The sequence below is a fragment of the Piliocolobus tephrosceles genome, chromosome 11 (genome assembly GCF_002776525.5).
Source record: "Piliocolobus tephrosceles isolate RC106 chromosome 11, ASM277652v3, whole genome shotgun sequence".
Taxonomy (NCBI): Eukaryota; Metazoa; Chordata; class Mammalia; order Primates; family Cercopithecidae; genus Piliocolobus; species Piliocolobus tephrosceles.
This window is the reverse complement of record NC_045444.1, coordinates 64,432,972-64,577,150: the sequence shown is the minus strand read 5'-3', so window position 1 is coordinate 64,577,150 and position 144,179 is coordinate 64,432,972. Positions and strand designations below refer to the sequence as shown.

Here is a 144,179-nt window from a genome sequence, read left to right as displayed (position 1 = left end):
ATGATGTTCCCACTACCATATCCCATTTCATCACTAGAATAAAGCAACTAATGGACTTTAAAACACATGTAAAAGGTGCTTAAGTCCCTGCACAACTCACAGTCTTTCTACCCCATCTGAGATAGAAGAGTGGCCTATAAATTTTTAACTTTTAAATAATAATTGCATAGAATTATAATGACAGGGTGTGTGTATAATTTAATAACAGCCAATGACCTTACTTTAAGGTTGGTGCAACTATTTTTTTCCACCCTTATAATATTTTAAATATTTCTCATCTGTTTTTCTTGCAGGTGGTCCTGTAATTGATTTGCCTCTAGAATATACAGAAGTTGTCAAATACAGAGCAGGTACATCTGTGAGGCTCAGAGCTGGCATTTCTGGGAAACCTGCGCCTACAATTGAGTGGTATAAAGATGATAAAGAATTACAAACCAATGCACTGGTTTGTGTCGAAAATACCACGGACCTCGCATCTATACTCATCAAAGATGCCGATCGCCTTAATAGTGGATGCTATGAATTAAAACTAAGGAATGCCATGGGCTCAGCCTCAGCCACCATCAGAGTACAGATCCTTGGTAGGCGTTGAATACAGACCACTGTCATATTACATTTGCCTAACGCTTAGTAATTTTGAGTAAGTAGGCTTTAAAGAAGTACTAACATTGTGTTTTGTCCTTTCATTGATAGACAAACCAGGCCCACCTGGTGGACCAATTGAATTTAAGACTGTAACTGCTGAAAAGATCACCATTCTCTGGCGGCCTCCAGCTGATGATGGTGGTGCAAAAATCACTCACTACATTGTGGAAAAGCGTGAGACAAGCCGCGTTGTGTGGTCTATGGTGTCTGAACATTTGGAAGAGTGCATCATTACAACCACCAAAATTATCAAAGGAAATGAATATATCTTCCGGGTCCGAGCCGTCAACAAATATGGAATTGGCGAGCCACTGGAATCTGATTCCGTTGTAGCCAAGAATGCATTTGGTGAGACATGATTTCATTAGAAAACTGAAACATGAAAAATTTAAAAATAAACTATGCTAACCTCTGCATATGCTTTAATTTTCTTTTGTATAACACCTGTCTCATTACCATCCTTTTCACAAGGTAAAAAATATAAAAAATAAAATTAATATTCTTGGAAAGAATGTGAACATCAAAGGTACAATTTATCAGTAATGTTGATTCTTGTACCTTGTTTTCCTTTCCTTTCTAAACAGTCACACCTGGGCCACCAGGCATACCAGAAGTGACAAAGATTACCAAGAATTCGATGACTGTTGTATGGAGCAGGCCAATTGCAGATGGTGGTAGTGATATAAGTGGCTATTTCCTTGAAAAACGAGATAAGAAGAGTCTAGGATGGTTTAAAGTACTAAAAGAGACTATCCGTGACACCAGACAAAAAGTAACAGGACTCACAGAAAACAGTGACTATCAATACAGAGTTTCTGCTGTAAACGCTGCTGGACAGGGTCCATTTTCTGAACCATCTGAATTCTACAAAGCTGCTGATCCTATTGGTAAGTGCTCATACCTGCAGCATCTTCACCTGTGTCTTCTAAATTCGCCTGTGTGACTAAATTATACATGATTGTGTAATTATTTTATTGTGAATGGCCATTCCAGATCCTCCAGGTCCACCTGCTAAGATAAGAATTGCAGATTCAACCAAGTCATCCATCACCCTTGGCTGGAGTAAGCCTGTCTATGATGGGGGCAGTGCTGTTACTGGGTATGTTGTTGAGATGAGACAAGGAGAGGAAGAGGAATGGACTATTGTCTCTACCAAAGGAGAGGTCAGAACTACAGAATATGTGGTATCCAATCTGAAACCTGGAGTCAATTACTACTTCCGGGTATCTGCTGTAAACTGTGCTGGACAAGGAGAACCTATAGAAATGACTGAACCTGTACAAGCTAAAGATATACTTGGTATGTACCTACTGGTGTGATTATGTTTTTTTATAAGCATACTTCCAGGAAATCACTTGTTTTTTACTTTTAAAATTCACTGTATATATCCATTTTATGCCTACAGAGGCACCAGAGATTGACCTGGATGTGGCCCTCAGAACTTCTGTTATTGCCAAAGCTGGTGAAGATGTACAAGTGTTGATTCCCTTTAAAGGTAGACCTCCACCTACTGTCACGTGGAGAAAAGATGAGAAGAATCTTGGCAGTGATGCCAGATACAGCATTGAAAACACTGACTCATCTTCATTACTCACCATTCCTCAAGTTACTCGCAATGATACAGGAAAATATATTCTCACAATAGAAAACGGAGTTGGTGAACCTAAGTCTTCAACTGTGAGTGTTAAAGTGCTTGACACACCAGCTGCCTGCCAGAAACTACAGGTTAAACATGTTTCTCGAGGCACAGTCACTTTGCTCTGGGATCCTCCTCTCATCGATGGAGGATCTCCAATAATTAATTACATAATTGAAAAGAGAGATGCCACCAAGAGAACATGGTCTGTCGTGTCACACAAATGTTCTAGCACATCCTTCAAGCTAACAGAGTTGTCAGAGAAGACTCCATTCTTCTTCAGAGTTCTTGCAGAAAATGAAATTGGAATTGGGGAACCCTGTGAAACTACGGAGCCAGTGAAGGCTGCTGAAGTACCAGCTCCTATACGTGATCTCTCAATGAAAGACTCAACAAAGACATCTGTCATCCTTAGCTGGACCAAACCTGACTTTGATGGTGGTAGTGTCATCACAGAATATGTTGTAGAAAGGAAAGGTAAAGGTGAACAGACATGGTCCCACGCTGGCATAAGTAAGACATGTGAAATTGAGGTTAGCCAACTTAAGGAGCAGTCAGTCCTGGAGTTCAGAGTGTTTGCCAAAAATGAGAAAGGACTGAGTGATCCTGTCACTATTGGGCCAATTACAGTGAAAGAACTTATTATTACGCCTGAAGTTGACCTGTCCGATATCCCTGGGGCACAAGTCACTGTGAGAATTGGGCACAATGTGCACCTTGAATTACCTTATAAAGGAAAACCCAAACCATCCATCAGTTGGCTGAAAGATGGCTTGCCACTGAAAGAAAGTGAATTTGTTCGTTTCAGTAAAACCGAAAACAAAATTACTTTGAGTATTAAGAATGCCAAGAAGGAGCATGGAGGAAAATACACTGTTATTCTTGATAATGCAGTGTGTAGAAATGCAGTCCCCATTACAGTCATCACCCTTGGCCCACCATCAAAGCCCAAAGGACCCATTCGATTTGATGAAATCAAGGCTGATAGTGTCATCCTGTCATGGGATGTACCTGAAGATGATGGAGGAGGAGAAATTACTTGTTACAGCATCGAGAAGCGGGAAACTTCACAAACGAATTGGAAGATGGTGTGTTCAAGTGTTGCCAGGACGACTTTCAAAGTTCCTAATCTAGTCAAAGACGCTGAGTACCAGTTTAGAGTGAGGGCAGAAAACAGATACGGAGTCAGCCAACCACTTGTCTCAAACATTATTGTGGCAAAACACCAGTTCAGGATTCCTGGTCCCCCAGGAAAGCCAGTTATATACAATGTGACTTCTGATGGCATGTCACTAACTTGGGATGCTCCAGTTTATGATGGTGGTTCAGAAGTTACTGGATTCCACGTTGAAAAGAAAGAAAGAAATAGCATCCTCTGGCAAAAAGTTAATACATCACCAATCTCTGGAAGAGAATATAGAGCTACTGGACTGGTGGAAGGTCTGGATTACCAATTCCGTGTATATGCTGAAAATTCTGCTGGCCTAAGCTCACCTAGTGACCCAAGCAAATTTACCTTAGCTGTTTCTCCAGTAGGTAAGTGATTATTATTCAAATACATTTAGTTTAGCAATTGAATATATTAGAAACAAATATATCAAAGAATGCTTTTCTTCTCTGTATCACTTTCTTAGATATCTTCTTGTCACTAGAGAACTGGTGATGTAAAGTAAGAGGAATGATTTTAAATCAGTCTAATAAACTAATTTGAAGTTATTTTAAAGACTGTGAAATGGAAAGTTGAAATTAATGACCAAAATGAGTTTGGGAGATTGAATAAATTATTTATTATAAAAATTTTATTTATTAAAATTATTGAATAATTTTATTTTTCCTCCATGGATGATTAAGACCTGGTTACAAATGTAATGATGCATTTACCTTCCTTATAATATTTTAGATCCACCTGGCACTCCTGACTACATTGATGTCACCCGGGAAACCATAACACTTAAGTGGAACCCACCATTGCGTGATGGAGGCAGTAAGATTGTGGCCTATAGCATTGAGAAACGGCAAGGAAATGAACGCTGGGTGAGATGCAACTTTACTGACGTCAGTGAATGTCAGTACACAGTTACAGGACTCAGTCCTGGGGATCGCTATGAGTTCAGAATAATTGCAAGAAATGCTGTTGGAACTATAAGCCCGCCCTCACAGTCTTCTGGCATTATTATGACAAGAGATGAAAATGGTAAGCATTTACGACTTATTTCCAATGAGACTAAGTGCATTCACATTTTTAAAAAACACATTTGGCCTCTGGCCTGTAAAATGGGAACAGAAACAAATTACCCAAGGTTGCTAAGTGAATGAATTATGTCTTTCTACCTTTCAGATGAAAAGAAGAAAAAAGTAATTGGCATCAATTATTTTTACCATGTCTATTATTTCACTCCATTCCCACGTAAACAGCATGCAGAAAGTTGGAATGAGTTTTTAGCTTTGTAATTTTCGTCACTTACAGTAAATAAAGAAAAAAGGTTCTCGAGGATAACTGTCCATCTTTACTGAAGTTATTAAAATACAACATACATCCAACAATACAATCATCCCCTTGTTTGAATGCAGCTAATGGCCTCTTAAAAGAACTTGTTTGTGCAGCAGTATTAGGAAGTAAATGATCTGTAAATGTTTCACTTTTCTTTTTACAAACAGCAATGCAAAATTAAAAATATGACAGGCATTGCAAAGGGAATAATAATAGGCAAATATCTAACCCCATAGTCCAAATTCTCAATTATCAATCCTACTTTCAAAATAGCCTTTGGTAGCACAGTACAAGTCATTACTCTTCCAGGCCTTGTGATATGGCACTACTGAAAAATATATATTTATTTTGTTTTTATTAAGCCAAACTAATACATAGTATTTCTCTTTCTTTTATAGTTCCACCAATAGTAGAGTTTGGCCCTGAGTACTTCGATGGTCTCATTATTAAGTCTGGAGAGAGCCTTAGAATTAAAGCTTTGGTACAAGGAAGACCAGTGCCTCGAGTAACTTGGTTCAAAGATGGAGTGGAAATCGAAAAGAGGATGAATATGGAAATAACCGATGTCCTTGGATCCACCAGCCTATTTGTTAGAGATGCTACTCGGGACCATCGTGGTATATATACAGTGGAAGCCAAAAATGCATCTGGTTCTGCAAAAGCAGAAATTAAAGTGAAAGTACAAGGTACTTTTAAAATAGCTTCTTAATGTTACAATTTATGAACTTGGATTAGAGACATGCCTAGTTGTGTTTTAATGGACAAGGAAAAAGAAACTAACTCTAGAAACTTTTTCTTACAGATACACCAGGAAAAGTAGTTGGGCCAATAAGATTCACCAATATTACTGGGGAGAAGATGACTCTGTGGTGGGATGCTCCACTCAATGACGGTTGTGCTCCCATAACCCACTACATCATTGAAAAACGGGAAACCAGCAGACTTGCTTGGGCACTAATTGAGGATAAATGTGAAGCCCAAAGTTACACTGCCATTAAACTAATAAACGGCAATGAATACCAATTCCGTGTTTCTGCAGTTAACAAGTTTGGTGTTGGCAGGCCACTTGATTCTGATCCAGTGGTTGCTCAAATACAATACAGTAAGTTTGCATTTTTGCTAAGTGGTACTCTGTCAAAAGATTAACCTTCCAAGCAAATGTATCTAATTGATTTGGGGTTTTGTTTTTGTTTTACAGCTGTTCCTGATGCCCCTGGCACTCCAGAACCTAGCAACGTAACAGGCAACAGCATCACCCTGACATGGGCAAGGCCAGAATCAGATGGTGGCAGTGAAATTCAACAGTATATCCTTGAAAGAAGAGAAAAGAAAAGCACAAGATGGGTAAAAGTGATCAGTAAACGACCAATCTCTGAAACAAGATTCAAAGTCACCGGTCTGACAGAAGGCAATGAGTATGAATTCCACGTCATGGCTGAAAATGCTGCAGGAGTCGGACCTGCAAGTGGCATCTCAAGACTCATTAAATGTAGAGAACCCGTCAACCCACCAGGTCCTCCTGCAGTGGTCAAAGTAACAGACACATCAAAGACAACTGTGAGCTTAGAATGGTCCAAACCAGTGTTTGATGGTGGCATGGAAATAATTGGGTACATTATTGAAATGTGTAAGGCTGACTTAGGAGACTGGCACAAGGTAAATACAGAGGCATGTGTGAAAACAAGATATACAGTCACTGATCTACAAGCAGGTGAAGAATACAAATTCCGAGTTAGTGCTATCAATGGTGCTGGAAAAGGAGACAGCTGTGAAGTGACCGGCACAATTAAAGCAGTTGACCGGTTAACAGCTCCTGAGTTAGATATAGATGCAAACTTCAAACAGACTCATGTTGTTAGAGCTGGGGCCAGTATTCGCCTCTTCATTGCCTACCAAGGTAGACCTACTCCTACAGCTGTGTGGAGCAAACCAGACTCTAACCTTAGCCTTCGGGCTGATATCCATACAACAGACTCCTTCAGCACCCTCACTGTGGAAAACTGCAACAGAAATGATGCAGGGAAATATACCCTTACTGTGGAAAACAACAGTGGTAGTAAGTCAATCACATTCACCGTAAAAGTGCTAGACACTCCAGGCCCACCTGGCCCAATTACCTTCAAAGATGTGACCCGGGGATCGGCTACATTGATGTGGGATGCCCCTCTTCTTGATGGTGGTGCCCGAATCCATCACTATGTGGTAGAGAAACGAGAGGCAAGTCGCCGTAGTTGGCAGGTTATCAGTGAAAAATGCACTCGTCAGATCCTCAAGGTCGGTGACCTGGCAGAAGGTGTTCCATACTATTTCCGTGTTTCTGCAGTAAATGAGTATGGTGTTGGTGAGCCCTATGAAATGCCAGAACCAATTGTAGCCACAGAACAGCCTGCTCCACCTAGAAGACTTGATGTTGTTGATACTAGCAAATCCTCTGCAGTCTTAGCTTGGCTTAAACCTGAGCATGATGGAGGCAGCCGGATCACTGGCTACCTGCTTGAAATGAGACAAAAGGGATCTGACTTCTGGGTTGAAGCTGGTCACACCAAACAGCTGACATTCACAGTAGAGCGTCTTGTTGAGAACACTGAATATGAATTCCGTGTGAAGGCTAAGAATGATGCTGGCTACAGTGAACCCAGGGAAGCCTTCTCTTCTGTCATCATTAAGGAGCCTCAAATCGAGCCCACTGCTGACCTCACTGGAATTACCAATCAGCTTATAACTTGCAAAGCAGGAAGCCCATTTACCATTGACGTACCAATCAGTGGTCGTCCCGCCCCCAAAGTAACATGGAAACTGGAAGAAATGAGACTTAAAGAGACGGATCGAGTGAGCATTACAACAACAAAAGACAGGACCACCCTGACTGTAAAGGAGAGCATGAGAGGTGACTCTGGAAGATACTTCTTGACCCTGGAAAATACAGCTGGTGTTAAAACATTTACCGTCACAGTTGTGGTCATTGGAAGGCCAGGTCCAGTAACCGGCCCCATTGAGGTCTCATCTGTCTCGGCTGAATCGTGTGTCCTGTCATGGGGAGAACCTAAAGATGATGGAGGCACTGAAATTACTAATTACATAGTTGAAAAGCGTGAATCGGGTACAACAGCTTGGCATCTTGTCAATTCCAGTGTCAAGCGCACTCAAATTAAAGTCACTCATCTCACAAAATACATGGAATATTCTTTCCGTGTCAGTTCAGAGAACAGATTTGGTGTCAGCAAACCTCTAGAATCAGCACCAATAGTTGCTGAACATCCATTTGGTAAGAAAAATAAAAATCCTATTTCAAAGTCTCTGTTATTAAATGTTTCCCCTGAGTTTTATAAAATTGTATTCATACTTAATACCTTTGTTTATATTTAGTCCCACCAAGTGCTCCTACCAGACCTGAGGTCTACTATGTGTCTGCCAATGCCATGTCTATTCGTTGGGAAGAACCCTACCACGATGGTGGCAGTAAAATCATTGGCTACTGGGTTGAGAAGAAAGAACGTAACACAATTCTTTGGGTGAAAGAAAACAAAGTGCCATGCTTAGAGTGCAACTACAAAGTAACTGGTTTAGTAGAAGGACTGGAATATCAGTTCAGAACTTATGCACTCAATGCTGCAGGTGTTAGCAAGGCCAGTGAAGCTTCAAGACCTATAATGGCTCAAAACCCAGTTGGTATGTATCACAATTTAAAGGCATATTTGTTTATTATTACTGATTCCAGTAGAACTCAGAGTGGTATATTTTAACCTTATTTTTGCATCCCTTTTAGATGCACCAGGCAGACCAGAGGTGACAGATGTCACAAGATCAACAGTATCACTGATTTGGTCTGCCCCAGTGTATGATGGAGGCAGCAAGGTTGTGGGCTACATCATAGAGCGTAAGCCAGTCAGTGAGGTAGGAGACGGTCGCTGGCTGAAGTGCAACTATACCATTGTATCTGACAATTTCTTCACCGTGACTGCTCTCAGTGAAGGAGACACTTATGAATTCCGTGTGTTAGCCAAGAATGCAGCAGGCGTAATTAGCAAAGGGTCTGAATCTACAGGCCCTGTCACTTGCCGAGATGAATACGGTAGGAAATAGTCAACATTCTCCTTTTTAAAATTATCACAATTTATGTGAAAATAAACTCTCAGACATTCATTCATATCTGTTTTGCCTACTGACAGCTCCACCCAAAGCCGAACTGGATGCCCGATTACAGGGTGATCTGGTTACCATCAGAGCAGGTTCTGATCTTGTTCTGGATGCTGCAGTTGGTGGCAAACCTGAACCCAAAATTATCTGGACCAAAGGAGACAAGGAGCTAGATCTCTGTGAAAAAGTCTCTTTGCAGTATACTGGCAAACGAGCAACTGCTGTGATCAAGTTCTGTGACAGGAGTGACACTGGAAAATACACTTTAACAGTGAAAAACGCCAGTGGGACCAAGGCCGTGTCTGTCATGGTCAAAGTGCTTGGTAAGCATGTCAAATGTTCTCACATTTATATAGCATTTTCTAGTGTGGGCAGAAAGAATGATCTTCATCATGGCTTGTCATTACACCTGTTTCAGATTCCCCTGGCCCATGTGGAAAGCTCACAGTCAGCAGAGTAACAGAGGAGAAGTGCACTTTAGCCTGGAGCCTTCCTCAGGAAGACGGAGGAGCAGAAATCACTCACTACATCGTGGAAAGACGCGAGACTAGCAGGCTCAACTGGGTGATTGTTGAAGGCGAATGCCCAACCCTATCCTATGTCGTTACCAGGCTCATCAAGAACAATGAGTACATATTCCGAGTGAGGGCAGTAAACAAATATGGCCCTGGTGTGCCTGTTGAATCAGAGCCAATTGTAGCCAGAAACTCATTCAGTGAGTATTAACACTTTTAAACAATTTGACAGTTGAAATGTAATAGAATCAGGGGGAGGAGGGAGAAGGGCAGTCTTATCGATAGAAATTTTGTGCAATTCTGATCATCCTTGTTTTCATAAACAGCTATTCCATCACCACCCGGCATACCTGAAGAAGTTGGGACTGGCAAAGAGCATATCATCATTCAGTGGACAAAACCTGAATCTGATGGTGGCAATGAAATCAGCAACTACCTAGTAGACAAACGTGAGAAGAAGAGCCTGCGCTGGACACGTGTCAACAAAGACTATGTCGTGTATGATACCAGGCTGAAGGTGACGAGCCTGATGGAGGGTTGTGATTACCAGTTCCGAGTGACTGCAGTGAACGCAGCTGGTAACAGTGAGCCCAGCGAAGCTTCCAACTTCATCTCATGCAGAGAACCATCATGTGAGCTCCAAGAATCATACATAAATACAATGCTCCTCAAAGCTATATGACAGATAATTTTCCAACATACAAATTCTAAGAATTTGTAGAATTTATGGTCTAGAAAAGCATATGCTTATTCACATGATCATAAATATAGCTTAAGTCAGAGAACATTTTAACTACTACGTCTGTTAAGTTAGCAATTAGAATTGCTAAAAATTGTTACAGCATTTTCCAATTAATGGAAAAATATTCTACTGTCAATATGAAAAGAATCTATTTTATAAATTTTCCTTAGAGAAAAATGCATTGTACTGTAACAACTGAAAAGAAAAATGGCAAAACTCCTTTTAAGAAGAGGTTTAGCAGGAACATAGTTTCTAGTGGTTTCATAAGTTACTGACAAAATAATTGTCACAAGAGCTTCAAAAGTAAGTGGCAAATCCTTTTACAGAGTCTGAGTCCAAGAACTATAAAGGAATAGTCACTGGGACTGAATTGGGGAAGATGAGATGAAGGTGGCCAGCCCCTCCACATCTGTGGGTATTTCTCATCAGGCGGGACAAGAGACTGAGAAAAGAAATAAGACACAGAGACAAATTATAGAGAAAGAAAAGTGGGCCCAGGTGACCGGCACTCAGCATACGGAGGACCTGCACCGGCACCAGTCTCTGAGTTCCCTCAGTTTTTATTGATTATTATTTTTCACTATCTAAGCAAGAGGAATGCGGTAGGAGAGCAGGGTGGTAACAAGGAGAAGGTCAGCAAAAAAACATGTGAGCAAAAGAATCTATGTCATAATTAAGTTCAAGGGGAGGTACTATGCCTGGATGTGCACGTAGGCCAGATTTGTTTTTCTCCACCCAAACATCTCAGTGGAGTAAAGAATAACAAAGCAGCACTGCTGCCAACATGTCTCGCCTCCCGCTATAGGGTGGTTTTTCTCCTATCTCAGAAGTGAACAAATGTACAACCGGGTTTTATACCGAGACATTCGGTTCCCAGGGGCAAGCAGGAGACAGTGGTTTCCTCTATCTCAACTGCAAGAGGCCTTCCTCTTTTACTAATCCTCCTCAGCACAGACCCTTCACGGGTGTTGGGCTGGGAGATGGTCAAATCTTTCCCATCCCACGAGGCCATATTTCAGACTATCACATGGGGAGAAACCTTGGACAATACCCGGCTTTCCAGGGCAGAGGTCCCTGCCGCTTTCCACAATGCATTGTGCCCCTGGTTTATCGAGACTGGAGAATGGCGATGACTTTTACCAAGCATACTGCCTGTAAACATTTTGTTAACAAGGCCCATCCTGCACAGCCCTAGATCCCTTTAACCTTGATTCCATACAACCCTTGTTTCTGTGAGCTCAAGGTTGGGGCAAAGTTACAGATTAACAGCATCTCAGGGCAAAGCAATTGTTCAGGATACAGGTCAAAATGGGGTTTCATATGTCTTCCCTTTCTACACAGACACAGTAACAATCTGATCTCCCTTTCTTTTCCCTATATTGAGGAAACCAATTCCTGTATTCATTAGAAATGTATTGGTGGCAAGTGATACTAACCCAGTGAAAGATAAGCAACTAAAGAAAAGTCCCTAAGAATGGGTACTTTAAGTAATGAGCTTAGTTAATGGAGAATACACAGTGAAGCTAGCCAAAGCAGTGGGGAAGAAATATTCACTTTCCTAAAGCAATTTAATTATGAAGATAATAATATTAAATCATAATATGGCATGCAGTGCTGTCCTACAATATCAGGAGCCTAGTTAATAAAGATTATCTTGGCGAGTGTGGACAAAGAGCAATAATGCCTTTGTGAGTCTCGAAAACAAAAAATACAAATCTCAACATTTCCTTATTTGCCTAATATCTGCATCTCACTTTTGAAATTCCATAGATACCCCTGGACCACCTTCTGCTCCAAGAGTTGTGGATACCACCAAACACAGCATTAGTTTGGCATGGACCAAACCCATGTATGATGGTGGTGCTGACATCACAGGATATGTTCTGGAAATGCAAGAGAAGGACACTGATCAGTGGTACCGAGTGCATACCAAAGCCACAATAAGAAATACTGAATTCACTGTGCCAGACCTTAAAATGGGTCAGAAATATTCCTTCAGAGTTGCTGCCGTGAACGTGAAGGGTATGAGCGAATACGGTGAATCGATTGCTGAAATTGAGCCCGTGGAAAGAATAGGTATATATCATAGAAGCTTTTAGGTGAATTATTTTCTTCTCACACCTGTCCATGAATTAATTAAATTTTGTCATTAAATTTCCAGAAATACCAGATCTCGAGCTTGCAGATGATCTAAAGAAGACTGTGACCATCAGGGCTGGGGCCTCCTTGCGCTTGATGGTGTCTGTATCTGGAAGACCACCTCCTGTCATCACGTGGAGCAAGCAGGGCATTGACCTTGCAAGTCGGGCAATAATTGACACCACTGAGAGCTACTCATTGCTAATAGTGGACAAAGTTAATCGGTATGATGCTGGAAAATACACAATTGAAGCTGAAAACCAATCTGGCAAGAAATCAGCAACAGTCCTTGTTAAAGTCTATGGTAAGCATTTTACTTAAAATTGGCTATACAATGAGTAGATCCTCTAAAACAACACAGCTTGACCTATGATTGATCACCTCTCTAGAGAGGAACTATGTTGATTATATTTCCCCAAGAAAAAAAAAGCTATCAGGCAAATAGGAAATGTTAATCTTTCATTCTGTTTTTCAGATACTCCTGGTCCTTGTCCTTCAGTGAAAGTTAAGGAAGTATCAAGAGATTCTGTGACTATAACTTGGGAAATTCCCATGATTGATGGTGGAGCTCCAGTCAACAATTACATCGTTGAGAAGCGTGAAGCTGCCATGAGAGCATTCAAAACAGTAACTACCAAATGCAGCAAGACACTTTACAGAATTTCTGGACTTGTAGAAGGAACCATGTACTATTTCAGAGTGCTGCCAGAAAATATTTATGGCATTGGAGAACCCTGTGAAACATCTGATGCAGTACTGGTCTCAGAAGTGCCTTTGGTGCCTACAAAGCTAGAAGTGGTCGATGTCACCAAATCCACTGTTACCCTTGCCTGGGAAAAACCACTCTATGATGGTGGTAGCCGACTCACTGGATATGTTCTCGAGGCCTGCAAAGCTGGCACAGAGAGATGGATGAAGGTTGTCACCTTAAAACCCACAGTCCTAGAGCACACTGTTACTTCCTTAAATGAAGGTGAACAATACTTATTTAGAGTGAGGGCACAAAATGAGAAAGGTGTGTCAGAAGCAAGAGAGATTGTCACAGCCGTGACTGTACAAGACCTCAGAGGTATGTACCAAATAGCCAAATAATAATAATAGTAAAGTAAAATGAAAATTCAGAATTCGTAACAATTTACCATAAAAATAATGCTTCAGAATAAATACCTGATTTCTTTCCCACAGTGTTGCCAACAATCGATCTTTCTACAATGCCTCAGAAGACTATCCATGTCCCAGCTGGCAGACCAGTAGAGCTGGTGATACCTATTGCTGGCCGTCCACCTCCTGCTGCTTCCTGGTTCTTTGCTGGTTCTAAACTGAGAGAATCAGAGCGTGTCACAGTTGAAACTCACACTAAAGTAGCTAAATTAACCATCCGTGAAACCACTATCAGAGATACTGGAGAATACACACTTGAACTGAAAAATGTTACTGGAACTACTTCAGAAACCATTAAAGTTATCATTCTTGGTAAGGATGTGTGACAAAGACACAAGTTGTTGATGTTCAGTCACCCAATTTTGATTTGAAGTAAAAATTAATTTCTTGTATTTCTTCTCTTTCATAGACAAGCCTGGTCCACCAACAGGACCTATTAGGATTGATGAAATTGATGCTACATCAATTACCATTTCCTGGGAACCACCTGAATTGGATGGTGGTGCTCCATTGAGTGGTTATGTGGTAGAACAACGTGATGCTCATCGTCCAGGATGGCTGCCCGTTTCTGAATCAGTGACTAGGTCCACATTTAAGTTTACCAGACTCACCGAAGGAAATGAGTATGTGTTCCGTGTGGCTGCAACAAACCGCTTCGGGATTGGCTCTTACTTGCAGTCTGAGGTCATAGAGTGTCGCAGCAGCATCCGTAAGTCCACAGACCCTTCCACCACTCTCTCCACCTCTGATTCTGAATGTTAACAAAAAAGAATTTGTTTTTAATATGCCCTAATGTAAATAAAAATAGGTCACAAAATTAACCCTGTGGTCTTTCTAAGGTTTCTAAACCTCCTTTTCTCAGAGGTTTTCAACACACTTAGGCTTGATTTTTTTTAAATCTTCACTCTTATGAAAGAAAAGAGGAGGGAGTTAGGAAGAAAGGAATGGAAGGAAGAAAAGAGAGAAGGGTAGGAGGAAGAGAGGAATGGAAGGAGGACTGGCAATGTTATAGTGAGAAAAAAATACACAGTCCATACTTAATAAATGTAGAATTGAAGAAAATGAGGAACAGCAAGGAAAGTACAAAATTAAACCTCAGCATCAACCAATATACCCATGTAACAAACCTGCACATGTACCCCTGAGCCTAAAATAAAAGTCAAAATTTTTTAACAAAAATAATTAATTAAATGGTTTAAATTAAAATTTACAAATAGTACAAAAGTGAAACTATTGGAAAAATAGTCATGTGTCTTATATATCTTTTAAAATACCAACCAAAACCTAAGGCACACACAAATATATGAGTCATTGTTTCAATTTATCCATTTTGCCATATCCTGTTAACCTCTGTCTTGTCACAGGTATTCCTGGACCCCCAGAAACATTACAGATATTTGATGTTTCCCGTGATGGTATGACACTTACTTGGTACCCACCAGAGGATGACGGTGGCTCCCAAGTGACTGGATACATTGTGGAGCGCAAAGAAGTGAGAGCAGATCGATGGGTCCGTGTAAATAAAGTACCTGTGACAATGACACGGTACCGCTCCACTGGCCTTATTGAAGGCTTAGAATATGAACACCGTGTCACAGCTATTAATGCAAGAGGGTCTGGAAAACCAAGTCGTCCTTCCAAACCCATCGTTGCCATGGATCCAATTGGTAAGTACATTTTGTATCAGTCAAGTTTATTGAGTTATAATTTATATGTGGGAAAATTCACCTTTTTGAAGTATATAGTTCTATGACTTTTGAAAAATGTACTGTTTTGTAATCACCACCACAATCAAAATGTGGAATATTTTTATTACCCCGTAAAGTTCCCTTGTGTCCATTTGTAATCAGTCCCTTCCCCACCCCAGCTGCTAGCAATTTCTGGCAAATAATTTTTAATATTCTTCTCTGGAGTCAATTTCCACCTCTTTAAGATAAGATTCATAATATATGCTTTCTATCACACTCAACATTTTAAAACAAGTTAATATTTCTGGAAGCACTTTAAAAACTGCTGATAAAATGTAAGATAATAATAGTGATTAAAAATGAAGCACATTTAAGAGAAAGGAAAGTGAAAAAATGTTAAGTATTTTTAACTGATAAAATGAATAAATTTTTCTTTTTCTTTTTTTTTTTTTTTTGAGACTGAGTCTCACTCTGTCGCCCAAGCTGGAGTGCAGTGGCATGATCTTGACTTACTGCAACCTCTGCCTCCCAGGTTCAAGCAATTCTTCTGCCTCAGCCTTCTGAGTAGCTGGGAATACAGATGTCTGCCACCACACATGGCTAATTTTTATATTTTTAGTAGAGATGGGGTTAAACCATGTTGGCCAGGCTGGTCTTGAACTCCTGACCTCAAGTACCTGCCTACCTCGGCCTCCCAAAGTGCTGTGATTACAGGCATGAGCCACCACACCCGGCCATGAATAAAATTTTCACAAGACAAAAAAACAGGCTAATGTTAACAGTCCCTGTTTCAACAACTCATTGAATTTGTTAGGTGGCACAGCTAATTTTCAACTTTGTGGCAACTTTAACCAGTATATTGTCTTATTCTTACTCCCAGCTCCTCCAGGAAAGCCACAAAACCCAAGAGTTACTGATACAACAAGGACATCAGTCTCCCTGGCCTGGAGCATTCCAGAAGATGAAGGAGGATCTAAAGTCACAGGCTATTTGATTGAAATGCAAAAAGTAGATCAACATGAATGGACCAAGTGTAACACCACTCCAACCAAGATTCGAGAGTATACTCTAACACACCTACCTCAGGGTGCGGAATACAGGTTCCGCATCCTAGCTTGTAATGCCGGTGGACCTGGCGAGCCTGCTGAGGTACCAGGAACAGTCAAAGTCACTGAAATGCTTGGTGAGACATATGATCATTTACTTTCTGCAATAATTGCCATAGATTTATTTCTTACTCCCCCTACGCCAAATGCTAAATTGAAACCCTACCCTTTTTTCCAGAATATCCTGATTATGAACTTGATGAAAGATACCAGGAAGGTATCTTCGTAAGGCAAGGTGGAGTCATCAGACTTACCATACCAATCAAAGGAAAACCATTCCCAATATGTAAATGGACCAAGGAAGGCCAGGATATTAGTAAGCGTGCCATGATTGCAACATCTGAAACACATACTGAGCTTGTGATCAAAGAAGCAGACAGGGGTGATTCTGGCACTTACGACCTGGTTCTGGAAAATAAATGTGGCAAGAAGGCTGTCTACATCAAGGTCAGGGTGATAGGAAGTCCCAACAGTCCAGAAGGGCCACTGGAATATGATGACATCCAAGCCCGCTCTGTAAGGGTCAGCTGGAGACCTCCTGCTGATGATGGTGGTGCTGACATCTTAGGTTACATCCTCGAGAGACGAGAAGTGCCTAAAGCCGCCTGGTATACCATTGATTCCAGAGTCCGAGGTACATCTCTGGTGGTAAAAGGCCTTAAAGAGAATGTAGAATACCATTTCCGTGTTTCAGCGGAAAACCAGTTTGGCATAAGCAAACCCTTGAAATCTGAGGAACCAGTCATACCAAAAACACCACTGAGTAAGTGTCCTTTCAACCACAAAATTATAAACATTATTTCAGCACTTTTCTGTTTTTAAATGAAAATCATCGGCTTTTATAAGACTTGGGACTGTACTCTAATACATGTGTGCTTTCCACTTATATTTATAGATCCTCCAGAACCTCCAAGCAATCCTCCGGAAGTACTCGATGTAACCAAGAGTTCTGTTAGCTTGTCCTGGTCCCGGCCCAAAGATGATGGTGGTTCTCGAGTCACAGGCTACTACATTGAACGCAAAGAGACATCCACTGACAAGTGGGTCAGACACAACAAGACTCAGATCACTACCACAATGTATACTGTCACGGGGCTTGTTCCCGATGCTGAGTATCAGTTCCGCATCATTGCACAGAATGATGTAGGCCTAAGTGAGACCAGCCCTGCTTCTGAACCAGTTGTTTGCAAAGATCCATTTGGTAAGGAATTCAGAAGAAGGGGTTAAATTAAAGAAGCAAGCCATGTTTGGTCCTTTTATTTCACCAGTAAAGCTGATTCCCTTTTCATTATTTTACAATATTTCAGATAAACCAAGCCAACCAGGAGAACTTGAGATTCTTTCAATATCCAAAGATAGTGTCACTCTACAGTGGGAGAAACCTGAATGTGATGGTGGCAAAGAAATTCTTGGATACTGGGTTGAATATAGACAGTCTGGAGACAGTGCCTGGAAGAAGAGCAGTAAGGAACGTATTAAGGACAAGCAATTCACAATAGGGGGTTTGCTGGAAGCTACTGAATATGAATTCAGGGTTTTTGCTGAGAATGAGACTGGGCTGAGCAGACCTCGAAGGACTGCTATGTCTATAAAGACCAAACTCACATGTAAGTAGCCTTTAGTTCTCTACTGATGATTTACAAACTAAACAAGTTAAGGCTAATTCCCCCTCTATACTAAGTAGAACCCTGGAAAGCTTTATTGGAGAGCAAGTGTTTAGAAAGAAAAGCAAGTCCACACACAGGAAATATGATAATTTCTACAGGAAACCATTCCAAGCACATAACCTCAGCAGGAGATGTTAGATGCAGTGAACTGAGCACTTTCCTTGAGCAATTCCCTCTAATGCAATGGTTTCTTTTTAAAACATTTCCCAACAAGATTTGAAAGGTCAACAATTGTATGCCACTTCAATGAACCTAAGTAAGGACAAGAATACTACAGAATTATAGAGAGAATTTATAGTCCCTTAAAAGCCTATACATTATTAATCCCCTTCCAATCATAAAGGGAAAATAGTCATTCTAGAGAAAATGTGACAATGAGCTCATTGAATCCCTATTTACCATATGATCCTAAGAAAATTACTTCAAAGAGTTTTTAAGAATTAGGCTAATATGTAAATCATGGTATGTGTTAGTAAATAAAGTAAATTCATTCCTGATGTACAAGGACAAAGGATTACAGATTGAGTAGTAACAATCACTTAATATTATCTTTCATATCGTTCAGCTGGAGAGGCCCCAGGTATACGCAAAGAAATGAAGGATGTTACCACCAAATTGGGTGAAGCTGCTCAACTCTCATGCCAGATTGTTGGAAGGCCTCTTCCTGACATTAAATGGTACAGATTTGGTAAAGAGCTCATACAAAGCCGGAAATACAAAATGTCTTCAGATGGACGCACACATACTCTTACAGTAATGACAGAAGAACAGGAAGATGAAGGTGTTTATACCTGCATAGCCACCAATGAGGTTGGAGAAGTAGAAACCAGTAGTAAGCTTCTCCTGCAAGCAACACCACAGTTCCATCCTGGTTACCCACTGAAAGAGAAATATTATGGAGCTGTGGGTTCTACACTTCGGCTGCATGTTATGTACATTGGTCGTCCAGTACCTGCCATGACTTGGTTCCACGGTCAGAAACTTTTGCAAAACTCAGAAAACATTACTATTGAAAACACTGAGCACTATACTCATCTTGTCATGAAGAACGTCCAACGTAAGACTCATGCTGGGAAATACAAAGTCCAGCTCAGCAATGTTTTTGGAACAGTTGATGCCATCCTTGATGTGGAAATACAAGGTATTTTATTTTTATTTTCAGTGCTTTTTATTTTTAAAGAAAAAAAATCTCAAAAACACACTATGAAAATCACTACAATTGTATTTTCCCCCAACAGATAAACCAGACAAACCTACAGGACCAATTGTGATCGAAGCTCTATTGAAGAACTCTGCAGTGATCAGCTGGAAACCACCCGCAGATGATGGAGGCTCCTGGATCACTAACTATGTGGTGGAAAAATGTGAGGCCAAGGAGGGGGCTGAATGGCAATTGGTGTCTTCAGCCATCTCAGTGACAACCTGTAGAATTGTGAACCTCACAGAAAATGCTGGCTATTACTTCCGGGTTTCAGCTCAGAACACTTTTGGCATCAGTGACCCTCTAGAAGTGTCCTCAGTTGTGATTATTAAGAGTCCATTTGGTGAGTACAACCTGATTTCCATATCTTCCTATGGTAAAGTTCCATCTTTGCATGAAATTCTTTTAAACAGAAAGAAATATTGAAAGGAAATAGCAAAGATTCAGATAAAGTACAAGTGCCTTTTCTTTCATTTTAATTGAATGTTTGCATATCTAAAAGGAGAAATATATATCCTAACCCTTTTTTAAAAATAGAACTTTGGTTTTTGATATGTCTTAGTATAAAGTAACTAATTTCATTTTTCTGGGATAGCTACTTTTTAATAAAATTTTGGACTCAAAACATTATTTTCTTAAATAAATAAGCTTTAATAAAGCTGCCTGTTTCATCTCATGCCTCAAATCTTTTGTTTTTTTTAATAGAAAAGCCAGGTGCTCCTGGCAAACCAACTATTACTGCTGTCACAAAAGATTCTTGTGTTGTGGCTTGGAAGCCACCTGTCAGTGATGGAGGTGCAAAGATTAGAAATTACTACCTTGAGAAGCGCGAGAAGAAGCAGAATAAATGGATTTCTGTGACAACAGAAGAAATTCGAGAAACTGTCTTTTCAGTGAAAAACCTTATTGAAGGTCTTGAATATGAGTTCCGTGTGAAATGTGAAAACCTAGGTGGGGAAAGTGAATGGAGTGAAATATCAGAACCCATCACTCCCAAATCTGATGTCCCAATTCAGGCACCACACTTTAAAGAGGAACTGAGAAATCTAAATGTCAGATATCAGAGCAATGCTACTTTGGTCTGCAAAGTGACTGGTCATCCAAAACCTATCGTGAAATGGTACAGACAAGGCAAAGAAATCATTGCAGATGGATTAAAATATAGGATTCAAGAATTTAAGGGTGGCTACCACCAGCTCATCATTGCAAGTGTCACAGATGATGATGCCACAGTTTACCAAGTCAGAGCTACCAACCAAGGGGGATCTGTGTCTGGCACTGCCTCCTTGGAAGTGGAAGGTAAAAATATATTATCATCAATTTGAGGCTAAATGAGTTATTAACTTGGGGGGTACAGGTTATTGCACTTAAACAGATATTGTTAGGTGTTGCTAAATTATATTCTTCTTTTTTTTCTGATACAGTTCCAGCTAAGATACACTTACCTAAAACTCTTGAAGGCATGGGAGCAGTTCATGCTCTCCGAGGTGAAGTGGTCAGCATCAAGATTCCTTTCAGTGGCAAACCAGATCCTGTGATCACCTGGCAGAAAGGACAAGATCTCATTGACAATAATGGCCACTACCAAGTTATTGTCACAAGGTCCTTCACATCACTTGTTTTCCCCAATGGGGTAGAGAGAAAAGATGCTGGTTTCTATGTGGTCTGTGCTAAAAACAGATTTGGAATTGATCAGAAGACAGTTGAACTGGATGTGGCTGATGTTCCTGACCCACCCAGAGGAGTCAAAGTTAGTGATGTCTCACGAGATTCTGTCAACTTAACATGGACTGAGCCGGCCTCTGATGGTGGCAGCAAAATCACCAACTACATTGTTGAAAAATGTGCAACTACTGCAGAAAGATGGCTTCGTGTAGGACAAGCCCGAGAAACACGTTATACTGTGATCAACTTATTTGGAAAAACAAGTTACCAGTTCCGGGTAATAGCTGAAAATAAATTTGGTCTGAGCAAGCCTTCTGAGCCTTCAGAACCAACCATAACCAAAGAAGATAAGACCAGAGCTATGAACTATGATGAAGAGGTAGATGAAACCAGGGAAGTCTCCATGACTAAAGCATCTCACTCTTCAACCAAGGAACTCTATGAGAAATATATGATTGCTGAAGATCTTGGGCGTGGTGAGTTTGGAATTGTCCACCGTTGTGTTGAAACATCCTCAAAGAAGACATACATGGCCAAATTTGTTAAAGTCAAAGGGACTGATCAGGTTTTGGTAAAGAAGGAAATTTCCATTCTGAATATTGCTAGGCATAGAAACATCTTATACCTCCATGAATCATTTGAAAGCATGGAAGAATTAGTTATGATCTTTGAGTTTATATCAGGACTTGACATATTTGAGCGCATTAACACAAGTGCTTTTGAACTTAATGAAAGAGAAATTGTAAGTTATGTTCACCAGGTCTGTGAAGCACTTCAGTTCTTACACAGTCATAATATTGGACACTTTGACATTAGACCAGAAAATATCATTTACCAAACCAGAAGAAGCTCTACCATTAAAATAATAGAATTTGGTCAAGCCCGTCAGCTGAAACCAGGTGACAACTTCAGGCTTCTATTCACTGCCCCAGAATACTATGCACCTGAAGTCCACCAGCATGATGTTGTCAGCACAGCCACAGACATGTGGTCACTTGGAACATTGGTATATGTGCTATTGAGTGGTATCAACCCATTCCTGGCTGAAACTAACCAACAGATCATTGAGAATATCATGAATGCTGAATATACTTTCGATGAAGAAGCATTCAAAGAGATTAGCCTTGAAGCCATGGATTTTGTTGACCGATTGTTAGTGAAAGAGAGGAAATCTCGCATGACAGCATCAGAGGCTCTCCAGCACCCATGGTTGAAGCAGAAGATAGAAAGAGTCAGTACTAAAGTTATCAGAACATTAAAACACCGGCGTTATTACCACACCCTGATCAAGAAAGACTTCAACATGGTTGTGTCAGCAGCCCGGATCTCCTGTGGTGGTGCAATTCGATCTCAGAAGGGAGTGAGTGTTGCTAAAGTTAAAGTAGCATCCATTGAAATTGGCCCAGTTTCTGGGCAGATAATGCATGCAGTTGGTGAAGAAGGAGGACATGTCAAATATGTATGCAAAATTGAAAATTATGATCAGTCTACCCAAGTGACTTGGTACTTCGGCGTCCGACAGCTGGAGAACAGTGAGAAATATGAAATCACCTATGAAGATGGAGTGGCCATCCTCTATGTCAAAGACATTACCAAATTTGATGATGGTACCTACCGATGCAAAGTAGTCAATGACTACGGTGAAGATAGTTCTTATGCAGAGCTATTTGTTAAAGGTGTGAGAGAAGTCTATGACTATTACTGCCGTAGAACCATGAAGAAAATTAAGCGCAGAACAGATACAATGAGACTCCTGGAAAGGCCACCAGAATTTACCCTGCCCCTCTATAATAAGACAGCTTATGTAGGTGAAAATGTCCGGTTTGGAGTAACTATAACTGTCCACCCAGAGCCTCGTGTAACATGGTATAAATCGGGTCAGAAAATCAAACCAGGTGACGATGACAAGAAGTACACATTTGAGTCAGACAAGGGTCTTTACCAATTAACAATCAACAGTGTCACTACAGATGATGATGCTGAATATACTGTTGTGGCAAGGAACAAATACGGTGAAGACAGCTGTAAAGCAAAGCTGACGGTAACCCTACACCCACCTCCAACAGACAGTACCTTAAGACCCATGTTCAAAAGGTTACTGGCAAATGCAGAATGCCAAGAAGGCCAAAGTGTCTGCTTTGAGATCAGAGTGTCTGGCATCCCCCCACCAACATTAAAATGGGAGAAAGATGGTCAGCCACTGTCTCTTGGACCTAACATTGAAATTATCCATGAAGGCTTGGATTATTATGCTCTGCACATCAGGGACACTTTGCCTGAAGACACAGGTTATTACAGAGTCACAGCAACTAACACAGCTGGGTCCACCAGCTGCCAGGCTCACCTACAAGTGGAACGCCTGAGGTACAAGAAACAGGAATTCAAGAGTAGAGAGGAGCATGAGCGACATGTACAAAAACAAATTGACAAAACCCTCAGAATGGCTGAAATTCTTTCTGGAACTGAAAGTGTGCCACTGACACAGGTAGCTAAAGAGGCTCTGAGAGAAGCTGCCGTCCTTTACAAACCAGCTGTAAGCACCAAGACTGTAAAAGGGGAATTCAGACTTGAGACAGAAGAAAAGAAAGAGGAGAGAAAACTCCGGATGCCTTATGATGTACCAGAGCCACGCAAGTACAAGCAGACTACCATAGAAGAAGACCAACGCATCAAGCAGTTCGTGCCCATGTCCGACATGAAGTGGTATAAAAAGATACGTGATCAGTATGAAATGCCTGGGAAACTTGACAGAGTTGTACAGAAACGACCCAAGCGCATCCGCCTCTCAAGATGGGAACAGTTCTACGTGATGCCTCTTCCACGCATTACGGATCAATACAGACCTAAATGGCGTATTCCTAAACTGTCCCAAGATGATCTTGAGATAGTGAGACCAGCCCGCCGGCGTACACCTTCTCCTGATTATGACTTTTACTACCGACCTAGAAGACGTTCTCTTGGAGACATCTCTGATGAAGAATTACTCCTCCCCATTGATGACTACTTAGCAATGAAAAGAACAGAGGAAGAGAGGCTGCGTCTTGAAGAAGAGCTTGAGTTAGGTTTTTCAGCTTCACCCCCAAGCCGAAGCCCTCCACGCTTTGAGCTTTCTAGCCTACGTTACTCTTCACCACAAGCTCATGTCAAGGTGGAGGAAACAAGAAAAGACTTCAGGTATTCAACCTATCACATCCCAACGAAGGCTGAAGTTAGTACAAGTTATGCAGAACTGAGGGAACGGCATGCCCAGGCTGCGTACAGACAGCCAAAGCAACGGCAAAGAATCATGGCTGAGAAGGAGGATGAAGAGTTGCTTCGCCCAGTTACGACCACCCAGCGTCTCTCAGAATACAAAAGCGAACTTGACTACATGTCAAAGGAGGAAAAGTCTAGAAAGAAATCAAGGCGACAAACAGAAGTGACAGAAATAACAGAAATTGAGGAAGAATACGAAATCTCAAAACGTGCTCAAAGAGAATCATCCTCAACCGCATCTAGACTACTGAGACGACGGCGCTCCCTGTCTCCAACTTATATTGAGTTAATGAGGCCGGTGTCTGAGCTGATCCGGTCACGTCCACAACCGGCTGAGGAATACGAAGATGACACAGAAAGAAGGTCACCTACTCCAGAAAGAACTCGCCCACGATCCCCCAGCCCTGTGTCTAGTGAGAGATCACTCTCTAGATTTGAGAGGTCTGCAAGATTTGATATCTTTTCCAGGTATGAGTCCATGAAAGCTGCTTTAAAAACTCAGAAGACATCAGAAAGGAAGTATGAAGTTTTGAGTCAGCAGCCTTTCACACTGGACCATGCCCCTCGAATCACATTGAGAATGCGCTCACACAGGGTACCATGTGGCCAAAATACACGTTTTATTTTAAATGTTCAGTCTAAGCCAACTGCTGAGGTTAAATGGTACCACAATGGTGTGGAACTCCAAGAAAGCAGTAAGATTCATTACACCAACATGAGTGGAGTTCTGACCCTGGAAATTCTGGACTGTCATATTGATGACAGTGGAACCTACCGTGCTGTGTGCACCAACTACAAGGGCGAAGCTTCTGACTATGCAACACTGGACGTAACAGGAGGGGATTATACCACCTATGCTTCCAGGCGCAGAGATGAAGAGGTCCCCAGATCTGTTTTCCCTGAGCTGACAAGAACAGAGGCATATGCTGTTTCATCATTTAAGAAAACATCTGAGATGGAAGCTTCGTCTTCTGTCAGGGAAGTGAAATCACAGATGACGGAGACAAGGGAAAGTCTCTCCTCATATGAACACTATGCATCTGCAGAAATGAAAAGTGCTGCATTAGAAGAAAAGTCGCTGGAAGAAAAATCCACAACCAGAAAGATCAAGACGACTTTGGCGGCAAGAATTCTAACAAAGCCACGGTCCATGACTGTCTACGAGGGTGAGTCTGCAAGGTTTTCTTGTGACACCGATGGTGAGCCGATACCAACTGTGACCTGGCTGCGTAAAGGACAAGTGCTAAGTACTTCTGCCCGCCACCAAGTGACTACCACAAAGTACAAATCAACCTTTGAGATCTCTTCAGTTCAGGCTTCCGATGAGGGCAATTACAGCGTGGTGGTAGAAAACAGTGAAGGGAAACAAGAAGCAGAGTTCACTCTGACTGTTCAAAAGGCCAGGGTAACTGAAAAGGCTGTGACATCACCACCAAGAGTCAAATCCCCAGAGCCTCGGGTGAAATCCCCAGAAGCAGTTAAGTCTCCAAAACGAGTGAAATCTCCAGAACCTTCTCATCCCAAAGCCGTATCACCCACAGAGACAAAACCAACATCAACAGAGAAAGTTCAGCACCTCGCAGTCTCTGCCCCACCAAAGATTACTCAGTTCCTGAAAGCAGAAGCTTCTAAAGAGATTGCAAAGCTGACCTGTGTGGTTGAAAGCAGTGTATTAAGTGCAAAAGAGGTCACCTGGTACAAAGATGGCAAGAAACTGAAGGAAAATGGGCATTTCCAGTTTCATTATTCAGCAGATGGTACCTATGAGCTCAAAATCCATAACCTCACTGAATCTGATCAAGGAGAATATGTTTGTGAGATTTCTGGTGAAGGTGGAACGTCTAAAACCAACTTCCAATTTATGGGGCAAGCCTTTAAGAGTATCCATGAGAAGGTATCAAAAATATCAGAAACTAAGAAATCAGATCAGAAAACCACTGAGTCAACAGAAACCAGAAAAACTGAACCAAAAGCTCCTGAACCAATTTCCTCAAAACCAGTAATTGTTACTGGGTTGCACGATACAACTGTTTCTTCAGACAGTGTTGCTAAATTTGCAGTTAAGGCTACTGGAGAACCCCGGCCAACTGTCATCTGGACAAAAGATGGAAAGGTAACCAGTTCTTAAATGTCTCTTACTTTTATCTTCTAAAATAGTTTATCTTCTAAATTCAGCTTCCCAAAAAACACTTAAAATGAAATCACTTTTTAAAGCGCAAATCATTTGCATTCTACAGGCTATTACACAAGGAGGTAAATATAAACTCTCTGAAGACAAGGGAGGGTTCCTCTTAGAAATTCACAAGACTGATACTTCTGACAGTGGACTTTATACTTGTACAGTAAAAAATTCAGCTGGATCTGTGTCCTCTAGCTGCAAATTAACAATAAAAGGTAGGTTGGCTTTTGTTTTTACCCACACTTTTTCAGAAGATAATATTAGGGAAATATTTTCAAACATCCCCCCTTATATACACATATAAGAAAGTATTAAAATAAAATTATTTTCCTAATTCCAGAATGCAATTTGTACACCAAAGTAGAAACACACATTTGAAGTTAGCATATGCTTTTCTATGAGCATAAAAAGCAGTTATTAAGTACCTTATTATATATGATATTATATAAGATTCTATAGTGTCAGCCCCTGCTCCCAGGAATATTTAAGAATACAGTCAGTAAATATACAAAATGGCACTGCTTGCCTAAACCTTCACAGTTGCTAATTTTCCAAAGCAGTACAAAGTTAATTAAAGAACTATTTCTGTTTTACCAATTAAAATTAGTTTGCTTTCATTTCAATCTTCTGAAAGATAATTTAATGTTTTGGTTACTCAAAATCTCCCAAATCCACTTATCTCCTAAACCCTTTGACTATTCTTTTCAAGACTTTTTTCCTTAAGTCATACGAATCATCTTTGGTTCAGTTTAGTTTAAGGAATCATTACACTGATCTCAAAAGTCACACATGATAATTTTCCAAAAGTGTAACTGAGAAAGTATTAGGTATTACCTACACTGCATGAAGTTGACTTTTTTTCTTTGTATGTTTTTCACATGCAGAATCTAAAAGAGTAAAAGGTGGGGGGTCTCTTTCTAATTAAGTTTGCCTTACAGAGGTTTCTTTTTTAGCTGTAAAAGATACTGAGGCACAGAAAGTCTCTACACAAAAGACTTCTGAAATTACATCTCAGAAGAAAGCTGTTGTCCAAGAGGAAATTTCCCAAAAAGCCCTAATGTCTGAAGAAATTAAGATGTCAGAGGGAAAATCTCAAGAAAAGTTAGCCCTCAAAGAGGAAGCTTCAAAGGTTTTGATTTCCGAAGAAGTCAAGAAAGCAGCAGCAACCTCCCTGGAAAAATCCATTGTCCATGAGGAAATCACTAAAACATCACAGGCATCAGAAGAAATCAGAACTCATGCTGAGATTAAAGCATTTTCTACTCAGATGAGCATAAATGAAGGTCAAAGAGTGGTTTTAAAAGCCAACATTGCTGGTGCCACTGATGTGAAATGGGTACTGAATGGCATAGAGCTTACCAACTCTGAGGAGTACCGATATGGTGTCTCAGGCAGCGATCAGACCCTCACCATCAAGCAAGCTAGTCACAGAGATGAAGGAATCCTCACCTGCATAGGCAAAACCAAGGAAGGAATCGTCAAGTGTCAATATGATTTGATGCTGAGCAAAGAACTCTCAGATGCACCAGCCTTCATCTCACAGCCTAGATCTCAAAATATTAATGAAGGACAAAATGTTCTCTTTACTTGTGAAATCAGTGGCGAGCCGTCCCCTGAAATCGAATGGTTTAAAAACAACCTGCCAGTAAGTTTAATTATGAATATATTATTGAAGAAAAAACTAAAATACCATGTCTTCCACATCTAAAGAACTTCAACATTTCCTTTCTTTTTTCTTCGTCTTAGATTTCTGTTTCTTCAAATGTCAGCATAAGTCGCTCCAGAAACATATACTCTCTTGAAATCCGAAATGCATCAGTGAGCGACAGTGGAAAGTACACAATTAAGGCCAAAAATTTCCGTGGCCAGTGTTCAGCTACAGCTTCCTTAATGGTCCTTCGTAAGTATCTCCTCACCATGGTTTTTTTGCCTCTCTTTCAAGCACAGAAAACTCTAAGAAGCCTTATTAAATTCCATGTGAAAGAGGGACAGCCATCCAATGTGAATTCATTCTTGCAGTCAAACTTTATAGTTACACAGAAACTTGGATAGATTACATTTCAAAGTAAATCTACCAACTGCCCTGTAACATTTATTTTCAGGACGCACAATATGTCAATTACTTTCTATATGACTAATCATTTTTTTCCTGGTGATTCCTAGCACCTGCATGTAATGTAATGATAGAAATATAAGGATTCATGTTTTGGAGACATTGAGCTAGCTCTTGACAAATGTATGTATATATGTATTTGCTTATGCTTCAACAGCAAATTGTTTGGGTTATGCTGCTGTGTGTGTGTTGAAGTTTCCATTTCTGTAAGTCAGCGTCATATGTCACCAATTAACCAGATGTCATTGATGTTCACTGTGTATCTGCTATGCTCCACAGCTCTAGTTGAAGAACCTTCCAAAGAGGTAGTATTGAGAACAAGTGGTGACACAAGCTTGCAAGGAAGCTTCTCGTCTCAGTCAGTCCAAATGTCTGCCTCCAAGCAGGAGGCCTCCTTCAGCAGTTTCAGCAGCAGCAGTGCTAGCAGCATGACTGAGATGAAATTTGCAAGCATGTCTGCCCAAAGCATGTCCTCCATGCAAGAGTCCTTTGTAGAAATGAGTTCCAGCAGCTTTATGGGAAAATCTAGTATGACACAACTGGAAAGTTCAACTAGTAAAATGCTTAAAGCAGGCATAAGAGGTGAGCAATAAAATTACCGGTAGAGGTAGACAAGCCAAGTAACATGGTGTAGTCTTTAGTACACACAATTCAGTAGAAAGCAAATCTTTATTTTTTTCAGTGATTCTAAGACTTTTTTTGTCATTGTTCCATAAAGGAATTCCACCTAAAATTGAAGCTCTTCCATCTGATATCAGCATTGATGAAGGCAAAGTTCTAACAGTAGCCTGTGCTTTCACGGGTGAGCCTACCCCAGAAGTAACATGGTCCTGTGGTGGAAGAAAAATTCACAATCAAGAACAACAGGGGAGGTTCCACATTGAAAACACAGATGACCTGACAACCCTGATCATCACGGACGTACAGAAACAAGATGGTGGACTTTATACCCTGAGTTTAGGGAATGAATTTGGATCTGACTCTGCCACTGTGAATATACATATTCGATCCATTTAAGAGGGCCTGTGCCCTTACACTCTACACTCATTCTTAACTTTCTGCAAACGTTTCACATGGACTAATCTTTCTGATCTGTAAATATTTAAAGAAAAAAAAAGTAGTTTTGTATCAACCTAAATGAGTCAAAGTTCAAAAATATTCATTTCAATCTTTTCATAATTGTTGACCTAAGAATATTATACATTTGCTAGTGACATGTACATACTGTATATAGCCGGATTAACGGTTATAAAGTTTTGTACCATTTATTTTATGACATTTTACAATGTAACTTTTGAAACTAACTGTTGGTAGGAGAAAGTTTCTTATGGAACGAATACCCTGCTCAACATTTAATCAATCTTTGTGCCTCAACATACTGTTGATGTCTAAGTATGCCTCAGTGGGTTGAGAAATTCCCCACTGAAGATGTCCTGTCCACCTAAAAGAGAATGATGCTGTGCATATCACTTGATATGTGCACCAATACCTATTGAATCAGAAATGTAAGGCATTGGTGATGTTTGCATTTACCCTCCTGTAAGCAACACTTTAATGTCTTACGTTTTCTCTGATGATGTCACACAAAATTATCATGACAAATATTACCAGAGCAAAGTGTAACGGCCAACACTTTGTTCGCTCATTTTACACTGACTCTGACATAAGGAGTGCCTGAATAGCTTGGAAAAGTAACATCTCCTGGCCATCCCTTCATTTAACCAAGCTATTCAAGTATTCCTATGCCAGAGCAGTGCCAACTCTTGGAGGTCCCAGGGTGCAGCCAATGCCTTTGTGTGGTAGTTCTAAATTTTAATTGCACCTGAAAAACCTGGGCACCTAAGCAATGAGCCACAGCAAAAACTAAAGAACAACAACAAAATAAAGCTGTCGTTAAATTTTAAACAACAATATTACTAATTGCCCAAAATGTCAATTTGATGTAGTTCTTTTCATGCAAGTATAAATTCAATTGTTAGTTATAATTGTTGGACCTCCTTGAGATAGTAACAACAAAATAAAGCAAGCTATCTGCACCTCAAAATGTGTGGCTGGTTGTTTTCTGTGAAATTCTGGGGTGGGGAAGTATGCACCTTCAGGTATCACAAAAACAATCATAGATAGATAAGGCAACTCAAGTTCAAAACAGCCCATACTATAAGTTCTTTTAAGCAAATGTTTAAATTATCATGTTAGATGTATTCAGCAATTTTGTTTAAAAAGCCTAGATAACATTTAAGTCTCTAATCCATCTTGAATTAATCTTCGTATAAGGAGTAAGGAAAGGATCCAGTTTCAGCTTTCTACTTATGGCTAGCCAATTTTCCCAGCACCATTTATTAAATAGGGAATCCTTTCCCCATTTCTTGTTTCTCTCAGGTTTGTCAAAGATCAGATGGCTGTAGATGTGTGGTATTATTTCTGAGGACTCTGTTCTGTTCCATTGGTCTCTATCTCTGTTTTGGTACCAGTACCATGCTGTTTTGGTTACTGTAGCCTTGTAGTATAGTTTGAAGTCAGGTAGCGTGACGCCTCCAGCTTTGTCCTTTTGACTTAGGATTGTCTTGGCAATGCAGGCTCTTTTTTGGTTCCATATGAACTTTAAAGCAGTTTTTTCCAGTTCTGTGAAGAAACTCATTGGTAGCTTGATGGGGATGGCATTGAATCTATAAATAACCTTGGGCAGTATGGCCATTTTCACGATATTGATTCTTCCTATCCATGAGCATGGTATGTTCTTCCATTTGTTTGTGTCCTCTTTTATTTCACTGAGCAGTGGTTTGTAGTTCTCCTTGAAGAGGTCCTTTACATCCCTTGTAAGTTGGATTCCTAGGTATTTTATTCTCTTTGAAGCAATTGTGAATGGAAGTTCATTCCTGATTTGGCTCTCTGCTTGTCTGTTACTGGTGTATAAGAATGCTTGTGATTTTTGCACATTAATTTTGTATCCTGAGACTTTACCATAAAAACCCTAGAAGAAAATCTAGGTAGTACCATTCAGGACATAGGCATGGGCAAGGACTTCATGTCTAAAACACCAAAAGCAACGGCAGCAAAAGCCAAAATTGACAAATGGGATCTCATTAAACTAAAGAGCTTCTGCACAGCAAAAGAAACTACCATCAGAGTGAACAGGCAACCTACAGAATGGGAGAAAATTTTTGCAATCTACTCATCTGACAAAGGGCTCATTTCCAGAATCTACAAAGAACTCAAACAAATATACAAGAAAAAAACAAACAACCCCATCCAAAAGTGGGGAAAGGATATGAACAGACATTTCTCAAAAGAAGACATTCATACAGCCAATAGACACATGAAAAAATGCTCATCATCACTCGCCGTCAGAGAAATGCAAATCAAAACCACAATGAGATACCATCTCACACCAGTTAGAATGGCAATCATTAAAAAATCAGGAAACAACAGGTGTTGGAGAGGATGTGGAGAAATAGGAACACTTTTACACTGTTGGTGGGACTGTAAACTAGTTCAACCATTATGGAAAACAGTATGGCAATTCCTCAAGGATCTAGAACTAGATGTACCATATGACCCAGCCATCCCACTACTGGGTATATACCCAAAGGATTATAAATTATTCTACTACAAAGACACATGCACACGTATGTTTATTGCGGCACTATTCACAATAGCAAAGACTTGGAATCAACCCAAATGTCCATCAGTGACAGACTGGATTAAGAAAATGTGGCACATATACACCATGGAATACAATACTATGCAGCCATAAAAAAGGATGAGTTTGCGTCCTTTGTAGGGACATGGATGCAGCTGGAAACCATCATTCTTAGCAAACTATCACAAGAAGAGAAAACCAAACACCGCAGGTTCTCACTCATAGGTGGGAACTGAACAATGAGTTCACTTGGACTCGGGAAGGGGAACATCACACACTGGGGCCTATCATGGGGAGGGGGGAGGGGGGAGGGATTGCATTGGGGAGTTATACCTGATATAAATGATGAATTGATGGGTGCTGACGAGTTGATGGGTGCAGCACACCAACATGGCACAGGTATACATATGTAACAAACCTGCACGTTATGCATATGTACCCTAGAACTTAAAGTATAATAAAAAAATTAAAAAAATAAAAATAAAATAAAAAGCCTAGATAGAGTTCTCATGGATATATTTATCCCCAAAAATTTATCTTCTAAATATATCAAGAAAAATATTTTTAGGAGAGCTGATTCAACTCGGAATCAGCTGTGATTCAATATCTTTGATGGATTTTGACCATCTACAATTTCACAATCTTTTGTGCTAAACACCACAGGGAACAATACAAAGATGATTAACACGGTATAGATACTGTCCCTCAAAGAGCATAGTGAACGGAAAAGGACAACTTCAGGGAAAATGATCAGTTGTGCATCTGAGTCCATATTGGCTACTGCAGCTCCAAATTGAGACAGAACAAATAAAGGACCTCAGAACTAAAGAACTACTTTATTACCAAGTCTAGATCAGTTGTTTTAAAAGCATGGTAGAATGATAGTATATGCAAGATTGACACTATTTTAAATAGTGTCATTCTACTACGCTTTTTAAACAACTGATCTAGACTTGGTAATAAAATAATGCGAAAAATATCTGTATTTGTCCACTTCAATTTGCTAACCACAAGCCTATGACGTTATTTGCCTAAATTGACCGCCTTAATGTAAGTACAGGTGACCAAAGTTGACGCAAATGTACCGTCAGTTTTCATTCTCCAGAGGAAGATCCTGGGTCTTCACCAATTTATTCAGCAAGTTTTCTGTCTGAAGTCAGATTCCCTAAAAGCGGAGCCTGAGACGGGGATTCTTGTCTCCCCGTCTCAGGGATTTGAGATTATCACTCTCAGGGAAAAAGGGAATGGGGCAACCAGCAGATAGGGCAGAGGAAGAAAGCTCAGCAAGAATGGGGCCTCGGCAGAAGCGTCAGCCAGATCTAACATGGAGCTTCAATTGTACCACAGAGTTGGTACCATCTAGGAGCAAGGGGGCTGACATTTTGTACCCCCTTACCAACCCGTCAATGGCTACAGGCTATAAGCTGAGGGGCTGAGGAGGGATGGAAGAGGGAAATAACCTTCCCAAGTGAAGAGGGGTGCCTGTTGGCCAGGTCAATTCTCCGTGGACTGGGGCAGCCAAACAGTGAACAATCAAGAAATCGATGGAAGAATACACATTCCCTCGATATCTGAGTGATGCCAACATAAACCACTACATCATCTTACAATGTTAAACGCCTATTCTTACCTTAATATGAGAGGCAGGACTGGCTAGGTGATGCCTAAGGATGATTCCCAGCCTTGACATGCTAGTATTCTTACATATCCTATCCGTGGCTGATATAGTCTGTGCTGATGAAAATTCCAAAACCGAGGACAGGATTTCGCACTTGCTGCAGTTGCGGCTCCCAGGTGCTGAGATCCAATTTGGGCCTGGGAGAGTGGGGAGGGAGAGCAATCTGCCCAGTGAAGGACAGCTGCGCTAAAGGCAAGGTTTTATTTCTGTCTATCCCTTAGCGAAAAGCCCACTGCGCTCCAACACAATGGCCAGAAGCCCCTTTCTGTCTTACCGGGCAGCCTCTTTCAGCCCTAATTCCTCCAAAAACAGCGTTCCTCTGAAGACGCAGGGGGAGGGTCTTCCTGCCCCATACCCCACCTTCCGCAACGCCAGGAGTGGTTCCTCAGCATCATGGCGTCATTTCCGAGTCAGATCCGCTCTTCTCTTCCCATGTCAACAGAGGGCGACAGGGAGCACCAAGCCAATGCGTGCTTTTTGGTTCCAATCTACCCCCTCCACAAAACGCATGAGCAAGCTTCACTGTCATTCTGCCCCTTTTTCTTAAATCCTTCACGTCTATTTTATAAACCCCACACATGGCTACATGATCAGCCGAATAATGTTGCAATTACACATCTGCATTCAAAACCCTGAGGGCCCTGCTCAAATCTAGGACCTGCTGTTTACTAACTTACTTCACCTGGGGCAGATTACCGAACTTCTCCGTTCTTTGACATTCTCGTCCATAAAATGAGAATAACAGCAGCAACCTCACAGTATTCTGAGGATTAGACAAGTTACTACATATAAAACTCAGAACAGTGCTTAGCAGAGCACCCAATAAATACCAGCAATCATTATTCTGTTAGGGACCACTGTACAGAATATTGAAGCTAGGGACTAGAGAAGCAGCATTTTAGAGGGGACCTAGCCTAGGTCTCACTGGTACTCATTAGATGTACAGCAGGCCACCTTCATTCTTGGGGAACCTATCCCAAGATCCCCCAGTGGAATCCTGGAACTGGATTATACTGAATCCTACATATACTATGATTTTTCTTATACGTACATACTGATATGGTTTGGCTGTGTCCCCACCCAAATCTCATCTTGAATTGTAGCTCCCATAATTCCCACCTTGTGAGAGGGACCCGGTAGGAGGTAATTGAATCGTGGGAGCAGTTTCCCCCATACTGTTATCATGGTAGTGAATAAGTCTCACGAGATCTGATGGTTTTGTAAGGGGAAACCCCTTTTGCTTGGTTCTCATTTCTCTCTTCCCTGACACTATGTAAGATGTGACTTGCTCCTCCTTGCCTTCGCTGTGATTGTGAGGTCTCCCCAGCTATGTGGAACTGTAAGTCAATTAAACCTCTTTTCTTTATTAAACGACCCAGTCTCAGGTACGTCTTTATCAGCAGCGTGAAAATGGACTAATACACATACCTATGAAAAAGTTTAATTTATAAATTAGGCACAGTGAGAGATTAACAACAATAATAGAATATAACAATGTACTATAATAAAAGTTATATGAATGTGATTTGTCTAAATATCTTATTGTACTGTACTGCAGGTAACACAAACAGCAGAAAGTGAAACCACAGATTAGAGGGGACTAGTGTATTCGTTATCTAGCACTGCCGGAACAAAGTACCACAAACAGTGGCAGACACAACAGAAATGTATTGTCTCGCAGCTCTGGAGGTTGGAAGTCTAAAATCAAGGTGTTGGCAGGGTTGGTTCCTTCTGAGAACTCTGAGGGAAGACTCCTAAGCCTCTCTCCTTGTCTGTAGATGGCTACCTTCCTGTTCACACGACATTTTCCCTGCATGTCTGTATCCAAATTTCTCCATTTTGAAATACCAGTCATACTACTGAGGCTCATCCTAGTTACCCCACCTCAACTTAATTACCTCTATAAAGCCTATCACCAAATAAATTTGCATCCTGAGGTACTTGAGGTTAGGAGTCCAACATCTCTTAGGGAGGGACATAATCCACATCTATCACCCTAGATGTGACGGACATAGAACAGCACCTCTTTATAGTAAGTGTTCTGATGGAATTTCTGAAAAGAGAGATTTATTCTATCCAATAGTACCTGATTATGTAGATGGTTGTAGAGGTTGTTAAACCAGAAACAGTCCATAAAATAACAAGTTAAATTTGTATCTCCATGGTGACTGATTCAAGAAGAATGTTTTATGATTGTGCTCCAGAAAGAAAAAGTAATTTTCAATTTTGTTTACTGTGCCGCAAATGTAATTTTGAGAAATTCAGTAGAGAAAGTCATTTCCTTGTAATAGGAGAAAATAGTGTCTGCTACTTAAGTAGGACTTTTGAAAATAGATTGGCCCATGGGTTTTTATTTTAAGGTTATAAAATGTGAAAACTTTTACGCATTTTGGTACCCCTGGGTCAATGTTTCCCAAACTCTGCTCCTCAAGATGTTGTGGAAAAACTGTTTCACAGCCTAATAAACTTAGGATTTGGGTAACTGTTCTTCTCTATACAGGACTTCTCAGAGTCTTTGATGATCTATGAATTATGTTTCCAGGAGGTGGCACAGTGCTCCCCAAATTTATTTGAAAACAGAATTTGCTTTTCACTGGTGCTATGCACAATGCAGGTGCATAACACGTCAAGACAGGCTATATAAGGTGGAAACACTGAAGGTGTGGAAAGGAATAGATCTTGGTTGAAGGGGCAACTGAATATCCCCTAAGAAACAAAGTTAAGTGCTATGATCGAAGAAATCCAGAGTGTTTGAGAGCACATTGCTGAGGCATCTTATCCAGTCAGAGAAAGGGGCAAACAGGCAAAAGCTGCAACCTAAAATGTGGGATAAGAAGGGGCAGGCCTCGCTTTCCAGGCAGAGGACCTTTGCACCTGCAGAGACCTTGGGGCAAAGGACAGCACAATACATCCAAAAAAGTTTTAAAATTTTTTATTTTTAGTTTAGTAGAAAAAATATTATAGTGGAACAACCTTTGAAGGGCTGGGTGCAAGAGACAAGGCCACCTTGCAGAAAGCCTCATACACCATATAATAGAGTTTGGACTTTTCCCTAAGAGGTAAGGGAATCACTAAAGAGATTTAAGTCAACTAGAGACTTGATAAAATTTTATTTTTACCAAGTCTTTAGCTGTTCTGAGAAAGCTATGACATTTGTTTGCTTTCTACATCAAAGAGCTTATTTCCTCCTATAGAATCCCACTCACAGGAAGACTTTATCTACCACCAAATTTCTAACCCATGGTGTTGCTTGTAATTATAGCACTGGGAGGTTATAGTCAATCATGGAAAGGTCTTTCCTAAGATTTTCGTGGGACTTGGGGGTGCATATAAATGAAGTCAATCTGTTAGTGACTTCCCAGGCATAGGAAAAGTGGCAGCAAGCGGTGGATATAGGAGGGCACCTTACTGCCCCAAACCTTCTAAGTGACAGAGGCCACTGCTATGGCATTGGCAGTGAAGATGCAGAAGAGTCCCACCCAGCAAGCCAAGTTACACTGAGGATGCTGTGTCAGGAATACAGCCGATGGAGATGATTCCCATCCACTCCTACTCTATTTCAAGAAGAGATGGGGAGCAGGTAAGAGGAATGGGCAGCTATGCCAATGCTTCTCAATCTTGTAGGAATTCCCTGCAAAAGATAGCATGTCCTAAAAGTTGGAATTCCAAACATGAAACTCACGCTTATCCTGAGATTGTTAGTGATCCACAAGGTCCCTGAGACTGTGTCTATGTATATTTTTTAGGTTTCATTTACAAAGATGCCAGTGACTTTAAAAGTTTAAGAAATGCTGTCCTACATGTGTCTCAGAGGTAGCAGGCTAGATAGGATTTATGAAAATAGATTGGCAGGTGGGTTTTTATTTGAAGTTATAAAAAGTGAGAGTTTGGTTTTGTGCTTTTTTGGTATCTCTGGGTCAGTACTTCCCCAACTCTTTTCCTTGGGATGTCTAAGCCATCTGAGAAAAACCTACACATAGTTCCCCCTAAAAAGAGGCAGTGACGAACTCCATTTTTGAAACCCCTACAAAGGCTTGATGCTCAGAATTTCCTTTCCTTCTGCATCCAAGAGAGGCTGCTGCCAATGAACCTTGTGTTTCCTGAACCAGCAGAGCCTCAAGGATGAATACTTCTTGCTATATGCAATAGATATGAATTCCCTGAGTTACAGAAGTCTCCAGGGATGCTGAGTCTCCAGACTGGTGCTCTGTCAGACACCAGTCTCAGCCTTATGAAGGGATGTAGCACATGAATGAATGCAGTTTTTTGTTGTCAGCTGCCAGTTCCAAGACCACCATAATCAACTTTTAGCTTTTGGTCAGATAAAGGACACAGGTATTCCTTGTTCTCCAACTTGCCAAGAAATTCGGCCCACATGCCAGCTGTTTCCCCTTCACTTCCATGTCCCTGCCACAACCCAAAGAAGCCAGAGAGAAGGGACACCACCAGGCCCATCAGGCCAAGACCAGGTGGGAGGCTGAGATGCTCTGTCCTAAAAACCTGAAGGACTACTAAGGGGAAGAGAATGAGACCCCTGATGGAGATAACCACCAGAAGGAAAGCTCAAAATGGAGAATATTGAGATCCAGGTCTTTGAATAACATGCCCAGAGTCACATGGTTAGCAACAGAGCTGGAACTAGAGGCCAGGTCTCTGTTTATTAGCGTTGTCTTTCCACCCCTCCACAACACCAAGAACCAAACCTGCTGGAGGGTAAGCAGGCAAGAGAGTACTTGCTTAAGGAGAACAGGGCTCTTTTCCACTTTGAGAATCACTGTAGTTCCAGGGTAGGGTCCACAGCAAAATGCCATTAGGTTGCTTCCTATAAAAAAAAGCCTCTCATTTCTAGTGTAGGGAATTCCTCTTCTCAGAAAACTCAGGCCAGAGATGCTGAAATACAATCAGGAAATAGGATGCTTACCTGACCCAGCATGTCACGTGAAGGGACAGCAGTGGGAGAGCTTCCCTGAAACTACACTACTGGACCCTACAGTATTCATAGAAAAGAATCTTTCCATCATTGCAGAAAGAAAGCATCCTAGCAAAATAATCTGCCTATTCCTTGGTAGGGGTTGAGACAGAGGAAAGCAGACTGAAAGTTCTTGAAATATTTAAGATACGGGATTGTAGCCACTATAAGAAAGGTTTCTGAGTGCAGGGCATTATACAGAAATTATTTCAGAGAACTTGAAGGATTTGGCTTTATTCATTGCAGTTTGACACTGGGATGAGTACATTTCTTACTTAAAGGGAAATAGCTTTCTCTTTCAGAGAAGAATTCTCAAAGGTATGTATAAAGCAGTATCCTTGCAAGTACTGTACTTCTTGTTTTTCCTTAACACATAGGGTATTTGAGAGAAGAGACTGAAAGAGCACTGCCTTCAGCCCAGTGACCATTCTTTGAGCTGTTTTCTCTTTCCCCATCTCAGGGAAGAGTGGAGTTTTGTGGTGATGGCAGTCATCTCCTTCACATCTGCTCCAGATCAGAAACTCACCACAGCTATTAATCTGCTGATGTGAGCACACAGTACTATCCTCATCTTCCAACCCCACATAAAAATGTCACAACTTTAGTCAGAAAACCAGAGAGAAGCAAAAGGCAGGGTGTATGGAGATCTACATTTACCCTAATATCACCTCCAGTAGTGCTTCTCAAACTTTAAAGTGTGTGGGAATCACTGAAGGAACTTTTGAAAACGCAGAATCTAGTTCAGCATATCTGGGGTGGGGAGGCTGAGATTCTGCATTTCCAACAACCCCCAAAGTAAGGCCGATGCTGATCCTCAGACCATGCTAATAAGGACGTGTTTGGCCTTTCTGACTGCTAGACGATGGCCACAAACTTTAGTGAGACAGATATATAAAAGAGATAGATCTATATCTATCTATACACACATACAAACACACACCCCTCACTTCTTCTAAAATACAACAATCAGAATTGAGAATTTCCATCCAGCTCAATGATTTGCCAAGTTGGCTACCCATTGGAATTACTGAAAAGCTTTCAAAAAATACTGATGATTGGGCCCATCTTGCCCCCAGAGGTGTTGCTATAATTGGTCTGCGTCAACCTACCCATCAACCTAGGAAATTTAAATGCACCCTGGGGAGTGGGGTTTTTGTTTTTGTTTTTTTTGTTGTTGTTGTTTGTTTTTTTGAGACAGGGTCTCACTCTGTTGCCCAGGCTGGAGTGCAGTGGTGCAATTACAGCTCACTCAGCCTCAACCTCATGGCCTCAAGCAATCCCCGCATCTCAGCCTCCTGAGTAGCTGGAACTACAGGCACACAACACCATGTCCAGCACTTTTTTTTTTTTTTTTGGAGAGATGAGGTTTCACTATGTTGCCCAGGCTGGTTTTGAACTCCTGAGCTCAAGCAATCTGCCCAACTCTGCCTCCCAAAGTGCTGGGATTACAAGCATGAATCACTGTGCCTGGCTGCACCCTGGGGGTTTCTGATGTGCAGCCAAGGTGGAGAACTCCTGATCTAAACAAATAGGGTGATGCACTGTACGCTCTCGTTTAAAGGTTAGCTATCATCCTACTATCTTTTCTCACATCACAGCACTAATCTTAAAATAGCCAACTAGCTTTTACATTTAAATGTGCAGCAAACCAGTCATCTTTGTAAAAAGCAAAGTGTTATTCTTCCTTGAACTTTCAAAACATGCTGTATTTAAGTTTTTCTCAGTGGCATGGCAAATTTATTAAACATTTTCCCCCACACTGTTCACATCACTCAGTTTTATTGAATTTATAAAATTACTACAATATTTTCAACAAGCAGAATTTTTATGACAAAAATATAGAGTACACACCTTTTGGAATTTGGAAAAGAAAAAAATATTCACAAAGTAAGTATACATATATTTTTAAATGAAGTTTATTTTCCCCTGGGTATAGAAATCCTATTCTGAAACTTTTTCAAATTAAAGTGTTTAGTTATACCAATTAAAATCTGTACTTGCTACTGGGTTTCTAAGTTAATTTAGAGACTAGCTTTTTAAAACAATTCCATTATTTCCGATTTCTTAACTTCTAAAGTTACAAGTTTTTCACTTAAATACCCATAACTACTGTTGCAAGAATTGTATGTATATATCTGTATGTACATATATATATGTATGTGTATATACACATATATAAGCTATATATACATCTTATAACTAGCTACAAAAAAGGCATTTAAAAGGCCAAAAAAAAATTCATGTGCTTATGTTTCTAATAATATTTAAACACACAAAGAAAAGGCTATTTTAATAGAAATCATGCTACTTTCTAATGCTTGCTTATTTATGTTTAGGTTAAAACAATAGTTGGGGTGCAAATGTGGAAGATAAATACTATTCAACTAGTTAACTGAAAAAAGTGAAAATTTTGGAAAGTCAATTATAATTAAGATAGTCAGTGTATCTAAGCTATTAAACAATAAAGCAGTGAGTTTTAAATTCACTCAAAAATTAGAAAGCAAAAAAATTACAAAAAAAAAATTAGAAAGCAAAGATAAATACTAGCAACATAGCACTTAGTGAGTGGTCAATGAATATTAACTGAAGAAATTTTTTTAAAGAGGTAAATAAATATATAAACAATCCTAAATTAAATGGTTAACAGCCCCTCTGAACTCTCCACCATTCCCAAGTGATTATTTTCTTTTCTGAAATAATATACCTAATATAGAAATAGTAACAAGGCCATTTTGGGGAACTCTATAATCATCTATCAAAACTGAAGAAAAAGATAAAGTAAATAAAATGTTTAAAAAAGTAGAACGAGAAAAGTTCATATGACTTTTTTGGCTAATTACAGATAATATTGGAAAGCTCTTAGAAATTTACTAACATTCAACCGTGATTTCCATAAAAGCTCTTCAGGGCAGGTAGAAAGCACATGTTGAGAAACTGTACAGAATTCTGAAAACCAGAGGGCAAGAAAACTCATACAGTGAGTCTTTCATTTTCTCTAGAGCAAGACACTAATGGACTTGAACTATTAGTAACATCATCTAAGACTATATCCACTGCCATCACACTTCCCCAAAAGAAAAAAAAAAACCGGCAGGAGTCAAATCACCAAAAGTGGTAAATGCCAACATACAGTAGAGGAAGCCATATGCTACAAAAAAAAAAAAGAACATTATAAGACCAAAAATTGGTAAGTCATCGGTACATGGCTTCCTCACTCCAGTCACCTTCAAGGACCCTGTGTGAACATGGCCTGATTCACAAAAGCAGGAAAGAAAAGTTGCAATCTGTGCCTTTTCCCCTCAAAGGTCATGGCCTATATTAACCAAATATCGCAAGGAGAAAGAAGGGCAACTCATCTCTGTAAGGAGGTTTGCCACTAAAGCAAAACCACAAATGAATTCAAACTCTTCTCTCCAGTGATGACTAAGGGTGATCAAAACACAAAACGTGACTAAGGTAAAGCACTGATATGCTATTGAATTTCACTTACCTAAACTAGTACTTCTTAAAAAAAAAAAAAAAAGAGTATTGGCACTTTTTTTTTCCTGAGCACCATGCGACAAGGGTCTTTGAATTCATGAAGGCACTACTAATAAGTGAAGGATACACATTACTTATACACACATATGCCTAAATAAAGACATGACAGGCTATGTTTGTTCCCATTTTAAAGTATATGTACGAACTTAAACTTCATCCTAGTTGGATAGTGAAAACAGAAAACGGAATCAATTTTAAGTTGTTCAGCTTTGCTTATTGTGAGTAGCAAAGTTATGCAAAGTTAGAGTACACCCATTTCCCTATATTCTCGATGACAGTTACTCCTGCCACCATTCCCCATACCCTCTTAGTAAGCCCATGCAGACATCATTAATCAAGTAGGTAGGTCATTCTCTGCTAATCCTAGCTGCAACATCAAAGTCTTAAAATTAGCCACAACATCAGAGATGACACAGGAGTTTAAAAAAAAAAAGCAGTTTGCTATCCATGGTCATTATGGTAAACCATAGTAAGCGTGTGTACTTATTGCTACACACCCTTCTCTAGCCAACTACTGCAAAACAAGAAAAAAAAAATGAATAATAAGCTAAATGAGAGTTGTGTTCTAAAACCTCCCCAAGATGAGGCACCATTGCAAGAGGCTATGGACAATCACCTGAGGATGCCAATTCTGAAAGCGTGCTGAATCACTTGGATAACCCAGCAACCCCTAGTGACCACAAATACCACTGGAATAGGCATAAATAGAAATGTTCTAATACTTAAAAGATATTCATTTTATGCTCATTTACCATATAAATTTGTCAAATGAAGACTTTTAATTACATGGACATGTATATATTATCTGACAAAAATCTGGGTGGTTAACCCTTACTATCTGTAGGCCACACTTTTGATTGCTGTCAAACAAAAAACCCCCACCACTCTCTATTTTGACCAAGTAGTGGTAACTTCTACAGCAAATTTGTCTCATCTTTTATAGACAAACTTTTAAAATCAATTGGAAAACTAGAATGATTCCAAGTTGCATTGTCCACAACTAAGAAACTGTGCATTACAGATGCATGCACAGATACAGATACAGGCACACACTCTCACACTCATGCATATACAATTAAAGAAAACCACTAGACACTCTAGGACTGTCTTTTGAAAGAAAATGGCCCCAGCTAGCCAGAAAAAAGCAATCCACAGTTTCTTGCATAGAGGAATTAAAAAGAAAACGCCTGTCCAGCCAACAATAATAGGAGTCAGAATTGTTGAACTATCACACACAAAAAAAATACTCAAGTAAAGGTCATAAAGCCAGCTCCTTTTCTGGTACCAGATGCATCATAAAAATGTGCCACTGGGGCTAGGATCCCAGCACTTTGGAAGGCCAAGGCAGGCAGATCACGAGGCCAGGTGTTCAAGACCAGCCTGACCAACACGGTAAAACCCCGTCTCTACCAAAAATACAAAAATTAGCCAGGCGTGGTGATGAGCGCCTGTAATCCCAGCTACTCAGGAGGCTGAGGCAGGAGAATCACTTGAACCTGGAAGGCAAAGGTTGCAGTGAGCCGAGATCGCACCATTGCACTCCAGCCTGGGCAACATGGCGAGACTGTCTCAAAAAAAAAAAAAAAAAAAGTGCCACTATTTATTTAACCACCCTGCTATGGATGAGCTAATCCAAACTATTGGAATGCACATCTATATACAAGTCAATACACAGGAAAAAGGTCTGGAAGAATATATACTAGAAAAGAATGGTTACCTCTAGGGGATGGAGTGTCAACGTGAATTTTGGTTTATTCATATTTTCTAAATGATTGTTTAATAACTCAGGTATTGCTTTCAAAAAGTAATAGGAAGGATAGGAAATACCCTGTTCTCTCAGAATTTTAAGTCCAGAGTGCTGGGAGAAAAAGATGGCAGCACTGAGTGGGACTGAAAAGTTTTCCTAGAACATCTCCTTTCATTACATGACTCACCATTGTTCACTCCTAAAATGCCTCATCGCATCCAAAAGGACTTCTGCCTACTAATACCAGAAAAGGCTGGGAAAGAAGCGTGTAGTTATAGCTCCTGATGGCTGATTCTATTCTCTCTCCTTTGTTCCTAACTGTCCCCATGCTGCCAGATCTAGCAATATACTTTATATTGAGATTTAAGTGGGTAAAAGTCTTCGTGCCAAACTTGCAAAAGCACAGATTATCAACAGCACCATCCTCCCACCTTGTCAGAGTAAAACTGAAGAAGGAATTCATTATAGTCATACATTTTACTCATCTTTAATACTCTGAATATATTACCCATGGAAACAACCCCTCATTTATGTCAAAAAATTGCTTAATGCATTAATATTCCTTTACATTAATTTATTTGGTTGATCTACACTAACTAAGCAAAACTGAATCCACCCTGTCATATATTCTAGGTTTTGTGGATACATTCTGAATTACTTATTTATTCAACAACTAATGCTAGTCCAAAAAAAATCAAGAAGCATGTGAATTTAAATACTAAATAAAGAGATAACTTAAAGGCCTAATGTTTCAGGATACAATAAGATATTCATCATTCTAATCAATCTCATGAGTTAATCCTGGTGCTGTGCATCTTGGCTGCACTAGTAGTCCTGTACTTCTGCATCTCTGTTATAAGGCTAACATGAGGTAAAGCACCTGGCCCACAGTAAATGCTCTAAAATGTTTTATTACCAAAGAGACCAACAAAAAACTTTTTGGGGGAAGAGGAACATATTATGGGACAGAAAGGACAAATTCTATCCTATGAAAATATGCTAGATTAGTTATTGCATTTGGAGGAGAGGCAGCATGAGGACGCCAAAGATGGAGAGGTCAGGTCGGGCGCAGTGGCTCACAACTGTAATCCCAGCACTTTGGGAGGCTGAGGCAGGAGGATCTCCTGAACTCAGGAGTTCAAGACCATCCTGGCCAACATGGTGAAACTCCTTCTCTAAAAATACAAAAAATCAGCTGGGCATGGTGGTGTGTGCCTAAAGTCCCAGCTATTTGGGATGCTGAGGCACGAGAATTGCTTGAGCCCCGGAGGCGGAGGTTCCAGTGAGCCAAGATCGTGTCACTGCACTCCAACTTAGGCTGCAGAGTGAGACTCTGTCAAAAAAAAAAAAAAAAAAAAAGGAGAGGTCAAAGTTCCAGAGACGGGATATCAAAACAGATAATAAGCGGACCCAATAAAGATAATAACAGTCACATCAGGGAAAGAAGAAAATGCCAGCATCAAGCTAATAGCAGGCAGTGTGGTTTCTTTAGCCACTTTTACTTTATTTACAGCCATTTGCCACACCCACGGGACTCTACTTTAATGAAAGTTAATACAAATGTCCTTACAAATAAAAATCTCCCTTCTTCAAGTATGCAGCTCTATAGCCATAGAAAGAGTAGTATGATCACCTACTCCCACTTCACCTCTAGAAGAGAATCTTGTTATCATACCTCTCTGAATCCAGACACAAAAAAGATACTTAAAATATCTCAAAGATATTTAAAAACCTAGACTCAGAGTAGCTTCTACCTAGAACACAATTATTTTGTTTTAAAACATTAACCTATAAAAAACAATCTGAAGCAGACCATTAAAAAAATTGAATATAGTATTTGAATTAAATGTTCCCCAAAACACTTTAATTAGAAATAGATTAAAATTTTACCTATGAAATAAATGCAGGCATTTTGCTTATGTAAGTCCACAACATTTTCTGAAAGGTGTACAACTATTTATAAGAGGTTATGGACACAGTGATGGGAATTTACTATAAAGAATGAAAATTTATTTTTTCACAGTTTTGGAGGTTGAGAAATCCAAGATAAGGCACTGGCACATTAGGGCTCAGTCTCTCTGCTTCCAACACTATGTAGAACACTACATCCTTTGGAAGGGAGAGACATTTGGCAGAAGAGCAGGAGAGTGTTCATCCACTCCCACAAGCCCTTTACACGGCAGCATTAATCCATTCATGAGAGTGGTGCCCACATGACCTAAACACCTCCTGGTGGCCACCTCCCAACACTGTTGCATTGGGGATGAAGGGAATCTACTATTTCTGTACTCCATATATTAAGAGTATTACATCTACCGATGGTAGGTAAGGCATAACAAACATCGTCTGCATTATCTCCTATACTTCATATTTATATGACAAAAACAAAATATAATACCAATAAATCTTAAAAGCACATCAAAATTGTTATACTCTTTTTAAAACTTTTAAAGTAACTATTACTGATTAGATTTCTTAAGGCTTGAATGTTTCTCAGAAAGATAACACCTAATACTTGAAAATTTCATATGAAGTCTATTTAAATGCAGGGTCTGCTGGGCATGGTGGCTCACACCTGTAATCCCAACACTTTGGGAGGCCAAGGCAGGTAGATCACCTGAGGTCAGGAATTCAAGACCAGCCTGACTAATATGATGAAACCCCATCTCTACTAAAAATACAAAAATTAGCTAGGTGTGGTGGCGTGCACCTATAGACCTAGCCTGTAGCCTAGGAGGGTGAGACAAGATAATTGCTTGAACCCAGGAGGTGGAAGTTGCAGTAAGCCGAGATCACGCCACTGCACTCCAGCCTGGGCGACAGAGTGAGACTGTTCAAAAAAAAAATGTAGGGTCAACATTATCAAACACTAGATTTTCCCATATATTAATAATTCTTCCTATGGTGAAACATTTTCACTCAAGAATAAACGGGTTACTGAATTGAGAGAGAGAGCAGAGTGCAGTGGCTCATGCCTGTAATCCCAGAACTTTGAAAAGTCAAGGCAGGCAGATCCCTTAAGCCCAGGAGTTTGAGACCAGCCTGGACAGCACGGCAAAACCCTGCTGCTACAAAAAAAAATACAAAAATTAGCCAGGAGTGGTGGTGCATGCCTGTAGTCCTAGTTATTCAGGAGGCTGAAGTAAGAGGATTGTTTAAGCCTGGGAGGTCGAGACTGCAGTGAGCTGAGATCACGCCACTATACTCCAGCCTGGGTGAAAGAGTGAGACTCTGTCTCAGAAAAAAAAAATGTGATAGTAGTAATAATAATGATAGCAAACAATATTAATAGCTAACACTTACTCAATACACTATGTGCCTGGCACTTTTCTAACTGCTTTTTATGAAATGATTCTTCTGATCCTCACAACCCTATGAGGTAGGTAGTACAGTAAAACCATATGAATTAAAAATCACTAGAATGAATTATAAATTAATACTAAAGAATTTTTATTTTCTATACACTATTAGAATTTAAATCTAGACTCCAGTGAAAAATACAAACCAACCACATGAATTTATTTCCTCTACCTCCAAACCACCAAAAAGACATTAAAGGAATATAAATGGTATTAAACCATAAAGAGAACAGACTACAAAGCCATGAGATTTTAACAAAGTTTGTACAGATAAAAACCAGGAGGAAGTGTGATACCTAACCTAGCAGAGTGGAGGAAGTTAAAGCCTAAGTACCCAAAAGGGAGAAACCAAAAAACACACCCCACCAAACCTCTACTAAGTTCAGGAATTGGAAGCACTAGGTATTGTAGAAGATGAGAGTGAGGTATAGGGCTGAAATCAGGACTAGAAGTCTGTATAAAGAGCAACTGGAACCCAGGTCCTCTCCCTGACTCTCCACAGCCAGCCTACCTGCCACCCTCAACCTCCACTGACAGGAAAAACTGAACCTGAGGGTCAGCAGCCAGAGGAGGATTTGCAGGGTGGGGCCGAATGGGTCTGAGAGAGGCTGAAGATAGAGGAATTAAGCAAAAGTCATCATACAAACCTCAGCTGTCCTTTTCTTACCCTACTACCAGGACCCAGTTTTCTAGAGAAACTGGCCCCAAAGAGAAGACCTCCACTGAAATAGGGGACCTCAACAGAAAAGGCCAACAACTCTCTACCTGATGGCCCTTTAGACAATTTATAAACACTGCCCACACATAAAGACCTATGACATTAGCTTTTTAATACATGACTAATATGAATAGATGATCTCTAAGAAAGGCTGCTGAATCAAAGAGACCAAAACAAAGAGAAAACAGAAACATGGTGGGGGAGGAGGAGCACCATTCAAGAAACAGGAAAGATGTAAGAAAAAAATCTTAGTTTTATCCTCAGGGAGATATGGGGAAACATTTAATCTATAAAATAAAAATAGGTTTTTATGAAATGAAACAGAAAAAAAGACCGCTTAGAAATTGAAATACATATAAAGAAAATTCAACAGAAGAGCTGGAGGATAACAAAGAACACAGATAATATAACTTAGGAACAACTAGAGAGAAAAAGCTTTTTTAATTTAGAGGAGGTCCAACATTCAAATAACAGAAATTCTAGAAAGATAGAACAAACAAAATGGAAGAGAGAAAATTGTCAAAAAGATAATACACACACACACACAAACCCAAAACTGAAGCAGACAAATCTCTAAATTGAAAGATTCCACCAAGTGCCCATCAAGATGAATGAATAAAGATCCACATATCATTATGAAACATCAGCAGTAACGAGAAGTTCCTAAAAGCTTGCAGAGTGTAAAAACAGATCCCAGGGAAAGGAACGGTATCAGAATTCTCACAGAAAAATTAAATGCCTTAAGACAATGAAGTGTTGCCTTTAAAATTCTGAGGGAATGTTATTTTCCAGACTCCAAACTACCAATCAAGAATAGAGACATTTTCAGACCTGTAAAGCCTTAAAATCCTTACTTTCTATGCACCTTTTCTTGGGAAGTTACTGGTGGAGGAGCTTTGCCAAAAAACAAAAAACAAAAAAAAAGGAAAAAAGGCAGTAAATCTAGAAAGAAGTCACAAGATCCACAATGGAAGATCTAATGTGAGACTGAAAAACAAAGGGACTTTCAGAATGACAGCTGAACCATGGAACAGGCCTGGAGGACAACAGTAGAAATGGCAGAAGATGAAGGACTGTGGAAGAAATGTCCCTAAAGGATGAAAAAATATTTTTTAGAACTGTTTTAAATAAAGGGAATTGATAGATTATCTGATATTTTTCAGCATTTAAGTCTTTTGGATAGTCATTGTGACGGGTACATTAAAAACTAAGCAAATTTCAAAATCAGGCAATACCAACCCCAGAAAAAATAACATTCTAGTAAAAAGGAAATAATGAGGCCGGGCGCGGTGGCTCAAGCCTGTAATCCCAGCACTTTGGGAGGCCGAGACGGGTGGATCACGAGGTCAGGAGATCAAGACCATCCTGGCTAACACGGTGAAACCCCGTCTCTACTAAAAAATACAAAAAACTAGCTGGGCGAGGTGGCGGTGCCTGTAGTCCCAGCTACTCGGGAGGCTGAGGCAGGAGACTGGCGTAAGCCCAGGAGGCGGAGCTTGCAGTGAGCTGAGATGCGGCCACTGCACTCCAGCCTGGGCGACAGAGCGAGACTCCGTCTCAAAAAAAAAGGAAATAATGATAGTTAATCATGTGGTACATCAGTGAACTACATTTATGTCTATCTATTTAACAAAAAGTTTGTTCTAACAAGAAGTTGTGTGAATATAAATCTATTTTGGGTGGGGGAAGAAAAATGGGAAGGTGGAGATTTTAATTTAAGTAAATCCTGTCTACCATGAAAGGCATTAGAGAAACTGTTTCTGAAATTGGTAAATCAAGAAAAAGTGGTATAACATGTTCAAATAGGAAGGTAAATGTTAACACAAACCACTAAGAGTTCCAAGTGTTTGTCTTTGGAATGCTAAATTGGGGAAGAGGGAACTAAACTTTTTCACTATAAACCTTTTAGTTCTATTTGATTTTTTCAAACTATGTACATTAACTAGTTTAATAAAAAGAAAGCTAAAATAGAAAAAAAAAAAAACAGAATTTCAAGTTAAGAATTCAACATGAATTCAAAGAGAGGATTGAGGAGACAGAAAGACATGAACAAGAAGGCCTATCTACCAGCTACCTACCATTCATTTACCCGCCAGGGTTATTAAAAGAGAGACCTCCTCAAAGGAGCTCCTGCAGCCTCATCTGGCTTTCTTTCAGGCCAGGACACTCCCTCTGCACCAAGTAGCCAGAGCAAGGCTCAAAGTACAGACCTAGAGGTGCCTCATTAAATAAAAGAACTAGCGGAATCCAAATTAATGGTATTATCATGTATATGAAATTAGTCTAAACAGCAGTCTGGTATTAACATATTACAAGGACATATTTCCTGAGATCTTGTTATGATTTTTAAATTTCTAAGTGTGATAATACATACTGAAAAACTACAATTCAAGGTCAAAGGTCAAAGGTTCCATGGCATCTGTGGAAATAAAGATGCTCTATCTCCTGCCTTGGAATTTAAGTTTAAGCAATAGTATCCATTTCTGGACTCTTCCTGACTGAAGATCATGCCATAATCCCATATGATGTAAGAAAATTCAAATTCAGCTCATTTATAAAAGAAATGTATCAAACTCCCTTTAGTCATGGAGGCCTGTGATTCCCAAAGAATAGTGAGCAAGCACTTGAAATGAAAAACAAGCACTGCTTTTGCTTAGAAGATCACTGATACGCTGCCAAAAGAACCTCCAAATTTCTCTTTCTCAATAACTTTTCATGTTTTTCAATAACCCCATGACCTAGACAAAGCAAAAAAGGGACTACTGATAACTAATAATAACCAACAATTTTTCTATAAAGTATAGAACAACTTGACAAGCTTAAATTCTTACAGAATTGTTATTTGGTTCATCTTTTTCTTCAAGTTCAAAAAAGGCACACTGGAAAATAAAGGACTCCTCAAAATGCAAGAGTCCCTTAAGCTTTATAGGTTTCTTCACGCTACTAATTCACTGATCAAAACCTGGATATAATTCAAGATATATTTATACTCCCACAAAAAAAAAGATTTCACAGATGTTTTTGGTTCCTAACAATAACAACAAAAAGTGGCTCCAACTCATAACAAAAGACATAATTAGGGATACCGCAAACCTGTTCAAGGACCTGTTTCAAGGGGGAAAAAATGATACAAACCAGAAATAATTGCATTGTATTTTAAAAATATTTACAGAAAACTCTTCACGAACCCATCTTTTTGGATAAAGCAATAGAAAATGGCTGTGACCGTTTTCTATAAGTTCAAAAGCTTGTTATGGTGTTTTCATTATAAAACTATTACTTCAAAAAAACTCACTACCAGAAAAATCTCCCGATCAATAGCACCCTGAACTTCATGGTCTTAACACTGTACAAGTTCTTACTACAAAATAAAAAAAATAAAAAATAATTTAAAAAACACTTGATTACCTGCTCAACATTATAATTTACTACATTATCAAACTTTTTTTTTTCAAATTAGACATATGAAGTACAACTCACGAGCAGGAAAAGACTCCACTGAATATAAAGTAGTCTGATGACCTGTGTGCTATTTAAAATTACAAACACTTTAAGTAGCAAAGAGTTTACCCAAACACATATTAATGTATAGACTGTTTATGTCCATTTTAAACTTAAGATGGAAGGCCTATAATTACAGTTTTTTAAATAAATACCAAATATTATTTCAAAATATCCCATATAAACTTACAAGAGGAACTGAAATAAAATGAAATAGGCCACACCATTCTAAGCTCACAGGGCAACAAAAACTAAAAGCAATCATTTGTGTCTTCACCAGCAGGCCTAAATATATAAACTCAAATCCATTAGAATTATATTAGTGCCTAATAAAGATTAGACAGAATATCAATGAATGTAAAAAATACAATGTATTATATGATGTGTTTGAATGCAAAAACCACACATTTATTAAACATATGATTAACTTAAAAACAACACACCAGTTTGTTTTAAAGTGCTCCTTCACCAAAACCTTAAAAAAAACTATCAACCCAAAGTGAGTTCAAAACAACAGATTATAAGGCAAACAATGACAATAGGTATAGACAGGCACTACCAAAAAATGCTATTTGTTCTTTAATTAAATAATGCCATTCTCAAGTGATATACAGCAGTCATCTTGACAGAATTCCTTTTTGTATAAATATTCATAAATAAAAATGTCTCTAGACATTGAAAAGAGCTGCAAACAATACTTTACAACAGCAGCTTAATGTCTATTTTAGGAAAAAAAAAAAGCACTAAAATCCTCTTCCATTGAAAGTTGTTTATTTCTCTGGTATAAGTGAGCAAAGTCACTATAGCATTAAAATCTCTTTTCTAGAACAATGTAAAGAACAACGTATACACATCTTAAATTTGGTAGGTCACAAAAGTTAGAATGCAATCATCTTTTGAGGCAACAAGAAAATAAATAAAAATTAAACACTTTAACCAAACATTTGGAATGACAAATCAGTAGTGTCAACTTCACATATGAAGGACAATACAGTCTGGTTAAAGATGCTCAATATGTCATGGTAATTGGGCTAAAGATACTTAAAATATTGTGTTTCCTTTCTGATTAAAGGAATATAATACAATCACCATCAAGCTGTTATCGTAACTCATTTTTAGCTGTGGTAAAGTGACCATTTGGTCCATGGCACAAGTTACATATATCACACTTCTGTCAAACTGAAACCTTATAAGATTTCATGTTTATAAGCTACAATACACCCTGACCAAGCTGTCAGTCCTCTCACAGTTTTTTAGAAAAATATCTACATTTGTCCTTATGGATGTCAAAATGTTACACCATCATTTGTCTAAAAAAAAAAAAAAAAAAAAAGATGCACATTCATACTGTGAGTTATTAGGAAAATACTCTTGCAAACAAACTATATAAAGATAAAATACACTTCAAAAGTATGTGGTTTGTTTTCTTGTCTGTTTTACAATATTCTATAAAGTGCAGAGTCCTAAGGGAAAAAACTAGTCCCTATAACAATAGTTTAATTACAGCAGCTTTTGCATAGCAATACTTAGAGGAAGTTGGACACTTCAGTTTCTTCAGGAAGAGAAGGATGGAAGAGTATCTTCCGATTCAGATTTTTTTTTGGCCATAAGTCTGCTTTCTTCAGGAATGGTTGCTGATGCCAAATCTCCATTAAGTGTATTTTTTGAACAGTGAACAGGTCCTATGAAGACATTGGTAAAAACGTTAAACATCCTGTCAATATTAACTCCAGTCCTCTGTGAAAGAACATTTTAAATTTCCTATTCAGGGACATGAAATTCCTTTAGCTTCCTGCTAATTTTTTATTTCCTTGTTTGTTTCACACAGGAAAACTTAACTTTTAGAGTAGAGTATCAACAGTCACAAGGAAAAACATCAGAATTCATGGGATAAATGACGAAACTGCCTGAAGTAGAGATTTTTGTTTTGTTCATTGCTAGAATCATGGTTGGCACATAACAAGCAGTCAATAAATACCTGCTGAATTGAATTTAATCTTTATTAATTAAATATTGCTCTTTCAGCCTATTTTAATGCTGTTAATATCCTCCTTGTTCCTAGGCAAACAAACCAAGACCCATAAAAGGATACATGCCTTACCCAACATCACACAATTGGTAACAGAACGAGGACTAAATTCAGGTATTCCTCTTTTCATTCTAAGACTTTCTGAGCAAAGCTGACAAGGTACTTCACACTGAAAGATCCCATTTCTCCATTTGTAATGTAGCTCACAGAACTATCACTGCAGCTCCATGTTAATACAGCTGACTACACTGGCATAGTCCTGTTCTAAGGCAGTTGTACCTTTATACACATTGTTTGAGTTTACCATCATCATTTATTACTTTCATACTTTTTGAAAAAGCTTGTTTAAAAAAATAGAAGCAGTTGCATCTCACAAGAAGAATATTTTTGAGTAACAACTTTCAACCAAAACTGCCAACTGCAAAATATATACTTTCTAGAAGGAGCACTAATTCAATCTTTGCTTTGTCAGCTAATTAAAACACTAAACTAGTATAAACAGGAAAAACTCTAAGGATAAAATTTCTGACCTAGTCTATACTTGCTAATAGTTCTAGAGAAGTGAACTATATGTATGCATGTATATATGTGTGTGTGTGTGTGTGTGTGTGACTAGTTTTGTTACAGTCCATAACAGTTAAACTGGGGGATGCTAAATACAATGAGCATGTACACCTAGATCTTTTGAAAATTATTTTCAAATATTCAGGACTAGGGTAACGAGAAGAAAAGAATTCTAAAGAAAAATGGATGGCTTTTAAAAAATTATTTTAGTAATCACAAATGATCCTCTTAAAAAAAAAAAAAGATGTCACACTTAAAGAAAAGTACAAGGTAGCATACAGAACTCCTTCATGAACTCTGGATTAAGAGTCATGTGTAAAAGGCATAAAGAATAAAGAGAATCAGAATCTATCTTACCTGCCTCAGATAACACTTTTTTCACATACTCAACCTCTTTAACCCTCCTTCTCTCCTCCTCTTCTCTTCCAGGTCTTGCTTGATTGGCCCAAGAAAGTTTCTTTCTCCCTTCCCCTTCCCGGTTTCCTTCCTTCATTTCTCTACCCATATCTCAATTTAAATTCAAAATGTTAATAAGCATAGAATAGTGCCATATATTAATAAATAGATGATTAGTTCAGTTAAAAAAAAAAGTGAGCATTAAAAAAAAAAAAAAAAAAAAAAAACAGATGCTATCACTCCTAAAACTCCAAAAATGACCAGCAATCCTTTTTAAAATTGCCATGTGTGTGAACTAAACCTGTTTAACTTTCTGGTTACATAAAACAACTCCAGCTTAACCAATGTTTTCAATACACTCAAATGCTAGAAATACACCATTGTTTTGTCCCATTTCAGCCATACTATGAATTCACTGGGTTCTTCTAGGCTATTCAAAGAGCTAACCACCACTTATCATGTCATTTCCACAAGAAAAATAAAATCTGTTTTCCAAACAAATGACTTACAAATGAACTACTAGAACACAACTTGTTCCTTAATTGGAAATTGTACATAGTTTCTATCCCACATGCTTCCTGAGAAATAGTAAAGACTTGGAGAGTAGAAGTCTATTTATAGAGATGTAATAATAAGACTATATTTGCGTTCACTGCAAATCATGGTCACTACTATCTTACTAGATATTCTGACACACTTTCAAAGCTTCTTCTATGAAGAGAAAAATTTTAAAATTTTAACATAAATCACAAAACCTTTCCCAAAAACATTCAATCACAGTATGCTGCCTCTTTAATAAGAAAAAGGTACAGGAATGAATGCTACTATAATTCACCATGACTGCCAGACAAAATTCTTTTCCTTAGCCATTTCAAGGTATTTTAGTAAAGTAACAATGCTGACTTTTATATGAACTTGGAACTTGCCTTTATTTTCCCCTAGAATCCTGCTAACAATTCATGCCTTCTTCCGAAATGTTTTTTAAGTGCAAGTATAGTGGTGGTAAAAGATCATGATATTCTATAAATATATATCTAAGATACAATATTTACAAAGCAATCCTCAGCACTCCTTAGTTAATAACAAACCTGTCCGTAAGAGGATATATGAGTTTTCACTGATTGAGCGCTGTTTGCTTACCTCTGAATGAAGGAATCAATCAAAGAAACAAAGTACAATGTTCAATGTTAGTATACTTCATTTCCAGAAACTACAGAGCCCCACAGTAATTTTGCTGAATATGCCAAAGAAAGAGACAGAACCTATGTCACTTACTATCTGGGTCTTCAAGAGGAATATCATTACAAGAATCTGTATCTGAGTAGGTTCTTCGGCGTCGCTGGGAGAGTCGGTGAAGTGTAGATACTGGTTCTTTTATAGAGTGGCTACTCCTGCAAATTAAATAAAAAGCATTAAATTGTAAGGCCTTACATAAATAAAAACACCCTCAACTGGAATTTTAAATGACTTCTCTTTAAGTGAAAAAAGAATTATTTTTATGCTCAACGTCCCATGTTAGCAACATTCTACTCAGAAGTCAAAAACAAGTGAACCCATTTAGATGACAGCTGATAACCTGGAGAATATGGCTTCTGAGCTGAACTAAAAGGAAGAGGGGTATAATGAAGAAGTAGTGACTTCTATAGGGGAGACTCCAGAGAGCAGACATTATCAGTCGGTTTACAAATGTTTGAAAACTAAAAGTCATAGGTTTCATGAGTGCATGTATTTCAAGTCAATCCATATCTGATCAAAACCAGCAGACTGAAAGAAATGGGCAAGGAGTTCATAGAGCTAGAGGTAGACTCACTCACAGCAGCAAGAGAAGATAAAGATGGCAAAAAGGAGCCTAGAAAAACTTTTTTAAAAATCTGTCTCAAAAAATTAAACAGAGAAGCAAATCACCACCACCTAATAGCACCTCCGCTACTATTTTTGTAACAGCCCAACATTACTGTACTTAATGACAACCTTGATTCATCAGGAAACAAATAAGATTTTAAAATTATTATGTTATGAAGTAGAAAGGATAGAAAACTTTCTTTCATAAAAATAAAAGTTGATTAAGCTTCCATTTTTCTGAAAAATTCAGTTGGTGGGACTCTTGATTCCCTGACAACGTTGGGCATATACATCACTGGACTCCTCTGAGTATTTGACGGTTTAATCAAAGATTGTATAATCATCAGGGTAAAAAATTAAAACATGACAAAACAATAAGGGCCCAGCATTTAACAGTGCAAATATAGAGAAATAAATGCTAATGTCACTAAAATTAAATCACTTTCCAAAGAACCAAGTAAGACAACCATAGCAACTTAAAGGACTATTACCTAACAAAATAATAGTTTAACAACTTAGTATTTTGAGATCTATCCAGAAGGTAAAATTTTTTAATGTATTGATATGAATAGGTACTTTAAAATATCAAGTGGTTTTCTCTTTTCAGCAAGATCTTTTTCTCTTAATGAAATAACAGCTCAGCATGAATAGATGATGCTATAAACAGCTGAGGTAAAATGAGCCCCAGCTGTGGAGTCTTAATACATAAAAAATGTACTTCTGTCTAACCATAACTTGATATATAGTCATGCGTCTCTTAATGACAAGGATGCAATGTATCACCAGGTGATTCTGTCACTGTGGAAACATCACAGAGTGTGCTTACACAAAGCTAGCTAGTATAGCCTACTACACATGTAGGCAATGTGGTATAGCCTATTATTCCTAGGCTACAAACTTGTACTGCATGTTACTGTACTGAATGCTGTGGGTGACTGTAACACAATGGTACATGTGTATCTAAACATACCTAAACATGGAAAAAGTACAGTAAAAATATGGTATTATAATTTTATGAGGCCACTGTCACATATGCAGTCTATCATCGATGGAAAAGTCATTCTTCAATATATGACTGTATTTCAAACATCTAAAAAAGGTAAAATGGCTGGCAAGGTGCTTACCTTGCTGGTTAATTAATTAATTCATTTTTTTCTTTACGACTACCTACTGAGGCCAGGCCCTTATACTAAATACTAGGAGATAAATACTGAGAGATAAAATGCTGGTTTCAGAATCAGACCTAACCCATACAGAGTTTACATTCCACACCACTTGTTAAAGGCCCAGAGAACTTCCCTAGATGGGTATAGTTTGAGAGAACTTAGTCAAAAGAAAAGGTTCTTTTACCTCTCTGAACTGCAAGAACCAGGGTGGCTGACAGAACGCTTCATCTAGAAATTTTGAAAAAAAAAAAAAAATTACCATAATCCACATCAAGTAGAATCATGCAGCTCTAATTTACTATTATCATAATAAACATAAATTTATTCAGAGAAAAAGATACCTGGGAAAACAAAATTTATCTTTCACAGACTTGAGTAACATAATTAGCACAACATCAAGCTTTCTCTCTAATAACTGTTAACTGGAATCTTTTCAACACACACCAAAAACATATTGGATTCTTTTTTCAAAAGTAAAAACCAAATTTTATACATAATACATATATGTGCATGTGTACACAAATATAAAAAACAGGGTATATAACTATAAATAGGATATAAATGTGATAAAAAGGAGCATCTAGCAAGCCAGAAAATATTCTAATAAATATCTCTTTTTAAAGGGAAGTAGTAGAAGAGTCAGGTAGCAAAGCTTCTCTTTACCATTAATTATTTAGGTAGCTGATATACAAATGTTCTGAAGTGTGGTTTTCATGGAAGACAGCATCAATAATTTAAGACTTTAAAGAACTCAGAAGAGCCCTAAGTCTCAATGGATTTCTAAAACATATATTTAAAAAAAAAAAAATACCTAATTAGGCAGAGCATTTAAAAAATATGATAAATACTAAACATAATTTGGAAGATCCAACTACTCCATCAAAATATGAAGGGAGGCAGTCAAGAAAAATTGATTAATTCAAAGTTTAACACGGTAGCAGAAAAACAAAGATTATACTAAAGGTTTAGGGTGACTGCTTTTGTATACATGAGCCCAAGAGTCTAACAAGCCCAGGTCTAACATTTATGTTATGTAAATGCCTTCTATATTTGGAACATGAGCCATTAGTTGCTCTGAGAAATACCAGTTGAAATGATAAGAGCTATGACCCACCCAATCTGTAGTCTGGGAACATCTGATAAGATTGACATTAAGATGCAAACGGACATTAATATCTCCTTTAACAGAAATTACTTCCTCTAGGCTTACTAACGCAAGGACATCCCCACTATAATAATCACTCAGTCTGTAGGTCCAATGACAGTTGTCTGAACTTTTATGATGACTTGAAATAAAGTTAAATGCAAGTTTACTCTAAGATGGATTCATTGAGATTAACTATATAAAGCGCTCATAAAGATCAGATTAAATTGTTTTGGAATACTCAAATTTTCAGCTTTATTTTTCATATAAATAAATGTAAGTTTTTCATATAAATAAATAATGTTCTTAAAAAAAAAAAAAACATGAAGACTGTCTGACCTTACTTTCCATGCTATTTGTCTCTAGAACTATTACATAAGCCACAATTCTTGCTCTTTTTATCAAGTTTTTGAAAAAGCTTGTTTTGAAAATGGCATAGCTAGCAAAAATAAGCAGCTTCTAATCTAATATTTCCTAAATTAATGTATCAGATTTCCTGTAATTTTTCTATTGAAGGTTTTAGCTTTAAAAAAACAATTATTTTAGTTTCTTATATGTAAAATACACATTATGACTACTCTGGACTAGAGAGCATTTGTAACATAAGGGATTTCCTGAGAAGTTCAATGCAGAAGCAAGGCAACTCTGAGGTTTTACTGCATTTGACTCTAAAAAGTATAGCTGTAAAAAAAAAAAAGTGTACCCTTTGCATATCAACCTCAGGAACATAGCACTATACATCCATCTCAAAAGATGGGTTTATTTGTTCACATATACATGTTAATTAACAGTTTATAGCATATCTACAATTGTCCTAAAAAGCAACATTGTCAAACTATGTTTTACTCAACACCACAGTCCTGTAAAATGGTATTAAAAAATACATACAATGGGTCAGGCGCAGTGGCTCACGCCTGTAATCCCAACACTTTGGGAGACTGAGGCGGGCGGATCAGGAGGTCAGGAGATCCAGATCATCCTGGCTAACATAGTGAAACCCTGTCTCTATCAAAAATACAAAAAATTAGCCGGGCGTGGTGGAGGGCACCTGTGGTCCCAGCTGCTCAGGAGGCTGAGGCAGGAGAATGGCATGAACCCGGGAGGCAGAGCCTGCAGTGAGCCCAGATTGTGCCACTGCACTCCTGCCTGGGTGACAGAGCGAGACTCCATCACAAAAAAAAAAAAAAAGGAAAAGAAAAAAAAAAAATCTATATATATATATATGAAATGGGCTCAATTGTCAAATAAATTTCAGAAACACTGTACACTACACTTCCACCTCTCAGAGATTCATAATACACTTCAGCATAAAAGAGGGTGTGACAGCTGGGCATGGTGGCTTATGCCTGTAATCCCAACACTTTGGGAGGCTGAAGCGGGAAGACTGCTTGAAGCTAGGAGTTTGAGACCAGCCTGGGCAACAAAATGGGACCCCATCTCTACAAAAAATAAATTGAAAAACTTAGCTTGAAGCCAGGAGTTTGAGACCAGCTTAGGCAACAACATGAGATCATCTCCACAAATAAGTTAAAAGAAGTAGCCAGGCATAGTGGTGTGTGCCTGTAGTCCCAGCTCCTCAGGAGGCTGAGGTGCGAGGATCACTTGAGCTTGGGAGTTTGAGGCTGCAATGAGTTATGATGGTCAGCCTGGGTGACAGAGTGAGATCCTGTCTCTAAAAAAATAAATAAATAAAAAGGCTGTGACAAGTCCTATCAAAGTGTCCTTGTCACATTAGAGAAACTCAATTCATATCATTTAAGTTAACCTAGCAATTCCCAAATTAATCTGGCCATAAAACTCACTTTCATGATACGTTTGTCTCAGAGGAAACTATTAGCCCATCAAACACTGATTAGAAAACAATTATCTAAATAAATCTAGGCAATAATCTTTACTAACTCTCATATAACTAAATTTGCTGGGATAGGTAAGAGAACCTAGGAATAAGTTAGACCCTATTCTCCTAACAAATAGATCTTCAGGTAATTGCTGAAACAGCAACAAGGTGGCATTCTTACTCCTATAAATGGACTCCTGAAAACACTTTGATGAAATAAACTTAAAGTCTCATTAAAGCTTATCTCACCTACAAGTTTCTCACAGCATGCTAGAGCAAATTTATTAGCTCAGAAAGGACAACAGATCTGCCACCCCTGGCAAAAAGAGGACTTGTTGTTCTGAGCAATGAGGAAGTAAGAAACTAACACCGAGCACCTAACAGTAAGCAGGTCAGATACTTTGCAGTGACTCTCTGATATACACTGTATTTTTACACATGAAGAAACTGAAGATCAGCTACTCTGAGGGTTCAGATCCAAATAGTGAGTACAAAACACTGTTCCCACTGGACTATGTTTCAAATTCCTTCTAACTCCTTTAAAGATTTACTTAATTGTACCCCATTGTGACTAAAACCTCATTCCGTTGTGTAATTCTTACTAAGCAGAATAGAGCCTCCCAATTTTTTCTGTGTCACAGCACTCTGTAATATTGTCCTAGATACTGGGGGAAATGGATGAAGCAGCCTGTGGGCAGGCCATGCACAGCCCCTCCAAGCGGAAGGAGACGAGGACACTAGCACAAGTGCTGACCTCATCAGCTGAGAAGCTCTAATATGAAACAGTACAAACAAAAAAATTCAACTTGTTAGCTGTTTCCCCGCCACTGCCTGTTTCCGCCCTGAAAAATAAATACCAAAATGAAACAAAAACCACATGCAACATTACTACTAAAGGAAAAAAAACAAAACAAGAAGTTCAAACCATTTGAACAGGAGAAGGTGACACAGGAGAAACTAAGGGATCCGGATGGGGCAGTTGAAACATCTCAGGTTTAAACTTGGCATTGGCTATCTTCACACATTCCTCGAGCGTTGTGATGAACGTGTTACACGTGGCACTAAGCAGAGAAGAGGCTTCATTCATGTTCTGAAAAATTACACAAAGACTTGAACAGATTTGCATACAATGACATGGAATCATATACAACATTATCACTAAATAAAAAGACATCTCCAACAGACACATTACTATGTTCAAATTTATTTAAAATACAGTACCTTAGAAAATTAAGCTGGGGCAAAAAAAAAAAAGAAGAAAATTAAAACATCTATGAATAAGAAATGCCTGTCTCCTAAACAATGTATGAAACTAGATTCTAAGAAAAAATAAGTTTTGCATTGAATTATCATATTGAAAAATCGTGTACAAAAATTTATCTTAGAGAAATCTAACCTAAACAGTAATTTTCATTTTCCCAAAAGTGGTCACAGACATGGAATACCCTTAGAATTACTTAGTGGCAGTACAATTCATGTCTACCCTCTATCTGTTCTCCCACTTCTTCCTTGACAGAGTAAAAATCCCAATTTTGTTCAGGATCGCAAAGTGCCCTGATCCTGGGGGATGAATAGAGACTGATCTAAGCTAGTCATGGCTATTCCAAGACTCTTTACCAAATGCTCATTTTTTCCTGGTTTCCCTTGAGCCAGAAAAAAAAAAAAAAAAGATGAGAAGTCTGCTGGAGAATTTCTGGGATTTTTGTTCCCCAATTCAAAACCAAGCATAGCAAGTTGAGAAGGACTCTCTCCACCTTGGCAACCCCACTGCCTCCTTGTGAGCTTGACAGTCATCTTGACACCTGGGGCATTAGGAGAAAAACTCAACACATCAAGAATGGCAGGTGGAAAGATGCAACAAGCCTGGGTCCCTAATACTGTCACCGAGCTCCTGTAGCAAGTGTGAGAGCACCTACCTCCAGGGAGCTTGTGGTCAGTTTGTCCTTGGGCTTCTTACACAAGATTCCTCCCCAACAGGAGAAATTCACAGAAGAAGTAGGAAGATTTCTTGCTCCACTTCTATCAAGTTAGGCAAAAAGGGACAGGCAACATGCTGGCCTTTCACCCAGAGAGTGGGATAGCTCACTGGTCCTATTTTACCATAAAGAATGAGCCTATTATAGCCTGATCCTACTAATCTGAGTTTTAATTCCTAAGTCACTGTTCTGAGAAGGATTTGTTTTAAGTTATTCCATAAAGATAAGTTATCAACTCTCACAGTTGAAGCAGGGACCTTATTACCAAAAAAAGAGAATAGCAGCTGTCCAGTGAATTTATGCCGCTAGCCTAGAGAGCAAAGCCTGGAATGCTTCTTCCCCACTCCAACCTCCAAATTATTAGAGTGGCTGCAAAGACAAGCCTTGATCCCTGGAGAAATATGCTACTTCATGTTCTTCTCTGGCCACACAGACAAAACCGAGAAGATGCTACAGATTTCCAGATAGTCTACAGTAGGCAGAACCCAGAAAAGCTGAAAATAGCTCAATGTGAAAATGCCTATCATCTTATGGAATGACTGAGGATCCCCCCAGAGCACTCCAAAGCATAACCACACATGAAGAGATCCTCTTTGCTCTACCTCTGCACTAGGAGATGAATGATTCTCATCATGGTGAACAAATTCCTGTATCGTATGAACTTGCTGCATTAAGAGGTCACAGTAGAGGCGAAGTTCAGACATTTTGGTTTTCAGCGATTCACTGGTTTCACTTATTTCTGAAAAGAACATATATAAATAACCAGTTAGATCATTTTCATATTCTTTGGGCAATGTAACAAAATGTAATCATTTAAAAAAGCAATGAATATAAATACCTATAGCTCAAGAAATGTGAGAACTTGGGAATAGGATACCAGAGCCCTAAGGAAACATCTTCTCTTTAGATAATTGGGAAAAAGCTGACAGTTATATGCCTGCCATGTTTAGGTGATTTCCAGAGATAGGATGATGACCACTGGATATTTTATACAGGATATTTCCATTCCATTACTCATCTTCTATTTAAATAGTGCTTAGTGTTCTTTTGTGAATTGCTTTTTTATTTTGTCCTTTATACATTTTTTTCCAGCTCTGATGGAAAAATATAAACTGATAGTTTGTAAAAGTTCTTACAAATTAAAGATAGTAATCTTTCCTCTATCTTATATACTGCAAATACCTTATCCAGATCTATTAGCTTCCTTTCAGTTCTGTTTATTTTGGCTTACAGAAGTTTTAAATTTTTATGTAATTAAAACTATTATATATAAACATTCATTTATTTTCTTCTGTTCCTTTCAGTTTCATTTTCACATTATACTATTTTCAACATTTTTTATTAAGAGCATATTTTCTTCCTTAGTATCTCCAGACAAACTAAACATCCAGCCATAATCTCAACCACTCACAAGCCAATACCTTTTAAACTAGAAGTATAAGCTACATAGGAGGAAAATTCCTAGAGTAAATTTCTGGTGATTCTCCACACTCCCTGGGCCAGGCCCCAGTGGCCTTGCTCTCTGATCCTAGCCACAAAGCCACTTTTGCCAGAGTGGACAAAGCAGCTCTATCTGCCCATGTAATCTAACCTAAATAAATTCCTGCTCACATTTAAGCCTATTCTTTCTCCTTTTTAAAAAAAACTGTGGTAAAATATACATAAACATAACATTTACTAGTTTAACCACTTTTAAGTATTCATTTCAAAATGTGGCATTAAGTACATTCGTATTTGTAAAATCATTACCACTATCCATCTCGAGAATGTCTTCATCTTCCCCAGCTGAAGGCCTGTACCCACTAAACATTAACCCTATTTCCACCTCCCCCTGGGCCCTGGGAACCAACATTCTATTTTCTGTCTGTATAAATTTGACTGTCCTGGGTATTTCATATAAGTGGAATCATAGACTATATGTCTTTCTGTGATTAGCTTATTTCACTTACTGTAATGTCTATAAGGTTCATCCACAGTGTAGCATGTGTCACATTTCCCTTCCTTTTTAAGGCTGAGCAACATTCTATTGTATATTTTGTTTATCCATTCATCTACCAATGAACATTTGGGTTATTTCCATCTTTTAGCTATTGTGAATATCCATTCCTTCTTATCCTACCTGTAGCCATATTCTGTAATGTTTTCATATATTTCAAAATTGTTATAAATTCAATCCTCAGCCTTCATTTCTCAATACCTGTAATTTACCTGCTTTCACTAATGTAATGTGTATTCAATTATAAAAGTAATACATACTTAATAAAAAATTTTGAAAAATAGAAAAAATATAGAAAACAAAAATCAAACAACTGTACTACAGTTTGAATATGGTTAGTTTCCAGCAAAACTCATGTTGAGGCTAGGTCCCCAGTGTGGCAGTGTTAGGAAAGTAGTACCTCTAAGAAGTGCTTAGGTCATTAAAGGGGATTGATACCTTCCTCAAAGGAGTGAGTGAGTTCTCAACCTCTTAGAACTACATTATGGGAAATATAGTTACTATGAGAGCAGGTTGTTATAAATCGAGGCTGCCTCTTGTGTTTGATCTCTTTCTGCACACGCCCGCATTCCCTTGCTTCCTCCACCATGCTATGATATAGCATGAGGCCCTCACCAGAAGCCAACTAGATACAGCTGCCCAATCTTGAACTTCCAGCCTCTAGGGCCATGAGTCATACCTCTTTTCTTTAGAAATTACACAGTCTCAAGTATTGTGTCAAAGCAACAGAAAATGACCTAAGACAAACTATAATCTCACTATCAAGAAATTGTCATTTTCACATTATATCTGTATATGGTTGAACTGATAACATAAATCATTTGCTTTGCTTTCAGTTTCTAAATATCTTTTTGAATTGGCAATATGCATACATGGTAAAGTCAAAAGATACCAAAGGGTATACAGTGACAAGTGAGTCTCCTTCCCACAAATTCCACTTCCAAAGGTAACATTCTGACCAATTCTTACATACCTTTCCTAAGCTAGCCAAAGAATACTAACACTATATATAATTATGAATCCTGCTTTTTTCAATGATCATTTAACCTTGGGCATTTTCTCACACTGAAATTCCTTTTAAACATCTTACTGTCTATATATTAGCCAATGAAAGCACGAGTTCAGGCTGGGCGCAGTGGCTCACGCCTGTAATCCCAGCACTTTGGGAGGCCGAGGCGGGAGGATCACCTGACATCAGGAATTCAAGACTAGCTTGGCCAGCATACAAAATTACAAAAATGCAAAAATTAGCCGGGCATGGTAGCAGGTGCCTGTAATCCCAGCTACTCGGCAGGCTGAGGCTGGAGAATCGCTTGAACCTGGAAGGCAGAGGTTGCAGTAAGCTGAGAAAGCGCCATTGCACTCCAGCCTGGGCAACAGAACGAGGCTCCATTTCAAAAAAAAAAAAGAAAGAAAGAAAGAGTTTATTGAGCCATTCCCCTAAATTTATAGCTTTTACAAAATGTTTACTATGATAAAGATAAATGTAAATCTACATTTCTAATTATTTCCTTGGGATAGATACTAAAAGTGGACAGGCTATTTTATTTATATTTATATTTTTAAGAAACTACTCTCACCACAAGGGAAAAGTTTATAGTTACCTTTTTCTTTTTTAGTCCTTGTATCAGTCAAACACGCTTTGGAGCTCCCCAGAGCGACCAGCCACCTCTGTCTTTCAGCTGCATTCACTGCCTTCATGTAGAAATGCTGCTCTCCAGGAATGATTAATTCCATTCTTGTGTTGTCTGCTGAATGAACTATGATGAAAAACAAAGGGGAAATACAGTTATAGACTTAAGTAATTTAAGGGGAATCAAATAATCATCTAATCACACAGTATCAGATGCTTCATACACCTAAAACAATGATCTATCATTCATGATGCAGCCAGTGCTGCTCCCTGAGGGGCCACCCAGTGGCACTCCCCAAACCAACATTCTCGTATAGACCCAGGGTGATAATGGTGCCAAAGTGATGACAGAGTATGAAAAAGAAAACAGGGACATACTAACTACTGAGAAGTGAGACCCCTCCCCCACCTTGGGGCCACTTATCCTATTAAATACAACTGCAATGAATGTTACACTATCACACATTTTTTACTGATTTCCTTGAAAGTAAAGTCTTTGTTTTCATATCCCCCAAGACTAGGATAGTGCCTGACACATAGAAGGAATGTAATAAATGACTACTACAGCCACCTTCTATCAGAAAAGTAACTCTATGATATGCCCTTAATTATGGATCATAGCATAACACACGGAAGCCATGTATATTTTGAAGACATTTATCTCTTTGCCTCTTTCTACTTCTTCTCCTACACACACACACACACCTCCTTTGATGCTCTGAGAAAAGAGAGCTAATCAGGAATTATGATGAGCCAATCCCAAGTCTTTGTTGTAAAACAAAATTTGTGTTAAGCTGTCATTCGTCAATATTTACTCAGCTCAGAGCAGTGCTAGTAGAAGGGAAGATAGAGGGGAAGAAAAAAAGATGTCTTCACTTCTATACAGTTGACTATTTAACCAAGATACAAACGGACACAACAAAAACAATCAGAATACATATATGTTTAACTCTTTGGTGCAGAGATTTCTTGCGTAATTATGAGAGAAAGTAATTTAAGACAGGAAATTAAAAAGGCTTCAAGAAGAAGGATTTGATGAAAGCAGGATTTGGTTAAGAAAATGAATGAGAAAAAGCTTAAATGAGAAAATAAACACAGAATGTACTGAGATTAGGAAACAAGCAAAAACAGAGGCTTCCATTGTAATGCAAAGTAATATTGATATTCGTTTAGCCAGCACAGTGGTGCAAGCATGTACTCCCAGTACCTGTAGACCCAGCAACTTGGGAGGGAGAAGGCTGAGGCAAGAGGATCGCTGGAGCCCAGTACAGGCTGTGGTGAGCTACAGTCACACCACTGCACTCCAGATTGGGTGACAGAGCAAGACCCTGTCTCAAAAAAAAAAAGAAAAGAAAAAAGGCCGGGCTGTGGCTCACGCCTGTAATCCCAGCACTTTGGGAGGCCGAGGCGGGCGGATCACGAGGTCAGGAGATCGAGACCATCCTGGCTAACACGGTGAAACCCCATCTCTACTAAAAACACAAAAGATTAGCCAGGCGGGCTAATTAGTAGTGGCGGGCGCCTGTATTCCCAGCTACTCGGAAGGCTGAGGCAGGAGAATGGCGTGAACCCAGGAGGCGGACCTTGCAGTGAACTGAGATCGCGCCTCTGCACTCCAACCTAGGCGACAGAGTGAGCCTTGGTCTCAAATAGAAAAGAACAGAAAAAAAGAAAAAGAAAAAAATTTATATTCATGAATGGATAAGTTGGGAGGAGCCAAATTATGAGAGTCCCAGCAAAATCTGGCAGAAGCCCCAACTTAAACAATTAATTGCTATAAATATTGACTAGATGTTTAGTCTATTATGGTAAGTAAGTGCCACAGAAACATTGCTATCTTATTATTCTACTTACATGGGCCATTCTTAGTTGCAGACACTGAAACATACAACCATGCAACAGTCAATTATGAATGCAAAAGATTTCTAGGCTAGGGTAAAACTACTGAACTCCTAAAGCTATAAGGGTAACTTCCTTGCTACTTGCCAATACTAGTGAAAGCACCAGTAATACCTACTTTAAAAGAAAGCAATGCTCTAATTTCTAATGATGTTGCTACAAGATGAAACTAAAATAAGAGGACTCATTTTTAAACATACCAGAATTTATGTATCCAATCAAGGGTGGTCCCCTCCAAAGCTGTCACCTGAAAAGGCAACAAACTTAAAAATGATGCTTCCAAAACATCAGAAAAGATGGACGAGACCTCTAAACACAAAACTACAAAACATTACTGAGAGAAATTAAATATCTAATTAAACAGAGTTAATGGAACAGAAGACTCAATATCATCAAGAATATAATTCTCCTCAAATTGATCTGTAGATTCAACACAATTTCAAACATTCTGGCAGACAGCTGTGGAAATTTATAAGTAAATTCTAAAATGTATAAGGAAATGCAAAGGGCTAACAGCCAATACAGTACTGAAAAAGAACTACAGTTAGGAGACTTTGGCTATCAGATACAAAGAGAATAAAGCTAAAGAAATTAAGGCAATGTAATATTGGCACAAGGATTAACAACAACAACAACAAAAAAAACAGACCACAGAACAGAACAGACAGTCTAGAAAAAGGCCCACACATACATGGTCACTTGCTTTGTGACAAAGATATCTCCATGATGCAATGGGGGAAAGGTTGTTACTAAGTCAAGTACAGACCTAATATAGACCTAAATATAAAAAGGAAAACTATAAACATTCCAGAAAGCAACACACAAGATGTTTTCAGTAGGTCACAAAGGGATCCAGTAAAAGAAATTAACAAATTGGACTTCACTGAAATTAAGAACTTCTGTTCCTCAAAAGGTATCATTAACAAAATGAAAACATAAACTACAGAGTAGAAGAAAACATCTGCAACACAGACTCATCCAGACTATACAAAGAACTCCTACAAATCAACATGAAAGATAGCCAAAGTTAGAAAATGGGCCAAAGACTTGAAGAGGACTTCAAAAGAAGAAAACATTCAACCTTTTTTTTCCTTTTTGTGAGACAGGAGTCTCATTTTGTTGCCCAGGCTGATCTCGAACTCCTGAGCACAAGCGATCTGCCTGCCTTGGCCTCCCAAACTGCTGGGATTACAAACATGAGCTAACGCGCCCGACAAGAGGACATTCAAATGGTTAACATCTAAAAAAGCATTCAACATCATAAGTTATTGAAGAAATGCAAGTGAAAAACCACCATGAGATACCACTACAACACCAGAAATATTCTGAATTTTTAAAATGGATAATACCAAGTTTTAGCAAAGATGCAGAACAACTAGAACTCTAATACTCTGACTGATTGCAGAAAAAAATTGATATAATCACTTTGGAAAACATCTGGCATTGTCTCTGAAAAAGGTTATTGGCCAGGCACAGTGGCTAATGCCAGTAATTCCAACACTTTGGGAGGCCAAAGCGGGCAGATTGGTTAAGCTCAGGAGTTCAAGATCAGCCTGGTTTTGAAACCCCATCTCTACAAAAAACACAAAAACTAGCTGGGCATAGTGACATGTGCCTCTGGTCCCAGCTACTCAGGAGGCTGAGGTAGGAGGATCACCTGAGCCCAGGAGGTCAAGGCTGCAGTGAGCCATGATCACACCACTGCATTCCAGCCTGAGCAAGAGAGTGAGACCCTGTCTCAGAAAAAAAAAAAAAGAAAAGAAAAGAAAAAAAGAAAAAGATTGTCTTCTTGACCAAATTTTAGTCAGGCTCATTTGAGTCCTGTACTCACCTAAGCTTCCTTCTCCATCCTTGTAGAATCCAGTTTTAGTAAGAATCCTACTAAGTCAGTTTAGCCAGAATCCCCTAACACCATATTTCATCACCTGCCCTACCATCTCCCAGCAATGTCTGATCACCCTGGCCTTGGCCTGCCTTCAGCAAGAATCCTGTTAGGTCAATTTAGCCAGAATCCCCACTTACCTCTTAGTAACTTTCCCTCCACTGATACCCTCTCCACCTAACCCTATTCCTTGGTTATAAATTCCCACTTTTCCTTGTACTTGGAGTTGAGCCCAATTTCTCTCCTCCAATGCAATACTCCCTATATCTATCACAATAGTCCTAAATAAAGTTTGTCATACCATTTCAACAAGTGTCAAGAATATTTTTTTCTTTAACAGCTATTAAAGCTGAATGTATGAATATTCAATGCCTTAGCATTCCACTCCAGTTCCAGAGATACACTAAACAGAAATACACACATATGTTCAATAAATGTGTAAGAATGTTTATGGCAGCTTTAGTCACTGTAGTCCCAAAATGGAAATAACCCAAAAATCCTTCAGTACTAGAATGGATACCGAAATTGTGAGATATTCACACAATGGAATACTATACAATAAGAATGACTGAACTACTGTTACATTGAACAATATAGATAAATTTCACAAACACGATGTTGAGTTAAAAAAAAGCAAGACACAAAAGAAAATAATGAATTATTCCATTTATAAAATGTTCAAACGTAGATGACACTTATATATGGCAATTAAATCAGATTAATGGCTACCTTTCAGGAAGACTATTTGATAGCTATGACCCAGAGCTCACCACATCAAAAGAAACACACTTCATGAAGGACAAGTATTTAAGCTAGAGTGGAGAAATGAAAATGACCAGGGGGAAGTCGAACAGTCACTCCCCTGGCACTCTAGTTTTTCCTTCATTCTCTTTGAAGAATTCAGTACTTTTCACTGCCATTTCATCTGATTTCGCCTCCACCCCACACACCCCAACCACACACACAAATGAATCAATGGCCCATAAAATCCTCCTTCACAAAAATTATAGCAGGACCTATCGCTTTATTTCTCCCCTTTTGGAAGAAAAGGAAACCATCTCTATCACCCAGAGGAACTTACCTCCAAATTCAGCAAAGAACCAGAGTTTACGACTCCAACTTCATACTTCATCAAAACCCTACAGAGCTGGCCTCATTATCTTTGGAGTAAAGCTTCCAACTTTTACAATATCTTTCTATTAATTACAACAATAATGAAATAGAATGCTTGTAGACTGAAGGTGGACACTAAAGTAGTATCCACAAGAAATTGTTTGTCAAATCCAAATTGGAAGACTAGCAAAAGTTATTTCCATTCAAAATACATTTGTAGAGGGAGAATTATCAAAAACTGTTTAATTGTGTTAACTGTGATGAAATGCCACTCCTGACTGCTAAGGATATAAATGGTATTAGAAGATCCCTACATGGTTAGAAATGCCTTTTTTACTCTTGTCTGGAGTATGCTGAAGAACCCTTGACTAACCTCCAGTTCCTCTAATCCCATATATTCACTTACCTTTAATTTCACAAACTGCCATCTTTATGCTTCCTTTGCTCCCTTTGCAAACATCATCCTGTGAATCATAGTAGGATAAGATTCCATTATCTAAAACAAACCAACGAGGCTGCCAACCTAAAAAGATCATAAATAACAAAAGGTCAATTGGAAAGACATTACTTTTACCATGTAGAAAACTATGATTTCAAAACTTGCCATCCACATTATTTCTTGGCTCTCAAATAACATTCTGACAATGAAATTTTTAATCACCAAGGCTTATCAAAAATGTTTTTGCATGAGTCTCCACTTTACTGGGAGAGATTTCTGGAGAAATCTCCAGAGCAGCAAAAACACAGGGAGTAATACTTCTAATTCTAGCTCACAGTGTTCTCATTAACAACCCATAAGGCCCATCCTTAGTAATAGCCCTAAACCAGGTATAGCATAACTGCCCTCTTTTCCTAAAAAGGAACAGAGTTGGGGTTATGATATTAAGGGAAAAGCCATGAAGACAGGGATTCTAGCCTTACCTATAGTATCATTCTTTAATTGGATAGTCATACCCTAGGGGCAAATCTTTTCATTTCAATAAATCTCTAAAATTCCCACTCTCTAAAATGTATAGGTTGAACAAGATGACCTCTCAGGTGCCACCTGGCCCTCTAATTCTGCATTGTGACTCTTATAAAATACATACTTCTAAGCAAACTCCCTTAAACACAGTGAGTGCTAAATGAATTCCAGTCTCTTAAATAGAAGCTACATACCCTATGGTGAGAACATAGATTCCCCATGTGATCCCCTCTTCCCTTGTCTGCAGTTGCACAGCTAGGGCAGAAATCCTAGAAACTGCAATTGTTCAATTGATATTTATTCAGTGACCAGAGCTCACATCTATCACAGACTTAGCTCCATGCCAAAGCTGGTGACAAGGATGATGGCTTTCCTTGGCACCCAATTCCCACTCCTCTTTGAAGCCAAACTTGGTGTTCCCTGGAGTCTTATCAAGCATGCTACTAATTTACAACAGTTCACTGACTATTAACATGGTGACCATGCTGGGGGCAGCGTGACTGTCCTTGTTCTTTCCGTGACTATTAAATAACAATTCAGCACAAGTGTTCACGGCTAAAATGTACATTTTAAACCGTGGGTGTTCAAATCCTGGTCACTTTTGCTATAGCCTGCCACATGATTAATCTGATCTTTCCAGGGTCAGATAGTGCCGAGAGGGGAGATGGGTCAATCATCCTTACACTTTAATACAGATCCAGGACTTAATTCCCCAAAAGGATTTATCTTTAACACTTTTGAAATGACAACACTGAGTCATCATAAAAGATTAAATTTTACTTTGTAACCTTGTTTAGGAAGGCAGGGAATGCAGTAATGCAGTTCAGAAAGATAGATATCTAAAGCAATTAAAAACCAGCAACTTTCAGGTTCCTGGAAGATTCGTTTTTGTGAAACAACAGAGTATTCCCTAGTGAGACCTAAACAAATTAGAAAGTAAGTTATTTTGGTATATGGACTTTATCTTGCTCATCACTGCATTCCCAGCAACTAGAATGGTGCCTGGCACATAAGAGGTACCAAAAAAATCTATTTCTCAAGTGACTGAATAAATAAATGAATGAATAAATACCCCAAAAGTGAGGTATTTCATGGATTGCTGCTGTTGTTGTTTTGTTTTTTTGAGACAGGGTCTTGCTCTGCTGCCCAGGCTGAAGTGCAGTGGCATGAACATGGCTCACCACAGCCTCGACCTCCTAGGCTCAAAAGGTCCTCCCACCTCAGCCTCCCAAGTAGTTAGGACTATAGACATGCCACCAAGACTGGCTAATTTTTTAATTTTTTATAGAGATGAAGTCTCACCATGTTGCCCAGGCTCGTCTCAAATTCCTGGACTCAAGTAATCCTGCCACCTTGGCCTTTCAAAGTGCTAGGATTACGGGTGTGGGCCACCACACCTGGCAGATATTTCAGATTAACCATGAGAATATAGATATACAATATATCTTTGAGAGTATATTGTATTGATCATGCATGGAAATGATAAAAATATTATCTTTCCAAACACTAATTTACCTTGTCAAACAAATTATAAGCAGGGGGTGGTGAAAATACACTCCTCCACCCAGGTCTAGTGTGCCTATAGGACAAATTATGATTTTGCAAGCCTGCAGTACTGCAATTCAATATCTCTTTAAAACAAATATTGGGCAAAATGATTCATTTAGAATTTGTAGCAACATGAAAGGTGAGTGGTTGAACATATTAATATAATCAAGCCTGTTAATTATCTCTACACACTTTTCGAAGAAACATTTAATAAAACAATTTCTAATTGATTCACACACTCAAATAACACAGGGTAATATCTGTGAAAAAGAGTCACAGGTATTCCCTTTCTAAAATTCTTTTTTTTTTTTAATTCTTTTTATCCCAAACTACCAAATGTTACTGAAATTCTTACTCCTTACAAAGGATTCTCAAATAACACTATCTTTTTTTTTTTTTTTTTGAGATAGAGTCTCACTCTGTTGCCAAGGTTTGAGTGCAAGTGGTGCAATATGGGCTCACTGTAACCTCTGCCTCCCAGGCTCAAGTAATTCTCATGCCTCAGCCTCCCAAGTAGCTAGGACTACAGGTGCACGCCATCATGCCTGGCTAATTTTTTGTATTTTTTGTAGGGACAGGGTTTCGCCATGTTGGCCAGGTTGGTCTCAAACTCCTTACCTCAAGCTATCTGCCCGTCTCAGCCTCCCAATGTGCTAAGATTACAGGCATGGGCCACCGTGCCTGAACAACACTATCATTACACTGAAAGATCACTTAGTATGAATAGCTGCTCATCCTTATGACCTATGATGAACTAAAATTAATCATCAGCACGCTGTCGACTCAAATTTAACTTTTAAAAATGAAATTATTCCAACCAAAAGATTTCTTTTCGACCAGCTTCTACAATGCATACTAGAAGTTGACTAAATGCCCTGCAAAGACTAAAATCTAAATCACATGCAGTGAAAAGCTCAACCACTGGTTATTTAGTACCATAGGAAATGAGGAAATGGCCACCAAGACCAGGTTTCACCTCAATTCTTAAATTATGACTCATCTCAGTAATGACCCAATGGTTCCTCTGGCATGACCTCCACAATACATGACCTCCACAATTCCTAAGCATGCTTAGGAATACTTGCAATGAGATGAGCTTTTGCATCTCAAAGCATACAAGCTACTGTCTTTTTGTTTTGTTTTGTTAATTTGAGACAGGATCTCGCTCTGTTAGCCAGGCTGGAATGTGTGGGTACAATCATAGCTCACTGATCCTAGCTCACTGCAGCCTCCATTTCCCTAGCTCAAGCAATCCTCTCGCCTCCGCCTCCTCAGTAGCTGGGACTATAGGCGTGCACCACCACACCTAGCTAATTTTTTTGTTTGTTTGTTTACTAGAGACCACATCTCCCTGTGTGGCACAGGTTGGTCTTGAGCTCAAGCAATCCTCCCACGTCCGCCCCCCAAAGTGCTGGGACTACAGGGGTGAAGCACTTTACTGTCTTTAACAGTTAACACTATACCTCAACCAAACAATATAACTGCTGTATAACTGCTCTCACAAGGGCTCAAATGAAAATGCCCAATAAAAAATATTTATCTAACTTTTAAATGTTTCCCGTTAAAACATGTCACTTATAGAAATAAATTGACTTTTAAGTTTGAACAAAATAAAACATCTGTGTATCATAAATGTTAAAAGCATTTGCTGCTATCAATCTGGCTTTAGCATTCTAAGAAATCAAAAAGCAGGTATAACTGTAGCCCAGTGCTTATGCCTGAAAAAGTTTATGTGCACATTTTGCACAAGATGAGGTGGACACAAGTTGAGAGTACCACACAATTACTGAGGGATTCGATACTTTTGGCAGAGGGAGTAAGTGGGCAGCAAGTCATGATTTGCCTATGCTAGACCCCCCCAAAAAAAATCTGTTTACTGTTCAAATTTATGTTAAAACCATCCTCTCACTTAGTGAGGTCACGACATGTCCTGGACATGAGGAAGGCATGTCCAGGACAAAATAGCTAATCACTCTGGCCTTATCAGACTGAGATCCTGAAAGAATAACTGACTTGGCCTGATTGTTGGTTGATGGCAGAGATTGGACTACAACTCAAATTTAAGGAGCTTTTAAATAAGCCAGACTGCCAATGTCATGGAAAGGAGCCCTTTCCTGCTGGTCTCTGATTTCTTCAAAGTTCTCCCTTCTACCCACTTCACAGGTGAAAGTGACTTGCCTGCTCCCTTTCTGTGTATTGGCACTGTCTTCCACTATTTCTCACACAGTTAACAGAATTCCCCAACGTAAGGATACTTCATTGACAATCCTTGAGAGAATATTATCTGGGGACAGCTTCCAAAATCATGCTCGCTAAGCTCGAACAACCTCAACAAGACAACTTTTTTAAATAAAATGTTAAGGAAATTAGAAGAAATACAGAAAAGAGTTCTTAAAATTAAATCTTGTAGTTGAAACAATTAAAGGGTCCTTTCCAGTCCAATACTCTGACAACTCAGTTATTAACAAAATGCTCTTAAAGTATGAATACTAAGTGTGAATAAGGACGGAGATCGCAACAACACATGTAGGGTGACTTGAGAATTTTTCCGGAGGCTACAAGAGGCAAAGATTGGTATTATCACACTAGCAAATAAGTGGCAGGTGCACTTCCCACCCTCTAGAAGGTGCGCAGCCTCAAACCCTCCCCTGAAGAGGCCAGAAGGACTCAATAAGCCTGGAATCCAGTACAGCGAATTCGCTCTGAGGGTCCGCGGAGGCCAGACGGAGGAAGAGAAGCCCCGGACCCGCCTTCTCCGCAGCTTCCTGCCTAAGCCCCTCCAAGCCCCCCGCCTCTCCCCTCTTCCCTCATCACGCGAGCCCCCATACCTGTGAGATAGTTGGTCCACTTGTACAAAACCCCCTCCATGCTTCAGAGCCCCACACCGCGCATCCTCCCGGCCCGGCGCCAGCCGCGGTGATGGGGTAGGCGCGGGGCCTGGGGCAGCCACTCCCGGCCCGCCCGGGCCCCCTCCCCCGGCGCCCGCCGCCGGCAGTAAGCCGCCCTCTGCCTGCGCGCGCCGCCGGGACGTGGCGGCCCTTAGAGGCCGGGACAGCGGGCGCCGCGTGGAGCTCGGGGGCCGCGAGGCGTGGGCCTGGACATCCTGGAGTAAGCCTCGGCGGCGGCGGCCGCGACAACGGCAAAAATGCGACCGCGACCGGCCTCCTGCTCGCGCCTCCGCGGCCCGGCGCTGCCTCTTCCTCGCCTGCCTTCCTTCCCCCCGGGCTCCCCGTTTGTTTTCATTGACCCCGACGTCGCTTTCACTTCCTGGATAAAAGGGGCCGGATCGTCCCGGGAAACCCCTCCCCGGCGGCGGGGCTGAAGGAGCGGGCGCGGCCTGCGGCCTCGCCGCCTAGCCAGAGGCTGCGTGAGGAGGGCGGACCTACGCGTCGCACCCTCGGCCTGCCAGCTAGGGCCGCCCTTCTCCTCTCACGGGCCCAGGGCCAACAGTCCCCAGGCTCCCTAGTCTCCCCCTGGCCGCCAAGGCCCAGGCCGACCGTCCCCGGGGGCCGAGGCCTTCGGGCTCCACTGCGCGCGCAGCCCCGGTGCCCACCCGAGGAGGAGCTCCCCGCACACTCATCCCTCGGGCACTTAGTTCTCTCGGGTTTTCCGTTTTTTGGGGGGTTTTTTTTCTGAAAAAGTACATAATATCCTGTTTTTTCATAAAATCCTGTTTTTTCTTCAAAAATAAATAAAAGCCTTCCTATTTCTGTTTGCTTCGTATTTTCCTCATATTCAAAGGGTCTGAAATTATCTCCTATGAAGGCAATGTGCAACAGACGGGGTCCTCTGACAAGGAATGGCGATGGCTCCCCAATGAACTGTCATCACGCCAATAATTAACCTTGGATAGCCACAATTTTATTTAGAATATTAAACGTGGAACTTGACTTTGGAATTTGAGTCTAGAAAGGGGGACTTCCCCCTAGCTTTTATGACTTTTGAAACTCCTGCTTGGACGCAATCGTCATCTTGTATAATAGACAGTAATTTTCAGGTTTATGGAATTTTGCAAACTTTAAGCAAAGCACATCAATCGGGCTCAGTGCTGCAGCTTTTCTTCGCATCACCCAGGTGGAATAGCACCTCTACTCCCAGAACTTAATCCAGGCGAATGCAGAAGGCCTTTTTGCTAGTTTTCTGGTTTGGGTAGTCTTTGGGTATTCACTTGGAAACAAGGCAAATTGATGGAGGAAAGAGTGATGGATGGATATATAATAAATATAATTCAATGACAGAATCTAGGCGGTGGGTGTACAAGTGTTTACTGTAAAATTCAACTTTTCTGTGTATTTTAAAGGTTTTCATACTAAAATTCGTGGTAGGGGGGTGTGGTCACACAGATTTGACCAAAAACCTGTGTATTAGCTGCGAGATTACGAAAAAATGCCCAATACTCAAGTTTTCTTGACTGATGTGGAAAATTACGTATCCCATGGGATTGGTACAAAAAAGTCAAAAGAACATTCCCCGCACTACCACAGGCCCTCGAATCAAGGGCGGCCCCGAGTGGCGGGGGAAAGAAATGCCAGCCAGCGGCGGACGCTGAATCCTGGAGGTCGGCTCTGGGAAATGCCTGCAGCCAGGCGGAGGAGCTGCTGCACCGCAGTTTCGTCGCGTCGGGCTGGCGTTCAGGTTGTGCGACTCAGCCTGGAACTTCTGAATGCAAGACTCCGACCTGAGGATTCGCTTCAAGGACACCCCAGAAGCACCCAGAAAGCCACCGCCAACCTATTTTTTACGTTCCTTTTCCAGCATGCCTCTTCCTCCCCCAGTATCTATCTGCTCGTTCCCTAGGGGTCTTAGAAGTCTTTTGTTTCCACAATGACAACCATATTCCCTGACTCTACGACATCCTTGGCTGTTTATTTCGTCTTATGCCAGTTCCATTTTAGAAATGCGAATGTTGTCACCGAACCCTGAGGAAACCTGCTGTAAAATATGCGAGTTTAGCGAGAAGAAGCGGAGCGAGTGTGCGGTGCAATCTTAGAGACTGAGAACAGCCAGCCCGAGGGCCTAGAAATAGCGTTAACTGCGCTGATCCCGCTGCCCGAGGAGGAGGGGTTGGGCCTATGAGAGGGCAGGGCCGCGTCTATGGCCCAGCCCTGGCCCTTTGTGACAGTGTACAACGCCTGCCACGCGTCGGAACTCGGCGCGGGGCATCCACGGGGCGCGAGTGACACGCGGGAGGGAGAGCGGTGTTCTGCTGGAGCCGATGCCAGAAACCATGCATTTCTTATTCAGATTCATTGTTTTCTTTTATCTATGGGGCCTTTTTACTGCTCAGAGACAAAAGAAAGAGGAGAGCGCCGAAGAAGTGAAAATAGAAGTTTTGCATCGTCCAGAAAACTGCTCTAAGACAAGCAAGAAGGGAGACCTACTAAATGCCCATTATGACGGCTACCTGGCTAAAGACGGGTCGAAATTCTACTGCAGGTAGGAAATGCTGCGAGCTGCCCACCCGTCCAGTTGCACAAAATCTTGCCTGCCTCCACCAAGCCTAAGCCTTACTGGTTGGTTGGTTGGTTGGTTGGGGTTTTATTTTTTAACAGTAAAAGTTGAGCCCTTTATTCATTAAAAAATATATATATATATATATATGTGTGATTCTCTAATAAACTGAATATTTCTATTTAAAGTATTGAAAATGTTGGTCCAATAAATTATCGAAAATACAGTACATCCACGCACACACCAACCACTACCATTGCCTTTAATTCTGGGACCTCCAGAATTAAATCAAGGTTCTGCCTGTAAGGATGTTCACATTTTTCCCTTGCCGGAAGTATTGAGTCTTTCCGGAGGAATACATGGAATAAAGAGATTTAACTCAGGCCTTCAGAAGCACGATTTTTATAGGTTGTGGCCACTTTCTATCAAGAAAAACCATTACTTCCCTGGTGACTTCTGGTGTGCCCTGCTCCCCCATTCCACCTGGTGCCTACTCTGATTTAATTGATGGCTTATTACTCAGAGGGAGAATCTTTTCTTCATCCTGTAAAGATAGGATTGGGTAAGATAGTTCCATCCATTTAGAATAAAATAGAGAAATTTAATAAGAATTTATACAGTTTTTAATTTAATATTATATTAGGATTTAATAAGAATATAGACGATATTACTAGAATTTAATAAGAAAATATACCATTTTAAATTACTTTTAAAATGACTTTTTAAGGCTAAATCTGCCTCATCATTTTTTACAACACACTCAGGGGAGTTAAATGAGTTCTTTGTACAAGCCAAGCAGCTAGTTAGGGGCTGGAGACCCATTAAAAAGTTAACTGTTGAATAGGTTTTGTAGAGATAACAATTTTAAAAAATGAGATGGCTCTTAATGATTAGCTTTGGGCAAATCATACTTCTTTCTGGTGATTATAGGGAAGTTTGAGTCAAACACCCCATTAGGGGTTTTAGAAAGAGTGCTTATACGGGAATGATGTTAGAGAGGACTCCAGTTTTAAATGCCCAGCTGTATTTTCAAGTTTGATTTCTTGAAATCAGTTTACATAAGTATTGTTTTTTATTATAGCCGGACACAAAATGAAGGCCACCCCAAATGGTTTGTTCTTGGTGTTGGGCAAGTGATAAAAGGCCTAGACATTGCCATGATGGATATGTGCCCTGGAGAAAAGCGAAAAGTAGTTATACCCCCTTCATTTGCATACGGAAAGGAAGGCCATGGTAAGATGTTTAATTTTAATTTCTTGTTTTAGTTATATTTAAAAAATGATTAGTAGATTTCTGGGTATGTAGGTCTGAAATAATTGAAAGCCCAGTCTCAAAGAAATATTTGTACAGCCATGCTCATAGCAGCCATGTACAGTAGACAAGAGATGGAAGCAAGCCACATATCCATAGATGATAGAGAAATGGATAAAGAAAATGAATATATGCGTATATGGAAGCCAGGCACAGTGGCTCACGCCTGTAATCTCAACAGTTTGGGAGGCCAAGTTGGTAGGATCGCTTGAGGCCAGGACCAGCCTGAGCAACAGCAAGACCCTGCTCTACAAAAAAAAAAAAAAAAACATGAAATGGACTATTATTCAGCCTTAAAAAGGAAGAAAATTCTGAGACATTCACCAACATGTATCAGCCTTGAGGACATCATGCTAAATGAAATAAACCAGTCACAAAAAGACAAATACTGTATAATTCCACTTATATGCGGTACCTAGAGTAGTCAGATTAATAGAGACAAAGTAGAAGGGTGATTGCCAGAGGCTGAAGTGAGAGAGAAAAGGGGGAGTGTTGACCAATGGGTATAGAGTTTCAGTTTTGCCAAATGAAGAGTTCTGGAGATTGGTTGCATGGCAGCATAAATGTACTTTACTGAACAACACTCTTGAAAATCGTTATGATGGTAAATTTTATGTTATGTGAATTTTACCACAATTAAAAACAAAAAAAGTAAAATAAATAAAAAATGATAGATGAAATAAAGAGAACAGTTGAGTCCAATGACCTTAAGCTCTATCTAGTTCAGTCCAGTCCCCTCTTTTTGTTTATAAAGATAACATGACATTGTTTGAATATAGATATCTGGCCAGAGTTCTTTCTTCTACATTGTGGCAACACTCATGATGATTCTATATATTCTATAAGCTCTATCTTAAGCATTTTTTTTTGAGACGGAGTCTCACTCTGTGGCCCAGGTTGGAGTGTAGTGGCACAATCTCGGCTCACTGCAAGCTCTGCCTCCTGGGTTCACACCATTCTCCTGCCTCAGCCTCCTGAGTAGCTGGGACTACAGGTGTCCGCCACCACGCCTGGCTAATTTTTTGTATTTTTGGTAGAGACGGGGTTTCACTGTGTTAGCCAGGATGGTCTCAATCTCCTGACCTCGTGATCCGCCCGCCTCGGTCTCCCAAAGTGCTGGGATTACAGGCTGAGCCACTGTGCCTGGCCAAGTATTTTTATTGTTTTCAGCATATGTTATTATTACATAAATATTTATAACAGATCTTTGGTAAGCAGTACCAAAGTTAAATTCATAAAACTCAGAAACTGGAACGTGTGGGTTTAGAGTAAAAGGACAGGACGGGCACATTGTAAAAGGAACATCTGAGATATAATAAGCTGGCAGTCATTATTACCCCAATACAGGACAAGCCTTCAAATGTGTAAGAAATGATCTTATTTTTTCAGTATCTTGCCTATTTTTAAAATCATAGAGCAAAAAGATCTGAAAACCTAGGTAAAGCAAATAAATGGGAAAAATGTTTGTATCATGTATGAAGACTGACTTACTAACCAATAATGAAAATGACATATCCCTAGAAATGGGCCAAATTCATAAATAAGCACCCACTAGCAAAAAATTACAAATTGCCTTTAAGTCTGTGAGAATACTTAATTTTATTCATAATTAAAGAAATTTAAAATGAGACACCATATTTCACTCATCAGATTAGCAAAGACAAAACAACTTGGCAAAAGCATGGAAAAATCAGCATTATTGCTGGGAATGGAAATCATTCAACTTCTCTAACAATTGTTATCAAAAGTGAAAATGCAGACCCAGGTGTGGTGGCTGACGCCTGTAATTCCAGCACTTTGGGAGGCTGAGGTGGGCAGATCACTTCAGGTCAGGAGTTCGAGACCAGTCTGGCCAACATGGTGAAACCCCGCCTCTACTAAAAATACAAAAATTAGCTGGTTCTGGTAGAGTGTGCCTGTAATCCCAGCTACTTGGGAGGCTGAGGAAGGAGAATCACTTGGACCTGGGAGGCAGAGGTTGCGGTGGACCGAGATTGTGCCACTGTACTCCAGCCTGGGCAACAGAGTGAGACTCCATCTCAAAAAAATATAAAAATGAAAATGCACATGCCTTCTTATTCCAGTAGTTCCATTTCCAGGAATATGCACAAAGGTATGTGTAAAAGAACATTCACTGCAGGCATTTTTGTGGGGGAGGGTAGCAAAAGGCTGGAAACCACCTGCCTATCCATCAGTGGGAAAATAGTTAAATATAATATATCTACACAATGAATTACTGTGTAGCCAGTAAAAAGAATTAAGTAGAGCTATACTTATTAATATGTTAAAAATAAAGTGGAAGCCAGGCATGGTGGCTTCATTTCTATAATCCCAGCACTTTGAGAGGCTAAGGTGGGAGGATCACTTGAGCCCAGGAGTCTGAAAGCAACCTGGGCAATGTAGGAAGATCCAATCGCTACAGAAAATTAAAAAGTTAGCCAGGTGTGGCGGTATCCGCCTGTGGTCCCAGCTACTCAGGGTGCCTGAGGTGGGAGGATCCCTTGAGCCTGGGAGGTCGAGGCTGCGGTGAGCTGTGATTGTGCCACTGCACTCCAACCTGAGCAACAGAGCAAGACCCTGGCTAAAAAAAGAAAATGTGGACTAGACTATATTCCACTTTTGGGATATGTATTGAGCATCAGTGCCAGGCTTTGTAGGCACTGGGCATAAAGCAGTGACCAAAGTAGACATTACTCCCGATCCTCTATGAGCTTGTATTTCAGAGGAGGAGTTTCACATATGCCTGTATCTACACAGAATACATCTGAAAGAATATGCAGTCATCTGATGACATTAAGTGTTCCTGGGAAGGAGGCCTCAGGGTCAAGGATGAGAAGATTTATTTTCATTCTAACATTTTGTACCATTTGAAAGTTTTATAGTGCATGTATTAATTTTTCCAAAATCAAATTTTTAAATTACAAAAATTGAATGTAGCAGAACAGAGAAGAAAAAAATTTTTTTTTTTTTGAGACGGAGTCTCGCTCTGTCGCCCAAGCTGGAGTGCAGTGGCCAGATCTCAGCTCACTGCAAGCTCCGCCTCCCAGGTTTACGCCATTCTCCTGCCTCAGCCTCCCGAGTAGCTGGGACTACAGGCGCCCGCCACCTCGCCCGGCTAGTTTTCTGTATTTTTTAGTAGAGATGGGGTTTCGCCGTGTTAGCCAGGATGGTCTCGATCTCCTGACCTCGTGATCCGCCCGTCTCGGCCTCCCAAAGTGCTGGGATTACAGGCTTGAGCCACCGCGCCCGGCCAGAGAAGAAAATTTTTAAAGCAGGCAGGGAGGATGGGCAGCCTGACAGACAGGTTGCACCTTGCATCCTTTGTTAGGTTCTTGCTCCACGTTGCTGCTTGAAGGCTATACAGAAAGAATCTTTGCCTCCTTACCCTATTTAGAGCCACTGCTAACTCCACCTGTTTGAAATAGTAAAGATTAATTTTCCACAATGAGATATTGGCATTGCTCCCAAATATTTCATGGAAGTGGCATGCCTTCTTTGAGGCAGTTGTCTTAGTCATTAAGAGTTCTTTCCAGCAAAATCGGGGCATCAGTGCCCCGCCTTGGATTGGCGGGTGTGGGGGGTTGTCAGTGCTTCCAGTCAGACCCAGTCAGGCTTAAAACTCCTAAAGAGACAATTTCCAGATAAAGTCAGCTTTATTTTTAATGCTTTTTGCCAATAATTTGATCACATCAGAACAGCTCCATGGTACCATAATTTATATATCCTGTTTTTATTTGTATAAGAACCTGGGAAAAAGAGAAGGAAAATTGAAAATAAATTAAGTCAAATGCAATACTTGTGCTAAAAATCTGTCAAAAGTTTAAGGCCACTTCTAGGCAAAATCATGGAGGAAGAGTTTGCCTTTCAGTCTCTTTCTCATTTTCAAAGTTTTCCTTTCTGTCTTGTGTTGTGTCTTCAGATGCCTCCACATTCTGCCTACCACTAGAGCACCCACTCTCCTATCTGCCTGGAGCACACACATCTGTCATCATCAGGTGCTCATCCAGGGTTCACCACCCTCAGGCAAAGGACCACTTAGCTTATCCTTTTCATAAAGTAATTTATGCTTAGATATGAATGACTACCCAGGCTGCCTAAGCTCTTAATAAATCAGAAACTTGCTGCAGAGATATAGAAGTTTGACATGAAACAAGTTCATATTCAATTGGAGGTATCTCTAACAAACATTAAAGTGATTAATCTCACTAGTAATACCACCAGCACCCTCATTTTACAGGAAAGGAAACTGAGGCCCAAAAAAGTGTGTTAATTGGACCATAGTTAATACTGGCCTTGCCTGCATTGCAATACCTTGGATTACATTATTTTAAAAGTTGCAGTGTAGACCTTAAGTAACTGTTTAACAACCTCTTGATTAAATAAGCATTTAAAAGTAAGTTGTTAAGACCTGACATTAGCTATAACTTTATTTTAGGTAGTACTTGAAGAAGTCTTTCTTCTGTAAAATATCCTTGTCTCATGTCACAGAACAACCCTGCATGTCTTGAAATGCATGTGACTTGTTAGTGCTTAAATAACAATATATAACAAGAAAAAGAGGTAATTGGCAATATATCCTTTTTTGTGTGTGTGTGTGTGATGGAGTCTTACTCTGTCGCCCAACTGGAGTGCAGTGGTGTGATTGATTTTGGCTCACTGCAGCCTCTCCCTCCTGGGTTCAAGCTACTCTCCTGCCTCAGCCTCTGAGTAGCTGGGATTACAGGCACACGCCACCATGCCTGGCTAATTTTTGTATATTTAGTAGAAACGGGGTTTCACCATGTTGGCCAGGCAGGTCTCAAACTCCTGGTGGCTTATACCACTGCGCCTGGCCAATATTTTCTGTTTATAGCAAAATTGTTCAAAAACTGCCTATGTACCTACGATATTTTTTCTTAAGAAATTTATGTTTTGGGCTGGGCACAGTGGCGTATACCTGTAATCCTAGCACTTTGGGAGGCTGAGTGGGTGGATCACCTGAGGCCAGGAGTTCAAGACCAGCCTGGCCAACATAGTGAAACCCCATATCTACTAAAACTACAAAAAATAGCTGGGCGTAGTGGTGCATGCCTGTAATCCCAGCTACTTGGGAGGCTGAGACACGAGAATCACTTGAACTCAGGAGGTGGAGGTTGCAGTGAGCCAAGATCGTGCCACAGCACTACAGCCTGAGCAACAGAGCAGATTCTGTCTCAAAAAAAAAAAAAGAAAGAAATTTGAATTTGTGTTTTGAATTTGCCTTGAATTATTGTCAGAAGTAATTGTTTTTCTGTCATAAGGAGATTATAACTGGAAAAAATAGGAATGGGTTTTATAAAACGACCATTGACTCAATCTCTAGCTCTTCTACTCTAAAGGCAAGTAATATGTGATGCGTTAGGTTAGGACTTTTATGTTAGTCATATGATGCATGAGTAGATCTTTCCATGTTTTCTCTTTGAAAACTACTAATCTGCTACTCCTTTTGGCTATAACTCACAAACTCTTTTCTCTTCAGACTATATAAAGACTTTAGCTAGAATGCTTCACTTTTTTATTAAAGAAATTGCTGTTTCCTTCCAAGGACAAACATTTTAAAAATAAATGATATGGGTCATTCATTTGACAAATTGGACTGTCTGTAGTAGATCAGGCACTGTGTGGAACACTGGCAATATACTGATGACACGAGCTACCCACTGCCCCTTAGCAAGTCATTTCTGCAGGTCATTTTTATGACATATTAATCTGAAATAGCCCATTGTTTATTAAAATCACCTGTGACATCATCGCCTGGCACGGTGGCTCATGCCTATAATCCCAGCACTTTGGGAGGCCAAGTGGATCATTTGAGGTCAAGAGTTTGAGACCAGCCTGGCCAACATGGTGAATACCCATCTCTACTAATAAAGTACAAAAAATTAGCCAGGAATGGTGGCAGATGGGTGTAATCCCAGCTACTCGGGAGGCTGAGGCAGGAGAATTGCTTGAACCTGGGAGGCAGAGGTTACAGTGAGCCGAGATCGCGCCATTGCACTCTAGCCTGGGTGACAGAGGAATTTTCTTGTCCAAAAAAAAAAAATAATAATAATAATAATAATCTGTGACATCAGCTAATAGGTTAACTTAATTAAAGAGCAATTCTAGCCAAGCCCAGTGGCTCACATCTGTAATCCTAGCACTTAGGGAAGCCAAAGCAAGTGGATCACCTGAGGTCAGGAGTTCAAGACCAGCCTGGCCAACGTGACGAAACCCTGTCTCTACTAATAATACAATGCCTGGGGTGCACCTGTAATCCCAGCTACTCAGGAGGCTGAGGTAGGAGAATGGCTTGAACCCAGGAGGCAGAGGCTGTAGTAAGCGCAGATCGCGCTACTGCACTCCAGCCTGGGAAACAAAGTGAGACTCCGTCTCAAAAAAAAAAAATAGATAAAAATAAAAAGAGGTATTCAACTTAATGCTTAAAAATGTATACAATTTCTTTGTAAAATTGTTACTGAATTTTTCTTTTATTTTTAATTCTTTTTTTTTTTTTTTTTTTAATAGAGACAGGGTCTCACTATGTTGCCCAGGTTGGTCTCAAACTCCTGGGCTCAAGTGATCCTCCTGTCTCAGTCTCCCAGAGTGCTGGAATTACACGTGTGAGCCACCATGCCCAGCCTGTTACTGGATTTTTCTATCATTGCACTTATTTTTTAATGTCTATAAAAAATTTGAAAGACAAATATATTGATACTTATGTTTTATTTATGCTTCCAAATAATTACACAAAATCATTTTCTGAAAGATTACTCATCTATGCTTTGAAATTTTTCTGCCCATGCATTTCTTCTCTGTGCCACCACTCTTCTGTATTGATGATAGGAGAGTACAGTTGTCTCTCAGTAGCTGTTAGAGATTGGTTCCAAGACCTTCTCATGGATTCCAAAATCCACAGAAGCTCAAGCCCCTAATATAAAATGGCATCACATTTGCATATAACCTCTGCACATCTTCCGGTATACTTTAAATTATCTCTAGATTACTTATAATATCTAATACAATGTAAATGTTATGTAAAAGGTTGTTGTATTGGTTAGGGAATAATGACAAGAAAAAAGTCTGTACATGTTTATTACACACACAACTATCCTTTTTTTGTATGAATGTTTTCAAGCCGAGACTGGTTGAATCCACAGATGCAGAACCCACAGATATGGAGGGTCATATCCATGTATTAATAAAAATTTATGATTTGTACTTAATCAAGAAATAGTGGTCCCATAGGTCCTTTGAATTGACTTGGTTCAGAAACGTGGAAAAAATATTCCTAAAAAGTATTTATAAAAAAAGAGAAAAAAAGCAAAAATGAAAAGTATTGAAAAGCTGAAAGAAGTTATAAAAGATGAGAAAAACTTAAAAATTGTGACTATTCAGATAGCAATTCTTATCAACATGAAATAATGTAATATGGTTATAGCAGTCCATGAGTAGATATTTGAACCATATCTTTACGTAAGTTACACTGTTAAAATTTATACCCTTAGCAGACGGCAAGATTCCACCTGATGCTACATTGATTTTTGAGATTGAACTTTATGCTGTGACCAAAGGACCACGGAGCATTGAGACATTTAAACAGATAGACACGGACAATGACAGGCAACTCTCTAAAGCCGAGGTAATTTCAAACCAATTTCATGTGTATAATCTAATTGTTTTATCTCAGTTTAAATACATCTGTGTTACAACTATTACTTTTTAGATCTAGCTAGCATGGGCTCTGATCACTGCTTTTTATAGAGCTGGTCACAAAAAAATAATCTAAGCGCTTAGAAAAAGCTCGAAGCTTTTTCAGTATAAACCTTGTGAGTCATCCTGTTCAATTGCCTTTCTCCCTGCAAGAGAGTCATTAAAATCCCAAATTATTCATCTCTACAGTGCTCTTGCAGTTTCTAGACTACACTAGCATATCTCTTTTTCAGGCAGCACTGTAAGAATTTGCAACAGGGCAAATAATTCACACCTCATAGGATTATGAAAAGAGCTAGCAAGGATCTGAATTGAGTGGGCTAGAAAGCTGGTAAACAGGAGCCAGGAGTTCAGCCAGCTAGCTTCTGTATCTCAGTCTTGTAATAAAGATCTTGTAATAATAATGATAATTGGGCTGGGCATGTGGCTCATGCCTATAATCTCAGCACTTTGGGAGGCTGAGGTAGGAGGATCGCTCGGGCCCAGGAGGTTGAGGCTGCAGTGAGCTGTGATCGTGCCACTGCACTCCAGCCTGGAAGATAGACTGAGACCTTGTCTCCAAAAAAAAAAAAAAAAAAAAAAAGATAATAATAGGTAGCAATTATTTTGTACTTTTAGTACCAGGTACTATTTATAAGCACATAAGTATGTGAACTTATCTAATCTTCATGATAGTTTATGGGGCAGACACTATTGTCATCATCTCCACTTTTAGATGGGGAAAATAATAATAAAGTTAACTAGCCAAAAATCACACAGTAGTAAGGGGCAAAACCTGGGCAATCTGGCTTCATGAGTCTTCTTACAGTTTAATTTTTCTTAGAGACAGGGTCTTGCTCTGTTGCCCATGCCAGGGTGGAGTGATCATAGCTCACTGCACCCTTGAATCCCTGGACTCAAGCCATACCCCAGCATGCCACCACACCTAGCTAATTTTTTTTGTTTAAGAGATGGAGTCTCACTACATTGCCCAGGCTAGTCTTGAACTCCTGGCCTCAAATGATTCTCCTTCAGCCTCCCAAAGTGCTGGGATTACAGGCATGAACCACCATGCCCAGCCCACTACTATATTTTTAACTTTGGACCTAGACTGCTTCTTTTAGAGAAAATCATGAATGTTTCAAGTCTAATACTATTTATTGAAGTCTAATGTTTTACTTAGTCCCACTGACCATACTCTTGCTTAAAATTAGTAAACCAGCTGTCTCCCCTCTTAACTAGTTAGGAGACATTTAAAAATGCATAACTCTACCACATAAGTGAGTAATAAAAGGTAACTAGGTTGATTTCGAGTGATAAAAATAAGTCTTTTTCTCTGTTGCTTTTTTATCTCCCTCTCCAACCCTTTCCCCACCCAGCTCAACTTCTTACACCTGGATATTAGTAATGACTTCCCTTCAAGCATCTTGGTTGGCCAACAGTGGAAGAAGGATAAGGGAACATGTCCTGTTCTTAAGAAGAAAGGCAGTTACAGGGGTGGCAAATGGTTCCCAAAGTGTACTTCTCCATTGACTCCTTATCACTTCTCTATTGACTCCTTATCACCCTTTTTTAGAGTGAATAGCAGCTGCAGATGAATTTGCATAGTACCCAAGGGCTCAGCCTATGCACACAGACCACTCATTATCACAGGCACACCAAGAGCCATGTTCTGCAGTATGACTACTCCACAGTAAGACATTAGACAATCTTAAATTCTTTTCTGGAAAATAAAAATAGAGAAAATTCAAAATACTAATCTACTTAGCTACAATTTCCCTGGATGTCTTTGTGGTATCAGCTGCTTTATCGCCAGATGGACGAGAGTGATTTTCACTAACTTGAATAACAATAGCTATCTTTTATTGATGGCCATAATCATTATTCTAATCCTTGCATCAATCCTACAATATAGATACTTATTTATCTCCTTTTACAGATGACAAAACTGAGGTTCAGAGAGGTTAATTTGCACACGACCACACAGCAAATCCAAGGCAAAGCCTGAATTAGAAACATGAACTAAAAAAAAAATTTATTCTTTGTCAGAAAGATTAAGTAAACTATTTCATCAGTTTCATCTTTAAAAAAGAAAAAAAAATATTTATTTAGTATTAAAGGGGAAGGATGGGGGAAATACAGTGTTTTATTGAATTAAAAAGTGGAAATAGTGTGTAACCCATTACTAGCAAAATTAAGGTCATGTTCTTACCCACCGTCTTTCTGTACCTCTGTACTATAGTGTACTGGAAAAGGAGTCGAGTTTAAGAATCAGCAATATTAGTTATGTAAAAATAAATGAACTTACTTAGAAACTGAGAAATATTTGAAGCTATTAAAAATTGTTTACACCTACATAGGATTGCTAAGCTTTGGCTGGAAGAAAAAAATGTGTCTCCCTCATGTAGGACCAAAGTCCCATTTGAGAACAGTTGATGTATCCTTCATTAAGGTCCACTGATTGCTCTAAAATAAAGTCAACTTGCAATGGGTTGACCCCAGGATATGTATTGCTAAAAACCTCTCAAACTCTAGCTTTCAAAAATACTCTTGCCTCTATAATGCCAGCCTTACTGAACATTACCTCCAGATGATTGTGTGTTGCTTTCTTTAGTTCTTATAAGGATTAGTGCTTTCCAATGGAAATATAATTGAGTTACACATATAATTTTAAAATTTTTATAGTCACATCTTAAAAAGTAAAAAGCTATAGGTGAAATTAATTTTAATGTTATATCTTCACTCAATATATCTAAAATATTGCCATTTCTATATGAAATCAATATAAAAGTTATCAATTAGATATACTTTTTGAAGCCTTCAAGATGTTATATATTTTACATTTATAGTAACATATCTCATTTTGATCTAGCCATGTTTCAAGTGCTCATTAGTCACATGTGGCTAGTGGCTACTATATTGGACAATACTTTTAATGTGTGTTTGCATAGAGAAATTTTATATAATTAGTGAATACTTCAGGATTCCTTTCTTTATTTGACATTATTAAAGAGATTATTATAGTTATGTAGAGTTGGAGGAGAGCAATAGAAGCCTAGAAAAACTTAAAATACTAAATTTTATTTCAAAACCCATAGTTGTATTTTATTGATTATACAACATATTCATTAGTTTTAGAGATTATAGAAATGCCAATTTGGGTTTTTTTCACTAATGGCAGTCATGCATGATTTTCCTTTGATAATATGAACAGCATGGATTATTAGAAAGCATTTAGTTTCAACAAAGTTCAATTTAAATATTAATCTTTGAGTATGTACCACTAACCATCTATCATCTTAGGGAAAACTAATTTGAAGACCTGTTTCTCTCCAAAACATTGCTTCAAAGAGTAAGAAAAATAAAACCTCAAATAGCTTTTCAAACTGTTGTGTCATTTACTATAAGTAATCTTGGACATGAATTTTATTATTATAAATATTCCTCAAAGTTACTGGAAATTTACTGTGATGCCTTTTGATTAAAGGAATGTTGTTTTGGCCTTCCAGATAAACCTCTACTTGCAAAGGGAATTTGAAAAAGATGAGAAGCCACGTGATAAGTCATATCAGGATGCAGTTTTAGAAGATATTTTTAAGAAGAATGACCATGATGGTGATGGCTTCATTTCTCCCAAGGAATACAATGTATACCAACACGATGAACTATAGCATATTTGTATTTCTACTTTTTTTAGCTATTTACTGTACTTTATGTATAAAACAAAGTCACTTTTCTTCAAGTTGTATTTTCTATTTTTCCCCTATGAGAAGATATTTGATCTCCCCAAATACATTGATTTTGCTATAATAAATGTGAGGCTGTTTTGCAAACTTAACTTGTAGGAATGGTATGATTGTGTTTCCTGTTGCTTTATTCTGTAAACGAGAATTGTAGCACCATGAAACAGACCTCTCGGTCCCAGTGGGCATTTCTTCCCCTTTCAGGATGTAGGAGGACATGTACGGTATGTCAAAAACTGCAAGCTTTTTCCAACTTTAACCTTAACAGCATGTTAATATCCAGTTTTTTTATACTTTAAAAGTTAAAGTGCCTCATATTTTTAAAATATCCAGTAAGGACCCAGGAATTAGCATTTCACTTGTTTATACATCTTATAACATTATGAAGAGGATATAAAAATTCTAGAACTGAAGAGTCTTCCTTTGGTATATGTGCAGGAAGAAAGTTGTATATCTCTGTTCCACAAAGAACACAACACAGTCTCTATACTTTTTGGTGTAAGCTTCTAGCCTTGGTTATTTTCCAGTGGGGAATGTTTACAGATATTTGACCAAACCAAAGACTTTGCCTCTTATAGCAAGCATAGAGACTGTACTGCCTGGCTTTTGCATTCCTTCAGACATTACTATAAATGTGCAACTCCTCTTCCTTCTTTAAACCTTTATAAGATGTCTGCCACCCCAAGCTTTTGTCTTGATAGTTTTAAATTGATGTCATGAAATTTCTTAGTTTTCGTTCCCTTTTTCTAGTTATCTCTTTCCTTATGTCACCTCATTTCCCATCATTCTTGTCATTAATGATGAAAGATCATTACAAATTGGTAGGCTGTCAAATTTTGATAAATGTGCCAAACAAAGGAGGATATACAGTGCCATGGCAATTTTGTGTCATGGTCAAGTTATGATATCATATGACTTGAGAATAGTACGTAAGAGATGCTGTAGAAGAGCACGTTGGTGCCAAAGAAAGGGCACGTGTCTATCAGAACATAGAAGATTTTGCATACTGCATGATATGGTTAGGCTTTGTGTCCACACCCAAATCTCATCTTGAATTATAATCCCCATAATTTCCATAATCCCCACATGTCAATGGAGAGACCAGGTGGAGGTAACTGAATCATGGGGGTGGTTTCCCCCATGCTGTTCTCATGCAATCTTTGGTTTTATAAGTGTTTGATAGTTCCTCCTGCATTCATTCTCCCACCTGCCACCTTGTGAAGAAGGTCCTTGCTTCCCTGCCTTCCACCAAGATTGTAAGTTTCCTGAGGCCTCCCCAGTCATGGGAAACCGTGAGTCAATTTAACCTCTTTCCTTTATCAATTACCCAGTCTAGAGCAGTTCTTGACAGCAGTGTGAAAGTGGACTACTACACTGCGTATATAGGAAAGTATGGTCAGACAGTAAATAGCTCTGTTCAAAATAATTGAGTTCCCAAGAAGTAAACTTTTTTCTACCTTCTGAAACTTGCTCTTCCCAAACCATTGTTCATCCTTTAACTTCTTTACACTATCAAAAATTCTATTTAAAAGTAGAGGGCTTTCAGATGAGTATGTACAAAAACAAGTGTACATAGGGGTAACACAACCATGAGATTAGTAAATAACACATGGCTAGCACATAATTTGACACCTCATAAAACAAGAATCTGTACTATCTTTTCCTTCCTCTCAATATTTCCTCGTTTCTATGCTCAATTTTCTAACACTTCCTCACGTGTTTAATCATTTACTCTTTCATTGCCTTCCCTCAGAAAAACCTGCTCCGTTGAAGTAAACTAAAAAACTCAATATTCTTTATTTTGGTTTGGAAGCTGTCTCCATTCTCTGTATCCATATTAAGTCACCCTATAATCTAAACTTTGTAATTCTAATTTTTTTGTCCCATTATTTTTCATACAAAGTGCTTTTAAACTTGTTTTTTAAAAATGACAGATAATGGCACATGAATAGGGAGATGATTCATTCTAAAACTTGTATTTACATAATTAAAAATAAATTTCTAATCATTCTACATACAATACAGTGTACAAGTATTTCATATTGGCATGATTGCCTTCTGCCTTCATATGCATATATGTGGCATTCAGTGCTGTGACTACATTTTGAGTTCTAGAATTTTAACATTTTATTCATTATACAATTATTTTAATAAAGGTAAATAGTAATTTAGGTTGTGTATGAAAAATTCAGATTTCTCAACAGAGTAGATTAAAAAGATCTTTCAGAACTGAATATGTTAAATGTTTTAAACATTTTCAAAGAAACAGATGTGTCTTATCTGTCTTAACTTTACAATGACAGTATTGCGTTTTATGAAGACGAAACGCGTGAGCATACCCACATCATAGAATGGCAGCCCATTACTACTATCAGTCACCTTGTTAACTGTGTACACAAAATCCCATGTTGAGTTCAGTGCGCTTTTAATTTGATACTGCAATTAAACATTTAGGATTGCATTAAATTATTAACACATTTTTCTCATTTTACCAGACCAAAGGCAATAGTTGAAACACCATAAAGTTGCTACTTGTGCAGTCTTGTCATCCTTACATGTTGAATTGAAAGTTGATTGAAAACAAAATTGGTATTTACAAAAATCTCTTAATTATATAAAAAGTTATCTAGGCCAGGTGCGGTGGCTCACACCTGTAATCCCAGCACTTTGGGAGACCGAGGCAAGTGGATCACAAGGTCAGGAGTTCAAGACCAGCCTGGCCAAGATGGTAAAACCCCGTCTCTACTAAAAATACAAAAAATTAGCCAGGGGTGGTGGCAGGCGCCAGTAATCCCAGCTACTCAGGAGGCTGAGGCAGAGAATTGCTTGAACCCAGGAGGCAAAGGTTGCAGTGAGCCAAGATCGTGCCACTGTACTCCAGCATGGGCAACAGAGCAAGGCTCTGTCTTAAAAAACAAAAAATAAAGTTATCTAAAATGATAGACTACATCCCAAAAATGATTCTAAAGTGACTGGCAAGATTATGAAAGAACATCTCTATTCTGAATATGTTAATTTTTTTGATATAAACAATGTTATTAATTTTCATGACAACTTAAGCAATAGACACTACTGTCATCATCACTACTTTATAGAGAGGGAATATGATACCCAGACAGGTTAATTTCTTTCTGTTTTTCTCATTTTAATTTAACTCATCAAAGCAAACCTAGATAATTTAGGGAAGGTTTGTGGCACAACTGCACCTACAACACCAACATGGTATATTCATTTTTCATTTTATTTCATCCTCTTGTGCCAAATATCAAAACAAGGAACTGCATGAAGTCTCACATACTTCTGACCATCAACAGAACACTGAAAGCACCCATAAACCGTCTCCCTTTTGAAGTTCCCCATTCCACAGAGTATGCACGGCCCTTTGGGAATGTTGTGATTAAGTAAGTTAACTCGAATATGGGTCCCTTCTTTGAGTGAAATATCAGTCATGCTGAGAGGTTTGTCATAGTAGTCAGAAAAAAGATCATCCAAGTAAAGCTGTGAACGAGAAATTACATCCATCACTCTTCTATCTAAAAAGACAAAAACAGAACAGAAACGTGTTAGAAGTGAAAATGAAAAGTACATAATGCAAATAGCATTAATAAATATGTGAACCCACTAGTCATGAAATAATTTGGCTTTTCTTTTTTTTTTCTGGCTCCGACACCCAAGCTAGAGGGCAGTGGCGCAATCTCCACTTACTACAACCTCCGCCTCTCGGGCTCAAGTGATCCTCCTACCTCAGCCTCTCAAGTAGCGGGGACTACAGATGCACACCACCACAACCAACTAATTTTTTTTTCTTTTGTTTTCTTTGTACAGATGGGGTTTTGTCACATTGCCCAAGCTGGTTTCAAACTTCTGCGCACTAGCAATCTGCCTGCCCTGGCCTCCCAAAGTGCTGGGATTATAGGCATGAGCCACTGTACCAGCCAGGCTTTTAAATTTAAATTTTTCCTTAACAGATGGGATTACTGAACAGAAAACCTCATGCATTAAGCCAGGAAAGAAAAAAAAAGACATTCACAATGGACATACTTCTTTCAAATAGGATATTTCTCAACCTGTACAGCAGTGCAAATGTTGCTGTTTCTTCCCTTTCAAATCCTCCTTTTGACACTGAAGTGACACAAAGGTCTACAAAAAAAATTGTTAGAAGATGTTATAACTTGAATAATTCATGTTTTATTGTTTGATGGGGTGATGAATTCTGGTACAAACCATTCCTTGTATTTTTTAAAAAGTTAACTTTTACATACTTTTGGAAAAGGTAACATTCACATGGTACAAAATTCATACAAAAAGGAGATACAGCGACAAATAAGTCTCTGGCCCACCCTGTATCCAGCCACAGTCTTCTACCTCAGGGGCTCACGGGCAACCATTGTTTAAGTTTCTTGTGTATGCTTCCAGAAATACTCCATATATTTTACAAGCATAAAGAAAGATGTATGTATACATGTATGTGTATAAAATTATTTATGGCCATATAGTTACATATTATCCTCAGCTCTTTAAAAATATCCATTAAAAGTATTATATTCTTATTGGCTTCATAGTATTCTCTTGTAAGGATGCACCATTATTTAGTCTCCTTAAAGTTGTTTCCAATCTCTTGTTATTGAGGACTGAATATACTTGCACTCCTATCATTTCATATATGTGTAAATATATCTGTAGGATAAATTCCTAGAAGTGGAAGTCCAAATTATATGTATATTTTAAATTCTTGTGGATATATCAGTCCATTTACATTCCTCCCAACCATCAATGAAACTGTAAAAACTTAAAATTTACTTAGTAAGACCTAGTATTTGCAAGCGTAATAGGGTGACTATAGTCAAAACAATGTAATTGTACAGTTTTCTCTCCATCTTAGACTGAGAATTTGTACATTTTTAAATAACTAAAAGAATTTGGGCCGGGCGCGGTGGTTCAAGCCTGTAATCCCAGCACTTTGGGAGGCCGAGACGGGCAGATCACGAGGTCAGGAGATTGAGACCATCCTGGCGAACACGGTGAAACCCCGTCTCTACTAAAAAATATAAAAAACTAGCCGGGCGAGATGGCGGGTGCCTGTAGTCCCAGCTACTCGGGAGGTTGGGGCAGGAGAACGGCATAAACCCGGGAGGCGGAGCTTGCAGTGAGCTGAGATCCGGCCACTGCACTCCAGCCTGGGCCACAGAGCAAGACTCTGTCTCAAAAAAAAAAAAAAAAAAAGAAAGAAAAAAAAGAAAAAAAGAATTTGTACATTTTTAAATAACTAAATAACTAAAAGAGTATAATTGAATTGTTTGTAACACAAAGGATAAATGCTTGAGGGGATGGATACCCCATTTTCCATGATGTGATTATTATGCACTGTATACCTGTATCAAAATACCTCATGTACCCCATATATAAATAAATATATATATATATATCTACTATATAGCCACAAAAATTAAAAATATTTTTTAAAAAAACAATTTACTTAACATGTAGTTTTGTTTTGTTTCTGGACTCCCTATTCCCTCCTCCTACAAAATTGCAGAAATGAACAAAAACAGGTCTAAAAACATTTGTAAATTACCATGGCTAGGGGACTCCCTTTCCTGATCCTTTGGGCTACACCTGGGCTTGTTCCAGTTGGCCAACAGACCTTAAAGACCTGTGAAATGTAGAGACCTAAAGTGAGCTGCACTTAGGTATTATACAAGGTGACAATTTTGGAGGAAGTATTTTTACCTTTTAAAGTTATTTTTTAGGAAGAGTGCAAGGGGAAGCTGGGTCTATGATAAGTAAAACTGAAGTAAGAAAAGCTGTCTTTAGATGCCCTGGTTTGGGAATCCTAACACTTCAGGCATCCTACTATCTACCTGCTCCTCTGTTTGCCACCACCAAAAACTACCTATAAGAAAGTCATTTATTATCTCCCCATGTATGCTAAGGAATACTTTGTCAGTAGATGGCATTTTAGCTCTTATTTATAATTTTAAATAGGGTAGTGGAGAGTTTACAACCTTCACCAAGAAGCAGAAAAGTGGAATGGGGAAGCAGGGAAGGGAAGACCTTTCCCAGCTATTTTGCCCAAGCATAAGATTGACAGTGCTGACAGCATCTTCTATAATTGTTAGACACGAGAAAAAAGAGAGAGAGAGAGAGAGAGAGAGCCCATGCCCTGTTGAATGTTCCTTAAAAATATAGTCATTTGTATTTCATGCAGACCCTTAACTCACCAAAGGCACCATCCAGGTATATGAAGAGTTCAAAAACACTGAAAGCTATGGTTGTATGTGCTGGGAAAACAATAGCTTTGTCCCTTCCCTTGGGATTCTGTTCATCCATAAAGTGAAACTATATTGAATAAATATATAACATTATTAAGGATTATAACACGTAAGGATAGCTTTTTGGAGAAACAAAACATCTCCTATAATCCTACCAAACAAAACAAAAAATTCCCAAGTAAAGAATTATTGTGCTTGAATTAAACCATTTTTTATAGCAGAGATCCAATTGGTCCAACAGAAACTCCTGCTCTGTATTAGGAAATACCTCTGCACTTTTCACTGACTTTGGTATTACAGCCCATGATTAGTGCTACCACAACCATAATGCTCTGGAGTAGAAGCCTTTTTTTTCAACAGGAAATCTTAGAAAGCAGTGCTAGAGTTTAAGTTTTCAGCCTAGCCTGTCTACCATTCCAAAGCCCTCCAGCGTTTTAATCCAATCAAGTCATTATTAGGTGTCACTGAATGACAAAGATAAACAATATCATAATTGAGCTGAAAATTAAACACAGATAATTTTCTAATTCTTTTAATTTTTTTAGAGACAGGCTCTCTCTCTGTCACCCAGTTTGGAGGGCAATGGCTCAATCATAGTTTACTGTAACCTTGAACTCCTGGCCGCTCCTGCATCCTAAGGTGTCCCCGCTAAGTCCTGAGCTCGAACCTGCAAACTGCTGGTTGGACAAGGAGCCCAGGGTCATCAGCTGAGCCCGTGGCCCTGGGTCCCTAGTTAAGTGGTTGCTGGCCCCAGAGAAGTCTGAAGGCAAAGGAGTGGTTTGGAGAAGAGGCTGCTACATCTTCCCCAGCACAATAGCGGTGGGAGGGTCCACGGCTTTTCAAAGGCTCCTAAATTCTAAAAGACAATGACCCAAACCCCCACAGGCAGCCCCCTGCCTCAGGACTATAGGCGTGTGCCACCACACCCAGCTAATTCTTTTCTTTTTTGTAGAGACAAGGTCTCATTATTTTGCTTAGGTTGGTCTTGAACTCCTGGCCCCAAGCTGTCTTTCTATCTCAGTCTTCCTAAGCACTGGGATTACAGGCATGATCCACTGCACCTTGCAGCTAGTATTTTTTAAAGAATTTAACTAACCTTGAATAAAGCATGTATGGCCATTGATAAAATTAACTTTGAAAAACGATTTGAATACAAAAATATAAATTCAGCTTTTAAAAATTCAAAGTGTAAAAACTCTATCACTTAAAAAACAACTCAGCTTAAGCACTCAATTTTTATTCTTAAAACAGCACTTAAATAGTAATATGAGGGATTCCATTATGCATGTAATTGCACAAGGATTACTGTTTTTGCATTATGTTACACTTTTTTTTTTTTAGTTGGGGTTTTTGTTTTGTTTTGTTTGAGACGGAGTCTCACTCTGCCACTCAGGTTAGAGTGCAGTGGCACAATCTCGGCTCACTGCAACCTCCACCTCCTAGGTTTAAGCGATTCTTGTGCCTCAGCTTCCTGAGTGGCTGGGATTACAGGGGTGCACCACTACACCTGGCTAATTTTTGCATTTTCAGTAGAGATGGGGTTTCTCTATGTTACCCAACTTGATCTCCAACTCCTGACTGCAAGTGATCCACCCACCTCGGCCTCCCAAAATGCTAGGGTTACAGGTGTGAGCCACTGTGCCCAGCCAAAAACTATACCACTTAAAATCAATTCAACTCACTCAATTTTTATTCTTAAAACAACACTTAAATAGTAATTTGAGGGACTCCAGTATGCATGTAATTTCATAAGGATTACTGTTTTTGCATTATATTACACATGTTTAGAATCCCAAGATTTCTTTTTTTTATATATACTCTAGAGTAGACATCGCTGTGCAAAATCCCATACAACTGCAGCTATTTAGTCAGAACATTTGACAAAATACACAAGTCTGACGAGAAATTCAATCCTTAAAAAAATTCCCATGGCAACACTTTAGTTAGTAAGAGAAGCCCAAGGAGTGTGGTTTACCCGCATTGCTTCCCCTCGAATTCCAGCATGCACAGACAGTGAGCACTGTCGTGTGGTTCGGATGCTCTCCATGACCACACACAATACTGCCTTTCTGCTGCTCCTTGACTGACGTATCAAGCTGTGGTCAAAGTTAATTTTTCTAAAATAAAGAAGATACATTCACAAGACTCTGTAACATCTAATTACACATAATCAAGTACATTTTTTGCTGTCATGTGTTATTCATTCATAGTTCACCTAATAGTAAATCAAGGCAATTCTAATAATCAGAAAATACACCCAAAAGAAATGTAATAATTTGTCTCTCCTCTCTATTTTCTTAAAACATGCTTATACAGAATGTTTCACTCCGTCTGTTGGAAGTCTTTTGAGGTGGACTCTATTTGTTGCAGACAGATTCCTCTATTATTTAAATCTAATAATTTAGCAAATGTGTGTAGAGCCAAAGTAATTTTGTGGAACAATTAAAAGTTTTGTTTAAGCCAAGTGACTTTTTTTTTTTTTTTAAGCAAGGCAAATCATCTTAACGTGTAACAGTAGACCAACTGGGGAGGACAAGACCCCAAGCTCCAGCCTTTCCCCTGATGCCCTGGGACCTGTGTGCCTGGGCCAGTCCCATGCCTGCCCCAAGCCCTGAGGCCCACAAGTCCCAGAGAAGAGTGGGAAAGAAAGCTGGGTGGTTGCAGCTCGGCTCCAAGAGTTCAGGGAGGAAAAAACAGGGGCTAGTTGAATTTAGCCTTGGAAAAATACATCTCTGGATGCTGATCAATGAACTTCTTCAGAATCTCCTGTTTCTTCTGTTCGCCTGAGGTTTGCAGCCCCATGGACTTCTGTCTCTGGCCATACATCATCCTTTCCATCATGCTGCAAGTCTCACTGTCCAGGTCTGACAGCTTGGAATTCTCAGGGTTAATATTCTTGGTATTGATCTCAAGGTCAAGGTCACTGGACACCAAGCGGCTCCACCACTCTGTCTTATTGATCTTCTCCAGATGCACAGTCACCACCTTGCCGTACTCAATGAGCCACGAGCTCACCTCCATCTTCACTTCATTGTAGAGATGATCGCTGGCTGCCCCTTGAGTATCACCTGGAGGTGCCACCGCAGCATGTCCACCACCACGTCCTTCCCTTTCAGCCGGAAGTTCACACGGAAAGGGACTGCCAGGTCCAGCTCCGACAGGGTCTGCGTCCAGCGATAATTGGGCAGGTCTGCCCTGTTGCCTAGGTTGGGCTTCAGTTTTCCTTTGTCCTTCTCATCTTCCTCCTCCTCATCTTCCTCAGTCTCCCGCTTTCCTGGGGAGTCAAGGCTGCCCTTCTTGAGCTGGGCCTCATGATTCTCTGCATGCTTTTTCTGGTCAATCTCTAGCTGCAGCCTCTCTGCGTCTTTGTCAGTTAGCTCCTTGATGTGGGGCCCTGAGGTCTCTGACTTAAACCAAGTGATTTTTGATATCTATCCTAATTCAAAGTTTGGATATACCAGTAATGTATTTCAAACATACCTAGCAAATTACACTAGTAAAATACAACCTCAATGTTGTAAGCATTCTTTGTAATGAAGTTTATATAGCTAAAATATTTAATGAAAACACTGAAATATATTAGGATTATTATACTGACCGCGTAGTAATTTCTTTGAGTAGTGTTGATACTTCCACTTCATGTTTGGTCACTACACCAAACGAAGCTTTCACTGCAATGGAATCTGATCCAGCAACATTAATCCCAACGTCATTCACAATATGGTTACCTCGCCTTCCATAGAGTGAAACATCGGATTCATCTTCATAATTCAGTAATTGATAAGATGAAATACCTTTACAAGAAGAAACTTAGTATTTTTAAAACGTCTTTAATTTATCTCATGTAGATTATATATAGTAACACATTAATTTACAATTGAAGACTCAATTACCCAAACGTTAGAGAAAGGCAGCATTACTCACCAAGATTTAAAGTAGTAATTCAATTAATCTTACAACAAAAAGAAACACATAGCCAGAATTCTTAAAAGGAACTCAAATTTTCTATTCAGCCAACAGAACTTCTTAAGCATCAAGATCCACTGGGCAATTCAAAGAAAAAATAAGCGTTTATAAGCAGTAACTCATTAAAATATCAGCTTATTAAATAACCTACCCTTCAAATACATTTCAGTTTACCAATTGTAATAATTGCATTGTAAAAAATAAATACAAATTACTTTCATCTCATTCGACCATATAAGATAGGTAAGCCCAAATAATACCCCATTTTATAGATGAAGAAATATGTCATAGTCTAAGTTGATCTGAATAAAAATAATTGATAGATTTGAAAATTATTTGACCAATAAGAGATTTGATATTATACAAACTTTTGGCATTGTTAATCTTAATAACATTATTATACTACCATCATAATAAAAGTTGCTTTAATCATTGAAAATGTGTATTACTAATGTAAGTAGCATATATGACCTATGTTTAGGTTACCAATAATACAGATGAATGAGTTGGCACTCCCAAACATTGAAACTTACCAGCTGAAATTTCTCTGTCTCCTAGGAGAATATCTTTCAGTGTAAAAGGTGTTGAAGTAAATTTATATCTAGGAAACAGAAAGCATCGCTTCTTTTTTACCACCAGACTTAGAGGTTGATATTTGTCAGCTTCACTGAGGCTTGGAACAGGAACTAATCTCCCTCCATCTCCAACTTGCTTGACAAAGCTCCTGGTAGCAGCAGCAAACATATTAAACTCAAAATGTCATCAACTGCAACCTCCAGATAAATCCATTTTTAAAGAGGAAAATCAGGCACAAAATTAAGCATTGCTTGTTTTTAAATATAATTATACATCTTAAAAATACAAAGCATGGTTTCACCAAGTAGTTTACCACTGTATAATTCACTGCCTCCGCTCATGTGCTCAGGTAATGAATTATAGATCAACGGTGTAAAATGATATGCTAAGAGCATGTTTAATTTGGAATGGCAGGCTATAGCACTAAAATATACACAGAAAACTAATAACGTAAAAATATGACCAATGTCTATGATAAGGATGACAGCAGACAGCGATTTGCCACTGGCAATGGGCCAATTTTAAGGGACGTATATAGCGCTGTGGGAAGCAATGCAATTTAGGCACTAACAATAGTCCCGGATACAATCTACAGTGAACCTAGTCCAAAGGGAATTCCTTCACAAGTCCACACTGGAATTTTGGCAACACGAAAGTGCTGTTTTGAATCCTCATGGCATACAGTTCATTGATAGAGCATTTCATTCATTTTCCATCTTACATGTTTACAAAACTGTGTTTAATATTAAATATGAATTCACAGATATAAACAATTACATGCAGATCTTTATAAAAAAATAAAGCCACATTACATGTAAGTAACTATATAAACTATTACCTAGTGGTTTCTTACTCTGAAGTTGGACACACAGACTCTATCCCTTTGAAATGGAGTCCTGCTGCATCTTTTTGTTTCATTATCCCAGCTACTGGGATAGTAATAAGAGCTAGCTATATAAAGTCCTGCCCTGTTTTTAAGTAATTTTGTGGCTAAAAATGAACTTTACCTGAGTGCTGAAATGTTTTGGCATAGGTGTTATGCCAAAGTTCATATGCGAAGTTCATATATTTTGAAACAGTGACTATGTAGCCCTTCCAATAAGATATCCATTAAAACAGTGATGGATAGTAATCTATATACATACATACATAGACAGAGAAGAAGAGAGAATAGGCTCTAATTAAAGCATCAAATGATATAATTTGATTAGATTCTGAACATCTTTCACTTGCTTTCAAGCATCCAGGGCTCATTTGCTAACAAAATAACAAACCACTTTTTTTTTTTTTGAGATGAAGTCTGACTCTGTCGCCCAGGCTGGAGCGAAGTGGAGCTATCTCCGCTCACTGCAACATCCGCCTCCCGGGTTCAAGCGATTCTCCTGCCTCAGCCTCCTGAGTAGCTGGAATTACAGGCGCATGCCACCACGCCCGGCTAATTTTTGTATTTTTAGTAGAGACAGGGTTTCACCACGTTGTCCAGGCTGGTCTCGAACTCCTGAGCTCAGGCGATCCGCCCGCCTCGGCCTCCCAAAGTGCTGGGAATACAGGTGTGAGCCACTGCGCCCGGCCATAAATCACTTTTAATAATATCCTTTCGTAAGAAGAGCATTGTGCAAAGCAATCTTCCATAACACCGCGTAAGCACAGGAGGGCATTTCAGCTAGTGCCTAGCAAGCCCCTGGAGAAGCGACACGACATCCAATGGCCCACCAAAGGTGCTGCATCCCAGGCAAACGCCATTATAACCGACTACACAGGTCCCCAGAAAGGCCTTCGTTTACTCCTAACGTTTTGCTGGGATGCACTAACCCAGCGTTCTATCTCGCGACGAAAGCCCAGAAGACAAAGGAGCCCGCCTGGCGGGAAAGGAGGGGGTGTTTGGACGTTCCCGAGTGTTCCTAAACACCGGGCTCGGGAACCCGAAGAGCCCACCGCAGCCCCCTGGAGCGTACATATCCGGGGTCTCAAGCTTCAGAACCAGGCCCGGGAGATTCCCTGGAATTCTGCCTTTCGAATTTTCAAATCTTTTTCTTAAAGTGACACAGCCCCCAATCCGTCCTCCCCTGAAAGGGTTAACTTCAGGCCTCAACGACCCTAGACCCACGCCGGACAATCCCTCTAATCCCTCTCTCCCGGAAAGAAACGGCCTCTTCCTAAGGACAAAGAACTACGGCCTGAGGGCCAGTTACTGCAGGCTGGTCTGGACCGGCAGGGGCGGGCGCTGAGAAGCCCCAGGAGCCCAATGCCTGTGCACAGGCGGGAGCGGGACGGAGACGGGCGGGAGCGGGGCGGAGACGGGTGGGAAGGGGGCGGACCCTGGAGGGGACAGAGGCGGGGCTGGGCCGGGACCGTGGCCCGCAGAGGGGCAGCGAGGGGGCGTAGCCGGAGCTACGGCACCAAGGCTCCGCCCCCGCGCTTCCCGCCCCCTCGCTAGAGGAACGCAAGCAGTAGGAGGGGGAGTCGGAGGCGGCGGCGGCGCTGGAGCTCCTCCTGGGGACCAGCGACCCGGGGAGCTAGCACGTCGCTCCGCACCGCTCTTCCTCCACCCGCTGAGCCGTCCCTTCTCGCCATGTCCCAGAGCAGGCACCGCACCGAGGCCCCGCCGCTGGAGCGCGAGGACAGTGGGACCTTCAGGTCAGCGTGCGGGCAGTCGGGGCCCCAGGGCCGGGAGCGTTGGGCGGCGAGACCGGGGCGCGGGGAGCCGGCCCTCCAGAGGCATTCTGGGTAAAGCCTTGCCTGGCGCCCACGCCTCCGCGTCTGTAGGCGCTCGGCCCCGCCCTCTCGGATGCGAGGGTTGGGGTCTGCGGCCGGACCCCGCCCCTCTCGTGGCCCCAGGCGGCCCGCGGGGCTATGGAGGTGGCGCGCGGTCGCCGCGCCCAGGAAGGGATCGTCAGGTTTGTCCTGAGAGGCTGCGGCGCTGCTACCAGCCCTGTTCTGTTGAGACTGTCTCCTACCCGCATTCAAGTTCTCTCTCTAAGGACCTCGCTCACCCCGCCTGCCCCTGCGGGGAGACTGCCGCAGCGGGGCCGGAAGACAGGTGCTCCCCAGCCTCGCCAGCTCTGGCCCTGGCCGCCGGGGAACTCCGCGCCTCCCTCGTCACCGTCGGTGGCGGTCAAAACTGGCCTCTGTACGCTTCTGCTTCAGTCTCCAATTTGGCATGCAAAGCACACCTTTTTCTGGTTTTTGCAGTTTGGGGAAGATGATAACAGCTAAGCCAGGGAAAACACCGATTCAGGTATTACACGAATACGGCATGAAGACCAAGAACATCCCAGTTTATGAATGTGAAAGATCTGATGTGCAAATACATGTGCCCACATTCACCTTCAGAGTAACCGTTGGTGACATAACCTGCACAGGTCTGTATACACAGTTAACCTGGATGACCGAGTGGGTTGGCAGTCAATACTTGGTGTTGCTTTTCAGTTCGGAAAAGTGCTCTTTTTGCCAGACAGCTGTGAGGAACAGGTTCTGAAACTGAGACCTCTCATCTCCGGTCGTTAGGGCTTTTCAGCTTCATCTGATTCTCTTCCTAATTTTCTCTTCCCCAGATACCAAGGAAGCTCAGAAACTAAAAAGTTACCCAGCCATCCTGCACGACTCTTCTCATACCCCATGATCCTCCTAGGGTTCTTCTAAGAATTAGAGGGAAGCAGGAAAGGTTCTTGGAGCAGTCATAGCTGGGTCCCTAGGTACTGTGAAGTTTCATAGATTATAGCATACCAGCAGGCATGACCCCAGAATTTTCTGCACGTCTCTCCTCTCTTTATGGCACTTTAGGTCCATTGTACCACTTTTGATTCTGCAAACAAAATGAGGAAGGGGAGAAGGTCCTCATACATTATATTGCATAATAACTTTTAGTTTTTGAAACGTTAACATATTTTGTATATTATCCACATTTTAAACAAGAAGAAGCAGGTTCAGAGAGATTATAAGTAACATGCCTGTAGCAATGAAGTCACATAGCAATGAAATTTTAAAGTTCATGCTTTCTTTTGGTCTGTGAGCTTGAGCAAATGATAACTAAAGTTGCTCATTTGTAAATGTGGACATTATTTTTCTTATGTATCTATTTAATTGCAAACACAAAACATTGGATGCTAAATTTAATTTGGAAGGATGCCAAGAAAAAAATTTAGTAGGAAGGTTCAAGTTCTGCCATCTGGTAAATCTGACGGCAGCATTTGTTTGTGTCCCTGGAAGTTTGGAGTCCTTTATTTTAATTGACACCACTTTAAGGAAAGTTTAAAACTTTTTGTGTGAGGCAGTTAGATTGTAGGTGCTGGCCGGAAGGGTCCCCATGGGAACCATAGAGTCAACACTGCATTACTTACTTTAGCTAGTCTATTTCTAGAAAATCAGGAAGAATTCAAGAAAAAGGAGGTTTTTTCCCTCTCAATGTGTTTTAGACCCCAAATTAACAACCTATGGCAACCGTTCTGCCTACGCCCTCTTCTCACACTACCATGGCTTCCTGTGCAAGTTTATCTGCCTCCATGGCTTCCGATACTATCTAAAGGCTAATAATTCTGAAATGTCTGTCTACATCCCAAGCCCAGTTACAGAATAGTTTATCAGTCTGTGCTTGCTGAGCATCTTTGCTTGGATGACACAGAGGCCCCTCAAGCCTCTCATTGTCCCAAACTGAATCCATCTTTGCCCTCAAACCCATTCTTCCTGCATTCCCTTTCTCTGTAAAGGCTCCACAATCACCTAGTTCAGTAGAAATGTGGGTTTTGTCTTCCTAACTACTTCCCATCTCCCTCCCTCTTGTCCAGTCTGTTATTAAACTCCATCTGTTGGAGTTTAATAATCCACTAAATAGCCACTGAATCTGTCTGCTTCTCTCTCCTGGCCATTGCCACTGCCTAGGCGACCATCATCTCTCACTTGGATTGTAGCTGCATTCTTGTAACTACATGTTTACCTTCTAGTCTTGTGATGTCCTTTTGTCACATGACATCCAGTGTTCATCCTTTTTTTTTTTTTGAGAGGGTCTTATTCTGTCGGGGAGTGCAGTGGCATGATCATAGCTCACTGCAGCCTCAATCTCCTGGACTGGAGCAATCCTCCTGCCTCAGCCGCTTCTCGAGTAGCTGGGACTACAGGTGCACACCACCATGCCCAGCTAATTTTTCTGATTTTTAATAGAGACAAGGTCTCAGTGCGTTGCCTAGGCTGGTCTTGAACTCTTGGCGTCAATCTTCCCACCTCAGCCTCTCAAAGTGTTGGGATTACAGGCGTGAGCCGCCTCACCCACCCTTAACAACCAGTATTCTTTCTAGCATTCATATGTCTTCCTCTTCTCAAAATCCATTCAGTGGTTTCCCTGTAACCCTCTGGATAAACACATGTTTTTTGTTTGTTTGTTTCCGAGACAGAGTTCCACTCTTACACCCAGGCTTGATTGAAGTGGCACGATCTCAGCTCACTGCAACCTCTGCCCCCTGGGTTCAAGCGATTCTCCTGGCTCAGCCTCCTGAGTAGCTGGGATCACAGGTGCCTGCCACCACGCCCGGCTAATTTTTGTATTTGTAGTAGAGACGGGGTTTCGCCATGTTGGCCAGGCTAGTCTCGAACTCCTGACCTTAGGCGATCCACCCGCCTCAGCCTCCCAAAGTGCTAGGATTATAGGCGTGAGCCACTGAGCCCAGCGCAATACCATGTTTCTTAACATGACTTACAGCCTTGCTTCTTACACTTTAAAAAAGCTCTTACACTTTAGCAAAGCCAACTGCTTGGGATTCTTGAGAACACTGTGCTGTATGTTGCCTTTGAGCCTTTGCAGGTGCTCTTTTTCTCTGCCTAGAATGCTCTTCCTACTCTCCCATCTCTCTTCACTTTATTAGCTGTTACTCATCATTTAGGTCTCCATTTAGTTATCTCTTCCTTCATGAAACCTTTCTGAATCCTTACAAAGAGTCGGAGAGCTGCTGCTTTTATGTGCTCCCCTACAGCCTGCACTTAGGCTTGTTGTAACATATCCCATTCCATATTTCAGGTGCCTATTAACAGACAAAAATCCCACACCAGGCTGTTGACTCTTGAGGGCAGGGCCCCTGTATGCCATATCCCTAATACCTCTGTTAGCAGATAAATATATGGTTTGTGTGTCTTCTCACACTTGAGTGCCACACTTAAAACTTATCCCATGTGGGAACTTAAAAGGAAAAAGATTGAATTTATCATTTGCCATTGCGATTGCTTACTGAAATTAGACATCAGTCTTATCCCCAGTCCCAACTTAGCTACCCATGCAGAAGATACAGACTGTCCAGAAGATGCATAACAAGCTGTCACCTTACTCCATAAAACACTTTCCTGTTGTACCCAGCACATAATCATGACTGCTCAGCCTAGCAGAGCAGTTTGATACATTATAGGACAGGCTATTCGAATAAAATTATGCACATTTTGCTGTCAAACAGTTCTGTAAATGGTTTCTTTAAAAGAAACTTCTTGTTGCAGAAGAATTTCCCCTCCAGGAATAAAGGAAGAGTAAAATACTAAGCTGCATTTCTTCAGAGGTGTGACACGGTCTACTTTATTACCATGTTATGTAATAAACATATATAATGTAGAAATAAGGATTTTTATGCAGGTATGCATATAATTAAATATATAGAACTTTAAAAGTTATTTTTTGAAATATTTTTCACATGGTGAGTATTTTATTAGTGTGTAACCACATGTAGTGTATATTTTTATTACCTAGTATGTGTATGTAAAATCTATAGTGACTTTGTGTTGTGTTTTGAAAACATCTCGTAAGCTGCACATTTTTGTAGGAGATAAAGACTTCTTTTTTTAAATCTTAATTCAGGTGAAGGTACAAGTAAGAAGCTGGCGAAACATAGAGCTGCAGAGGCTGCCATAAACATTTTGAAAGCCAATGCAAGTATTTGGTGAGCTAAATTTCTTTGTATTCAGCAGCTCAAAAATATCATGGCTGAGGTAAGATTAAAAATTTAAACATGCTTACAAAAGCAACAAAGTGAACAGTTGTTAGCATCCTACCTCTCTAATTATATTTCCTTATGACGACTTATCATCCATGAAAGAAAACTTTATTGAATCAAATCCAGCAGGTAGCTGTTAAATGAAGGCGCTCATGAATTAGGCTTTACTGTTTTTTTTTTTTTTCACATGGGGTGCAACAGTAGAAAATCAGTGCTTCTTGCAAATATTAACATTTTGTATTTAGACTTTGATTATTTCTACATTGAAGACAACAAAGTGTGAGATGGAGAAAGATCCACTAAAAGTACTCTTTTAGGAATTATAATTTTGAAGAAGCAGGCAGAGGTTTTCTTTTATTATATAATATATACCAAAAGAAGAGAATGTTAAGTGGGATATTCTTGACATATCTTTCCAAAGTACGATTTTTTACTACTCTAGGTCTTTCTGGATAGAATATTGGTCCTGGAGCATCTCATGTATTATGGTAGTGTCCACTGGACATACTCTGGAGCTTGGCATATTTTCAAGTTCTTCTTGTGCATGCACTCACATTAGCCTGAAGTACGATCTGGTGTAAACTGCTTATAGCTGACAGTAGAGACCCAGGGAATTTGGGATGGGTTTTTTGTTCCTAGTCATAGAAAGGCTTTTGGATTAGGAGTGTAGTTAGGTTCTCATGTAGTATTCCTCTCTTTTTGTAAATCATTCTAAACCATTTGGGTAGTTAAGAACTAACCAGTGACACGGCAACCCTCTAGATAAGCAGCTGCCCAAGATAAGCCTTGCATTTTGCAAGATGATGCTTCATTCTCTAGCGTCATGCATTATAATTGATCTATGCCAGGCTGGGCGGGGTGGCTCACGCCTGTAATCCCAGCAGTTTGGGAGGCTGAGGTGGGTGGATCACTTGAGGCCAGGAGTTCAAGACCAGCCTGGCCAACATGGCAAAACCCTGTCTCTACTAAAAATACAAAAATTAGCCAGGCATGGTGGCAGGCGCCTGTAATCCCAGCTACTTGGGTGGCTGAGGCACAAGAATCACTTGAACCCGGGAGGCAGAGATTGCAGTAAGCTGAGATTGCGCCACTGAACTCCAGCCTGTGAAACCCAGTCCCAAAGAAAAACAAGGCCAGGCGTGGTGTCTCACATCTGTAATCCTGGCACTTTGGAAGGCCAAGATGGGCAGATCACTTGAGTCAGGTGTTCGAGACCAGCCTGGCCAACATGGTGAAACCGTATCTCTACTAAAAATACAAAAAATTAGCCAAGTGTGGTGGCATGCTCCTGTAATCCCAGCTACTTGAGAGGCTGAGACACAAGAATCCCTTGAACCCAGTAGACAGGTTGCAGTGAGCTGACATTGCACTATTGCACTCTAGCCTGGGCGACAGAGCAAGACTGTCTCCAAACAAACAAACAAAAGACATGCCAAATGACATGGCAGGTATTGAGTTCTCCCCCACTGGTGATGACCATGCTGTTTCTGTACAGCCTGAAGGTGAACCCAACCATTAAGTACACTTGTAGAAATGAGGGGTATGGAGTGTCCTTTCTGCATCTGGGCACTTCACTTTGTCAGCAAAAAAAGCTAACAAACTTTACTATATTTGTGCTTCTTGACAGATAAAATGGGAGTTACTAAGCTGTAATCAGGCCTAAAGTGGCCTGACTTAATACAGAGACTTTCTCACTTCTCCATCACAATTATTTGGGTAGCTTCGGCATGCAGCATTGTAAGTGAATACTCATGTCTCATCAGCCTATGTAAAGCTTGAAATTCTCGCAGTTGGAAAAAAAAAAGAAAAAACCTTGAGGAAGTGGCAATAACTAAACCTCACTTGTCATGGAAAAATGACTCCAGTTGCCTAGGTGGTAGTAACCTTGAAATGCCGCTTATTCAATTTTAAGCACTGACCTGCCAAGTAACTAGTAATTCCCAACTCCCTAGAAGAGGTCATTCTCTTTTTCCTTAATCATAATCCCTACATGCTAAAACCAAATTCATCTAAGCCATCTATTTTATGCAGGATACATGTAAATCTTAGAGGATTATCCCAGCACTGAGCAGATGATAGATCAAACAGATCTCTCTTCATAGTTCTCTGGATGAAAAAACAATATTTATAAATAATCTGTATTGTTCACATTGCCAGGTTCAATTTTCTGGATCATTGTTACTCTTCCATTTTTTGCATAGTTGTAACAGAGTATTCTTTAAATATTTTTTTATGACATGCCTATTACGTACAAAACACCACAAAGCTTATGTAGGTAAGTGATACATAGGCGCTACCTCAAGGAGCTTATAATCTGAATAGGGGAGAGGTATGGTGAAGGATGGACAAATTATATGTATTTGTAAGAGTATATAATTTATGGTAAAACAATTTCCTCAAGAAAGGATTCAACCATGTGTTATAATGTTTCAAAGAAGGGAGAGATTATAAACCATTGGGGTAAAAGGATAGGCTTCTTGGAGAAAGTGTCATTTGAGATATATCTTGGATGACAGATAGATCAGATTCCCATAGAAGAGGCCTGAGAAAAGGGCATTCCATGTAGAAGGAATGACAAGAGCAAAGACATAGAGAGTTAATTAGAAAATGCTTGTCATTTATTTCATAATTCGGGGGAAATTATTTTGTTTTATAACACTTTTAAAAAATATTTAGCTTTGCAGTTCCTGACCCCTTAATGCCTGACCCTTCCAAGCAACCAAAGAACCAGCTTAATCCTATTGGTTCATTACAGGTAAGTTGTACAGTTCTTTGCCTACTGATGAAATATATAGTCAGTTTGTAATATCAGAGGAGCTAACACAAGGAATTAATATTTTAAAGACAAGATAGTGATATATTTTGTTTCCCAACTTACGATCATTAGATTTATAGAGCTAACTTGAAATTATTTTCCTATTTATGTTTTGGATTTTCTTCCATATACAGTATTTGCCTTTGGCTTATAGAATTCTCATTTAAGATCAATAGGCCCTCAGTGCACATGGGTAGAGTGTTTTATACTTTAAGAATAGTTCTTGCTACTCTTGTGACAAATCTCTGTCTACTTCTGTTGAGACAGAAGACTTTTATAAAGAGCCTAAATCAAATCAGTGAACCTAACTCAAGAAAAGGAGTCTGCTTATTTGCTTATTCTACCAAAAAAAAATATATTTATATCTACACACACTCACACATGCACACATATTCAGCTTTGAATTTCTATATGCAGAATATCCTTCTTGCAGACTATTCATGTGCTCTGTTAGGCCATTCCCCTCCCCATTATTCAGCCAGTCCTTTGGTCTCCTTTTCCAGCACTATGAGCTTTTCTATAGTTTTCTTCACCTTCTGCCTCCTACCTCATCAAAGTCTGTTGTTTGCTATCCCTACTCCTCATGTGTTCTTGGCCAGCTGTGGGTTTGGAAGTCTATAGCTAGGAGGGGAGGGACTTCAGGAACCGATGGCAGTGAAACCTGTAGATGGTCTCCTCTGGTGTTCCCAAAGGGCGGTAGTAGCCTGTTTTTCTAGTTGAAGTCTCATACCAGCTCACTATGGTTTAATTCAAGAACACCATTCATAGCAGAAAACTGATTCAGTTTTGGTATTGGGATATAAAGATATAAAATGCAGGAATGTCTCTGAGAAACAGAGGGTCTTCCCTCTTTTTTCCGTTGCAGAAAATCACTATTCTTTTCAAACATATACATAGAAATGGGATCAAAATTAAGAAAATATTTATGTGATTGAGCCATTGCATAAAATTACTATTAAAGCCTCATCTTGATTTTATAGGAATTGGCTATTCATCATGGCTGGAGACTTCCTGAATATACCCTTTCCCAGGAGGGAGGACCTGCTCATAAGAGAGAATATACCACAATTTGCAGGCTAGAGTCATTTATGGAAACTGGTACTTACTTCTTACAATTAAAGGCATTTGAAATATTTTCAGATGATGAATGACTATAGAAATTTCTGTCGTAATGTTTTCAAATATTTCTATGCAGAAAAATTGATACACTCCTCTTTTATAGTCTCTGACTTTCTGATGTTGAACTTAAGTATAAATATTTGGATTAAGATACTTAGTCTTAATTTGATATTTTTAAAAATCATAGATTATTAATAGAAACTATTGGCTTTGTACTTTAAACAGTCTTCATTGATAAATTAGTGACTTAAAAAAACTCATTTTGGAGACAAAGGTATAGTAAATCTCTTGGATTTTATTTAACAGCTATTCTATCTAGAAAATAGGACTAGAGGAAGATTACACTTGAAAATGATATGATTCATAAGAGACTAGATGGCAAATAATTGCAGTGAGATAAAAATGAAAATTATCTTTCTTAATTGTAGCAACTTTTATGTTATAAAGGATATAAACTGTAAGAAACACTGTCACTTTAGAAAGTACTAGTGAGAATTCCCGTTAACTTCTCTGGCATGTTTTTGTCATTTTTTAAAGTGGCTTAAAATGGGATTTTATCTTAACTAGATAATAGTTTCAAGTAATAAGAAACTGTTTGCCTTTGGGAGGTAGTGTGGGCTATTACAGAAAGCACCAGGTCAAAAGCAGGAACCTCAGCTTCCATCTTTGATGCAGTCCTTGATTTGCAAAGTTAAGCAAATTACTTAATCTCTCTGGATCTCAGTTTTTTAATCTATAAAACAAAAACATGGGGATAGATATTTGTGGTATCTTTCAACTCCAGCATCCCCTGTGCCTTTCTTATTCCTGTTTAAAGGAATTCCATATAATTGTTAGTTTAGAGAAGATCACAAGCAGGAAATAGACATTGAGAGAGAGAAGAGTTATAATTCAGATGTATTTTAATAAATATGAATAATTGGTCAGAATTAAACCAAATGTGGTTCAGTAATGCTAGACATAGGAAAATACAATTATTATAGAAAACCAGAAAGCATAACTATTAAAAACTTAAAACAAATGCCTTCAAAAGTGTAAGAATTAGTAACTATACAGGCCAGGCACAGTGGCTCACATCTATAATCCCAGCCCTTTGGGATGCTGAGGTGGGCCGATTGTCTGAGGTCAGGAGTTCGAGTCCAGCCTGGCCAACATGGCAGAAACCTGTCTGTGCTAAATATAAAAAATTAGCCAGGTGTGGTGGCAGGCACCTGTAATCCCAGCTATTTGGGGGGCTGAAGCAGGAGAATTGCTTGAACCCAGGAGGCGGAGGTTGCAGCGAGCCAAGATTGCATCACTGCACTTCAGCCTGGGCAACAGAGCAAGACTCCATCTCAAAAAAAAAAAAAAAAAAAGAATTAATAGCTATACAAAAAAAATAACACAACAAACAAAGATACCAGGTCAGTAAGAACATAAAAACCATGAGGTTCTCTGATTAAATACAATACTTTATACTGTGGACACTAATTTCTTTTCTAAATCTACCATTTCTTTTTCTTTGTTCAGGAAAGGGGGCATCAAAAAAGCAAGCCAAAAGGAATGCTGCTGAGAAATTTCTTGCCAAATTTAGTAATATTTCTCCAGAGAACCACATTTCTTTAGTGAGTAATGTTGACAGCTATGATGTTAATGTCATTAAACATTTCTTGGTGTAGGAAACTTTCCTTGATTTCTTATTGTATGGCTACTTCAGAGTTGTGATTTTTAGAAATCTCTTCATTATTCAGTTATACACTACCCCATTTTTAGCTGCTTCCTGTTTGTGAGTCAGGATCACAAAGGCAATTAGGTAAGAGAGCTTGGGAGACACAGTCAAATTCAGAATAATAGGATGGGATGTAAAGATGATAGGCCAGTAGTACCATTTTTGCCTTCAAAGTGACAGCGCGTTTCCATCCCTTTGTTCATTCATTCACTCAGCAAACATTTAGTGAGCTCATACTGTGTGCTAAGTGTTGCGTTGGGTACTGGGTTGCAGTGGATAAGCAGTCCCTGTCTCTAAGGAGTTTATAGACTACTGAAAGAGAGGAACGAACTCTATAGACTAGTCCTTACAGAGTGTGATGTGGGAACACAGAAGAAAGCATCCAACCAAAACAGGTTTGGAGACAGATTCCAGGAAGAAGTAATGTCTAAGCCAAGACCTGTAGGTCTAGAATGGGGGAAAGGAATTCCAGAGAGAAGAAAAAGCATGTGCAAAGGCCCGGAGTGAAACATAGTATGCAGTCTAGGAGCCCTAAGTGATTTGTTGTGTGTAGAGCATAGCGTTGAAGGAAGGGAGTCTCAATGAAGCCAGCAAAGTAAGGAGGGATTAAATCTTAAAGAGACCCCTATATAAAGAAAGTGAACTTTATCCCAAGGGTAGTACAAAGTCATTAAAGAATTTTAATCTGGGAAGGACAGGATCTAGTCTAAACATTAGAAGGAAATCACTTGGCTGCATTATGGTGAGTGAGTGAAATTAGGATCAAAGAGACCTGCGAGAGTGCTGTTATAGAAGACACATGAGACATGACAGCTTGAACTAAGGTAGTGACTGGGAAAATGGAGAGAGATGGGTAGATTTTAAAGTTATTTAGAAAACTGAGGTAAAGTGGCATGGTAATTGATTGGATGTAGGAAGCAAGGGAAAGGGAGGAAATTACTATTTTAAGCTTGGCAATAGCAAGAGGGGAGCAGATAATGAACTAAATGTATTGAATTTGAAGTGCTTGTAGAATAGCTTATGGAATAGCTAAGTGAATATATCGAGTAGCTGAACAAATAAATACAGAGCTTAAGAGATTGAGACCTACACACGATATATAACCTCAGATTCTGATATTCATAGATAGGTGTTGTCATGTGATACATTATCTGAGAGTAGTGTATTAGGTGGGAAATAAAAAAGTACAACTATAGCAACTTCTTCACTGAGCTTATGATAAAATAAGGCCTCATTCTTTAGAAAAAAATCAAAGACTATACAAATGAGTAATATAATTTGATTCTACTTTTTTAATAGAAAAATTAACACTGCATTTACTGCTTTTGGAATTTGGATCAACAATATCACCAAAATTACAAAGCACAGATAGGTTTACAGGTGAAATTGGTCAAATCTTCAAAGAAGAGATCATTTCCAATGCTATTTAAACTCTTTTCAGGCAATGTGTATATAACATAAAGGAAACTTTTAAATTTATTCTCCAAAACCAACATAATACACCAAAACCTGACAACAGCAAGTTCAACAGAAAAAAAAAAAAAAAATTATAGATCAATATGCCTTATGGTAAAATGGTAAAACCTTTGTAAAATGTTCAGTTCAACATTAAAATAATAATCAAACATTGACAAGTAGGGTTTATTTAACTAATGCAAGACTATTTCAAGGTTAGTAAGTTGGTTACTTTAACCACATTAATGTGTTAAAGAGTAATATATAATCCTCTCAATGGATGACAAAAAATTTTGATAAAACTCAGCAATCATTACTGATAAAAACTTTGAAAAAAACCAAAATCATGGTTATATATTTACACACTGTACTCATTCCCATTAATACCAGAAATAAGGATGCCCACCAACACCACTTTTATTTAACCTTGTTCTGGAAGTACCTACCAATTAAAAACAAACTAGACAAGAGAAAATAGGAAGAAGTTGGAAATAACAGGAGATAAAATGGTTACTAACTGCAAATGATATGATTGTATCCCTTTAAAACCCCAAAGAAAAACTACTAGAAACAATAAGAGAATTCATCAAGGTAACTGATTATGAAATTAATATACAAAATCAATAGCTTCTCCATATTACTCAGAGTTATGTAGGTAACAACTAGAATAATTAAAAATAAAAAGCTAAAAATTATTGTATCTGGGAAGGGGACTGAAGGTAGGGAAGGGGCAAGGCAGAGGTTGTTGCTTTTATACTTTGGTACTATTTGATTTTTTGCTGTATGTGTATAGCCACTTTGACAAAACTTACGAAGCTTGGTAACATTGGACATTTTATAGAAAAATAGAAAATCTATCCTATTCTGAAAAAATATACTAGAAAAAAGTCATTAGTTTTCTTTACAAATAATAACTAGAATATAGAAGATCCCAATTTAAATTGTAGAAACAGGGATAGGATATCTGAAAATAAACTTAAAAAGAAATGTGCAGGACCATGTGAGGAAAACTCTACTAATGAATAGAGCAGAAAATATTGTAAATATATTTAACTGTAACGTGGTCTCACTCAAAACCTACCAGCGTTCATTTTGGACCTTCATACACCTTTATTGAAGTTTATCTGGAAAAAAACCCTCAAGAATAACCAAGAAAACTGAAAAGGAAGGGTTGGGAGAGCAAGGGTGTGCTGCTTTACCAGAGAACAAAACATACTGTAAAACTGTACTTGTCAGACAAGTTACTGGGCCAGGAATAGTCAGAGGAGCAAACAGAGAATCCAAGTGTAGATGCTAATCCACATAGGACCATAGTATATGGCAACAGTGAGATTTCAGATCAGTGGGTGAGAGGATGGATTATTCATTAATGATGTAGAAACGGTTTACATCCATTTTTAGGTGGGGGCTGTATATGTATTTGTTTATGAGTATGACATCTACTTAGGATGCTTCCTTATTCCTTACACCAAAATAAATCTCAGATCGATCAAAGATTTGAACATTTAAAACAGTATAAGTATTAGGAAACATGGAAGAGTTTTTCTTTTTAAAAATCTTAGCATGAGGAAAGCATTTTAACTTAAAACCTAGAAGGTTAAAAGATTAATAAATTTGGCAACATAAAACCTACTGCACAGCAAAAAATCTGTAAATCAAGAGAATAAAAACAAAGTGGGAAGAAATTATTTTCAACATATAAAGGAACTGTTTTCAGTACCAACTTTAAAGCTCTTTTATACACATCTGCACACAGCAGCATATGTCTGTGGAGCTACTGGGGAGGCTAAGGTGGGAGGATTGCTAGAGCCCAAGAGTTTGAGAGTTAAGCCACATAGCAAGACCCTAACTCTTAAAAAATGGAAAATTTAAAAAGCTCTTATGCATCAGTTAAAAAGACAACCCAGCCGGGCACGGTGGCTCACGCCTGTAATCCCAGCACTTTGGGAAGCTGAGGCGGGCAGATCACAAGGTCAGGAGATCGAGACCATCCTGGCTAATACAGTGAAACCCCATCTCTACTAAAAATACAAAAAATTAGCCAGGCGTGGTGGTGGGTACCTGTAGTCCCAGCTACTCGAGAGGCTGAGGCAGGAGAATGGCATGAATCCGGGAGGCGGAGCTTGCAGTGAGCCGAATCGCACCACTGCACTGCAGCCTAGGCGACAGAGCAAGACTCCATCTCACAAAAAAAAAAAAAAAAAAAGACAACCCAGTAGAAGAAATGCAAACGATTAAGGAAAAAAAGAAAAGGAAAAATATTCAACTTTATTCATGCAAGATAAAATATTTTCACCTTTTAGATTGGCAAAAACTACAAAATTTGATAATAGCTGGTATTAGTGAAGGTATGAGAAAACAAGCCCCCTCCAAGACAGTTGGTAGGAGTATAAATTGGTTCAGAAATCAGTTTGGAAGTGTTTATCCAAATTAAAAGTTTACATGTTCTTTGACTTAGCAGTTCCACTTCTAGAAATAATTCTACAGAGAAACTCATTCAAGTGCAAAAGAGTGTTTATTGCTAGTAAAAGCAAGAAGCCAGAAACAACCTAAAGCTCACAGTTGGAGATTCATAAGGTAAATACAGTGCATATATGTGCACTGATAAAAGAAAAATGAACAAGATGTAGAGGAGTAAGTTATCATTTGCTTTAAAAGATTGTGTGTGCTTGCATATGCATAGAACATTTATGGGAAGATACTGAAAAATGTTTAACAGTACGTCTAAGAAATAGAACAGAAGTCTTCAGGGAATGGGTGGTAAGGAAGAGAGACTGTACTCTTCATAATATATTTGTTCTTAGTGCATGTATGTATTTTTTTAACCATGTAAATAGTGTTTTTTAATTTATTTTAAAACAGTATTTTAAAGTTTCTATAATGTAAATTTTTATTTGGTAAATCTAACAAATTAATTCCGTATCATGCCATCTCTAAAATCTTTTGGAAATTGCCTCCCCTCTGTCATGCTCATTAATAAAATAAGATTAAGAGTAGTAACCCTACTTACTTCAGAAAGTAGTTGTTTTTATTAATGGCATATGAAACCAATTTGCGAACCATAAACTAATATGGAAATATGAGGCATTCTAAGGACAGAGATGAAAATGAAAGGATATAGGGGAGAATAAAAGAAAGAGGAAAAGCAGAAAAAAAAAGGAAAAAGTACTCAGTTAGGTTCTGGGATAGAAGTCTGATGAGAACTTTTTGACATCCTGTCATTTATTTGAATGACTTGTTCCTCAAACCCAACTTGCACATTTCATGTTTTTTTATAGTTTTTTTTTCTGTTTTATAGCTGTCAGTTATAGTGATTGATATTTAATTAAAAAAACAAAGATATGAAAATTGTTTTATATTTTAATCTGCAAATTGCTCCATTAGGCAGATTTAATTATTTATGGATTTACTTACGGTGCTCCCAAATATCTTGTACCTCTTAATGTGACCATCAGAAAACTCGACTGAGAAACATTTGTATTATACAAAATGCAAAATACTTTCAGTATATTATTGCAAGTGCTTCTTAAAAACATATTTTGTAGTACTTGTTAAATGTGTACTTTTTAATGTCTTGTTTAAATTGGAAAATTTACCAAATGTTATCCATTTAAACATGCTTTATAACATATTAAATGTGAGTGCTTAATAAGTACTCTTAATTATACTGGTACTGGTATTGGAACCCAGTCCTAGTCAAGAGTCTAAATCTTCATCTCTGTTTTTCAGACAAATGTAGTAGGACATTCTTTAGGATGTACTTGGCATTCCTTGAGGAATTCTCCTGGTGAAAAGATCAACTTACTGAAAAGAAGCCTGCTTAGTATTCCAAATACAGATTACATCCAGCTGCTTAGTGAAATTGCCAAGGAACAAGGTTTTAATATAACATATTTGGATATAGGTATGATTTTTTTTTCTTTGGCTTTCCCAAGACATGTTTATTTACAAATGTGTTTGAGGAATGAAAATTTCTATTGTAATTTATTTTATTGATCAGGGATTCTAAGTATATATAATTACTAGACCAGTAATATATATAATTGATATGTCCCATTTTTGTGGATAGTAATAAGAGCTAACATCTATACAGTTATAACAGAAACAACAATAGCAAAGATAGAGTTTTACTATGTGCCAGGCATTGTTCTAAGATTACATGTATCTACTTACTGAATCCTCAGACTAACTCTATGAAGCAAATTCTGTTATCCTTATTTATAAGTGAAGAAAGAAAGGCACAGAAAGGTTGAGAAACTTGCCCAAGATCACATAACTAGTCAGTGGTAGAGCAAGATTTGGGGAAGAGTCCCAGAAGATACCCTGGCTGTTAAACTAGCTCTGCTGGGCGGCTGGGCAAATGAAACGGCACCTACATTTCTAGCACAAGTACCAAGTTTGTGGCGCCCAGACCTTTTCTCTCTACTTTGTCACTGTATGCTGATTCTGTGAGTTAAATGGAAACAAGTCAGTTTATAGTTTTATCCCTTCCCAGCCATCAACATCTGTATTTTCTCTAGCCCTTAATCATTTGGATAGACAGATATGGACAGATGGGAAAGCAAGTCAGTATGGATTTTCTTTTAATTCAATTTATAAAGCTAATTAGTTGTGTGTGTTTGGTGTCTTGATTTTGTTCTTTTTTTTTTTTTTTTTGAGACAGAGTCTTGTTTCTGTTGCCCAGGCTGGAATACAGTGGCACAATCTCAACTCACTGCAACCTCTGCCTCCCAGGTTCAAGCGATCCTCCTGCTTCAATCTTCCAAGAAGCTGGGATTACAGGCACCCACCACCACGCCTGGCTAATTTTTTTTTTTCCCCCGAGATGCAGTCTTGATCTATTGCCCAGGCTGGAGTGCAATGGTGTGATCTCAGCTCACTGTAACCTCTGCCTCCCAGGTTCAAGCAATTCTCCTGCCTCAGCCTCCCAAGTAGCTGGGACTACAGGTGTGTGCCACCATGCCCAGCTAATTTTTGCATTTTTAGAAGAGACGGGGTTTCACCATGTTGGCCAGGCTGGTCTCAAACTCCAGACTTCATGATCCACCCACCTTGGCCTCCCAAAGTATTTTTTAGTAGAGATGGGAGTTTCACCATGTTGGCCAAGCTGGTCTCAAAACTCGTGACCTCAAGTGATCTGCCCACCTCGGCCTCCCAAAGTGCTGGGATTACAGGTGTGAGCCACCATGTGTGGCCAAAGTGTCTTGATTTAACGTGTGAGAAATTTTATATCCTTATCCAACCACAGAGAGATGTGGGGACCTTGCTTGTCAGGGTCCCCTGACCCTGGGAAAGTAGGGCACTTAGGGGCTCAAAGAACTTCTGATATTCTCTGCTACTTTGGGATTGAAGGACGGGTCAAGTGCGTTGTCTTAGTAAACCAATGATGCAGAACCTGAGAAGTCAGTGCAGACAGATGGTTAGAGAAGGTGGCTGATGAAAAATTAAGCGGGTGTGGTGGCACATGCCTGTAGTCCAGGCTACTAGGGAGGCTGAGGTGGGGACAATGACTTGAGCCCCTGAGGTTGAGGCAGCAGTGAGCCATGATCGTGCAGCTGCTTTCCAGCCTGGGTGACAGAATGAGACTTGTCTCAAAAGAAAAGAGGCCAGAGGCCGGGTGCAGTGGCTCATGCCTGTAATCCCAGCACTTTGGGAGGCCAAGGCAGGTGGATCACCTGAGGTCAGGAGTTTGAGACCAGTCTGACCAACATGGTGAAACCCCATCTCTACTAAAAATACAAAAATTAGCCAGGCGTGGTGGTGTGCACCTATAATCCCAGCTACTCGGGAGGCTCAGGTGGTGGGAGAATCGCTTGAACCTGGGAGGCGGAGGTTGCAGTGAGCCGAGATCGCACCACTGCACTCCAGCCTGGGTGATAGAGCGAGACTCTGTCTCAAAGAAAAAAGAAAAGGTGGCTGATGAGAGACCATTCATCCAATAAATATTAGTATCTGCAGTTTGTTGAGGGTTTAGAATACAGAGATGAATGACCCATGTCATGAATAGAACTATGGAGGATTCAGAATCTAGGGGAAAAAAGGAAACCTGAAATAAAATTTTAGATTATGAATTAATGATGCCTCTGAAACATTTCTTCCCAGTTTTGAGAACTAAATAGTTCTTGTAGATATGGAAAGCAGTCTAAAAACCACAGTCTGTTAATTAGGCTAGTTTCTATGCGGCTACCTTCAAAAGAACCTAGATATTCTCCAAAGGAGATATACAAATGGGCTGGGCACAGTGGCTCACACCTGTAGTCCCACCCCTTTGGGAGACTGAGGCATGAGGATCGCTGAAACCCAGGAGTTTGAGACCAGCCTGGGCAATATAGTGAGAGCCTATCTCAAAATTTTAAAATTAAAAAAGAAAAATGACCAAATGACCAAAAAAAAAAATGAAAAGATGCTCATTGTCATTAGTCAATAGAGAATGCAATCAAAACCATGATAAGGTACCACTTGAAATCCACTAGGATGGCTATCATTAAGGAAATGGAAAATAGCAAGTGTTGGTGACAATGTAGACAAATTGGAACCTTGTAAGTTGCTGGTGGGAATATAAAACAGTTCAGCCTCTGTAGAATAAGCTGCTCAGTTCCTCAAGTGAATTGCCATGTGACCCAGCAACTCCACTCCTAGGAGTATAAATCAAAAACTGGTATTTAAACAAATGCCTATACACACAGATCCCTGTATGTTCATAGCAGCACTATTCACAAAAGCCAAAAGGGAGAAACAGCTCAAAACATCCATCAATGAATAAGTGGATAAACAAATTGTGGACTGTCCTTCCAATGAAATATTACTCAGCTGTAAAAAGAAATGAAGTTCTAATATATGCTACAACATGGATGAGCCTCAAGCAGGGGCTGGAGGGTCAGGAGAAAAGAACCTAGATACTAGAACTAGAAAGCCTCTTCACTCATTAAATAATCCCATTGTATCTGGATATTTTCCACTAAATAGAATATCAAAAATAACATTTGTATTATGTCCACTTTAAATAAGTTATACCGCACATGTTTGTTTCTTCCTCTTTGCCCTCATTTCAGCCATCTTTAGTAAGAGTGATTCATCAGTTGATGGGAAGAACGTTTGTTTCCTGGGTCAGGTATTGTTTTTAAAACACCATGACCCATTTATAGTATAAATAAAGAACTAGACTCTGCACAGACTTAAAACCTAAGAACATGAACGGACAACTCCATGAATACATACAATTATTATGTATCAATTTTAAAAAAAATTTTAATAGAAGTCACAAGGGAGGTTTTGCCTTGATCCAAGTTGTTCCTGGTTCAAATGCCTCCTGAAAATGACTTCCTAGTGGAAAATACAATCTCTCCAGTCCTTTAACAAATGGTTATTTCCCTTTTGAGAAAGTTACTGTATGGTTCAGTAATTTCCAAATAGTGTTCAACTAACCGTATTAGAATTGCCTTGGGAACTTTTTTTTTAAATGTAGGAATCAGCCGCCTGCAACCGTATATTTCTGATTGAGTGAGCTAGAGTGAAGCCTAGATATCTGTATGTCTTTAAAGCTGTCAGATCATTATGAAGTGTAATGTGTTTGAAAACTGCTACAGCTGAGCAGTTGTGGTTTTTTGTTTGTACAAGCAAAACAAAGATTGCGAGTGGTGTAGTATACTATGGATGCTTAAAAAGAAAGACAGTAATAAGAATTGTATTGTTTTTACAAAGGGATCCACTTTATACATATTGGACATTAATCATCATCCTTGAATGTGTCATTACAGATGAACTGAGCGCCAATGGACAGTATCAATGTCTTGCTGAACTGTCCACCAGCCCCATCACGGTCTGTCATGGCTCCGGTATCTCCTGTGGCAATGCACAAAGTGATGCAGCTCACAATGCTTTGCAGTATTTAAAGATAATAGCAGAAAGAAAGTAAATTTGGAGCAACTTAAAAAATCTTTCAGTAGCACATAAAAAGTTCCCTTCTGGCCCCTTCCCAAGTAAAACTTTAACCGTAGTGTTTGAGTTTATGTCGTGTTTCTAAATCTCTTCATAGATTCCATCAATACTTCAGATTTAATTATCTCCTCGTGGTTGTTATTAAGCTCTTTTTAATGGCTTCAACTTTGTATCGGTATATTGTATTTATAAACTTTGTACCACAAGACAGAGTGTAGCACCCATTTTACAGTGCCATGCACATCGGAGAAAGAAACTGCATGTTTGTTGTTGATGATGAAATAAAAATGCTAGCAACAGTCTTTCTTACTGGTGCTTAAGCTCTTTGCACAAAGCTTTATAAAGGGAATTCAAAGGAAGCCCTTTTGAATTAGAGTCTTGAGGGACAACACTAACAGGCCTTTATTAAGTATGATTGTTAAATTTCAGGGAACATGATTGGTCTGCTCTGTATTTGAATTCATGTAACAAAGAACTGTTATGATGGGATTCTGCTCATTTTATTAAAAAGCTACTGACTTGACTGTAGTCCTGTTCTTGTTAGCCATTGTTGTGAATATTTTAATGTTGATAATTCTGTTATTTACATATCTCTAATTTACTTTGAAATTCAAAGGTGAAAATAAAAAATGATGGCCTAAGCAAAATTTACAAACATACATGTAATGGGTTACTTCCTTACTTTCTCTTAAGCGTTTGCAACCTTGTATTTTTCTTTGACATAACCATACACAGGTGAATTACTAGTTTAAAAAGCATTTGACCACTCACGGTGGCTCATGCCTATAATCCCAACTCTTTGGGAGGCCAAGGTGGGAGGATCCGTTCAGGCCAAAAGTTCGAGACCAGCCTGGGCAACATAGTGAGTCCCCATCTCTACCAAAAAAAAAAAAAAAAAAAAACCCAATCAGGTGTGGTGGCACACTTTTAGTCACAGCTACTCAGGAGGCTGAGGTAGGAGGACTGCTTGGGCCCAGAAGATCAAAGCTGCAGTGAGCCAGTATCACACCACTGCACTGCAGCCTGGGCGATCGAGTGAGCCCCTGTCCAAAAAAAAAAAAAAAGCGTTAGAATTACCCAAAAACCCTTCCCAGTTTATTCAGTTCAGTTGCAAGAATGTTCCAAAGTGATGAGTGATGAAAAGGTTAGGAAATAAGTCTAATAAACAGATTTTAACCTTTAGAGTTTCCATATATCATCTTGTAACATCTCAAGTCTTCCATCTGTCAGTGCCGGCTTGTACTAGCTTTCTAAGTTAGGTGGAAGTCTCAGCTCTGTGTTTGGAGCTCAGGGAAAGCTTCATAGAGGTAGGTCTTTATGAATGAAAGTAGGTCTCATGTATTCATACAGAAGGAAGTATGTAGCAGGTATTTTTGTCTGGAAAAATACCTGGAATTCTTTGAGAACAAACTATAAAGGAAAACCAGTACATGTAACTTACTTTCAATTCTAAAGAGCACTTACCATAGTTCCATATTCTAAGTTCCATTTGTTAAACCATAGAAACAGGTGCTTTTTTTGGCAAGGTAAGGAATAGACTTAAAAGACTGGGAAAAAAGCTAGGCATAATAGGATCTTGTGACTCTTTAAAGATTGAACTAAGGTTTTAGTAAATAGTCTTGGATATGGGGGAGGCACAATGAACTCTCTGAGATGACATTAGACTTCTGCATACTGAAATCCTGACTTGGATAAATTAGGGGAAAGTTTCATAAGGCTGATGAAAAGGATAATATCATTTGGTTGTAGACAGTCCATATGTACTGATAAAATGAGGTCTGAGGATAAGGTGCCCAGAAGATAAAATTGCTGCTGCCTCCGCTTTCCCTGCTTCTGGCTCTGGAGGAAAGTGCATTCTTACACTGTTCAAATGTCACCTCTCAGATTATCCAGATTTTCTAGAGTTAGGGATTTTCTTGGACCATCAGGTGTATTCTTTAACACCATTTTGTTTAGTCCTCTGCTAAGGCTCTTAACCAATCTAATTAGTCAAGCTTGTTAAATATAGGTTAATTTCCCAAATAGGCTCAACAGGTAATTGTGTCAGTCATCTTCATAGTGTCAGTTCTAACACATAAGAGCATCCATTAAGTGATGTGACTTTAAAAGATGAGGATAGCAATAGTACAATATGACGATAATACTAATTCAATAAGTTATTGAGCACTAATGTGCCCAGCACTACAGCAGCCTCTGGGAATATGTTGGCCCATATTGTGTTATTTGATGAAGAGCCACTCCCCTGCTCTCAGGGTGTGCTGTGATATTCCACGCAGGTTCCCCTTCCCTACAGAGGATTTTGTTTTCTCACCTTAGCAGTGTGCACCCAACAGCCCTCAACTGTCAGTAGAATTGCCCTCTAACTGAAGAAAGCCACCTCATCTAAAGTCACACTTCCTTCTTGGGCCAGGCTGCATGCAAAGACTAGTCCCATTGCCCCATATTAGGACAATCTGAAAGACCATCCTAGCTTCAGAGTTCCCCTTAGTGTCAGCTAAAGCTGCCTTTGAGATTGCATCATAGTCCATATTCTTTCTCCACCTCGTGGAGCTTCCTTTCTTTCCACAGGTGGCAATCCTTAATAAATCTCCTACCCACTTACCTTCATCTGAGCATCTGTGATCTTGGTACCAGAAAGGTTGCAGGAAAGTAGGTGCTCCAGTGGGCTTTTGGGGCCGTTTATCTTGCCTTTTCACTTACAGGATGAGATTCTCCTCACTGGGGTAGGGAGAAGTTAACTACTAGCACACCCTGATAGTGCAGTTGTTAAAACTTTCACTAGTGGTGAACTAAGATGGCACGTCAACGCAAAGAAATGCACTGGCAGGCACAAAGATCAGGTGGGAAACAGTGCAGACAGTGGAACTGATGAGTTATTACTGAGCTAGATCGATACCTTGGAAAAAGATAACAGAAGGAGAATGGGCCAGGCATAGTGGCTCACACTTGTAATCCCAGCACTTTGGGAGGCTGAGGCAGGAGGATCCCTTGAGGCCAGGAGTTTGAGACCAGCCTGAGCAACATAGCGAGACCCTATCTCTACAAATTTTTTAAAAATTATCCATGCCCAGTAGCTTGTGGCTGTAGTCCTAGCTATTTCAGAGGGTGAGGCAAGAAGATCACCTGACCCCAGGAGTTTGAGGCTGCAGTGGGCTATGTTTGCACTAATGCACTCCAGCTTGAGCTACAGAGTGAGACCCTGTCTCAAAATAAAAGAATGAGAGTGATTAGTTGGTAATTAAAAGCTGAGTGTGGGATCAAGAGCAGTGGCTCATGCTTGTAATTCCAGTGCCTCAGGAGACCAAAAGGGGAGGATAGCTTGAGGCCAGGAATTCAAGACCAGCCTGGGCAACATAGCAAGGCCCAACTCTACAAAAAATTTTTTAAATCAGCAGGGCATAGTGGCATACATTTGTTGTCCTAGTTACTCAGGAGGCTGAGGCCAGAGGATAATTTGGGTCCAGGAGTTCAAGGTTACAGTAGCTTACTGTGCCAATGCACTCTCAGCCTGAGTGACAAAGCAGGATCCCGTCTCAAAAACAAACAAAAACTCAGCGTGAGGGCCAGAAAACCTCCCTTGTAGAATATCAGACTCTCAGCTCCTCAAGCCAATGAGGAGAGGAAGCTGAGGACCAGGCCCAGGACTTAATCATGAGAATAAAACTCCAAAGAAGTTAGGACCCAAACTAGGCCTACTGTGCTGTGGTCTACTGTGCTGTGGTCAGGACCCTGATTGGGAGAAAATGGAACGCTGACACAAGGGATGAAACCATCTGGGTTGATGCATCTGAAAAATCTTCAATCCTCAGGTTTCGAGAACCTTCTAAGGCTACAGAAGTGCCCCTCTCTTCTCTAATAAGGGCTAGTATGCTCCCTGTTTTGCTTGAAGACAATGAGCTGTCTCTCCAAGGACAAAACATACACTCCTCAGGATCCTCCCCAGCTTCCTCTCTTGGCAACTAAGCCAATTAAAAGAAAGTTAAACTGGCTGGGTGCAGTGGTGCATGTCTGTAATTTCAGTACTTTGGAAGGCCAAGGAGGGCGGATCACCTGAGGCCAGTAGTTCGAGATCAGCCTGGCCAACATGGTGAAACCCTGTCTCTACTAAAAATACAAACATTAGCCGGGCAAGGTGGTGCACGCGCACCTGTAATCCCAGTTACTCGGGAGGCTGAGGCAAAAGAATTGCTTGAACCCAGGAGGTGGAGGTTGCCGTGAGTCGAGATTGTGCCACTGCACTCCATCCTGGGCTAAAGAGGGAGACTCTATCTCGAAAATAAATAAATAAATAAAAATAAAAAATAATCACGACCCCTTACCCAATTTCCAGACCTGAGTCAGTTTTTAGATCCAGGACCATTAACTAAAGAAGAATCTGGGTCCCCAGGAGGAAGGACTATGTAATACCACAAGTATGCACAATAATGATTCCTCTAGTCCTTCTCCAAAGGGACTTACCGCCATTACTCAGGAAATCATACAGTGGTAAAAGGGGAATACTCAACATTTTGATATCTGTTGGACACAGAGTCTGAGTTAACAATGATACCACAGAACTGAAAGTCATTATATGCCCTTGATTACAGTAAGGGTTATGGAGGTTGAGTCCTAGGGAGTCCTGGCCCAAGTCTGGCTCACAATATATCCACAGACCCACCTAGTCCTTGAGTATATAATTGTGATAAATACACTTGATTAGTGACACCAGGTTTCTCGGTGTGTGCGGTAAGAGCTAACATAGTGATAAAGGCCAGGTGGCCAGGTGGAAACTTTAAAAGTTGACCTCTTCTCCATACCAATATAGTAAATCAAAAAATAATATTTCAGGGAATGGCAGAAATTAATGCCATCCTAAAATATCTAAAAGATTCAGGAAGGATGGTTCACATTGTATCTCCATTTAATTCACCAGTCTAGCCCCTCCAAAAATCAGATCGTGGGCTACCACAAATTTTATGAGGTAGTAGCTCCAATTTTATCTACAGAGACAGCTATAGGCATCTTTGTTAGAGCAGACCCACATGGCATCAGGTGGACTTCTGGTTCAAAAATGGCAGTGTAGATGCAAGCTGGCTTCATTTCCACACCAGAAAACCAAAAACAAATATACAGCACCGAGATGATCACCAACAATATCCCAGAACTCAGATACGAAGATGCGTCAATTCCTGGGGACATAGAAGTCAAAAAACTCTGAGCAGATGGTAAGAGAATCAGACTTTTATATCTGCAGTGCCCCTCCCCACAATCTGTCTGGCACCAAGTGTGTGGAAAACTTCCCCCAACTCACAGTTTCTACCATGGCAAAAGTGAGAAAAGGTAGACAACCCACCTCCCTGCCGTCTTGGATTCCCTGGAAGGAGACCTGTCCCCAACTCAGCCCATGGGAAGTATCATGAGTACCTGAGGGAAAAACATTACCAAGGACAACCAGAGACAAAGGGAGGAGGCAGGACTTCAATCCCCAGCCCTGGAAACTCTGCTCTGGAACTTGACCAAAGAAGATGCCAGATCAGAGTGGCTACTTAGCAGCAACAGCTGTAGGAGATGCATTCCACAGGTCCTCTTGGCACAAACCTTTAGCCGGCCTTTCACACTGCAGGATATCCCCTTTGGGACCTCCCCCATTTGAGAAGGGCATCACTCTGATGAGTTTCTAAAGCGGAGGCAAAGCTGGGCGTAAGGTGCCATCAAGTGCCAAAAAGGAGACAGTGATCTAGTGGGAAAATAAGACATTTAACAGATAAGTCACAAAGAATCTCTAAGCAAACATCGCCAATAGAAAACAAAACAATCAAGACAGAGAAGACTGGAATAAACAATCCTTTAGTGCAAAGATATGGACGTACATCCACAAGAAAAACAACAGCAATAGGTAACCATGACCTCCCCAAATGAACAAAGCAAGGAACCAGTGTCTGAATCTAAGAAAATGGTGATATGTGAGCTCTCTGACCAAGAATTCAAAATAGCAGTTTTAAGGAAACTCAGTAACCTCCAAGATAACACAGACAAGCAATCTATAAGTTTATCAGAGAAATTTAACAGATTAACAGATTAAGATACTTAAAAAAAAAAAAAAACAAAATTCTCATTACTGAGATATATTTGCTGAACTAAAAAAAAAATTAGACGATTTCAACCACAGAATGGATCAAGGAGAAGAAAAAATCGGTGAGCTCAAAGACAGGTCATTTGAAATTACACAGTGAGAGGGCAGAAAAGAAAAAAGAATGAAAAAGAATGAAGATCACCTACAAGATATAGAAAATTACCTCAAAAGACCAAATCTAAGAATAGCTAGTGTTCAAGAAAAAGCTGAGCAAGAGCAAGGGGTAGAAAGCTTATTCAAAGAAATAATAAAAATTTTTCCAAAACTTGAGAAAGATATAAATATCCAGGTATGAAGGTCAGAGAACACTAAACAAATTTGACCCAGATAAGACTACCCCTTTGAGAGGCACAGTCGAACTCTCTAAGGGCAAGGATGAAGAAAGGGTCCTAAAAGCAACAAGAGAAAAGACGCAAATAATACAAATTCCAATTCATCTGGCAACAGACTTCTCAACAGAAACCATACAGACCAGGGGCAAATGGGATGAAATTTTCAGTGTTGAAAGAAAAAAAAAATCTGCCACACAAGAATACTGTATCCAGCAAAGCTATTCTTCAACCATCAAAGCAAGATAAAGTCTTTCCCAGATAAACAAAAGCTGAGAGAATTCACCACCATGAGGCCCATCTTAAAAGAAATGCTTAAAGGGAGTTCTTCAATCCAAAAGAGAAAAAAAAGCACTAATATGCAAAAACAAAAACATTTGAAGGTATAAAACCCACTGATGAAATTAAGTACAAAGACAATCCCCAAATACTTCAATACTGAAATTGTGGTGTGTAATCCACTTATAACTCTAGTATGAAGACCAAAAGACAAATCTACCAAAAACAATAACAGCTACAGCAACCTGTTAAAAGATAAGCAATATAAAAATACATAAATTGAGACAACCAAAAGTCAAAATGTAGAAGGGATGGAGTTAAGGTATAAAGGCTTTTTTTAGTTTTTGGTTTTTTTTTTTTAATCTAAGATAAGTTGTCATCTCTTTAAGATGACTTGGTATATCTATGTTTTATGTAAGCCTCATGATAACCACAGTGTAAAAACCTATAATAGATACACTAAAAACGAAAAGCAACAAATTAAAACATATTCCAGAGAAAATCGCTTAACCACAAAGGAAGACAATAAGAAAGGAAGAGAGGAATTAGAAAACAAGCACAAAATGACAGTAGTAAGTCCTTACTTGTCAATAATAACACTGAATGTAAGGGGACTAAATTCTCCAATTAAAAGACACAGAATGGCTGAACAGATTTAAAAAAAAAAAAAGCCCTAAACTATATGCTGCTAACAAGAAACTCACCTCCGCTGTAATGACACACATAGATGGAAAGAGAAGGAATGGAAAAAAAAATCTATGCAAGTGGAAATCAAAAAAGATCAGGAGTAACTATACTCACATGAGATAAAATGGACTACAAGTCAAAGACTATAAAAACAGAAAAAGAAGGTCACTATATAATGACAAAAGAGTCCATTCAGCAAGAGGATATAATAATTTATATATCTATGCACCCAACACTGGAGCACTCAATTATATAAAGCAAACATTAATAGATCTAAAGGAAGAGATAAACTGCAATACTGTAATATTAGGGGACTTCAACAACCCATTCTCAGTAACAGATAAATCATCCAGACAGAAAATCAACAAAGAAACATTGGAGTTAAACTACATACTAGATCAAATAGGCCTAACTGACATTTACAGAATATTTCACCCAACAGCTACAGAGTGCAATGGTATCATCTCGGTTCACCACAACCTCTGTCTCCCGGGTTCAAGCAATTCTCCTGACTCAGCCTCCCAAGTAGCGGGGATTACAGGCATGCACCACCATGCCCGGTTAATTTTTGAATTTTTAGTAGAGATGGGGTTTCTCCATGTTGGTCAGGCTGGTCTTGAACTCCTGACCTCAGATGATCCACCCACCTCAGCCTCCCAAAGTGCTGAGGCGTGAGCCACTGTGCCCAGCCCAGAATACACATTCTTTTCTCATTCTCCAGAACAGACCATATTTCAAACAAGTCTCAACAGATGCAAAAAAGTAGAAATCACAACATGGCACCATGTATACAATATGCAGCTGTTGATCTGACAAATGCATCCTTTCTATCTCTATTAGAAAAGAGGATCAGAAACACATTGCCTTGGATCAGACAATAGTGAACACGTATAATCTTCTTAGAAGCATGTTAACTCTCCCAGCTTTTATTGTAATATAGTCTGAAGGACCAAGACCAGCTGGGCATCTTGCAGAACATCACTGATCCACTACATCAATTATACCATGTTAATTGGACCAGAAGAGCAAGAAGTAGATAATACATTGGAGCTATGGCACATATACTCCGAAGGTGAGAGATAAACCCTACAAAGATTCAAGGGTCTTCCACTGGTGGCTCTCTGGTGGGTCCACAGTCCAGGGTATGCCAAGATATCCCTTCCAAAATAAGCAATAAATTATTGCATTTTGTACCTCTCACCATAAAGAAGGAAGCATAGAAGAATGATAGGTTTCTACGGGTTCTAGAGGCAGCATATTCCATAGCAGGAAATACTTGCTGTTACCTATACACTGGATGACATAAAAGGCTTCCAATTTCAAGTGGGACCCAGAGCAGAAAAGGGCTCTGAAGCAGGTCTAGGTGGCAGTTTTACCACTTGTGCCATACCACCCAGCAGATGGTGTTGTATTAGATATGTAGGAAAAGATTCTGTATGGAGTTTATGAGAAGTCCTAATGGGGAAAAATCACAATGCAGACCCAAGAGTCTGGCCATGCTATATGTAGCAGAGAAGTAAACACCTTTCAACAAATAGCTACTGACGTGCTACCGGGCTTTTATAGAGATATAGCACCTGACAAAGGGATGCCAAGTGGCCATGAAGCCAAGACCAATGATCATGAGCTGGGTTCTATACATGTAGAACACAAACATAGACAGACGGTACAGTATGTTACATTAGCAAGCAGCCTAGACTCCCATGTCTCTACCACTGTTGCACCAGTGTCTCTCCCTTGGCTTACATTTATTGCCACTGATCCCATATGACCAGATGATGAAAGAGGAAAATGCATGAATTTGACTCACAAATGGGTATATTTTGGCAAACAAAACAGATGGTGGCTATGTTACTGTGCCACTCAGGGGTGGACCTGAAAGTCAGTGATAAGGGAAAATCCTCCCAAAGGGCAGACCTTTGAGCAGTGTACTTTGCCGTCCATTTGTGTAGAAAGGGTCTCAAGGTTAGAATATACATGGGCGGTGACAACTGGCTTGGTCATAGGATCAGGGTCCTGAAAACAGAGAGACTAAACTATTGGGAACAAACAGATTTGAGATAAAAATGGTGGATTGGGCACATGAGAGTGGGCACAAAGTGTTAGGAGCTTTGTACTGCATTTGATCTATACCACCAAGTATCCATAATAGAAAAGGCCCTGAACAACCAAGTCAGTATCAGGACTTGGCCAGTTAATAACACCCAGCATCTGGCATTGGAATAACTACTGTGGCAGGATTGGAGGCTAATAGACCTAACAGGATGGGCGCCTATACACTGAGGCTGATTTCTTACAATCACTACTAAATTTTCAGCCTGCTAACAACAGAGACCAATGCTGCAATACTGAGTGCCTATTCCTCAAGAAGACCAATCAGCCACTTGGTGGCAAGCTGACTTACAATGATCCTAACAAGAGGCAGTGACTCATTTTGACAGGAATAGACACATATTTTCCATGATTCTTCTTTTCTATCTGCAGGGCATCAGCCAGCATCACGGAGGGCTTTCAGAGTGTTTGAACTACCTCATGGGACCTGTTTTATAGCAAAGGAGCAAAGATTGTGGGCAAATGACCTCAGCCTCTGCTTGTCATATTATTACATGTTGCATCACCCAGAAGCCTCTGGCCTGATAGAATAATTAAATAACTTGTTGAAGGCATACATAACACGAACACCATCCTTTAAGATGAAATGTACACTTTAATGGTCTTTCTGTAGGGCTGTGTTCTCAATAGGTAGAATACATGGGTCCAGGAATCAAGGTGTAGAAGCAGGAATGGCCCTGCTTTCTATCATTCCCAGTGATTCTCTTGGGGGAAATTGCGCTTCCTGGCTCCATAACACTGGGCCCTGTCATTTAGAGGTCCTGCTTCCTAAAGGTGAAACACCTCCACCAGCAGATGTAGTTTGCTGTTCAGTGAGACCCAAGAAGAGACTCATTGGTCTCATTGAACTATGAGCTACATCTGCTGACTAGGTACTTCAGGTTCCTTGCACCAAGAAAGTAGCAGGCAAAAAGAGGAGTCACATCCTAGTAGGGATAATGGATCTTATCATAAAGAGGAGGACTATGGTTACACAGTTGGAGGAAGGAGGAAAATGTTGGTACCCAAGTAGTGCATGGATGCACCTCTTGGTATGCTCTTGCCCAATTTTTATTGTAAATGGACAGTGTAGCAGCCATTATCAGCAGCCATTATCATTATCCAGCCTAAAAAGATTATGGGGACCAGGGACTCTGAGCCTCTGAGGATTGAGGGCTGAGTTTTATCACCAGGTAAGTCGCTGAGACCAGCTGAGAGTGTCACTGCATCCAAGGTCACCCCCATCTTTGAGTTCCCTGAACTTCTTGCTCCAATATGGGACACCAAAAGGGCCAAACAGCTTCAAAGTTTCCCATGGGGTCAGCTGAGAACACTGTTGACACTGTATCACAACCCAAGTCCTCCTTCCACCTAATCGTCATTTCTTCCCATTCCTTTCACAGATGATGATCACGAAAGCATTCCCTAATAAACCTGCTGCCCACTGTCTCCTGAGTCTGCTCCCTGAGAGTCCCACCTGAGATACGGAGTTATAGTTTAGTGAGAAAAGATGGTAAGAATATCATATAAATCACGTAATCTAAGATATATAAAATTACAAGCCAGCATTTGAGATACCCTGGATTCTCTTCAGATCATGTATCTTTTCCCTTTTATTAGAATTTCTAGAGTTAGGACAAATTATGAGTTTGTAGCCAGTTTTTTCTTTGCTTTTTATTTTTGGCAGGGTTGCTAATGGTTTGGATATGGTTTGTTTGTCCCTTCTCCTGCAAATCTCATGTTGAAATTTGATTCCCAGTGTGGTGGTGTTGGAAGGTGGGGCCTAGTGGAAGGTGTTTGGATCATGGCGGCGGATCCCATATGAATAGATTAATGCCTTCCCTTAAGTGTGAGTGAGTTCTCACGCTATTAAATCCTAAAAGAGTTGGTTGTTAAAAAGAGCCTGGCACCTCTCCCTAACCCCTGCTTCCTCTCTTGCAAGTGATCTCTGCACACACCAGCTTCCCTTTACCTTTGCACGAGTGGAAGCAGCCTGAGACCATCACCAGATGCAGAAGCCCAATCTTGAACTTTCCAGCCATCTAAAATCAGGAGCCAAATAATATAAAATACCCAGTCTCCAGTATTTCTTTATAGCAACACTAAACAAACTAAGACAAAGTTTCTGTAGACGGTGTATGTGCTGCAATGACAAAAATATTTGCATTTTCAAAAGATTTATTTCAACATTATCCAAAACAATATGTAGGAAATGAAATAGAAATTATGCTAATTTGAGGACAATGTCCACTGTGAGTAATGCTGCATCTAGAATAACACTGCATCTCAAGGTCCAAAGAAGTTAAAAAACATGAAAGAGCCCATATTGTAATATGAGTTCTAAAAAGGATAGTTTCATGAAAGTTTCAGAGTATTATAACTAAGCAGCAGCTCTTACTACATTGAGAAAATGAATTTCTTTTAAGGCAATACATTATAGCTTTACCTGAAAAATTGTGAACTTGTGGAAATTACTGAAGATGTGGTCTACTCAGAACATTTTACAAGCTTGACAACATATTCAGAATTACTAGCTTGACAATATACTGAGATAGCGGATCACGATGGCTTTCTGCCACAAACACAGCTGATACCAAAAAGGAGACGATAATAACAAGCCAAGTCTTACATTTCTTGTAATTAATTTATCATTTTCTGATTCTTCATTTCCCTTAATAATTTTTTTAGGTCAAGACTTATCAAAAAGGTGATCTGCAGAGAACAGTGTGTAGTGGAGACCTGATAGCTATTCAGTCAATTTGAACATTAGAGAGGGCAAAGTAGATGGATTGGAATATGTGGGTATTTTTGCTTCACTGCTTGGGCTGAGGCAAGAGTGGGACATTGTGGAGAGAAGACCTGAATAAACTAGTTTTTCTATCTATGCTAATCTGAATGAATGGATAGCTGTCACATGTTTATAGCATTCCGTTCTAATAGATACAATAGAGGTTTGAAAAGTATTTACATATATCTCACCAAAAAAAAAAAAAAAAAGGCAGAAGACAGAGAGAAACTGTTTTCAAGCGTATGAGCTAAAACCAAAGAAAGGCTTGGACTCACAGATGTCTCCAGTTACAATGTTTTAAAATAAGATGAACGATTGGAGCTCATTTAGATGGTAGATTAAGAATTAGATAGTGCAGTAAATGCTGGGTTCTATTACAAATGTTTACATTTTTATTTATGAGCTTGTGCTTTCATTCTGGTGCAATCTCCATTATGGCCAGATGGGTGTGTTACTGCACAGGATTTATTTGAAATTCAGAAACTGATAGTACCTATGCCTGATTGCTTGGTTTATTTTATTCATTTTATCTTATATTTCTAGTTAAGAAAGGTAGTGTTAATGGCTAAAGAAAGCAGGCTAAGGATTTAATATTTTGTTCATGCACTTAATAAAGGACTTAAGCAAATGCTTTGTTTTTATTTGCTAATAGTAGGATGGTAATACAAATTAGTGTTAATAAGGAATATCAACTCACTTGATGGTGCTTGTGTCCTATTAATCATCTTTTGCTTTGAAACACTGGGCTAGGAACAAATTCATACTGAGCTTTAGGATTTTAAAGAATAATTTAGCTAGACTTTATTAAGGATTGACTATGTTACCTGACACTGGACAAAACATTTTACATGCATATATAAAGCCATTTTTCTAAGAAGCTGTACAGTACAATAATTAAGTGAGCATCTCTAAAGATAGATTGCCTAGGTTTGAATTCAAGCTCCATCACATGTAAACAGCTGTGTGATTTGGGGCAAGTTGCTTAACCTTTCATTTCCTCAGTTTCCTCATCTCTAATTTAAAGGTAACTGACTTCTGCTTCCAAACGTGGTATAGTAACAGGTGTGGGCTAGCGCTCCTCTCACTGCAAACAACTTTAAAACTGGACAAAAGACAGAAGGCAGCTCCTTTCAGACATTATACATGATAAAGAAAAAATTATTCAATGAGGCAAGGTGCAGTGACTCACTCCTATAATCCCAGCACTTTAGGAGACTGGGGCAGGAGGATTGCTTGAAGCCAGGAGTTTGAGATCAGTCTGGGCAAATAGTAAGACTCCATCTCTACAAAAAATAAAAATAAATAAAAATATTAGCTGGGCTTGATGGTACCCTCCTGTAGTCCTAGCTACTTGGGAGGCTAAGATGGGAGAATCACTTGAGCCCAGGAGTTTGAGGCTGCAGTGAGCTATGATCATGCCACTGCACTCCAGCCTGGTGACACAGTAAGACCCTGTCTTCTGGGGAAAAAAAAAAACAGAAATTTTTAAAATGATACTTGTTAAAGCACAATAAGGCAGATTTTATTTAGGACTATCTCAAAAGGTACGGGGACCTGTACAATGGGATTTAGCAGTAGGGGAAAGAGGTTAGGTTCAGCTGTGAATATAGCATGGGCAAGAAGGAATTTATAGACAAGGGGCAGAGTGGTGGCAGTGGATAGAAAATTACTAAGAGGAAACACCAAAGGTAAGGGGAATTCTGGCTAAACCAACCAACCTAACAGGATTGTTGCTGAAGTCAGGCCAGATTAATCAGATGTCACCTTTGGGATGGTAGAGGACGAGGAACCCAATTAGATATCAAGGGTGATCAGATATCAAAAGTGGGGATTCTTGCTAACCCAACTAAGCAGGGTTCTTGCTACAACTGGCTTTTACATTGAAGTGCACAGCTGGGCTTAGGAGAAGCCTTAGGAGCCTGATTAAAGTTTGACCAAGTAAAGAATCTTAGACAACAGCACAGGCTGCTAACCTGACAGAGGAGAAACACATGAGTTGATCCCTCTGGTGGCCCTACATTTCTGCTCAAGGGCCCATTTTGGACTGCAGAATGCAGAAGTGAAGTTCAGAAAGACCTCAGGGATGCTGAGTTGCCTAGAGTAAGTAGGGCAGAGTGCCTGAGGATAAGAAGTGGTGTAGAGAAGGAACTACAGAATCCTCCATAGGGATTCCCCTGAAGTCTTTAGCCAAATATAAAGCTGTGCATGTGCAGAGTAAGATTCTGTGAGGGCCAGCAGAGAACAGTTACCACTGAGGAGTGACAAGCTGAGTCAAGATTCCACAAGTCCTCCAGTGCTGGAAAACAAAGGTGATCAGCATGGTCCAGCAACACATGTTCTGATTATGTGTCACATTTTCCTGCTTTTCTGATTCTCTTACATTTTGATAGATTATATGTTGTACATTACAGATTCTACCTTGTTGTGAATCAACACTTTGTTGTCTTCCTTTAAAGAGTATTGAGTTTTTTTCTCACAGTTAATTTACTGATGGATCACATTGATTCTTATAGAAGGGGTATTTTAAAAGCTTTGTTAGCATGGGTTTAAAGTAGACCCTTTCTAGAGACTAAAGCAGCCCTATTCTTCAAGTATGGCTCTTTCCACAGCATTGCAAGTCACAAATCCTGCCCAGATTCAAGAGGTGGGCCCAACTTTTCATGGGTAGAGTTTAAAAAAATCACATTGTAAAGGGTCTGCCTACAGGGAAGGATTGGAGAAATTCTTGCAATGGATCTACCACAGTTCATTTCAATCTGTTTCTTCTTCACTACCCGCATATTTCTGGTGCCAAGCAATAGGTCACATTCACATCATAGTGTGACCTCTGGCCCTGCTTTTACGTGTAGGGTGTAGGTGAACCTGCACAATCACTAGTAGGAGTATTCCTAGAAACCATTGCAACGGTGGGATGACCAATATTTAACTATACATGGATGTGACTACAAACCACATACATATATCCCATTAAACCCAAACTCAATGTAGTCTCAACTCAATTTATCCCTTGCCAAATTCCAGAAATGCCTGTGATCACTCAAAAACTTTAAAGTTGGGGGCTGTGCCTAACCAGAGCAAGGAAGGGTACTGGGATGGGAGACAAGAGGGAAGTCAGAGTGGGAAGAGACAGCAGGTCTAATTGTCAAGGGCCAAGCTTGGTTCCAGATTGTTGAGGAGCCAGATGTCAGAAAAGCAGTGAAGACAATAAGCCAATATGAAAGGAAGGGTCAAGTCTTTAATCCTATGCTGTGATAGAATGGCACCAATCCAGGGTCAGGTGGATCAGCACAGCATTGCTGAGGGAATGCCTGAACAAAAGGCTCCTGCAGTTTTATGGATCCAGGGCCTGGGATGAGGAGAAGGTGAAGGGCTTGGAGTGGAAAAGTGCTTAGTACTGAGTCCGAGTGGGGAAAAATGTCTTCAAGCTTCCTCCTCTCCTTCGATAAGGAGGTCTCTGCAGAAGTCCTCGAGGAAGCTCCCCCTCTACATAGAGACCTCCAAATGGACCCCATAATGATTTGGTCCCTCTGAGTCACTGTTCTCTGGCATCCTTAATTCCAATATTCTTCACATCACATGAACTCTTTGAGCCTCAGTTTCCTCACCAGTAAAATGGGGATAACCTGCTCTACCTTCCTCTCAGATTAGAAAGATGAAACGAGATAATAAATGTGCAAATGCTTTGAAAACCTTGAAGATGCAAAAATGTAAGCCATTTTCTCCTTACAAAGTTATGAAATTGAGGTGGCTACCTCAAATAGAAAATTCCCTCTGTAACATTTCAACTTCACAGGCTTTAAGAGATCAGCTAAGTAAAAAAAGCAAATGATTTACCCAAGCACAGGATTCCAAGGTTATTTATGGCATTCTCTGAATCTCTGTAGTACTTCCTGTTGTTACAATCTGTCCTGCATTGTCTGATGATGGCCTTTTATCTTAAATGATGCTGAGACTTTTTGTTACTATTACATCGGCACTGTCTGAAAAAAATATAATGCAAATCATATACACAATTTAAAATTTTCTAGTAGCCACATTCTTCGAGAAAAGAAACTAATTGGGTTATATTTTACTTAAACTGTCAAAAACATGATCATTTTAACATGTAATAAATATAAAAATTATTAATGAGATATTTTACATTATTTTTTACGTACATCTCTGAATTCCAGCGTATATTTTATATTTTACATTTATAGTACATGTCTTTTTTCTTTTTTTTTTTTTTTTTTTGAGACGGAGTCTCGCTCTGTCGCCCAGGCTGGAGTGCAGTGGCCGGATCTCAGCTCACTGCAAGCTCCGCCTCCCGGGTTTATGCCATTCTCCTGCCTTAGCCTCCCGAGTAGCTGGGACTACAGGCGCCCACCACCTCGCCCGGCTAGTTTTTTGTATTTTTTTTTTAGTAGAGACGGGGTTTCACCGAGTTAGCCAGAATGGTCTCGATCTCTGGACCTCGTGATCCGCCCATCTCGGCCTCCCAAAGTGCTGGGATTACAGGCTTGAGCCACCGCGCCCGGCCAATACATGTCTTTTTTCTTTTTTTTTTCTTGGAGACAGAGTCTTGCTCTGTTGCCTAGACTGGAGTGCAGTGATGCGATCTCAGCTCACTGCAACCTCTGTCTGCCGGGTTGAAGCAATTCTCCCACCTCAGCCACCCACGCCCAGCTAATTTTTCTATTTTTAGTAGAGACCGGGTTTTGCCATGTTGGCCAGGCTGGTCTCAAACTCCTGGCCTTAAGTGATCCACCCACCTTGGCCCGGCCTTGCTGTCACTGACTTTGTAAGGAGTTTCTGCAAATGCTTCTTCAGACTTTTCCCACATTTTTAAAAACCCCTATTTATATTAATACTTAGTTGCAATTTCTTCCACTGTCACAGAGAACAGAGACTTTTGATTTGCTCTTTCCACCACAGAATATTACTTTAGGATTTGCTCTTTCCACCACAGAATATTACTTTAGGAAAGCATTCCATCAAAAAATATATAAGGCGCCTAAACTGTGCTATAATCTTAAGCATTACAGGGACTCAGAATGAGGTCGTTAAAGTAGTGTTTTCCAAAGTGTGTTCCGCGGAGCTAATCCCACATTCAGCGTATGCAACTTGGTGTTTTAATTTGTACCCTAGTGATCTAGTCTTATTCCTTCTGGGTACATATTGCATCACATCTTTAAACACATTCGGCTTGTCCGTACTACCTGGGTCCGTACTACCAGCTTCTAGAATGGTGCTGTATACGCAGGAGTTCCTTGAGCTTCGCCTTCCAGCTAACAACAAAATCAGCAACTGCCTTTAACCACAGCAACTTCAGTCCGTTGGTCACTAGGGGGAGACACACATGTGGTGGGCCTCTCCAAGCTCCTCAAATCCCGCCAGAGTCGCCCACTGTATACATTCTGCCCAGCCAAACCACACCCAGTCTTAGGAAGAGGAAACTGCCATCCATTTCATGCTACTGTGGCCGGCGAGCTCAGAGTGGAATCATTTGCAGAGCAGCTCCTCCAAGAATAACCAAGCTTAGATCTAGCTGATCAATGATTGAATTTACAGTAAAACTTGACAGAATAAAACTCCCTTCGGCTTGTCCGTACTACCTGGGTTTGCAGAAATAACGCTTTTCCTTAGCATTTAATTTGGGGACCCGTAAATATAACTGCTTTTTAGATGCATTCCATAATCTTCAATCAACTTACTGCAGTAATAAAAGATAATTAGGTTAATATAAACTGCTCCAAGGGGTTTCTGATCAGACTGAATTTTATTTCATTTGAAATGAAGTTAGTGCTTAATTTTGCAAGTTAAATAATCTTGACTTTACTCTGAATAGTGGCCTTACATGAAGGAAAATTTCCTTTTCATACATGTGAGAAAGAAACTGTTTCTTACACTCATATTCACGAGTGTGACCGTTAGTCCAAGTTGAGGCAATTAACATATTTAGGAAGAAAAAAAACTTCCTCACAGAAGGATTGGCATTGGCCCTTCTGTACAGTAGTGAAAAGTCTGAAGGAAAAACCCTATTGACACCACTTTCTAGCCAAATGCTACAGGACGGTATCAATACTTACTGTACTGAGTGGGCATTTATTTACTTATTTCACAGTGAAGATTTCTTTTCTGGAAAATTCCTCATAAGAAAACTGAAATTCAAGCTCCTGCTCGTTCTTCCGCCACCGCTACTGGATGCTGCTTTTTGTGCCCATAGCGTCCTCTGCCCTAAGCAAAAGCTGTTAAATGACGGCGCCGGCGCTGACGTCAGCGAGCAGGGCCGCTAGGCCCCACCAGGTAGCCACTGAGGCCTCCCCTCGGCCCTGTAGGGGGCTGTGCGGGGCGGATGGAGGCTCCCAGGCGAGGGAGTCCGGGAACCCCTAAAGACCCTTTAGGAAGTGGGGTACGGAAAACCAAGCACGAGCAAGACGCCCCGGGCGGCTGTATCCCTGCTCCGGCTAGTTCAGAGGGAGCGGGCGCCGCGGCCATCCCAGAGCGAGAAGGACGGCGGCGCGGAGGAGGGGATTGGGAGGGGTGTGGGCAGCTCAGAGGCGCGGGAGCTGGGAGCACCGCGAGGCTTAGGAACTAAAGTGCTTGTGTGAATCTGCACCGGGTAGGGGATGAAGGGAACAAGGGTTTGGGAGGAGACAGATACAGTTTAGAAATTGCAGGGGGCGGGGCAAGCCGGGCGCGGTGGCCCACGCCTGTAATCCCAGCACTTTGGGAGGCCAAGACTGGCTGATTCCCTGAGGTTGGTAGTTCGAGACCATCCTGACCAACATGGAGGAAAAAAAACCCGTCTCCACTAAAAATACAAAATTAGCCGGCTGTGATGGTGCATGCCTGTAATCCCAGCTACTTGGGAGGCGGAGACAGGAGAATCGCTTGAACCCGGGAGGCGGAGTTTGCAGTGAGCCAAGATCATGTCACTGGATGTTATTTGTTAATTTTTTGATGTATACTGCAAGATCACACAAGAAATGAAGCTATTAAGCCCAGGTATTGGGCCCTTTATAAAGGTGTTTTTCATGGTGAATGGGTAAATATATCTCTACTTTGTATGCATATTAACCCTATGTGGCCTTGAAAGGAGAGATCCTCCCTTAGTTTTCCTCCCATTAGCCTTATGTGAGAGCTTTTTTTCAGAGACATGCAGCCAGGAATATTGATTCCAGCGGCAGTCATTGCAGTGGAGAATTTGGGGTTTGAATCACAGAAGACAGAACTAGATAAAATCCTAGATGTTACCTCCAATCCCTTCATTTAAAATTTTGAGGTTATCCAGGCCAGGTGCAGTGGCTCACGCCTGTAATACCAGCACTTTGGGAGGCGAGTGGATCACCTTAGGTCAGGAGTTCGAGACCAGCCTGGCCAACATGATGAAACCCCATCTCTACTAAAAATACAAAAATTAGC

At 39.7% G+C, this 144,179-nt stretch overlaps 5 protein-coding genes, 1 long non-coding RNA gene and 1 pseudogene across 14 annotated transcripts in view; 3 read left to right on the top strand and 4 right to left on the bottom strand.

The window, feature by feature from the left end:
- Positions 1-30,384, top strand: part of TTN (titin) — a 272,956-nt gene extending 242,572 nt beyond the window's left edge. Inside the window, exons 281-313 of the mRNA XM_026454265.1 lie at positions 294-581; positions 694-993; positions 1,230-1,532; positions 1,639-1,944; positions 2,051-3,817; positions 4,182-4,475; positions 5,171-5,458; positions 5,575-5,874; positions 5,971-8,037; positions 8,139-8,441; positions 8,539-8,844; positions 8,942-9,232; positions 9,328-9,624; positions 9,751-10,056; positions 11,937-12,242; positions 12,328-12,609; positions 12,781-13,374; positions 13,491-13,778; positions 13,876-14,175; positions 14,831-15,133; positions 16,035-16,337; positions 16,439-17,023; positions 17,156-17,461; positions 17,568-17,867; positions 18,493-19,068; positions 19,166-19,471; positions 19,834-20,427; positions 20,553-26,161; positions 26,286-26,442; positions 27,181-27,872; positions 27,974-28,127; positions 28,620-28,922; positions 29,059-30,384. Coding sequence (XP_026310050.1) covers positions 294-581; positions 694-993; positions 1,230-1,532; positions 1,639-1,944; positions 2,051-3,817; positions 4,182-4,475; positions 5,171-5,458; positions 5,575-5,874; positions 5,971-8,037; positions 8,139-8,441; positions 8,539-8,844; positions 8,942-9,232; positions 9,328-9,624; positions 9,751-10,056; positions 11,937-12,242; positions 12,328-12,609; positions 12,781-13,374; positions 13,491-13,778; positions 13,876-14,175; positions 14,831-15,133; positions 16,035-16,337; positions 16,439-17,023; positions 17,156-17,461; positions 17,568-17,867; positions 18,493-19,068; positions 19,166-19,471; positions 19,834-20,427; positions 20,553-26,161; positions 26,286-26,442; positions 27,181-27,872; positions 27,974-28,127; positions 28,620-28,922; positions 29,059-29,357 — 19,673 coding nt within the window. The 3' untranslated portion in view covers positions 29,358-30,384. The remainder of the gene's footprint in view (positions 1-293; positions 582-693; positions 994-1,229; positions 1,533-1,638; positions 1,945-2,050; positions 3,818-4,181; positions 4,476-5,170; positions 5,459-5,574; positions 5,875-5,970; positions 8,038-8,138; positions 8,442-8,538; positions 8,845-8,941; positions 9,233-9,327; positions 9,625-9,750; positions 10,057-11,936; positions 12,243-12,327; positions 12,610-12,780; positions 13,375-13,490; positions 13,779-13,875; positions 14,176-14,830; positions 15,134-16,034; positions 16,338-16,438; positions 17,024-17,155; positions 17,462-17,567; positions 17,868-18,492; positions 19,069-19,165; positions 19,472-19,833; positions 20,428-20,552; positions 26,162-26,285; positions 26,443-27,180; positions 27,873-27,973; positions 28,128-28,619; positions 28,923-29,058) is intronic.
- A 21,460-nt stretch (positions 30,385-51,844) lies between these two features.
- Positions 51,845-76,795, bottom strand: PLEKHA3 (pleckstrin homology domain containing A3). 2 transcript variants are annotated; one of them, XM_023212343.1, is made up of 9 exons: positions 76,310-76,795; positions 71,376-71,492; positions 68,175-68,221; positions 66,047-66,202; positions 63,049-63,185; positions 61,396-61,560; positions 57,674-57,717; positions 55,757-55,872; positions 51,845-53,174 (listed from the first exon to the last, which is right to left on the bottom strand). In XM_023212343.1, the coding sequence occupies exons 4-9, from the start codon at positions 66,177-66,179 to the stop codon at positions 53,047-53,049; spliced, it is 723 nt and encodes a 240-aa protein (XP_023068111.1). In that variant the 5' UTR covers positions 66,180-66,202; positions 68,175-68,221; positions 71,376-71,492; positions 76,310-76,795; the 3' UTR covers positions 51,845-53,046. The 2 variants fall into 2 exon arrangements, with proteins under 2 accessions (XP_023068111.1, XP_023068110.1); XM_023212342.1 differs by lacking the exon at positions 68,175-68,221.
- Positions 76,796-78,602: 1,807 nt separating this feature from the next.
- On the top strand, positions 78,603-93,695 carry FKBP7 (FKBP prolyl isomerase 7). Of its 2 annotated transcripts, none has more exons than XM_023212455.2 (4): positions 78,603-78,917; positions 80,014-80,165; positions 87,752-87,882; positions 91,442-93,695. In XM_023212455.2, exons 1-4 carry the CDS (start codon positions 78,697-78,699, stop codon positions 91,601-91,603), a joined length of 666 nt encoding a protein of 221 aa, XP_023068223.1. In that variant the 5' UTR covers positions 78,603-78,696; the 3' UTR covers positions 91,604-93,695. The 2 variants fall into 2 exon arrangements, with proteins under 2 accessions (XP_023068223.1, XP_023068222.1); XM_023212454.2 differs by having other exon boundaries at positions 87,749-87,882; positions 91,442-91,770.
- A 388-nt stretch (positions 93,696-94,083) lies between these two features.
- On the bottom strand, positions 94,084-104,693 carry PJVK (pejvakin). 3 transcript variants are annotated; one of them, XM_023212339.2, is made up of 7 exons: positions 104,302-104,693; positions 102,447-102,679; positions 101,546-101,741; positions 99,923-100,064; positions 97,897-98,014; positions 95,717-95,815; positions 94,084-95,208 (listed from the first exon to the last, which is right to left on the bottom strand). In XM_023212339.2, the coding sequence occupies exons 2-7, from the start codon at positions 102,655-102,657 to the stop codon at positions 94,916-94,918; spliced, it is 1,059 nt and encodes a 352-aa protein (XP_023068107.1). In that variant the 5' UTR covers positions 102,658-102,679; positions 104,302-104,693; the 3' UTR covers positions 94,084-94,915. The 3 variants fall into 3 exon arrangements, with proteins under 3 accessions (XP_023068107.1, XP_023068109.1, XP_023068106.1); XM_023212341.1 differs by having other exon boundaries at positions 94,619-95,208; positions 102,447-102,514; positions 104,302-104,635; XM_023212338.1 differs by lacking the exon at positions 104,302-104,693 and adding an exon at positions 104,189-104,232 and having other exon boundaries at positions 94,916-95,208; positions 102,447-102,637.
- LOC111542800 lies at positions 100,648-101,472 on the bottom strand (annotated as a pseudogene).
- A 158-nt stretch (positions 104,694-104,851) lies between the features above and the next one.
- PRKRA (protein activator of interferon induced protein kinase EIF2AK2) lies at positions 104,852-125,148 on the top strand. Of its 4 annotated transcripts, none has more exons than XM_023212333.1 (8): positions 104,852-105,126; positions 105,682-105,851; positions 109,319-109,400; positions 112,131-112,209; positions 113,250-113,367; positions 114,898-114,992; positions 120,281-120,455; positions 124,309-125,148. In XM_023212333.1, the coding sequence occupies exons 1-8, from the start codon at positions 105,062-105,064 to the stop codon at positions 124,464-124,466; spliced, it is 942 nt and encodes a 313-aa protein (XP_023068101.1). In that variant the 5' UTR covers positions 104,852-105,061; the 3' UTR covers positions 124,467-125,148. The 4 variants fall into 4 exon arrangements, with proteins under 4 accessions (XP_023068101.1, XP_023068102.1, XP_023068103.1 ...); XM_023212334.1 differs by having other exon boundaries at positions 104,943-105,126; positions 109,319-109,449; XM_023212335.1 differs by lacking the exons at positions 104,852-105,126; positions 105,682-105,851 and having other exon boundaries at positions 109,316-109,449.
- On the bottom strand, positions 122,482-143,281 carry LOC111542775. 2 transcript variants are annotated; one of them, XR_004229204.1, is made up of 4 exons: positions 142,844-143,281; positions 130,067-130,205; positions 125,667-125,786; positions 122,482-123,186 (listed from the first exon to the last, which is right to left on the bottom strand). It is a non-coding gene; the product is annotated as an uncharacterized LOC111542775 (long non-coding RNA). The 2 variants fall into 2 exon arrangements; XR_002731656.2 differs by lacking the exon at positions 130,067-130,205 and having other exon boundaries at positions 125,667-125,866.
- Positions 143,282-144,179: the final 898 nt, after the last annotated feature.

Coding starts and splice junctions, on each gene's coding strand:
- PLEKHA3 (XM_023212342.1), bottom strand. CDS start 76,349: ATGGAGGGGGTTTTGTACAAGTGGACCAACTATCTCACAG. Junction 66,203..71,375: donor GGCAGTTTGTGAAATTAAAG/GTAAGTGAATAT, acceptor TTTTCATCATAG/TTCATTCAGCAGACAACACA. Junction 61,561..63,048: donor ATTCATCTCCTAGTGCAGAG/GTAGAGCAAAGA, acceptor GTAATTTTTCAG/AACATGAATGAAGCCTCTTC.
- FKBP7 (XM_023212454.2), top strand. CDS start 78,697: ATGCCAGAAACCATGCATTTCTTATTCAGATTCATTGTTTTCTTTTAT. Junction 80,166..87,748: donor ATACGGAAAGGAAGGCCATG/GTAAGATGTTTA, acceptor TTATACCCTTAG/CAGACGGCAAGATTCCACCT. Junction 87,883..91,441: donor GGCAACTCTCTAAAGCCGAG/GTAATTTCAAAC, acceptor TTGGCCTTCCAG/ATAAACCTCTACTTGCAAAG.
- PJVK (XM_023212338.1), bottom strand. CDS start 104,232: ATGGCGTTTGCCTGGGATGCAGCACCTTTGGTGGGCCATTGGAT. Junction 101,742..102,446: donor AGACAGAGAAATTTCAGCTG/GTAAGTTTCAAT, acceptor CTTCTTGTAAAG/GTATTTCATCTTATCAATTA. Junction 98,015..99,922: donor TTCGAGGGGAAGCAATGCGG/GTAAACCACACT, acceptor TATTCAATATAG/TTTCACTTTATGGATGAACA.
- PRKRA (XM_023212333.1), top strand. CDS start 105,062: ATGTCCCAGAGCAGGCACCGCACCGAGGCCCCGCCGCTGGAGCGCGAG. Junction 105,127..105,681: donor GAGGACAGTGGGACCTTCAG/GTCAGCGTGCGG, acceptor TGGTTTTTGCAG/TTTGGGGAAGATGATAACAG. Junction 109,401..112,130: donor AAAGCCAATGCAAGTATTTG/GTGAGCTAAATT, acceptor AAAAATATTTAG/CTTTGCAGTTCCTGACCCCT.